This window comes from Nipponia nippon, unplaced genomic scaffold, assembly GCF_047370975.1.
Source record: "Nipponia nippon isolate SJK-2023a ecotype South Korea unplaced genomic scaffold, ASM4737097v1 scaffold_5, whole genome shotgun sequence".
Lineage (NCBI taxonomy): Eukaryota > Metazoa > Chordata > Aves > Pelecaniformes > Threskiornithidae > Nipponia > Nipponia nippon.
Window position 1 is genome coordinate 65,798,385 of NW_028262369.1, and position 120,042 is coordinate 65,918,426.

Here is a 120,042-nt window from a genome sequence, read left to right on the forward strand (position 1 = left end):
CTCTCTGTGGAAGAGTGGAAGGAATAAACTGTGAGGCTTGTGGAGAGGTGTTAGATCAGCCCAGGCTGATTCAACCTCACCAGCTCTAGCTGTGAAGCTCAAGTGCTCGGTCCTGGTCAGACGACTTGCAGGCGTACATCCAACTTTTTGCTGCTTTATCTCAACTATTGCTTTCACACCAAGTAGATTATGCTTAGCTGAGATATGTCTATCTAGTCTGTAACTGCATATTCTACTTACAAGAAGCTTTAACTTTTTATCGTGAAAATACAGTACTAGGTATGGTTAGAAGAGCTCAGTCTCAGCTCACACAGCATCCCACCCTTCCTGTCATTGTAACGGGCAGGATTTAATACAGATAAGGTACAAATTGTGGTATAAGCAAGCTGTGGGTGTACCGGAGCTGTTGGTGTTTGCTGTAAGCTGGTGGAGAACGTGTTGCTAAATCTCTGAGTGAGATCCATGGCAACGCTGCCAAGGAACAATTGGCTTCCGAACCAGAATTAGGGTCCGTGGGAGCGGATCTGGAAATGCCTCGTGAAGGCTGCATGGCCAAAACCGAGTAATCGCATTTTGTTCTAACTAAGCTCCTTCTTAATCACAGTCAAGAGAAATTTGTGGAACCAATTTTTGGTTCTTTTTCAGCTAAAGATCTGAAGTTTAGCCATATCTAACCCAAACAACAGATACCGAGGATTGCGTTGTGCCTTCTGTAGGCATAACTTTTTTTTGAGATCCGCTCAAAAACAGAAAAAAAGAAAGAGGACTGTCGTATATGATTATGTGGTAGTAACAATTAATGCAGATTTAGTCAAATGAGATCTTGTACAATTGAGGTGGGAGATTTAAAGAAGTGGGCAGTCATGGACAGCTACAGATTTCTGAAGCGTTTTGTAAAGGCCAGTGGTCTTAACACAGGTACACAGATAAAAGTAAGGTAACAAGGGTATCACTGTGGCCAGAAGAAAATGGTAGTAAAAGGCGTAGGTCTGTGTAGGATCTCTTACCAGACCGGTATCTTGCTGCCTAAAACTTGTGCTCTGAAATAAGAACCAGTAAAAAGTAATTCGCTATTGCTCATTACATATGATGACAGAATGTGTAAGAAAAAAGTCACCGATAAATATCTTGTTCACCAACGGTTAAGATGGAGAATGTCTTTTACTGAAAAATACCTTTCTTTTTTCTCCCCAGTGTTCCTAAGACTGCTATTTTTAAACATAAATAAGTAAATTAATCCCTTCAGAAGGTTTTAATATGGATAAAGCACTAAAAAGCTAGGGTTTTTTCTGAATAGTTTTTTCCCTGCAACTTGAAAAGTTCTGTGAACTTTTTTAACTTTACTATGAATGTTTCCATGAACAAAGATGGAGCTTTAAAAAAAAAGAAGGAAAAAGAGAGTTTTAATAGCAGATAAAATTTTGGCAAGCAAAGAAACCTAAGATGATGATAAGCCCAAAGGCAATTTTGTGGCAACTAGAGCTTGAGTCTAGATCTGAGTTGGTTGATATGGAAAGTTGAGATGGTTGTTTGGGAACAAGAAGGGTAAAATGCTCTTAGAAATTAGAAGAGAAATCTGTGAGGATGCCTTAATAATGTTTCCAGTCTCGATAAGATAATCAAAAACTGAAATAAAGACATTGGTACAAAAGAGTAGATTAATAGATGAGTAAGCCACAAGTTGTACATTAAAAACTAACAAATAAAAGGTGAGGCAAGTAGCCTGAGAATATTTCAGAGACAACACAGTGGCCTCAAAAGAGAATATTTTGGGCAGCTGCATTTTCTGTCTCCCTAGGAAAATAGCATCACTATAAGGGCGATGTTCTGTCTGAATGGGTGCCAGGTAGGAACTTCCTCTGGAGAAAAAACAAACAAAACCAGATTAAATAAGTTTGATTAGTTTGATTTATCGAGTTTTTTGGCAACAATTGATACGTAGTGTTGTGAGAACTCAGATCCATGAGATCTGACTGCAGGGAAAAGCCCAGTTTTACTGTGCTCTTAGAATAATTCCTGTCTAGAAGGAAAACAATTGTGATAAAGTTATGCTGCTGTTAGTTGGTGTAACCCATGCTCTTTGGCACCCCTGGACGTACAACGGTTGTTACTGGAATCCAATGGGATTTGTTGTTCCATGCAGCAATGGGTGAGCAATGCAACTGAACAGAAACCTCCGGCCAACTGGTGAGGTGAAGCTTCAGCATATTGTGGTAGGTGTCACCTATAGCAGCAAAGCAACAGGCTTTTTTTTCCCTGGACTAGCACCTAGGCTGTCCTATCCCACATGACAGCGGCATACAGTAGGCAGCTGAGCTCAGCCCGAAGGCATGTGTTTGACGTGCCTCCCGCTCCTCCGCTGCTGCGACCACCTGGCGCCGCGCACAAGGCGAAGCTGCAACCTGATGCTATAATGCGTGACGGCCAGGTGTTCAGTTTTGCTGTTTCATATGTCAGTGTTACCAAACTTGATGAATAACAACGTGAAAAATGATGACGAAAATGCTAGCAGGAGAGCGGATTGCTGTTTGACTAAAATCCAAATAAACTTCTTATTCGAAGATGCAGATGCTATAGCATAAATAAAGCCTTTGCTCTGCATGCTGTTGTGTATGATGCTTAAGAAAGAGCATTGTTTCAGAGTGCTTTATGGCATTGAAATTGAAGTGCTATCTGCCTAATACTATTGCTTGGTTGGGAAGGTAATTGCTCCTCTCCTAGGTGAAAAACTAATGAGGAAAAAAAAAATGTTGACTGTATTTCTGCAGGAAAAGTCCATGAATCGAATAATCTGAACTGCAAGCTATTAGCCCAGTCATCAGGAGTTATATTTTGGATTGCTACATATTCAGATTATGATGCAACAGATTATGATTAAGTTAGATTTACTTTAAACCATCTTTTAATCTTGGCAAAGAACAAACCTTTTCCAGACTTTTCATTTTAAGCATTCTTATGGCAGAGGAAGTCAAAGTTTAGGCAAATGCCTCCAGCACCATCCTGGATTTGGGAAGATAAAATCTTTCTTACTGTCTTGGTTACATCCCATCAAATTATTTAACTCCTTTAAAATTCAGTTTTTATATTATGCGCAGTTCCTTGAAATATGTAGAAGCAGACCATCCTTTGCACATGACTAGTTTACAATAAACGTTACACCTTACAAACTGCCTTTTCCAAGTTTTGTGGGAGCTGTCTATCAAGTAATGCCTCCATAATGCTTTCCAGGATACTCTTCCTACACTATCATAATCTTTAAGGGCTCTTGTTAATTTTACCAGTGAAACATGGAACATAAGGTGCATTTCCTGCCAAAACCGAGCATTATTATGCTTTACTGCCTAACCAGATCTCACCCAAAGGTCATACAGCACTCATCAGGAGTAACAAAGAAGACAGTGCTAAGCCAGGGCTTGTCCCTCTGCCTTTCCACAGGCAGGATTCACTCGAGCTGAATCCTTTCAGCTCTTTAAGAGGGATTGGCTTTACTTTTACAGACTCAAGGTAGTATGATAAATATAATGGAAAAGCAAGAGGTTTGAAATTAAACTTGGTTATTGACTTGTAAGTGAAAGACATTTCTATAGGGAGAAAAGGTAGTAGCTTTTAGGGTCACTGGTTACTTTGGATGCATAATTAGATTTAGAGCACAAATAGCCTTTAGGTTAAGAACTGATGCATCATAGGTCGACTAATGGACACTACGCTATTTTATTTTCTCTGGAAACTACTATTTTGAAAGCATGCTTAGTGCGAATTATGTCCACTTCTGAAGAAAAGGAATAGTCTTTCCTGTAGCCTCAGAAAGCCTTAGCGGTCAAGGCTGGTGACAGTCAGCCAGTTTTACAGGAAAAATGCTGCAAAGCTCATTGCTGATCTTGACACCTCATCTACAGAGGGGTTCAAGGCTTGTTGTCATCTATACCTCTGGAGTACTGAAAAACAGACAGTAGAATACCCACGGTAATAGTTCTTCGTACCTCAAGTTCACCCTGTCCAACTACAAAGGAGAATGATTCTACTTAATTTATCAATGCACCTAGTAATTAACTGCAGTAGTTTACTGTTGAATGAACTGTATATTTGCACTTCTCCATTGCTTTTTTTTCCAGAAGATTGCTTCAGCAGATGCTGACACTATCACTTATTTTGTGATTACTTAGAAATAGCCTAGAGTGAACAGAGCTATACTTCTTGCCTATTCAAATGCAGAAGTTGGCCTGTATTCCTAACTTCTTCCTTTGGATCTCATCAGGGCTTTTATAAACTAAGCAGGAGAGCGAATTGGCACTTTAGTATTTCCAGAGCTTCTTAACATTATATTTTTATGGATTCAAACATGCAACACATGCATTTCAGGGGAGAGTTACGTTCTTATTGCTTGCAGGGGAAGATTGCATAGAGAAGCAGATGCAGTTGCATTAATAATTTACTGAGTGGTTCTTTGCCATGTGTCTTGGTATTAGATCAATGTATAGATACCTGCTTGCTGTAGATAACACTGTTAGGATGAAGCTAAAGTGCAAGCACATGGCTAACTTGGGTCAGTTAGAACAGATAACTAAGGTTCTTTGTGACGTTTTTGCCGAATTACATGGGTACAGTGTTGTTTTGAAATAAACTTGTCATGTAAAGCTTCTAGTTAGTGCCTTCTGTAACCTACTATTTCCTAACTTTTTTGAACTATTATTCACTAAATTTATAAGTGGAGGTGGGATCATTTGGTTATTAAGTTTGTCCATCCAGTACTTCACATTATAACACCCTGTTTTGTCTTGCTGTAACTTTAACAAAATGTAACTGCCTGGACTGAACTGTCCAAGCCTAGTCTTGAGCTGATTTCTTTTTTAAGACATTTAGCCAAAAGAGCTCATTCGCATCCAAGAATGAGTCAATTCAATAATCTCTATGATTAAAAAAGAAACCACCCAAAAAAATCTACAAAAACACCCCAAAACACCAATGAACAACCACAAACCGCAAACCTAGACTCAACAGAATTGAGGAAAAGCTACCTAAAACTATGAATGGATTTGGCCTTTAGTTGTTCCTTTGAAATCTGCTCATATTTAGCAAAACAGTACATCCGTGAAAAATTTCAGTTCACATATGCTTAGAGGTGATGACTTCTGTGTCAGCTGCTAAACTCCCCAAAGGTCCCATTTGAGCATATTGGAAGGTTTTCCTCCCTCAAACCGCAGCGTTCAGCAGAAGCAGGATGCGTTGGATCTGGTTAACGGGCAGGAGGGCAATACTGCAGGGGGGCTGTTCCCCCTGCGAAAGGGGCCGTGGGGCAGAGCATGGAGTGTGCTGTGAGCCGGGGATGGACATGGGCTGGGCTGGGGTGGGGTGGGATGGGAGATGCAGTGAAAAATGGGAGGGGAAGCGCTACTTCAACCACAGCGTACTGGAACTGGGTAAGAGGTAGGGGTCGAACAGTGCTGGCAAAGAGACGGGCTCGTGTTGGCAGGGGAGGAGCTGGGCGGTAGCGCCAAGAGGAAGAGCTGAAGCAAAATCGAGATGAGGGACTGCCCCGTTGCAGGTGTGCACGTGCATCTTGGGGCACTTGAACGCTGCCTTGGAAAGCTGGATTCTACCTGTGTCATTCTTATGGGGTTCTTAAGATGCCAGGCAAGGAAATGAGGCTGTTTATTTCTGAGAAATTATCCCTTGTTGCATATTTCTGGCTTTCTGGTCACCCAGCTTAACATTGAGATTTGAGTTCTTGACACACAAAGCACTCACGGATGCTGCTGAAGCCTCTAGGACCTAAGCCTTGGAAATATAAGGATGTAATCATAAGAACTGAATGAATTATTGATGTCTCAAATTGATTGTCAATAAACACATTAATTATGAATCATTCAGCAGCTAAAATCAACAAGATCAAAGCACAGTGCAGGTCCTTGAGTAGCCTCTTGTATGTGAGGTCAATGTTAAAAACATGGGAGCCAGGGCTGCTCTATGACAATTTCAAGTTTGGCAAAATATGAAGGAGACATACTGCATAAAATTTCCATGGAATAAAATTTACCTGAACGTCAAGTTGGAGTGCTGGTTGGAGTAGATGCTTTGGGGAATTAATATTATTTCTTTTCTTGGTTTTGGTTTGTTTTTGTTTTCACTGATACCAGCAAAAAAAATGCCATCACTTGTGCGCTGCGTTTGTGCAGGGTACAGTTATTACTAGGCAGCCAATGATGTCACTTATATGGGGGTAACTGAATTTGCGTTAGCTTTAGTTTAGCTATCATGAGTAAAAATAATCGTGCAGGTGTTGTATCAGGACTTTGGTGCAGACTGGGAATATATTCTGTTTGCTCTCAGCTCCAAAATCCATGCTGCCACATCTCTGCAGCTCTTGCTTTCTGAACTGACTCAGTTAAAGCTAGTGAAGGTCTAACTACACGGTATACAATGGAAGTTTATTTGAAGTCTCCGAACAGTTTATGAGGCTTTTGGTATGCCTCATGCAGAGAGATACTATTGATAGTTCAAATGAGCAGGGACTATCTGGTGCCTGAATGTCATGAGTTAAAAGTCAAAGGGCAAAACGCTGGTCTCCCTTAAAGCCGGCAGAAGTTTTGCTGTTAACTTTAACAAAGCTAGGACTTCTCACTTAATTCTGTAACCTTGGTTTTTGGAGAAGAAGGAATTGTGTTGTGCTTTTACTTCTTGTGGCTTCACCAAGATTCCGTATTCTAAGCATTTTAAAATTATCTTTTATCTACTCTGTGTTTTGTGGGAAACTAAATTGAAAGTGTATTTAAGGGCCCCAGAGACCTGCTCTGATGAGCTACATCAGGAGAAGCTGAGCATCTGCTTGATGCTCGGACACAGCTTTAGCAGAACGCATAATATTTCAAACAAAATTGTAGAAAACCTGTTGGCTTTTAAGTTTCAAACCTTATCACTCAAACTTCAAATTTTAACGTCCTTATGTACAAATAAAAAAAAGTAGGAAACTCAATACAAAATATTTACCACCTAGGCAGAAAATTTATAAAAGGAGAAGGGAAAGAAAATCAAGCATTTTTGCAATTTTAGGGTAGTTTTACACAAAGGAAACTGAATTCTGGAATATAACAAAAATGTGTATCATACTAACATGAAGATGTTTTAACAGCGATTGTATTGACTTAACAAATGCCTGTTTTATCAGTTGTATTTCACATGTGAAATGAAATGGACTTTATAGTAAATAGAGTTTTTTAATTTCGATTAACAATTTTTTATCATAAGGAAAATGTACAGAATTTGTGTGGAAATCCATGTACTATGTTTACTCAAATAAGACGATACTTTGCTGCAAACTTTTAAATATAATAAAATGCATTTAATAGCAATCTTTTTGTGGTATCATCATTATTTATGGACATAACATTCAAAGTATGGAAATTCAGTTGTGGATCAAAATGACCGTAAAAACAGTAACTCAAAGAACCTTATAAACATGTCAACACCCATCATTTATCACAGATGGCTCATACCAATGTAAAAAACATATAAAATGTAGTATAATTCTCAACATATGGTTTACTTTGTTGCATTGTTCCTACATATTATTTATGTTAAAATCCAGGAAATTATATTATGAAGAGAATACTGTTTTTTGTTTATTAAACTAAAGTACAGGTTAAAGTCATTCTTTTCTTGCGATGAACATATACCAACAGTGATTAAAAAATAAACATCTATTTACAAAATATTGATGCATACATATTACACAAGTCAGTTATATCAAAGTGGTTTTTTAAACAATATCTGTAGCAACCAACTATTTGCATTGGTTTATCATAGTGCAAACGGTAATGTTGCAAAGGCAGGTTATAATGTGGGATTACGATTTGAATGTTAGACTTCTCTGCTGCCTTTTGTTTTACTACATCTAGAAAACTATTCCCTTTCATTTAAAAAATATCTATTTCTTGCGAATGTTGAATAGTGTACCTGAGGATAGGGCAAATTCGTTATTATTCTAAATTCTTTCACTTAGATAACTATCTCTCTATTTACTCAGCCTGCTTACGTAGCACCATTGCCATTGATTACTAACATACTAATGAGAAAAAGGAATGGAAACACGCTAAATACACTATGCCATCCCTAATTTCAGGATTTGTCCATTTATGTGGAATTTCATCTGATACGTTTCACAATTCTGCACTATATATTCAAGTGTTTAAGGATGATTCTGGTGGTATTGTGTAGTGGTGTATATGTTACCAGTATATATTTTCCTGTAAATACAATATTAAGTGAAGCTGTGAAGAAATGGACTTAAAAGCTGCTCCTTCCGTCCTCAGATGAGAAGGAGCTTGCTTTTGATTACCAACATGTATTGAAACCTGCATATAAATTTGCGTCTGAATGACTGAATATTGATTCCCTCGCAATGTAAGAACTTCATGTATTAAATCCGGTGATTTTGATTGTAGCTTTTCTTTTTCGCTGGCTCAAAGCCAGCCGTTAGGTAACTATATCGTCCTTTAGTTCACGTTCTGTAGGTGGTGCTGCGCTAAATCTGTACGATAGCCTATCATACAGCATATAGGATGTCGGCAATGCCTAGTGTACGTAACTTCACAGTTTCAAAGACTGGTGAGGGGGTATAACTTTTTTTTTTTTTTTGGTAGCTTCCACAATTCACGAAGCGGTGGATCTCACGACGATCTCATGAGCACCCGCAGCGATCTACAACCATGGCCGGTATCTTGCCGTATATTATTTGTTCTTTCCCGTTGAAGTACAGCATGTTTATGGGGGACATCTTGGTGGGCGTGCAGCAAGGGCCTGCCGAACCTCTGGGGTTTGCTTGGTGTACGAGGTGAGTGTGTGGATATTTTTGTAAAAATACAAATTCGCATTCTCCGGAGCAGTAATTGGCTTTGTATCTTTTAGGTGCGATAATCCAGTCCCATCCGAAAGCTTCAAAATCCACTGTCAGTGGGTAGCGACAACATCGGGATTCCGTCGAGTGCTCATCACAGTCGAGGCCGAAATCTCTGCGGGACCGTTTCGGTGTGTCTGTAACTCTGACCTCTAAAAATGGGTTCTGTGAGGAGAGGAGAAGGAATCGGAAGCATTACTGAGGTAAACCTAAGTTCAGTAAAAATATGCAAATAGATAATATCTCAGACAGATGTATCAAATTAATATCCTCAAATAACGTTTGCAAACAACACTGTCCTCTTGCAAATGTCTGTTACAGTTGATCTCTGCTGAAGGATTATTCCTCTTTTTCATACTGAGGATCAGCATTTCCCTGCTGTTTCTCTATAAAGAGCTTTATTTTCTGAATATCTCTTTCTGAAATCACCATCAACTCAGTGCTAGCATCATTTTTCTTAACTGCTAAAAGGTTTCAGAAATGTGGAGGATGCTGGATTTTTAATTTTGATGTGGGTTTTGTTTGTTTGTTTTAAACCCCATAATAAGAGCTACTTTTTTTTTCTATGAAAAAACTCCCAAAAGGAAACGAAGAACTCCAAAAACTTTTCAAGAGCAGGACCAACTGATGTTGATCTCCCTTTTGTGAGTCCTTTTGAAATTCCCTCCGTTAAAGCCATATTCAGTTCAGGATTTCTGGATATCAAGGAAGGCTTCTTGTCCAGACCAAGGAGGAGAAAAATCACTCCATAATTGCTATCATTCTTGAATGACTGCAATGGCAGTAGAAATGAGTGTTTCACCTGCTGGTACAGGTTACTTGTACTTCACAGCTTTCCCCTCTGCCAGAGGGCTGAATTTACCGTACTGAATTTGGAGGAGCAGCTAATATTTTGACTCCTGAAAGAGCCCTGTGGCCAGGAATGTACTTTTGGCAGATCTCTGAGCCACGTGCTTCCTACAGAAGGTGTGTTTCCACAGTCACCAACTGAGAATAGAAAGAAACTGCAACCTTCACAATCACGAGTTTGAAAAAGTTCCTGAGGTTTCCTCCCTTCCACACACTGATTTCAGCCCCATGTGTTGATTTGGCACTGTCCGGGCTGTCCCATGAAGGAAGACCATTCCTTAGGAGTAAATAACAGCCCAGCTAACTTTGTTAGGCAGATTTGTCCCTACCAAAAGTTCCTGAGGTTTCCTCCCTTCCACACACTGATTTCAGCCCCATGTGTTGGTTTGGCACTGTCCGGGCTGTCCCATGAAGGAAGACCATTCCTTAGGAGTAAGTAACAGCCCAGCTAACTTTGTTAGGCAGAGTTGTCCCTACCAAGATACCTGCCTTTACGGCTGCAAGTTGTCCGGCAGCTGGAGACGCCCCTCCCAAAGGTAAACGATATGGGAAGAGGCTTGGTGAGATGAGCATCCCCACACCGGGAGCTGCCAGACAGGAGCCGGAGGGAAGAGAAATTTCCTCTCCCGTTATCAGCTGTGCATCTAACCCTGCCCTGCTGCTGAATCAGTTTGTTTTTACAGATGATGATAACCATGGGTTATCCACATGCGTGAAAACACAGCATTGGGTATTTGAATGGATGGAGGTGGTGAGGACGTTCCTTATCATGATATCCAGCTGGCGTGTTTCAAGTATGGGAGATCCACATCTGTACTGGATCTACAATTAAGACATCACAATGTTTTTCCTTTAAGTTCTTTTAACTGCATTGTACTGCTATGAAGTTAAATGTTACATAGCTACATAAATATGGTTGGACTCAATGACCTTAAAGGTCTTTTCCAACCTAAATGATTCTATGATAAACAGATTGATCTACTGCATATTAGTAAAAGTAAAATAATATTATTTATACTTTATTCAAAAGGAGGGATTTCTTGGTTGTGATTGTTTCAGCTGCGATAGATTCACAAATTGTTATAAGTTGTATAGGATTAGTGATTTGCAGAAACAAATAACGAGGAAAATGCCGTAGTTTAACTAGTACACTTCAGATTTGATTTGTTCATCTATACTTACAGAAAGAAACCAGACAGTTATTTTATGCTCTTTCTCATCATTATGATCCATGTATGGTATCAAGCAGAATTTCTCTATTCAAACATTTCTAACAGGTGGAATGATGCACTCTATCACATACTGAAAGGTACATAACATTATCAAGAAGATCTGTTCTCACATTCACAAACATAGGTAATTCCTGCTGTTGTTAATAGAAAATATATGTATACAGAATAGGGAGAGACTCCCTCACAGTTTGAATGCAAAAAACTTTCTCACCACTATCAGAAGCAGCTTTCCTATCAATGAAATTATCCAACAGCTATTCTTTTTAGCTTCACTCCTTGTTAAACAGTATTTGCTCTCAAATTTGAAAACAATGTTACTTTTGATAGTACCATCCATCAGTAATTACCAAAACATTTTCCAGTTAATGCCTCTCAACATCTTATTGAAGTACTGCAATTTGTCTCAATTTTTCAAATAGGGAAATGGAGGCACAGGAATGCTGTTGATTTTGACGTGATCAGAGAGCAAAGAACGAAAGAATTGGCCGTACAGAACTTGTGTCTTCCATTCCCTAAACAATGCTTCCATTTTATCTTTAAAACACAACGTAAATGCTTTCCAATAAAATGCAAGATATTTAAATGGGATTTTTCTAAATAAACTTACCAGTCCATCTTCACCTGGTCCTGGGAAAGTTACAGCAAGATCTCGTCCATTCTCATCAAAAGCTTTTATTTCGATGCCTAAATTGGATTCAGGCTGTTTGAGCCAATTTTGCAACACTGTCTTCACATCAATACTCTGCCAAATACCAGTGCCTGGGTTCATGTCAAGTTTCAAAGATCGAATTCCAGTATATCTTGTACCGTCTTTCATGGGTTTAATAAGTCTCAGGATCTGCACAAACACCGTTGTAGGTTTTTGGACTTGCCTCAAGTATATCCACAATTGTGCCTTTACTACTTTGTTATATTGTATTTTAGAGCTAAACTTAAAGAAGCAACATTTTGGTTTTCCCTCCATTTGTACAAGAAAATCAGCTATAAATGAATGGAAAGAACAGATTACTGAACAGGGAACAAAAAGAAATATGCATATATAACCCCAATTTTTTTTTCCAGACCGTGTAGGAGTCTTACAACATGTTATAAACAGTATCAGTAACAAAGTGGGTTTAACTTAATTCATTTTCTGTGTTTTATGCTCTACAGCAAATTTAACGGATGTCAACAAAATCACTATGCTATCACCTAAAAGTAACATCAAGTGACGAGGAACTGATGATTGTTTTGTAAACAGGCTAACGTGAGGTTCGGCTAATCATTTTCTAAATAATTCTAGTTGGTGCCTTGTGGTCTGTAGGCTAAGCAGAGCAGAGGTGTGCTCAGGCTGAAACTTGGAAATGATGGGCAATCACGAGAAGATGCATGCCGTGGAGGACTTTTGCGGTCCTTTGCAGCGTGCTCAGGGCTCTGAGCAGTGGTACCAGTGCTGTGGGCTGACCTGTACAGCTGCAAAAAAGCCTCCTTCCCAAAAAAAAACTACCTGGGGAGAGGGCACAGCCCACTTCACAGTGACTACTACCAATTCAGTTCTGCCAGTCATCTCCTGAGGACCTTCATAAAGCATGCAGAGTAGCAACTTTGCATAAGCTGACTCAACATGTATGTGGTGATCCAGCTATTTCTAATTTACTAAATAGCCTTAGCGTGCTGCACACTCTGCAAACAGAGACAGCCGTGGGCAAACTACACGAACACTGTAATTTCTTTTCTCAATGGAAAAAACAAATAATTAAGGGTATTAATCTAAGGATCATTTTGTTTTCTTTTCGTTTGAACAATGTTCTAGGAAAGTCACGTGCAGGGCAGCGTTCCTCCTTCCTGTGGCCTACGATGCAGCTGTCATACCTAGTCATGGCAATAGCTTTTCATGCCAGGATAAAATGGGTAATACTAATCTTAAATGGTGTAGGGCTTTGACATTCATAAATCTCACCACTTAAGATACCTGTCTCTTCAGTGCCTTTAAAATAGTTCAAGGGCTTTTTATAAAAAGTAGGAAGTGAACTTAGATCAATGAAGTACAATGGCTTTTCTTCAGTCATTGTAATTATATAACAATTTAATTAAAAATAGTTATAAAGCCTTGGACATAATAGGCTGGAATGAAACTGCTGGCAGAGCTCAGCTTTGTGATAAGACTGCAGTAATATATTGCCATAAAGTACACATCAACTAGTAAGTTGAAAAATTTTACAGATAAAGTTACTTTTTCATCGATGCATACATTTTTAGCTTTCTAGAGCAGCTGATATTATTCTAGTATGTGTATTGTAACGATATCTGTAACTGCTAACATGCCTTATATGTCCTGTCATCTTTTTCCTTTTTGACATCATATTAGTAAGTGTTATTTAAAAAAACAGCTGCCATAGCCAAATACTTTAGCTGATGAAGAACATAAGATACTATAGTATTAGCCATGCAAAAGATACTTGATAGGAGCCATAGCAGATGTTTAGCACTCAGAAGATAACTCAGAATCTGCTCATTCAGTAAATGCCTTCATTCTTCCTTGACACGACTACTGGAGCTGATTGCTACAGCATGGACATTTTAACATTTAAATCTGTTACACACATATTTGCTTTAAATATATAGTTTTAACTCAGAGGTGGGTGGTGCTAGTTTATGGGATCAGCAAAGAAGCAAGAATTTAACTCTATACTTGCACTTGCTATAACATGTTGCAGTTAGGTAGGTCTAGGGCTCTAAGCTGTATTTCTGCTGATTTCTATTGCTCCTAAAAACACTGGCCAGTGAAACCTCCCTCAGAAAAATACAGTTATCTCATTATCTGCACTTGTACTTTACATTTGTGATAGGAAATGCCCTGAGTACTGCAGATAACGAAGTCAACTAAACTGCAGATCTCCCTTTGCTTTCTAAGGCAATGGGCACATCCTAAGTGCTACAGGGCATACACATTATAAGGAGCCGAAAACCAAACAGTAAAACAAAGGATCGCAACACGGTCATCTGAACCTGGCTCAAATTCTTTAGAAATAATGCTCTCCTCCCTCCCTCTAGCAGACTTCAGCCAGCAGCCTGTTGGGAGAGCCCGAGGAGGAGTTGCGTGGCTCTACAGCAGGGAGACAACTCTCTCGGAGGAGCGGTGGGAGGCGAAAGCAGCAGGGTTACTTACACTCTGTAGGCATTGTGATAATCGTTTCGGTGGTGGCATGATAGTCATCGTCTTCCAAAGAGCCATCGCTACTGTCGTCTCTCTGGACGTCATACTGATCAATCAATTCCTGCAGTGGAGGAGCTTTGGGTAAAAGTTGTTTAATAACATCCCTGCTAATGTTAGGAGCTTGTTCCAGACGCAGTTTGCTGAGGATTTGAATTTTTATGGCTTCTATTCTGGAAGATTTTGTATTCTGTCTCCATGTACAAGCATTGCACAGTCCATCTTTTTCGGCGTTCTCTGTAGGCTGACTACTGTCATCAAGAGCCACCGGATCAACTGAAATCAGCATGAACAGGTAAATATAAACATAGATAGCTAGCTTTTGCATGATCTCACATTCAGTGCAGCTTTTTTCCCCTTTTTTTTTTTTTTTCCTCTTCCCCTTTCTCTTCTCCTTGTAGTACTAAACAGATCCGTGAAAGCAAATGCAATCTGAGAGACAGCTTGCCACACTGGTGTACCTTATATATTCCAAGGGGGCTTTTTATACTCCAACTTTGATTAGGCTCATGTCGTCAAACCCGACGATTGGTTGCTGTCCCAACAATGAATCTGGCTGTCAGAGGGTAAAGCCCTGTCGATCACAAGTCACTAGACAGCATTTAGTTACAGCCAAGGGTGAACTGATTTATCTGGGTGCTTCGTAGAGGATATGTCTTCGCATACTGAAAGGATATATTTCCAAGTATTGTGGGCAGCAGTACTGAAAGACAGCACTGTCATTCTTAAATATATACCAACCGTGTACTTGTACTATGAATCAAGGCAGACCTCTCTCTAAACTTGCTTTAGGCTTCTACTAGTTTTTTTGACTTGAAAGCTTGTGCTATTTAAAAGAAAATCCCAGGGGATTACTGTTAGCAGGCAGGGAAAAAATACTTTAGAAATGCATTGCAAAGAGTGCTAACTTACGTTGTTCAACAACTAAAATATATTGAGCAGTTCATATTTCAGAAAACCTTAATGGTTTTTCCTGCTAGGTACTAGCTAAAGCAGTAATAAAGATTTTGTGCATATATGACTCTATGTAAATGTATATCTTATCTCTTTGTCCCTTTAGTATACATCAAAATCAACAGAACAAATCCTTTACTGAATTAACAGTCAGTTATGAAAAGTGAGTCTGTCCCCTCTTCATACTATCACTAGGTCAGCAGAATCCTGGGCAGTAAATTAAATATTGAGAGATCTTTAGTGGCAAAGGTATTTTTAAGGAATACCTTTAGCTACTCGCTCTAATATTATACAGAAATAATAAAGCTTGCTTTTTGCATTAGTAGTGAAAGTATTAAAAGACTTAAAAGATTTAAATCTCTGCTGTGAGTATATCTTCTTTTTCCATGTCATCTTTTATTTCTGTTCAAAATGTCCTGTATTTTGCCAATTTAAGTGATACCTTTCTGTGCTTTTTTTTTGCTTTCAACTCAAATATTTGTAAGTTCTCTATATACATTACAGTTTTAATATGCTTTTTGCATAAGAGAGATACATCTAGACGTAATTTTATACTTACAGGTTATGGCTTATAAAAATCTTTCAGCAATGTAGTTCACAATTGATGTGCTGTTAGCAAGAATTATGGAATTCATGTTTAGCTGGGGAGGTGGGGAGGCTGGGGGGTTACTGTTCAGCATAGGCTGTATATTACAGCAAGCAGAAATCCTGGCATTTGTATATGTTGTGTATATTTGGAATGTGTATATTACAGCAAACAGAAATCCTGGAATTTTATGCAGTATGCCAAAGTTTGCCTGTCTAAGTTAGGACTGAATTATCAGTTTCTCACTGAGTTTCTCCTCTTTTTCCACTCTGAGTACACCTAAAAATGTGGCAAATGGGGTTTTTTGCATATATTCATGTAGGAAAAATGTTGGTATATAGAAAGATGCGCAACAGAACTTTCAAAGAGCTTTTTTTCTGCCTGGTCATTCATATTATTTTGTATCACCTCACTAGAGCATGTAAATTCACTGCATAGCACAGAACTGAGCCTAATATTGAGCTCATGACCAGTGATGTAAATCATGAATATTCAATTGAAATTGATTGTCCTACCCTGGTGTAAAGTTGATGCAAGCAATAGATGTATCACGCTCATACATTCCAGGCCTATGGCTTTAGGGTCAGACCCTGATATTCTGACTTCAGCCAAAATCCATGTCTAAAGCAAGCAGTTTGACTTCTTAGCTCCTGAGCATTAGTTTTTTACACAAGATACCTGTGCCGCTACTCTCAACATGGTAACATAAACAGGCTTGTGGTTCACTGGGACTAGAAGTCAGGACAGATCTGAATTTGCAGTGGAGACTGCCTGCCATACCCATAACATATTTTAAACAGTCTCTTAGTGCATTTCAAGTGCTGGAAATGTATTTTTATGGAAGATGCATAGGATGATTCACAGTAAGAATCTTTTTGAAAAGCACTGACCCTGTTGGTGAATCGGGGGGGGGACGACTAGGTTTGGGGTTTTTTGTTTGTTTGTTTACTATTATGACAGTGAATGTCATAATAAAACTTTTTTTTATTATTTTTTATTTTAAACCAGAATGATGTAACCAGCTGGGTATAAAAAAGAATCTATCCCCAGGTGGAAACCTTGACAGGTACCAGGTTTCACAATAGAAACAGTTTTAAAGAGAACAATGATCCATCAATAAACAGGTGGAAATAATGATGCAGTCATTAATATCAGAGTAATTAAATGCTCTGGCAGACCGTGGCTGTAAGCCACTTGGAGAGAGGACAAGAGAAGTGCTCAGCCAAGCGATGCCTCTCCAGCACTGTGACTCCTCTGCAAGTGCTCTGCAGCAGCTTGCCCGGTGCTCAGCACCCACACTGGTATCTGGCCTGCTCCTTCTCCTTCAAGGTCTTCCCACTCTGACTGTGGCTTGTCATGAGCATGCAGAACTTCATTTTGGTTTTTTCCAATCTTCTGCAACGATTCCATTGATCTGCAAAAAAGGGCCCCTTTAGCATTTCTTTATGACTGCAGGACCAAAGTCCTCTCTTGTATGCCTGAAAGTGAGCTCTGAGCAAGAGCTGAGCCTTGCTCTCAGCCACCAAGGTGATACGAGGTGGCAAACGGAGCCTGCTGAGCACCATGCCTCTGCTCGCTATTTAGAAGTAGGAGGCAGCAATAGCAGCTCGAGTGGTGGCATAGGGACTACCGACCAAGGATGACAAAAGTGCCCCAGAATTCACCAGCAGCTGCGTAACCAAGAGCACTATTTTTCCAATGTTTCCCTCATAAAATGCATTTCGTATTCACGTACTCTGAATAACTCCAGGCTGTTAGTAGAATACCTTTCTCTTCATCTTTTGTTGTCACCATCTGTTTCTTTTCGATGAGACTGCAAGAATTTGGAGGAGAGCTTAAGCAGTTGCAGTTGATCAGGAGCTATTGAAGTATCTAATTTCTTTAATAATAATAATACAATATGCAAATTGTTTTTCTTTCTGACTTTCATTGTAGTGTTTTTGGACAGTGATGACTACAGAAGTAGGTGACAGAGGTGAGAAAAATAAGTGATAAAGTGACCAGGTAAAAGTTGTTCCAAAAGTTTATTTGGCAAAAAATAATGTAAAAAAAAAAACAAAAAAAACAAACCAAAACCCAACACATTATCACCAGCAAAACTAAAGAAGAGTTAAAAATGAAATGAATCTTACTGAACTTTATGGCATTTTAATATTATCTTTGGGATTTGTGTCATTCTACCCGCTGTGCCTGCCAATAGTGAACAGTATTCCCAGTCCTAACTATTCAAAGATCATGGCTCAGGCCCCCAGAATCAAGCAATGTAAGAATATGTTCCTTTCTAAAGGAAAATGGCACACATCTGTCTACCTGTCAACTTCTCCTCGCCTTCCCCCCTTCCAACAGGAGCCTTTGTACTCGTTGGAAAACCGAAAAAAAAAAGACACACACCCCCACCCCCACCTACCCCCAACAAATTTGACCGATGTAGAGGTTTCAGAGACACTGTGTTACTGTGAGTTTTATGGAAAAACAATGACTGTGTAGAGGGAAAGGAGATTACTAATGCCCTCCCTGAGGAGAAGGCAAACAGAGCCCAACCATTACCCATCCTTTTTGGCAGCCTTTAATTAGCCAATCAGCTTGTGCTCCTCCGTCATTAGTCAGCATGCTGATAGCTCTGGACCATTTACAGTGTGTCATCCCTCGCCGGGCCAGCAACCCAGAAAAAATAGATAGGGAGCAGGATGGGATTTGAGCTTGTTTTGGAGGTGGACCAAGTGGACATGGAAGGGAACCAGGACGTTTCTGAGAAAAGGGAGAGTTACAGGGGTATGAAGGAGCTGCTCTCATGGCAGGGAAGGAGAGGGACATGGGTTATAACCCTGCCAGAGACTGGACGACTTCATCCTGTAGGCTAGATTTCCAAACACTTCTTTACAGCCTACAGGACCAGAAATTTACTCTTCTTTTTTCTGTTGTTTAAGTTAAATGAAACAGTTCCCATAATTGATTCACCTCAGAAGGCAGAACTTGAAGAAAAAATGGGGTGGTGTGAAATGCACTGTAAACCTGTGATTGCTGTTTACATTGATGTCAAGTCCTACCTCTGAACCAGCTGGCTTCTCTCCCTGGTTTGTCTTATAAGGAAGATATAACATTCCTTTTGAGCCACTGAGGAAGATACTCTTTGAGTTACCTTTTCTCTCACTTTCGTCAGCACAAAGCCTAATTTGTAGAATAGCATATTGAAATGGATAGAAAATTCCATTTTAAATATTTTTGGACCGCATTTATCTCTCACTTAGCTGCAATAAACTGGGAATAATGCTTGTGAAGTAATTTTGAGGTTAAATTTGAACAGAAAAATTCAGACATATAATTAAGCGCAATGGAGTTAGGGTGTTTTAAGTGCTTAGCTATGAGCCCAGATGTCTTAACTCACCAGGTGCTTGCTCTTAGCCACCTGAATCGCAAGATAAATTCATTACTTTGAACCTCAAAGCAGATATAAGGTCATGTCTATAAAACACCTAGAAAGAACTCTTGCAACAACAAAAAGCCTCCGAAAACATCATCCCAATCACATTATGTAAACTAGAACTGCAGCTACTATAAGGCAAAAGTAACCACTTTTAAAATTAAATTTATTACCATGAACTCAAATATGAAAGCTGTAACTAGTATGAATTCTTGCTCTGTAACAAATGCCCTGAAACAGTTTGTCCTCTGCTATACGTTTTTTTTCCCTACAAAAGTAGTCATATATAGCTTTCTAAACATTGTGCTGTATCAGCTACTGGAAGTCAACTTTATTTCTTTATTTTGATGGTATGGACATTTAATTCCTTCAACTTACCAAAATAGAAAAAAGTTCATTTTGTTTTCACCAGTTTTGAGTTCCAGGTATCAGAGAGCGTATTTCACATAGGAGAGGAGCATGCATGGTGCAGGGTACAGACGCCCTGGTACACTGGCACCTGGGTGGGGTATGCCGCAACTACTTCTCAACCCCTGTTGTCAGGTTGTCTTCCCAGGAAAACCACAGTGTTCAGGGATTTGGGATTTTGAGTGGTCTTCCCCAAGGAGAGTCTGTGTCTGCAGATTGAGTACCAGGACAAAATGCCACTCTGTCTGGCGGCTGATGTCCTCAACTCAGGAGATATGGGAGCCAGTAGTGAGTCCTACCTGCTAAGGAGTTTCTCACAAGCCATGGTATGTAAGCACACAATGAATAAAATGGGGGAAACGGGTAAAACCGGTGGCAAACAGGTGCTGTGGCCATTTTGGCCTGTGATGCACCTCTCAGCTTGCCCAAGAGATGCTGCTGAATGTAGGCTTCAGGGAAGTCATACAGGGTCCCCTTCAGCTTCTGGCTTACTCTTGCCCTTCTGGCCATCTCCTTCCTGTTGCCATGCAAAGCTGTACGTGTGGAATGGGCCAGAAATGCCCTGTCGCTTTTTCCTCTCCTACATATTGCTCCAGAACCAACCAGATATGCTAATGCAAATGAACTTCAGAAACAGATAGGGAAATATATTCCCATTAGGCTCATCAAAAACATTTAAGGAAGGATGCAATTATAGTGAAAGCTGCCAGTTTTTCTGAGTTCTTTTGTATTCAGGATTTTATTCTGCAGCCTTCGCTATGGTGTCTATATATCTTATAATAAATCTTACAAAAGAGCCCTGTTAAATACCTGTTTAGTTCTAGGGGTTCTACCCTTGTTACAGGGTGCTATCTTTTCTTTAGAGTTGTAGCTTTTATGCTTTTACCCAGAATTCCTGACATTCATCCTGACATTCATCATCAATGTCTTTTAAAATAGCTGCATCAGCCACTACATCGCTGATGGGAAACCTTGAATTCCTCTAAGGAGCTGTTAGTCTACTTGGAGAGGTTTCACTTCTGCATTTGCACAATCAAAGTGCTTGAAATACCAAAATACTTCGTCTTGGTATTACTAGCTACAAGAATGCTTGTATTTTCTCTAAGGCACAACTCTTTGAAGAGGATTTTCGGCCCCGGAGGTCAGTGATTAGGTATGAGCGGCCTGTCCTCTGCTGGGTTGTTCAGGAACGGCATCCGCTGGGAAATTAGGGCCACAGCTCGGAAGAGCCTTTTTCTTTTTCTCCTCCTTCTTTTTTTTTTTCTTTTTTTTTTTTTTTTTAAGTACATGATGGGTTAAAAGCTAACAGATATTCTTGACAAAACCAGAAAAATGTAGTTTTGGAAAATGTAGTGAATTTGACTCTGCTTAATCTTGCCCGGTGCCATAATGGACTGAACTAATTAACTTTTTTGATCAGAACATAGCTATGTGTGGGATAGATTTGGCTCCTCATCTCAAACCATCCCTTTGCTGCCCTCCCTATGGCTTGTGTGACTCCTTTGCTTTGGTCCCACTCTGTGATTTTGCCTCTACTGAATATAGATACAGGCTGAATGGGAACAACCTGTAACACCTGGTACCTGCTTGTCTATAAGCAATAAGTAAAATCACAGCGATTTAATGATATACAGGGGTAAGAATAGCTTTGTTTTCCGATTTTTGTAAGCAGAGGAGCTGGCTCTGAAGTAAAGTCTTCTAAAACTCTTAGCATTTGGGACAGTGAATTTGTAAATACATTGAATTCTAATGGTTAAAATAAAACAAATTTTCCAGGATTGCAAGCCTGGCATTTCATTCCAGCAGTGTGCATCTGCAGCGGTAACACATTTGCTGAACTCCTTTTAAGGTGGGACGTAATCAGACACACTGTAATACTTCTGATAATAATATAGTGTAATTATTTCTCAATGAAATAGATATTCAAAATGTACAGCAGTGTTCTCTCCTGGTTGCTGCCATACCTACTGGGATCGGCCAACCGCACTCACACCGTGCATTGATTTCTGCACGCACTGCAAAGGTGTTAGGCTTAGGTTTTTATATGTAGTGTTTAGATTCGTGTTTAAGTGTTATAAACACAAATATTTCAAAAGTCAAAACAGCTCCAGAAGTTGTAAGACATTTCTTGTAAATATCCTAAATATTGTCTACTTCGTATAAGTGTAAGAATTTTTGGTTGCGCTAAATTATTTAGACATTTTTAGGAATCTACTTTAAACTTGAAGCAAAAAGGAAGATTATCTTTCAGACTGAGTGTGGCAGACTGTTTAAAATACATACCAGGAGAAAGGGAGGCGATGAGAAATGTAACAACATGATTTTGTCCATGAAACTTCTTTCAAAAATGTTCAGTAATGAAAACACAGTAAAGATCAGTAATATCAACTTTTTCTTTTACAAGGTGCTAGTTTATACCTGATAGTGACACAGGACTGATTGGGGGGTAATGATTTTTCATGCATACAAAGCTGATTGAGGAACACATGGATCACAATTCTTGCCCGAAGTTGTGCACTTTAGTTGATCCCCTATTGTTGCTCCAAGCAAGCAGAAAGAATAAGATGAAATGATGGTACATCTTCTCCTTTCCTTTCTGCCCTGTGCTGATCTACGGTCAGTTTTAGATAGGCTAATTTGAGGCAAGAGCCTCTACCATGGAATGGAAAAGTGGTGGTAACGTTCTCAAAGGAATCAAAGAACGACTTTCAGATCCGTAGTGATCCAAGAAGGCCTTTGAATCTGGCGTATTCATCAGCAAAGGAGCTGTTTAATCGACAGCTTAGAACTAGGTTACCTGATTTAACCCTGGGTTAAAAATGCTGGTCATGTAAATTCTCAAAAACCCTGTGGAAAAAAACAAAACAGGTAATTTTTTATGATGAAATACAACCTATTGAAGCTTTCAAAGTCATTTAATAACAAAAGTGTATAATGGCAAAAAGCAGGCACTAAAGGACATAGCTTCTGATGAAGCTGCTTCTATTAAAGGAAGAGCCCAAAGCATCAGGCGGTATGTGTGACAAACCCTGTACAAAATAATGCAGAGAGACAAAATCATGTAAGCTGCTTTAGGGTTTTAGAAGACAAAGAGCAGATCAGAGACTGAGTAAACTTCTTGATGTTTTCGATCCTCATTTGGAGGAGAAGAACATAAATGATAAGTTTTGTAATAAATGAGGTACCTTTGGAGGATTTTCACATAACTAGTGTGACTGTTCAAAGGTGTTGGGGCACCCAAGGGAAGAAGAAACACAGCTCTTACTCTCTCCTTCTTTATATCTTTCCTTATTTGTTGTTTGCTCCCTGTTGATGTAGTAAAGATGTTTCGTATTTATGAGCTCCATTATGAACCATCACAGAAAAGCACCAACTGAAGGAAAGCGGCCTATACTGGCTAAAGCATTAGCTTTACTGCCCTTTCCTCTTGGGGAATGGTCTCTGGCTCCTTTAGCAGACACTTCTGATTCCTCACAATTTCAAGGCTGATGCTTTAAAAATTTACAAGTTTGGTTTTGGTTTTTTTCTTGGGACTCGCAAGCTTTTCTCTCCCATCAGCCTGCTAATTGTCAGCATCAGCCAACTGGTTGATGAGAAACAAGGATAAACCACAAAGGAATTGACTGTTTGGGTTTTTTTACCTTCAGCAACAGACTTTCAAACCTCCTCTACCATTCTGCAGATACATAAAACCACTTAGGAGTTAACTCTTCATAGTCTTGTCGCAAAGAGCCTGACTATCACTGTATCAATGGATATATGCCCTACACTCACGGAAATGATGTAAAGATTTCATATTCTTTATTGACTATGCAAGTAATTGAAAGGATGCTTGCAAAACATAATTCGTATAATAGATCTGAAATATTACAGTGGATGTTGCTTCAGAGTTTAGTTTTAAGGCATACTGGCATAATGCTAGCTGGAATAGGCATACTCCTATTAATGAAGGCTAGAGAATGGCTTTTAGTGAGTAGATCTGGAAGAGTGAATAGAAAAAATATTCCTAGGATACCCAGATTAATAGATACAGTTACTCGTATGCTACTGACTTTGTGATAACTACACAAAGCTTTTTTTATGTCAAGTGAACTTTGTACCAGGGTATTTTGAGTACACAAATCTGAGGAACTTCAAGCAGTAGTTCATGACTGTTTCTGAAGTTTTAACAAGTAAGGAAAAAAGCGTCTTGCTGCATACAAAAGGCAAGCTTATGATCAATTAAAAATATGATAGCTTGACCAAACCTTTAAGGCTTTCTGGTGCATATTGATTAAAAGAGATGGATGGTACAATTAGGAATGCAATGCAAAGTGGAAATAAAATTGACTATATCAAATTACTTTGTTATACTTTCTACAAATTATCAAAGCAGCTCAACATTAAGAAATTGAAGCATTTTGTCATTTTGTCTGAAGCCTCTAGAGCAAAGGAAAATGAATTAATAACTATTGACTAGAATTGTGCAGTTGGCTGCTTTGCTAATTCTAAAGTTTGATTGATGTAATCTAATTATTTATATCAATAACTGAGAAAACAGGTGGTACTTTTTAATATCCCAGTAATAACTTGGCAGAGTGAAATTGCTTCACTAGATCCTAAATGGTGTTAAAAATATTATGTTTGTATTTATGTAGTTCTAGTGTGTGTGTGTGTATATATATATAGATTTTAATTAGACATACAACCAAAAGAGCAGTTTCTTTGCTCAAAAGTTTACTCATATTTTCTTACTATGCTGGCTGGCTTAATAAAAGAGATTGGCTTTCTGTATATCCCTTCCTCACATCAATCAATAAGGTATTAGCTAGGAAGACCATAATGTCACTAAATACTTTCCAGAATGGTGTTATACAATGAATGGTATACATTTCTTATAAGAAATAAGGTCTATCAAAATAATGAGGAATTACTTATTTCAACCTGTATTTGGAATTGTATGAAATGTATATTTGTTGTTCATATAGGAAGAACGGTATACTTGAAATGCTAATTATTTAGTGACTCATATCTTCTTGCACTTTGGGTTAAGATTTGGTGTTAGCTGATATTGAAATAAATTAATAATCTAATCTATTAATCATAAATCAACTTAACAGCTCATTGTCTGGGCATTACCATATAGGGTTAAATTTAGTTTTCTCTTTCAGCCATTCAGCACTACTAAAGTATAATAAAAAGAGGAAAACTGGTAGCCAATTTTGTAGCCTCTAGTGTGAGTGATATTGAACACACAAACAAGCATGTTTTGAAAGGACGTTATTGGTGTAACACCTTGGAAAGCTCTATCAAGCAAATAAGATGCTCTGTGTATCAGAAAACTCTCTGAACGGTCTCAAGCTGTTTTAGCCCAGAGTGAAACGGGACAACGCAGCGCAAGTACAAACCCATGAGCTCCTTTGTAGTATCAGCAACTGCCACTGCACAGCGCAGGGTGTTATTTTTATTTTCTAGAGAGAATCTAATCTTCTCTGTTAAGAAGGTAACTTCGAGGCATAGTTCATTGGGACCAAAGCGTGACTGGATGGATGCTTGTGCTGGAAGGGCGGGCAATAGCACAACTACTAGAAACGCGGGGAAGGATCTCCTGGCGCAAGGAGGAATACCTGCTTTAGGGTCATAGTGGCCTGGCCAAACTTTTCCTCTTTCCATACAGAAAAAGAAATATCAGCTGATGGTATGAGGGTGTTTTTTCACTTCAGCTTTCTCACAGTGTGGTCCCTGTGGGGTTTTTAATTCAATATAAAAGTAGACAACACAAGAACACGCAACGCAAGCACCCCTAATAGCAGGAATTTGTGGGGGGCGAGGAGAGACTGCCAGGCAGTCTGCAGCTCCCTGGCTTCTGAAGTAATAGCTACTGAGCCCAGGAACGGTGGTTCCTCTTCTCCCAGACACAGATTGTGGTGAGGGTAAACAAATATCTCTCAGTCTTCGAGCAATGGACTGAGCCTAAAGTGTGTTATTTAAGCTTTAATTTGGGGGAGATCAGATTTCCTCTGGGGACACGGTATATATCTGAGCTTTGCCTTGGGAGCAACTTTTCTCGCCTTTTTTCTTCCCCAGGATTACAAAGCGGGTGCCAAAGGCAGGGGAAAGGTGAGGAGCTGGAACCAGCTTGCCCAAACGCACTGAGGCTGCCTCATTTCAGCTGACATTGAAGGTTGGTTTTGAGACATGGCTAAAGAACTGAATGGGTTTTATCTTTTCTACACTGGTTCGTTTGCCTCCCACAGCACAGTTGAAATATCCGTCGCAGTTTGCATTCAGATACTCCGTTCACAAATTTCCGTAGCACCAGCAGCCATTATAAATAGCGTGGGTTTGGGGGTTGGTTCTGGTTTGGGGTTTTTTTGGAAAACCTCTTTTGGCATTCCACAAATGATCAGAGGAAGAGCAGGTACGTCAATAGAGAACCGCAATAAAACACAAATCTGGTTAACAAGTAGCAAGCCACAAGAAAGCTAAGGGGGCTCAGTACTATTCTCATGAGTGTCAGAGGAGTCGCACACCTCCAGACCAGGTTTTGCATCCATATAACAAAATCAGGACCCAAGAATTCAGGTTATTTTCATTCCAGTTCAAACAAGTCTGGTAAGCTTTTTCTGCTTTTGTAAAGGTATAATGCAAATATCTTTTAAATATCTCATTGTTGACTCTCAGGGTTATATTCTTGGATCTAATTCAGCCATTCAGCGTCCAAAGCATTAACATTCAGTTAATTTATATTTCTGTGCTTACTAATAGCTACTTCCCTAATATTTATGGGCATCTTTTTCATCACATTCATGTGCTATACCCAGAGGTGTAAAGGGAAACATGGCTACAGGGAATGCAAGCTGTGCTTCTTGAATCCCTGTTCCCCCTCTTGTCTTTCCATTTTCTCCTCTGGTTTTCACCGATTTCTTTTGTTTTCCAGTGAAACTGTTATTAAGCTGCGTGTTCCATGAAATATGTCTTTTTCTGCTATTTAATTAATAATCCACCAATTGTGGCTGAGGCCGTGAAATCAGAGATAACACGCATATATCTAACATATAACCAGGTCCTTCAAGTCTGCTGCAAAATTCCTTTTCTTTACCAAAATCGTGGGCACTAGGAAATTGTATAATCCTCGAGAAATCTCAGTAAGCCTGCAAAATACTCTGCCACCTCACAACTCTCCACCTTAAGCTCTGCTAAGGACTGGCTTCAGCGTCAAAGCATGAGATCAAAAATCCTTTCCAAACTTTAAGGTGCGCATTACAGTAAATCTAGGTGTTCTGAACGCATTATAATGGTAGCATCTCCTGGGGGCTGATTATGTATTAGGTAAAGAGATTTCTCTTTTTATCAGTATGGAATTTCTTTCCTTTCCTTTCCATTATATGGTCTATTGTGCTTTTTCTATGAGAAACCGAAAACAGCAATTTCTTATCTGCCTCCTCTGTTCCATGCATAACTTCAGAATGTTCTTTCTTTTCTGTAGTAAATAGCTCCTCTTTTTCAATATTAGTGTTTCAGCCCTGTATCGTTTTTGTGTCCCTTCTCTAGAGTTACTCTGTGAGGAGTTTGTTTTAAGATGGAATAATCAACAAAGTTCTACAAATGTCTACAATATTTCAGGCAAGGTAACATATTGATTATACAGGTGTAGATAAATTATAGTTGTCTTATATGTACCCATTCTGCACACCAGTATTTGTAAGTTACAAAAACCACCTGTACATTGAACAGAAGTTTTTAATTGAGCTATTCACAGTGGCACTCTCTTTAAATAATAATAATTTTAAAAAGGTAAAATAAACATAAAACCCTGTAAACTTTGCAAGTAATTCAGTTCTTCCTTCTGGCTGACTGCGTATTCAGTAATCCCAAGTGAACAGTTTTCTCTATACATCTGTTTGACTGGAAGGCAGAATGAAAGTATTCTTCCTGAAACACTTCTAGTTTAGCTATGGTCAAACCTCATGAGAACTACAGCTCTTAAAAGCAATGCTATATTGTTCCACTTTGGGTGGTTCTGGCTACTTCCATGACATGGAAGTTTCTTGCCTCTAAAAAGAAATTTGCACAGGTTAAATTTGCCTAAACAATGTATTATCGAGTTTTTTTAAATCATGTAATAATTTTAAATACTGCACTTACTTAAGTTTACTGGGGTGATAATTACAATACTAAATACTTTATCAGTGACATCCCTCAAATGTAATATAACAGTGAATAAGAACCCAACATTTCTCAAAGGTGAGGTTGTATCACATAGACTTTGATTTTCTATATGAGATCTTAAATCCACCTTTTCTGACAAGGTAAAAATCAGAATAAACTAACATTATTTTTACTACTATCCAGTGCTGTTTATACTTAATATTGCCTATCATATTGCCTGCTGTGTAGCTAAGACTTCAGGAACTAAGTTACAATAAATTTACTTTCCATCTGCTGTATGCATGAGTGTAGGAGCAGCAGAAATATATTTAAAGAGAAAAAAAGTTTCAGAGCTTAAATAAACAGACTTTGTTCACTTGACTAACACTCAGTGATGACTTTGAGAAGTGGCTGAGAATCTTCCAAAATGTCTTCTCATGACTGCTGTAGCACTGAGTCTTTGGGGTCTTGATTTTGGGGATGAGGGTGGGGTATGGATACTATTGTGGTGACTTGCGATGTACGTCAACATGCCCATGTAAACATTTCGAACACCATGAAATCCATAGGTGGAAAAAATTAATCAAAATCTTATTTCTAGTTTTCTGCTAGAGAGAACAAAGAAGCTGTATTGATATTCAGAGAGATGCAAACTTTTTTTGACAAAATTCTTTATTCACACCTACAATACTGACGGAGTCAAATGCAGAGAGTTTATAGCATGAAGTACCTTTCTTCTTTCAAAGGATGAAATAATGATACTACATTTGAAGCATAATGAAGACTCAAAAAAGTCACAGTGCTGGTGGAAGACCAAATCTTGTGTGCAATCCCATTCTTTAACAAGTACATAACCAGAGCCATAAGTACATACTAATAAAACCTGGCAAAATATCGCTAAAGACAAAATATTCCAGAGGCAGCGTTATCTAAATCCTTTGAAACTGATTTAAAAGATCACATGGACTTCCAAAGGCTGTGTGAATCAAGCCCTAAGAGAAGCCAATTCTTGACTTTAAATTCCAGCAGTCTTAGCCTTTTTGCATCAAGCAGGAGCTTCTTCCAAAAAGAATTTCCTCAATGCAACTGACCTGTTACAGCACTTATTACTTGGGGTATAATGTTCAAAGCAGAAGTGAACCTTAAATTAGTTGAAGAACACACATGAAACTTGCAAGTTCTAATAATAGTGAAGCAAGTCTTCCATATGTTGTTATAAATTTCAGTCTGAGATGATTAACGTGGCTCACAGGCTACTCTTGTAAGATGATAGAAGAGATATTTTTTGCTGCCTCTCCTGAGAGGGCTAGTGTTTCAAAATTACTTCCAAACAAGCATCTTCCAAGCAGGAGATGTTTCTCATTTTTTTCTTCACCTCAATAAAAAGGTGATGAACACTCTTAACTGTGTCGTTATATGAACATCAAGCAAATATCATGACAGTATGATGTGATAACAGTGTGTGTATTTGATATCCATGAAGTAATACATTACATTCACTAATACAAGTCATTAATTTATCATTGCTGTCAGTATGTTTGAAATAGAGTGCTTGAATAATAAGTGTGCAGGGAATCTTCGAAGTAAATTCAGCAGATCCATCTTCATTCAAAGTTGTTTGTATTTATAATAGGTTTTGATCTAGCATATTTTAAATCAATTCTGTCAAAAGACTTTAGAAAAAAACAATCTTACAAAACCCTTCATTAATTAAAATAATGCCCACAGTAAATTGAGTAGCAAGTTGTTTGCAGCCATAAACAAGTTGTAGCGGCCTGGGATGTTTCTTTCAGCGTAGAAAAACGTGACTGGTAAAGCTCCAAGAGTCAGCTTGGGCAATGAGGAAAGGTTATTCAGTTTCAAAATCTTAAAACTTGAGTCTTGGCTCTACTGAAATCAATGATAATTCTGTCACTCACTTATGCAAATATGAATTAATCTCTTAATTATATGAAATCTTGCTCTAAGGAATGACTATGACAAACTGAAGGGGCAATTTTCTGAGTCTGTTCTCCAGGTGGCCTTGAACAAATGAATTCAGCATTTCCCATCTGGAACAGCAGCAAGAGGACTAATTGTTAAATAAAGACCTTATTCTTTCTATCGATACAAGCAGCTATCTGCCTGCCCGGTTGCTGGGCATGCCTGCAGCCCATAAATGAATGCTGTGTTAGACACCGGTAACCAATTCCAAGTGAGTTGACACATTCCTAGCGCCAATGCAACACAGAGCCATCCAGCACAATATAATTACATGTGCCCAGCGTTACACTCCAGCTTGTTCAGAGCCAGTTCAGCTCTCTCTGCACAGCCTTTTGATGCGTGCAGATGTTAAGCGTACGCATTTTCCAAATTTCCCCGCCTGTTCCTCCTCGCTGTCTCTCATTTCCCCACTGTTAAAAAGTAAATATCATTTTCTATTTGGAGGATAGTTGTGAGAACAAAATTTATGATGTTCCAAGATACTGCGGTGATGAGACCTCTGTAAGTGTGTAGGTAGCAAGGTAAGGAGATGGCAAGTGGTACAGGTTGCAGAAAGTAAGTAGTTATTTAATTACTGATAGTATGTGATGCCGTTCATAGATGAGAGAGAGAAAAACACTAAATATTCTTGTTTGGCTGAAACTATTCATCCTGATTCATCCTCTCTGATTCAGAAGAACTGAGGCTTGAAATGCGTGTCTGTCTGTGTGTACTATTGACGCTCGCTGAAAAGAATTTGTCAGACCATGCATGTTTCTGAGCTCTTAGCCAAGCCACTGAACAACTCCTTTAGTTCACTAAATACAGGCTTGTTTTGGAGCGAAGTGACACAAGTTTTGCTGTGGAAACTGCATCCAGTTGTTGCATTCTCACCACAGAGTCAGTATTTGACTAAATTTTTCCAGCTAGTAAGATGTCATGGCGCATACATGTAGGATCCTGAACTTTGAACTCTGCGAGATGAACAATGTTTAATTCAGACACCAAAAAGCAGACTTGGGGGTGAGGGGAAGAAAGGAGAGCCAGAAGGAGAGTGAAAAGCTACTCAAGGTAGTGGGAGTGAATTTCCAGTATTAAGCCGTAGGGTTGTTGGCAGACCACCTGGGACAGGATGGCCTTGCTGGATTTTTGGTGATCCATTTGTCTCTCTCAGATTATATTGCCTTTCCTGTATTAACTACTTGATCAAATCAGAAAACTTAACCATATAACATTGTGCTGAAACTAAGAGCATGACAGCTCTTAGGTTTATGAGCTATTGGATCACCGTAGATTATTTGTGTACAAAACTATTTATATATATTTTTATACGTACCAAACTACATATCTGTGTATGTTACCTTGTTGAAACTTGGGACTACATCCCAGATTGATATGATACAGGATGTCTGATGCTTCTTGAAGAATGTGCTCTATAAAAGCCAAAGGCTGAGCCAGGTAGGTTTAATTCTCGTATACTACTTTATGACATTTTTCTCATGTACATTTCTGCTCAGAGATCAAAGGCAGCACCAGTTAATACCAACTGAGATGTGCGTTTTTGTAAGCCAAAGTTTACTGGAAAGTGGAGGGAGATTGGAACTACCGCCATCAAACTTCCAGTAGCAAAATCTGTAGCTTTGGGGTTTTTTTGGCAGGCCCCTATAAACTTGATTTTGCCTGTTAGGTTGTTTTTTTTTTTTCAGTCTAAACCCTATTTGTAGGCCAATGCTTAGGCATCACCTCTCAGTGCATTTTGGCAGTCTACTTCTGGACATTCATTTTTCCTCTAGTGTCTGGCTTTCCCCTAGCTCACGCCCTAGCTTAGCACAGCAGCCCCTGCCAGTCCCGAACCTACAAGTGTACCCACCACCTGTCCAAGGTGAAAACAAGATCTCAATTATCACTGACCATTAAAACCTAGATCTTAATCCTGGCTTTGTGCTGTCCCAAAGCTTATTCCACAAACCCTTTACTAGTTCAAATCATATGCTAGTGGCATACCAGCTCAATTTTTAATTTTTTTAGCAGCAGCTGATCATAAGCTTCAATGAGTTGTTTAGAATCATACATATTATCAGATCAAATATTTTGAGTCTTTGCAGTCATAAAAGTTTTTCTACATGCAATCAAAATTAGCTTTTCTTCAAAGCCCTGCTTTAATGAGGTAAACGTGTAGCAAGTTTATGCTGTCTAACTTGGTTTTCCGACTAAAATATTCTTTCCACTGCTATATTTAAGGTAGGAGTGAGTGTCATAAAATTCACTAGAAATTGGGAAAACTGAGACTTGAAAGCAGAACACTAGGCCATATCCTAAAAAAGGGCTCCTGAAACATGCACTCGCACTCTGTCGAATCTCTCAGTGTAGAGCAGCTGTTACACAGAACATCCAGAACTAGTACTTATTTCAGATCAATTGTTCTGCGATGCTCACAATGTCCTCAAGACAGGTTTTCCCCCAAGATAAATTACTTGTACCATGTTAAAGACTAATTTTTCCTCCTGAAATCAAACTGCAAAGTTAGAGGTAGGAGGGCCTCTGTATACCATGAATGAAATCCATTTTCTTATTTTCTTCTTTACCTTTATGCGGTTATAGATAATATTTCTATTTATGACCCAAAAAAATGTATTGTATCTTGCCGTTTGATCTATATACTGTCATAAATTTCACTATGTACAAGAGATCTGATTTTAAGATTATGCAGCTGAAAACTTCTTGATACAGTGGAAAGGATATCAAATATTGGATAGTAGCTCAGATAAGATGAGATAATTAGATCATCTGGGTATTGGATAATATCTGTAGGTATCAAAATATTTATTCTGTGAGGTAATCATGACGATAGTTCTTTGTCAGTAAATTAGACTTTTTTGAAAATTAATTTCAAATTTATCTTCTCATTTCAGTGACAGTTGAAGTCATTTCGTGACTTGATAGAGGAATTTATTTGACATTTGTGCTGCAAAAGGTGATATTGGTGTATGAGAGAAAGTACACGGGGTTTGATCTCAGCCAGCAAGGCAATTTAGGGAAATGAAAGAGTCTTGAGCAGCAATAGCTCTGATTCAGTCACCCATAAATCTCCCCCAGGGATGCGTATCCTCAGCATCCGTACCCTTCAGTCCTCCATCTTTGCCCTAATGTACACCTGAGGGAGTCTCTACCCCAGCTTCTTTTTAAGGCGTCTTCTGGCTCATTTCCTATTTGAAAATGCATTTGCTCTGTGCTCAAAAGGAGCCAGTTTTTCTGCCCACTTCATTAGTGCACTGACCAGTTCAGGCTGCACCGCAGGGTGAGTCTTTGGTGGTCCCCCCATGGGCTGCCTGTGCTGGGCAGGCAGCTGAACAACAAATTAAATAAAAGATGTCCCTTATAGTGAGGGGGGATGCATGCCTGCCCTCAAGGAAAAATGAGAGACATGGGACAGGCTCTTAAAATAGTAAAAGACATTACAGCTGCTCTCGTGGCAGCAAAAGTCCACCCTTTCACAAGTTTGTGCGTACGGCTTAATTTCTCAAGGTTGAGAAACTGATCTTCTAGGCAAAGGTGGTTTGGGGAGTTACTACAAGTACTAGGAAAAACTCTCTGTTTCATACCCATGAAGCATCTTTAGCCCTGTCTATCAAAACACACAAAGAGCATGTTTCAGGGAACATATTCGTTCTTAGGGGCAGGCTGATTTACGCTGAAGAAAGCTGGGATGAAATAATGTGGTGGGTTGGCCCTGACCAACAGCCAAACAAATCCAAACTGCAGCACCCTGCGGGCCATTATGGAGAATGCCCATCTCTGCCAGACCCAGGACAAACACAAAACCTGTTACTCTTATTTCATATCTGTTAACCTTCTTTAGTTGTTGCTCGTAATGATGTTGATGTCAGGGTGAAAATGTGAAGGTACAGATGTTGGTACAACGTTCCTCTGAAACACATTACTTCTCCACGTTAAGTACATTAGTGTCCACAGTTGCTACAAGATTGGGAGGAGCAGGGTCTTTACCGTGTCGCTGCTCTGCTGATCCATGGCTTCATCTGCAGCGACGTGTGTCTTTTTTTCTGTTTAGAAGCAATTTCCTATTTAATATTTTTATTTTAGTATCTTTTGGGATTGGGAACCCTCAGAGTGATTTTTATTTTGGAGAAGGGAATGTTATGGGAAGATTGGCTCCTTAAATTCCTCTTATTTCTCTGTATTATTTCCCTTTATGTGAAAATTTTTGTATAGCTACTGCTTTGTTGCTGTCCTCAGGGCTCTTAGTTTTTGGTGTGCCAGTGACCATATTCAATGTGATTTTGCTTTTTTGCCAGATAATATTTAACTATCACAAAGCTATAATTTTCAGTGTAGAAAGAAGATTGTATTGTTTGCAGCCTCGTGTCGCAGGGAAGCCTGATGTGACGTACTGCAGTGCACATCCCAAAGTTTGAGCTTATTCTAGGAGAGATCTAAATGTAAAAGATTTACCCACTTTCTGTCTGTCCGGCTTCTCAGCTGACTGTAACTCTGGCGGGTGGCTTTTCAGTTGCAAATCTCTTTTGATCCTCTTTGCAATATTCTAATGCTTCATGTTTGGTTAATCTCCTTGCTGTGCTGCTGCCTGGTGTTTTCAGGGCTGCTGCTGGCATGTCCTCCTGTGCTTCATGTTTTACTGCTGCTAGATATTGATAAAAAAATAAAGAAAAGAGGACTTGCATGTAAATTAGGAATATTTCTCTGGCTGGTATATTGCCTTATTAGCAAAAATGTAAATAATATTTGGTATTTACTGTTTTCCTGGTTTATGTTTTCTAGTGCTGCGCACGGGGTGAGGGTGGCGTCCGCTCACAAGGAGGTGAGTGCCTGACTGCACAGGCTGTATGCAAACCGCGCCGGAGCTGCTGCCGGGCAGTGGGATGGCTGAAGCCATGTGTCCATGCTGCCTCTCATGGACAGCTTCTGTTCAGACTCACTGCTAGCCTTCTGCTAAACACGATCTCTAGTTTCATATATAGGCAGGAGCAAAAGGTACAGCTGCCTCTTTCCCCAAAGCTCCTGGGGAGCGTTTATTGCTGCCGTTTTGGTTTTCCTTCGTGATGAATGTGCATTGCTGCTTTGGTGACTTGATGCTCAGCTGCTGCATACACCACAGAAGGAACCATCATTTAGAAAGGTTTCATTTAGAAAAAAAACCTCCTAGTCATTGCTATGGCACCAAGATAAGCCATAGACTTGAGGCCAATGTTTGCAGTTCCCTGGAGAACATGGTTTACTCCTGTTAGCGCAGAGCCCAGGTCAGGACTCACCACCAGTGAGTCTCCGTTAGCTGAAGTGGTCAACCTCCTCCCGCTAGAAGAAATTACACTATTCCGGAAAATCGTCTTCTCGAATGAGAATTAATACTCAGAACTGTTTTTAAAGATTTCTTGCCTGCTTCTGAATTCCTCAGGTGTCTTTGCTCTGCCTTTACTCGAAGGCACCGACTACACCGCCTTTGGGGAGCAGGGGTGATTTAGAAAGTCCCAGGGACTCAGCACGGCTCCCCGTTGGGGGACGCAAAACCTGAAAGGCCCCAAGAGCATTAGGAAAGCATTAGGCTTTTATAATATAATAATCTTTGAGCTTTAGAGCAACCTGGGAGAATCCAGTACAGTGAAACTACTTCATATCAGTCACCAGATACTTAGAAAAGTCTTGAATTTTCAGTTATTTGGGTTTTTAGCTTGAAAACAATTTTTCTTTGAATTACACTTCTAGAGCATATAGTGCGTATAAAATGAGGCTTTACATTACAAAATACGCTTGTATCTGGTGTGACTAATAATCCAATGTCAGTTGATCCCATTCTTTCTCTTACAGAATTAATGTTCTGTATGGTTTCCTCCTTCAGTCCCAAAGTCTTTTTCCTCTATATCCTTCGGCCAGACTCGGGTCCTGCTTTGACCTCGCTATATATAGGCTACGATGAAAGTGGTTTTGTATTGTAACAGTGCTACAAAAGACGGAATCTGCATCAGATAGCTATCTTTTTCAGTGTTTAGTGCTTAGTCTGTCATATTAATGTTTCTTGATAAATCTGCTAAACAAAGGTATAAGATGGGAGATGTACAAAACTGATGGAGAATGGACAAGAGGAGATTTATTACAAACAGGCTCAGGTTTCTGACTAAAAAGCAGAAATAAGGAAAGCATTTTCAGGTCTTACCTTGCAGAAAACAGAGGCCAAAAGCTTCCATGGGCTTTCTCTGACTTAGTAGTTTCTCGTAAACTTTGTCTTTGTTCTACAAAAAAACCCAACACATCTTTTTAATGGGGTCCTTTTAACAGTATTTCAATGAGATGCGGTATCATGTAATTTCCTGAAAATATTACAGGTTTTATCAAAGAACCAAGAACCATTACGTGAATTAACTTTGTTTTAAAGATTCATACGATTGCCCTAGACAGGCTTCCACTACAAACTCTCTATTAATTTCTGGATTAACAGCTACCACACATTGAAACAAAAGCATCTAACAGCTTACACATTCAATTGGCTAAAAATTTGGGCTGTATAGAAATATGTAGTTTATTTTATAACCCCTCTTCTGGTTTCTTCTTTTTTATTACTGAAAAGTACAGTTGTTCTATGGGAGAAAAGAATTAATACCCACACATTGCATCTCATTTTATTTGGGCAAAGTGCCTTTATAGTGTAACAAAAACATATTGTCGTAATTAACTTTTTAGCACATGTGTAAGTATGTAGACAAGTTCTAAGTAAATAATGCTGTTTCATCGCGGAAAATTTTGCAAATATGCAGCTTAAATAGTTCTAAATGTCTTCGCACAGGTGTTGGTGACTGGATGAAATGAATCACTGCAACTCGGCCCCTATCCACTGGAATACTGCAGCACACGCTGAAGCGTAAGTACATGAGTAAAACTGAGCACGTGCTTCAAGTGCTGCTGCTAAATGGAGTATTTCACCCATTTTTTTGAAACAAAACCCCAGCTCTTTGCCCAAATATCTCATTACGATCATGATGAAGACTGATGATAGTCAACTATTCTCACATAGTGCTGAGGATTCATTGATGTGTACGAAGTTCAGTGAATATAGTGATGGTTCATGTTGTTTTTCTCCTTTGAGCTATAGCAGTATATGCACATTCAAGTAACAAAAAAAAAAAAGAAGAATCACATTAATAGCAATAGGTTAAACATTATATTTTAAATATTTGGGATATCTTCGTGCAAGAAAGAGGAATTAAGGTTTACATTTATATTCTAAACTTAAAGTTAAAAGCTATCAAAGCCTTTTTGAGAGCAGGAGGATGGGATGCTCCAAAAATAATCCTGATCTAGAAATCAATGTTGTGCCCTAAGGTTTGGCGCAAACGTGCAATCACCACTGTTGTGTACTTTTGTAACAACAGAGTTGAAAACTAGGGCAGCCCTGAGTGCTTTTTGTGGCCTACGCTTGGGCATGCTCTAATCATACTTGTCCTTACTTTTAATCAACATGGTTGCAAACATCAAGGAAATATTTTCAGAAAATATAAGCTCTGAGAAAAGGCTTTGGTAAATCTCAGTTGTGCACAGAATACGAGAGCAATGCATAATACAAAAAGAATCAGGTAAAAAAGAGAGAAAAGTCCATAGCTGAGGAAAGGAACATCTTTCCCATCAACAAAGTTTTGGAAAATGAAGCATTTATTTAAAAGGCGGTTACTTAATCTATAAAGCTGGTTGTTGCAGTGAAGTAGACCTTTGCATCGTGGTTTTGAAACTCTACCAAAGTACCTTATTGCAAGGTCGGGTAAAACTTTAAGCCTTTTGGATTGTTAGGAGATTTTAGTCAATGAGAAAACTTCTGGGATTTTTTTTTTAGCTCTTCAGACTCTATATTGATTTTTTCAAACTGCGTAACATTTTCCAACCCATACAGCTAGTGGATTACTGCACATATAAATAGATTTTGTAAAGTTACCAGGGGACTGTGGGCATGCTGGGGAGGAGCTACTGGGGCAGAGAATACTTGTCCTAGCTTCCCTTCTTTAACTCTTCAACTGAATTAGAAATACATGCCTCAGGAAAGCCCTCCCTAATACAGGTGTATGCACGTATGTTAAAAAAAAAAAAACTTAATTGAGAAGTGGAGCAAGTATGAAGTGGTTCAGCCAGCAATCGATGACTAGGGACTGAGTTGGCAGTTGGATTTGGACAGATCCAGTACTCCTCCCTGCAGTTTTGTAGCCCTTTTTGAATGCCACATCCCATGTCAATGAGATCTTAAATTAATTTAAGCGCTTCTTGGGAAAAGGATTTCTTTTTTTTTTTCCTCTGCTTTCTGAAAGAAAGGCAGAAAGAATCTGACCCAGCGTTTGTCAGTGCAGGCCATCTGGGCAGCACCTAGTCAAAACCAGAGCACGGGCTGCTTTTTGCCCACCTGGGCAACCACACAGCACAGGCCAGAAGATGTGGAAGAAAGCTGGGGTTAGTGTAAATTGGGCACAGGTGAAATGGGAGGGAGCTGAGATATGGCCAAGCAGAAGAGCATGTGAGTAGTACAGAAGTGAGCGTAGTATGTTGTGGGTTTATGGGACATAGAGGAGGAATCGAAGGCTTGGAGGTGGAAGGGTTGCAGACGTGGAGAAGCCGTGATGGGTAGTGGGGTGGACAGGAACTGTGAAACACTATCAGAGGGAGGGAGAAACCAGATTTCATTTATTCTGTTGCTCTTGGGCAAAGCCATTCAAAATTTGTAGTGTCCCATTCCTCTGGTACAGAGGTTGGTAAGCAACAAATTTTACAGCAAAAGTAGTAGGTTAGCAATTCCTTGCCCAAGTTCCTCTGAAACTTCAGCATAGCTATCGTCTCGTCTGGCAGCTGGTTACCATTCCAGCAATGCCAATACTAGCACCATTTGGTAACTTCCACGGTTCAGTTTGCACCAGTTTCCTCCTGTTGCAAATGTATTTGTGCTGCATGCACCTGATTATTGGAAAGTGCTTGTATCACTCTGGGCACATCCAAGCAGTCATCCCCTGCCAGGGTGAGCACGTGCACACACAGCAGGGCACGCCGAGCTTTCGGAGGGTTGGGACTGTATCACAGGAAGATCTAGCAAACTCTCATAAGTAAATAACTAATAAAAATAACTAATAAATATCAGATCTTATGACAGCAAAAACTCTGTTCCAAATAATTTCTTCTGGAGGGAGAGTGCCTTCCTGACCCCTACAGGAAAGTGCTTTCAGCCACTCAAACTGGGGAGAGGGGTGCAAGAGGCAGCGTGATCTGGGAAACTGAGTCCCAGGAAAGGCTTCAGTGCCTAGGTCCTCCCAAACCGGTCAATGCGCAGCACGGGCTCCTGCGCCCTGACAGGGGGTAGGGTACCCCAGGGACCCCCACAGCCCCGCTCCCTGGGAGACTGCTGCACCTCTGAGGCCTCTGTGCTGCGGCTGGGGTGCCTCAGATTTGGGCATTTTGGTTTTCAATATCACAGGCCCCAGCCTTTCACACTGAAATGCTCTACGAGCTAAACGTTTCATCCACCGCCTGGTCTGTGCCTGGTGGCAGTCATTTCAAACGGATGCTCCGCATTTAAAAAGACTGAATGCTTTGCTTGAGCCAAACATAATAAGCTGTCTTGCATATTCCACAGCTAATAAAATATTAAATACAAGTTGGCACCCAGAAATAAATATCGGCTCAAAATTCTCATCACGTATCTCCCTCTGCTTAACTCCCTATCCTCCCCTGCTTTACACTGAAGTGCTGCTGCTCAGACTAAATGGGTTGTTGTCGGGTCACGTCACAGGGAGGCGAGTGGCGCACAAGTCCCGTACGGTTATTATCTGTTGGGATGTAACGAAGCAATCAAATCAGGTGCTAGTGGTGTACTTGCAGCCTGTGCCACGCCGAGGCAGACAGCCTGTGAAATGTCTGCCCCACGTCTCAAAGTTGCTCAGTGGGAACTGCACTCCCTTAAAAGCTGAAGTTAAAAGTGAAGCCTTGCGTTAGAAACCGGGCTAGAATAAAAAAGAGCACAGTAGCCATAAACCGCTACAAAGATATTAATAATTTAATTATAAAATTCTTATTTTAAAACTCTTCGTGTGTAGTTTACAAATCACTGCTGTAATAATACCACTGTGTTAATGCAAGGTAACCATGCCATTCCGGTACTCTGTCTTGTTTTAATTCTCAGGGTTATCATTTTATTTGATTTGCTCCTCCACCCAGCCAGAGGCGAACTAAAACAGTAATAAAAACATCTGACCAAAATCTACCCAGGTCAGCGGGTCCCAAGTCAAAGCTCCTTGAAATCAAAGGATATATGGTGCCGCCAGATTTAAGGCTTTGGGTCGAGCTCCTAAAACCTGCTCCTGCAAACACTTGCATACACGTGCTTAGCTCCCAAGGGGCTTACTCCTGGCTGGGGAACTCATCGCCTAAAAATCGCACGTGTGAGGAACTGGAGCCGATGTTGGTACCTGAGGTTGCCTGCCCTGGGAACCGCTGCTGCGGGGAGGCTGGCGGGGAGGGTCAAGCCTTGCCCTCCTGTTTGCACCCCAGCCCCAGAAACTCTCCCTTCGGTCTCTAAGGGCAGCGTGGTTCCCGTTAGAGCTGGGTGAAATGATGCAGCAAACGCAGCGCCTACACTGAATGCTTTCTCCGGGCCCCAAGGGCGGTAATTAGTAAAATACATTTTTTTTTTTTTTTTATTCACTGATGGACTGTTTGCAAGTAATGAGCGTAATATCGCATGCTGTTGTCAAGCGGTCACAACAGCTGTAAGCAGTGATCTTTCACATAAGGACCTGCTGGATTTTGTTTGCGGAGGTGTACGGGGGTGGCTGCCCGCTCCCGGCCCCCCAGCTCTCTGGGCTAGGGAGGAGGGCTTCGCTTGTGCCGGTGGCCGGTCACGGCGCAGGCCGTGGAGGCCGGAGAGATGCACTGTGCCTGTTTTTCTGTGCCTATCTAGCCCCTTGCTCTCCCAGCCCTGCGCAGCCCCTCCGGGACTTGATAACAGCAGTGCGATGGGCTAACTGTGACCTAGCAGCTACATTTATAATAGTGTTTTTCCTGACTAATATTACCAGTGTAGCATTTTCCTCGGCTTTGATAATGTTGCCATAAATTCCTTGGCTGGCCGATGCCTAAGTGAAATATGTTAGAAACCTACTTGATGATAAAACCACTGCCTAAATCCACGGGAAGGCTTTCCGCCGCAGCAGCCTCTCGGAGGTGATGCCCAAGGTGTGTGCTCGTGCGTCTTGCAGTAGCTTTGGTGTCAAGGCTCCCCAGAGGCAGGGATGCTTCACCCGAGATGTCTGTTCACAGCCTCTCTTGAGAAATACTTTTCTTTTTTAGCATCGCTTTTATTTTTAGAAAATTAAAAATGTTACTTTAGCTTGCTCAGGTCCTTCATTCAGGAAGTTTTCTTTTACAGTGGGGGCATTTCTTAAAAAGCTTTGGTACAATTCCTCTTTTTCTGTAGTTGTACATGATTTGATGCCGCCTGACAGGATAAAACAGGAGAAACATCACCCGGGCCTCACCCCCGGTCTTTCCCACAGTTTTCTTCACTGGCATATTCAACGGCACTTAACCCTTCACCACTCTGTGGCAGAGCAGGGTTTCATCAACGGGCTGAGTCGAACATGCAATATTGATGACCATAAGCTTTATGTGGCAACTCCGTCCTTTAAGGATGCTTCCCCTCATTTAAAAGAAGGAGAAGCCAATGCGAGGCGATTTCGCCGCCTGGGTGGTTTTTTTTTTCCTTTTCCCTTTTTTTTTTTTTTTTTTTTTTTTTTTTTTAATTTTAAAGCGCAGGCCCCATCCCGGCGCCGAGGCAGGTCGGCCCCCGCTGCCACCGGCCCCGCTGCGGGCGGGGAGGCCGGGAGGAGGCGGCGGGGCCCGGCCCGGGGCGGCGGCAGGTGGCGGGGCGGCGGCAGGTCGGGGCCGCCGCGCTGCTGAAGGGCACGGTGGGGCGGCGGCGCCTGCCCGCCCCTGCCCGCTCCGCCCCGCCCCGCCCCGCCCGGGAGCACCGGCGGTGCCGCGGGGAGGGCGGAGAGCGCCCGGCGGAGCGGCGCGGCGTGAGTGGCGGCGGCGGCGGCGGCGGCGGGTGGGGGCCCCTCCCCGGGCGGTACCTGTGCGAGCGCCGCCGGGCCGGCGTGGGGAGCGGGGCGCGGGGGCTCGGCTGCGGAGCCCCGGCGGCGAGGGGGGGGGGGGGGGGGGGGGCGCGGCGGTGCCGTCGGTGCTGCGGGGCGGAGGCAGGGCGTTGCCTGCCGGGAGCGGCCGGCCCTGCCCGCCGCCGGCCCCGCTTGCCGGTAGTTTCCCGAAAGTGGTGTCAAAATGGGCTTCGATGGCGTTGTCACGTCCTTGCCGTTTCCCAGCAGGGCTCTGCGCTGGTGGGACGAGGCCCTGATCGTGCAGGCACCTTTGGAGGAAGGAGCCGCCCTCCCCGGGAGTTTCTGCTGGACGGACGGAGCCGTGCTGGTGGGACCCCGTTTGCAACATGCTGTTCGCGCTTAAACCACCGCCGCCGCGCTGGTAGGTCGGGCGGGTTTCTTGCTCGCATCTCATCTTGCTTAGGACCTACGAGTAGGAGCAGGGCAGGCTGGCGCTGTGCTGCGGGAGGGACGGGCTGTGTCCCCTCGCAGCCGTCACAGTGCGTGGGGACCCATGGGGTGACCGGTGGCCATGGGCAAGGACTGGCCTTCAGCATCGTAAGCTTATGCTGCGGAGGAAAGGAAGAGCTGGGCTTTGAGGTGGGGTTTTCCAGCACAGGCGGCGGTGACGCCCTTACTCCTCCCGTCATCTCGCAGTGAGGTTGCTCACAACAAAGTCTTTAAAACTGAGCGAAACGGGGATGCTGCTCCAGCTGGGCACCCGTGGGGTCACCTGAGGAGAGGTAGTACTACATAAAGCAACGTGAGCGACGCGGAGCGGGAAGGTAAACGGCACGGCCGCTCCTCTGTGAGCGGCGTTCCTGCTGCAGGGAAGACATGGGACAATTGTGTTTGTTGGCGGAGGTGGCGTGAGGGTTTCTTGTCTGCCCCTGCTCTGCCGCGAGTGCCTTTCCCAAGCTTCAGCACAAACCTGGGCAGGGCAGGTAACCTTGACCTAGCACGTTGTAAAATACAGATTTAGTAGCGTAAGATCAGCCGCGGCAAAAATTGTAAACCATTTAGAAACGTCTCATGCTTTCTCATAGTTCAGGAACTAGGAGTCCAGATTAGGTTTCTAAATATAGTAACTTAAAAAAAAAAAAAAGAAAAATACAGGGATTTGTACTATAGTCTTAACAAAGTAGCATTTTTAACCTTCGAGTACAGACAAATTAGTTTTCTGCTGAACATTATGTTCTGCTGATAAAATTCTTTCTTTAAAATCGCTTTGGTTTGTACGCGTCGCAGAAGGAGTTGGGTAGAGCCTCGCGACGCTGGTGTCTCCGGGGGCGAGGTGGTGCCCTGGGCAGGGCCCTGCGGGGCAGAGCCGGCAGTGCCCCCGGGCTGCGCCGGGCACCGCTGCCTCGCCTGGCTGCCGGCCGCCCTGCTCCTCGGGCGCCGAGGCAGCAGCTCCCTTGGAAGTAGAAGCTGGCATGTTAGGAGCGGTGAAATTCAAGAAAACAAATACTGGGGGAGAGCCGTGAGACAGAGTGATTTTTCAGGCTGACGCATTTCTGTATTGCAATTCTGGGCAGCTTTCGTGCAGCTGGAGCATCTGGTTGCTAACTCCTCGCTTTGGTCTCTTACTCCTCGGCTGATTTCTGCCAATCGTTAGTAACGTAGTTGTGATTTTGAAACGTGGGGTTGTGTTTTCCTGTGCGTTCCTATGTGAGACGTGGAAAAATGGGTCTTCTGTTGCACGCCTCATTCCGATTCCCAGTTTTACAATTGGCTTCTGTACAGGGAGATTAAAGAACAGAATGGGGCTGTGTGCTGCTTTTCTTGTACTCTTCCCTGGTTGATCTTGGGCAGGTCCTGGCCATCTCCTTCCTTCTGAATTCTGTTTGCGTTAATCTAGTGGGGCCTTTGCCTTCGTGAGGGCATCACAAAGCAAACCAACGTACCTCACTCGCACCTTATGATCTGCAGCTCCGTATGTTCGCAGTTGAATCTTGTGACAGATACTACAATAAAACACGACCCTGTCAGACTGCAATACTGATCCACTGTTTTACCTGCTGCTGCTCATCAGTTCTCGCTGGCAGGATCCCCAGGCTGGGCAGCAGCCAGCGATAACGGCAGGAGGGGCTTTCTTGCTTGTAAAGATTTGTGCATCCCCGTTCGTCATCTGCAGCAGTCTGTCTTTGGCTGGCACTTGTGGAGGACAGTAATATACCTTTATAAACAAGGCTAGATCCTAAGTTTTTTAGCATGAGTATAAGTAGTTTGACGTTTAAACATGTTCCCGAAGGTGGGCTGTTAATAGGTAGGCTGTGACTCCACAATTGACTTGTTGGGAGGGAGGTTTTGTGGTGTATATATAGGAAAATACCAGCTTCCACTTTAGTTCATTCAAAACAGCGTCGTAGCATGGTTGTCATAAACCAACAGGCTGCTTCGTTTGGACCCAGTGCCATGCTTTCGGGCAGTCTGACCTCAGTGTGGGACTTGGCCAGTGTCTCTGACACCCTTTGGTGGTATGCCTTGCATTTTCCCCTGCTGTGTGGAAAATGTTGGTGGGGGTCATCTTCAGGCTATAGATTTGCAGCTAATACGTATGGAGGGGTGGGCTGGTAATTGGAAGAACCGTGGGCTTTGCTGAAAGATGTGTTGAACCCCTATCTTTCCATGTTACGCAGAGCAAGGAAACAGCTATATATCTACAATAAGAACTTTATGTTTTGTCTGTGTTCACTCACTAGTTCTGAGCATTATTTTATATTTGGGTTCTTAGAGAGTTTCAGATCTCCTCAATGACCACTAGCTTTTCCTCTGGACCAAGGCATTCCTCTCTCATTTCTGTAGTTAGGTTCCTTAAATCTTGGCTAAACATCCTGCAGATGGAGTTTCTGAGAAGCTCTGCATCTTCTTCATGCCCTTTCTTCTGCAGCCTCGCTCTGAGGCCTCACTTGATAAGGAAATCCATTGGTCCGCTCATACTCATCTAGAAAACAGGCTTTCATCAATAGTGGGCATCCCGCTCTCGTTTGTGTGAGGGTAGGTTAAGTTAATGTTCTCCCTTGTCCGTGGTCTGGCAGAGGGTCTGTGCTGATAAATGTCTGCTTGCTTGTATTCTGAGACATTGGGGGAAAAAACACCAGGCATTGAAAAGCAGAATTAGTCTGTTGTACATAATTCTGTCCAAATTTGGAGAAAATAGTAGTACGTACAGTTGCTTGGACAAGCAGCTAAGTTAAAATGAGAGCAGAACCTATAAGAAGTTTTCAGCATCCTGTTCCGCTCTTGCCTCCAGGCTGCTCTCCGAGCTGCATGCAATTTGGTAACTAAACCGCTGTACTGGAAGGAGGAGGGAGGATTTCAGGACAGGCTGACTGAGTATGGTTTTACTTTCATGAAATTAGACAGCTACCAAGCACACGGTGTTATTTACTTTTAACAAGACACTCTTTTCCTGGATGAAAACTAACCTTGTGGCTGCTGAGGACTGTACCTGCTAGCATTGCTGTTTTCTGAACTATTGGTATTTTCACCTAAAGGTTCCTTGCTGTACTTCACCTTGCTTGCTACGTCAACTGTCCTTTAATTGAAGAGTCTTTTAAAGTAAGCTAGAGGCCGTGCCTGATTCTGAAAAGCGAGTGTGTTGTTTCCTCATTTGCTTACAGACTGGCTTAGAAGCCTGAAAAAGTTTTATCAATTCTGGCCATGGGGCGGGGGAGGAAACAAGCCTTTGAAATTTCAGCACGTACCCTGAGACAGATAACCAGGAGACTTTCATTTACGCGCTAATCCTGCACAGCAGTTACTTGCAGTTCCTGCATCCAGCCCTTTCCAATCTGTAGCTCTTATCTCTTGTTGGCAGTAAGCAGCACGAGGGGGAGCAGACGGCCCTGCGAGGAATGAGGGGTCCATTTTTGATCTTCATTGCTCAAATCATTTTGGTGTATTTAGGGATTTCAGTGATTGCCTGAGGTAGCTGGATCTTGGGAATCATGCTTGTCTTAAAACAACTCTAGCTTCTTAAAACTTTCTTTTCCTGTGATTAGAAGGAGCCTTTATAATAAACGTTACTCCAGTGCGTCTGCTCTGTAGGATTTGCAGAAAACTGGATGTAAAGGAGAGGCAGAAATATAAAACTGGTGGATTGGACCGCTTTGGAGTCCCTGCCTGGGGCTGCTCAGTGCAGGGAGCCTCTTGAGTCCTGCAGCGATGGAGGAGATGCTGTGCACTAAGTGAATTATTCATCCCTCTACCATTTATATGCCACTGCTCTGTTCAAAACTGCACAATATCCAAAGGCATAATATCATGTATCCTTGTGAATAACATCCCACCTTGTTAGGGAGAGGAAAGGCAGACGTAGGATGTCCTGGGTTTCTCTTTCTCTCCAGAGAGCCACCCTGCAGGAAGGCGTGGATAGGCTGGAAGAGTGGGCTAACAAGAAACTTATGAAGTTCAACAAAGACAAATTTAAAGTCTTGCACCTGGGAAAACACAATCCAGGAGTGCAGTACAGGCTGGGATCTACCCAGCTGGGGAACAGCTTTGTGGAAAGGGACCTGGGGGTCCTGGTGGACAAGCAGCTCAACATGAGTGAACAGCCTGCTGCTGCGGCAAAGAAAGCCAACAGGGTGCTGGGTTGCATCAACAAGGGCATCACCAGCAGAGATAAAGAAGTCATTATCCCACTCTGGTCAGCATTTGTCAGGCCGTACCTGGAATACTGTGTTCAGTTTTGGTCCCCGCTATGCAAGAAAGATGTGGACAGGCTGGAGAGGGTCCAGAGAATGGCCACCAAGGATCAAAGGACTGGGAAGCCTGCCGTATGAGGATACGCTGAGAGAGCTGGGCTTGTTCAGCCTTGAGAAAAGAAGGCTTAGGGGAGACCTTATCACCATGTTCCAGTCTTTGAAGGGGAGCTACAAAGAAGATGGAGATTCCCTTTTTACAAGGAGTCACATGGGTACAAGGGGTAATGGGTACAAATTAATCCTGGGGAGATTGTAAGTGGACACAAGAGGAACGTTTTTCCCAATGAGAACAATCAGCCATTGGATTAATCTCCCCAGGGAAGCGGTGGATTCTCCAACATTGGACACTTTTAAGATTCGGCTGGACAGGGTGCTAGGCCATCTTGTCTAGACCGTGCTTTTGCCAAGAAGGGTTGGACCAGGTGATCCTTGAGGTCCCTTCCAACCTGGTGTTCTATGATTGTTACATGGAGGACATAAATATTTAACGCAATGAGGTGCAGTTCAGAGGCTTGGATGCCTAAGTGCTGTTTGCTTTACCTCTGCTGGTACGTCAGTTGGGTCACCTGCCTTGAGTTTGAATGTCTTTGTTACAAAGAATAATGTTTATTGTTTCCATGATGATGACATTACTGTGATTACCTGACTATTCTTCGTATGCACGTGGATGATAAAGGTCCAGGTTTCAGCAGAAGCTCTGAGAGGGAGAAGGCAAAACAGGGGAGAACTTTTAAGCTTAGGCAGAAGATGGGGCCCTGCAGAGGCTGGTGTATTACCCTTCCTATATCCTTGCTGAAACTGTCCTTGACTGGACTTGCTGTGGAAGGAGGTTGGCATCCTGCATATCGTACACTTGCCCAAGCAGTGGCCCCGCTGCGTGCCCGGGATGAGGTGCTGTATATAAATTGTTGCAGCCTGCCATTCAGTCTGATTTCCTAAGTGCTGTATCATCCTTTTACCTTTGGCAAAGTCAAGTACTGTGGGTGAACAGGCAAGCAGACTTCTGCAGGGTCAGCACTACAGATTCATCTAACTTTGTGATAACGTGTAACTTTGACATCTTCGTGAGCGCTAAGTTTTATTTATTGATGCCCTTTGCAGAGTCCCAGCCGTGAAGCTGTCTGTGCTGTACTGGGGACAAGTGGGACAACTTGTTAAAAGCAGGCACGTTCTTGGTAAGTAGCATACTGAGCTTCTCTTGTGGATACCGAGGAAAAAACTGAAAGCCTCCCTGCCTGGAGGAGGGTTACAAGAAGCCGTATTTGAACCTAAAAGTTTGGAAAGTGAGGAGCCTGGCTCTGTGACAGCAGAAATTACTCTCTGTGTTCAAGTGGGCAAAGCTGAACTAAGCTATTTTAAAAAGTATGACTTACCTTTAATATGGTGACTGCTATAACAGAAAGCGATTCCTTGCAATATAGTATTGAACTTCAAGGAGATTTTTTCAAAGGTCTTGCGGATGGAAACCATTTAAATGGTAGCAGGAACTTATTTGCTCGTGATAGCTAGAGATGTTGCTTAACAGCAAAACTCTCTCTCTTAGGCCTGTCTTCATCATATGAAGACGTATTCCAGGGAGGCAGGCAAAACTTATTTCTTGATCGCTCACGTTTATCCTTTTGTAATTATTTCTTATTGATGATTTTAATACCTTAAGAAGTCTTATTTATCTAAATAAAACTGCAGTTATGCTATTGATGCTTTTTTCCTGTGTTTTATGCTGTATAATAGTGAATTGCAGGCATCTTTTTACCATTGTTTTGTTTCCTTCAGTGGTTAGAAATGAACTTACCTTGGCAGGAAACACGTAGCAAGGCTGGCAAAGAGACTGCTTAGCCCTCTCATGCAAGGTGAGTTCAGCTATGTGGTACGACTCCCTCAATATGGTCTCTCTCCTTGCGTTACCACAGGGCACGCGTGTGGTAAATAACATAATAGGTGAAACAACACCTGAACTTGTTCTTGGGAGCATCCAGTTCCAGGGATATGGAAAGGAATTGATTGTTTTCAGAACTGTTCTTAAAACAATGCACAGCGTTTATAGTATTGAAGTTAAATGAGGTATTTAAAAGCATATTGACTATGTGTCTACTGAAATTGAGCACAACTAGGAACTTGTATTTTTAAGATGAATTAAGATTTCACTTACTGTAAAATTGGTCTTTAAAAAGAGACAATATGTTAAGGTTTGTGACGGTGCTGCTTTAAGTCCTGGCTGCCAGTGTAACAGAGCAGATGGCAGCTCCCTAACCTCTGCCGGCAGCTCAGCGCAGCAGCTTGTCACGTGGGGAACCGCATCGGCAGAGGTTTTGGCCTGAGCCTTGACCCATCTACGCAGTGGTTTCTGAAACACAACTGGCAACAGATTAGAGCTTGGAGACTGAAGCAAACAGATTCCTATCAGACAATTTTGCCTTGTGCAGTTACTGAATGAAACACCATGCTGGGAGTAAAATTAACTTCTTTTTTTTTTTTTTTCCCCTCTGAGGGTGTGAGCGTTGTGAGGAAAGCTAGAGATGTTAAAATCCCTGTCAGAACTTAACACTCTGGAGATGAGTTAGGTAGACAGGATTTAAACGGTGCTTTACCATGTATATGCAAGCACTGGCTGTCAGAAAAACAGTAAAGCAGTCAGAAGATTGAGGGCAACTTTGCTTGCTATCGTTTATGTGCCAACAATTATTAACTCAAGTAGGGCGGGAAAACTATAAAACTTACTGCAGTGGCTTGCAAAGTACTGCGCTCTATAAATAATGAAATGAGTAACAGTCAAGAATTTAAACTAGGGTCGATAAGTTTGCTTTTAAGCTCAACTAGTAATCAATTTGGAACAATTTAGTTGTCTTGCATGCCTTGCTATCTAGAAGTTTTATAGCATGTCCCTGCCTTTGTGTAGGACAGTCAGACAAACATTTGATTTAGCCCAAACGAAAAGGCAGAGGTAAGGTGGGAACAAAGGTAAATCCTGCAGAGGAAGATGCTGCCCTATGGAATTTTTCCCTGCCTGCTTTAGGATATGTTTGTCCTCCCTCTACTCACATTCCCTCCTTCTTTCTGCTAGACACTAGCTCATCTGCTGGTGTCCCCTAACAGGAGAGGAAAGGAAACCTCCAGTTGTAGGATGGAAACATCTTAAAACAATGATAAAATACTAACTAAAGCTCACTACCATTTAACAGACCTCCTTTAAAAAGGCAAAAAAAAAAGGGTAACATATAAAAGAATATGACTCCAAACTTAAGTAAAAAATCCAAATCTGAATAGTCATTAGACAAAGTGTCAGGGATGAAACTCTGATAAAATACATTGTTATATCAACTGTGGCGTAGAGCATTGTATGGTTGGGGAATCTGAGGTTTAAATCTACAATATTTACAGTTCTGGCTAAGCCTAAGGAGGAGGCAATATCTAATCTGAAACTTCGAATTGTCACCAGTAGTGTAGCGAGAAAGGATTAGACAGCATACCTGCGTACCTCCCAGTGAAGCTTGTGCATTACCTTGACTGGATAAAGACTGCAGCTTTCAGGTATCTGCAATGGTGGGTTATAGATGCTATGAGTGATTCTTTCCCGTATTAGATACTTCGAGCTATGTATTTGCCCAGAAGAGCAAATGGAAATTATTTTTATTAATGTTTTATTAATGGTAAATACTGAAATTAGATATGCACAATATATTACTATGAGAAAGTTTTGAATTATTCAGATGTCTGAATTGCTTTCAGACATCTCCTTGGCCTCTGGTCTCTAAGCATGTTCTGTAAGCGTTTTAAGTTTCAGCAATGCATGCAGTTGATAGACACAGGTATAAAGCTCATGGTTTTTTTATAAACCTCCATAGGGATAAATGGGGTTTCTTGGGCAGTGAAGGTTATCCTTCCTTCTACTCATTTAATAAGAAGTTATTACAATAAAAAATCTCGCTGATAGCTTAGCTCTTCTCTGTGTTGGGTAAAACAGCAGGGTTTATGTTACAGGCTTGTTAATTGTACTGCCTGCTCTTAAAATACACTGGCACATGCTGCAGCATGTCATTGTGCACAAAAGAAACTTACTGATTTCTATTAAAGTGATTTACAAACATTCCTCTAAAACACGGAAACGTTCTGATACAAAGCTAAAGGTATGAGAACATTTGTATGTACTTCGTGGTTTCAGAGGCCTTTTAGGTCTGACTTTCTGCCAGGAACACCAACCACCGCTTCTGAGTGCTGGCACTTCAGCCCTACAGTTTTCTAAACAGGTAGTGATGTTTTTATGAACTAGCAGAAAGAGGAGAGAAGCTTGTCACCATCAACCTGTTCTCGTGAGTCAGCTGCTGGACTTGGGAAGTCCCATGTCCCACCCTGCCTGCGAAGCACCATTTGCCTGCAAATGGGATTGATTTCCTCTGCAAATATTTGCCTGTGATCAGGTTACTGGATTGGAGCCCCTATTTCCGCCCAGTATATAAAGCAAATAAATAAGGCTTAACATCTTTGCCGTGAGTATGTTTTCGACAGCTATGTACAAAAAAATCTTTAACTTTGGCTGACCTTAGTACAACGTCATCGGGTGAAGCTGTAGGGAACAGTTGGTTTCTGTGCAGCACAGTCTTTATTTTGGCTGGCAGTCTATTAACTCTGATAAGTGGGTAAGCTCATGCCAAGCAAAGTCAGGCATGTCATGAGATTCTGCTTTGCCTGTATAGAGAAAGTGGCCTGAGAAACAGCTTTGTAGGCTAGTAAACAAAAAAACATATACCAGAATTTGGGGCTGACCAACTCTGATTCTTAAGGAGTTTGAGAAGAGGACCCTGTCAGGTGTTTCGTTCCTCGCTCTCCTTTCTCTACATCTCGAGTTGTCCTGTTTCAGTAAGAATGGTGCTCTAGCTCTGTCAGAACTGCCTTGAACACAGCAGTGCATTGCTGCTTTCCCTTACCTCTCAAGGGAAAAAAACGAATAGCAGCTCTTGTTTCTCTTGAATACCTTCTAGTGATGGCATGCTCAAGCCTCCTTGAGCAACAGCAGAATGACACTGAGAATTAGTGTCACTCCTGCCCAAAGGGTGTACAACAGCCGTGACACAAGGCTCTTGTTAGGTGGTGCTTGTGTGGTGCTTCCGTGGGGCGTTCAGGTTTTTTTTTTAATTTTCTTTAGCAGCAACAGTCACTGGAGTTAAACAGTATTTGTTTACAGATTCAGGAAATCGCACTGCATTGTCAGTGGGGAAGAAACAGACTTTTTTTTTTTTTCCCCAAGACCTTTACATTCCTAGATGGCTTACATCACGTACTGGGAATTGCATTCAAAGGCAGCTTGAATTCAGGTCAAGCTTTGCCTACTTGTAGTAGATGGATGTTACTGATAACATTTTACGCACAGTATGCAGAGATTTATTAAAGTTGCTTCTGCAAGCGTCTGTAGTGAATTTAGCTTTCCTTTGAGCTCACTGAGAATGGCAAACTACTTATTGCACTTACGTGAAACATTCTTTTGACAGATTTCTTCAGAAGTGAAGAAGCACAAAAGGAGACGTTCCGTTCTTTGAAAATAACGGGAACCACTGGCAAGAAGGAGCAACACTGTGCATCAACAAGGAAACCATTTCCAGGTTATCAAAACATGCTCTTGAACTGAATTTTGCAGCTGCATTTTCAAATGTACCATGGGATGCATCAAATCCAAGGATGCCTTTCCAGGTTCAAATGCTATCCAGGATGAAAGGATCGGGGAAAGTAATGAAGGATGCACTGGGGAGAAATCATCACTGATAGCAGTGAAGGTGGATGAGAAAGGCCCATCAAGCACTATAGTGCTAGACTATGCGCACCGTCTCTCCCATGAGATTCTTGATCAGGCGGTGAAACAGTGGGCAGTGACTGAAAGCAAATACAGCGACATCCCTTACATCGAAAGCGATGTGCCCTGAGCTCTGACCGGCAAGGACTGGCTTCACAGTGAGTGTCCTGTCTGCTAAGCAGCTTGTATTTGGTACTAGCGCAAATAAAGTAAAATCAGCTGTGATTTGAGCGTAATGCCACTATATGAATGTGTTTGCAAGGAGAGGCTGAAAAATATTGCCTTTTAATCTATATTGCTAAGAAACTAATTGGATTACAGTAGAATCTCTTAATCAAGTGTCATTTGTTATCAGACGTATGTTGAGTGTATTCTGTCTTTGTATGTGTTGAATGTGATCAGAAATCAGTGTAAAAAAGAGGATGAGAAGAATGTGGCTGCCCTGCAACTGTACAAGCACTGCCAGAGAGGCCTCAAAGATGCTTAAGAACAAAGCGTGGATTATTTTTATGTACTGCATAAAAAATCAGTGGCCTGTTTGTAGGTGAAAAGGGAAGAACTCTCTATGCTCAGTAAATTTGTCTGTGTTTTGCTGAAGTGAAATCAAGGTCTACGTGTAGCAAAGATAACTGCTGTCATCAATTTTACTTTGATTCTTTGACCTGACTAAATCTGTAAACCACAAAATAATGAAGGTGATGAGAAGCATTTTATAGAACCAAGCAGTATTCAGGGAACCATATGGATTATGATACTATTCAACTTCCATTCTTAAAGGAACCAGTGAGAAACGTTACAATATTGATAAACAGTGCGTTATAATTAAGATGCTCTGGCTTCTGTAAGTGCATGAAGGCTACTCTCTAAAATCCTGCAGTAAGATAGTTTAATTACATCTGATCACTGTGTTCAGACCAAAGTTTTTCCATTTTTTGGTTTGGTTTTTGGTTGTGGGCTTTTTCTGTGTGTGTTAGGGTGCTGGGTTTTGGGGGTTTTGTTTTGGTTTTTTACTGTAACCCAGAGAGGTGTGCAAAAACTACTGATGATAACTAGTGAAATGAACCTTCAAAGGTGTAACAGTGTTTTAGGACTGTTTGTTTCATGAGAACTATGGCTGCATTACACTAAAATTTTACTCTAACACCCTCGGGACAGTACGCCTGCCTTCAGCCTCCGTAGGCTCATCGCTTACCCGTTGGTAAAACCGTGGACAGCGATGCAAATACGAGCTACAGAAACCTGAAGCCTGAGCAGTGCACTGAATTAGTGAATAAGCCTTAGGCCCAAAGCTAAAGGGCTACATTCTTTACCGATTTTATCTAGCTTGCATCCACACGCTGCACCCTGCTTCTCCAGGACTTGCAGCCTGACCTACTGTACTCATAACTAGCATTTGAGATATCACGAAAGGGATGAATTAAGGATAGTCATCTTAAAGCTACAATTTTGCTGACATTTTATATGAAGTGAATGCCTTGTAGAAGCTTAGGTTTTTAACACCCGTTTGTTCCTTTTTCTGTTATGGTCAGTTTAAAAGATGTAGGGTTTTTTCCTAAATCAAAGTATTTTCCATTTTATGTTTTTGTTTTATAGAAAAATGCTTTCCATACTGGCAAAAACTGTTACTATTTTTAAAAGGTACGCATAGTTCTATTAACTGATAAAAAGCATGATTTTCAAGCCATGGTAAGCAGGCAGAAAGAGGACCGTGCAAATAGTTATTTTTAGCTTATTCTCAGACATAAGGCAGCCTATGAATTGAGATGTTTTGGAGAATTTGTGACACAAACTTAGTTATTTGAAATTTACCTGTATGGGGAAGTGGTTGTATCAAGAGTAAACAGTGAAAATACTTCCTTGTAACACAGCAGAAGACTGCCATTAATTCACACTGACCAGACCCTGCTACTAAGAGTATTCTCAGGCTTTTGCTGAAAAAGGGGAAAAAAATCTGCTTATGTTTTAATGTTGTCTTCTTTGAAGTAATGTAGTCTTCTTTGAAGCCATATGTAAAGTAGGACTAAGGTATTATGGCCCATTTAAATTCTACAGCTAACAGTGATGTTCCTTGAAGCTCTAAAGCATGTAAAACATTAAATCATACTCTACATTTGCTCCATCTAAAAAAAAATCCATGCCATATACTAGGGTGAATTAAAAAGCAAAACCAAAACACTGATCAGATCAGTACATATTAACTGGCTATTGCTTAACCACAGTACTAAAAAATATTCCTATTCTCATTATAGCTAAAATAAAGCTTTATTACAAAAAAGGCCAGCCTTTCTGTAACATTAGTCTTGGCTCAAGGGTGTTAACACTGCCAAAGACAGTAATTAAAAAAAAAAAAAAAAAAAAAAAGCCCCAACTCCATGACATTATTTGCCCGATAGGTGAATAGCAGATAGAAAACCACACTAGCTTGAAAAGTGCATTTAGGTTTATCTGTCTTGACCCTTGTACAAATACCATGGTGGCTGCCATAGGGCGTTAGGTGCTGCAGTGCTTACTGTTGCAATATCTCAAATCCTTTCTTTCGATGTAGCCTTAGCATCTGGCACTCTTCTGGAGTCAGAATATCAGATGCACTTTTGAAAGCAGCTTCTCCATGGGTAGTCTGCCACTGCACAGTCCAACAGCAGGCAGAATTATAAAAGAATATAAAATATCCTAAAGTTAAGTCATAGCATCTGTACTGATAAACACTCCGAATTTCCCCAAAGGAGAAAAGTTACCTAGGTATAAGTAGACATGCATCACAGCAAGCTTCCATTTGGAATACTTTCTGTGTGGGACGGCTGCACTGCTTGCTCAGAGAGCCACCCGTAACGCGATAGCGACTGAATCGCCTGCTGCTTGTTACGTCCAAACAGTCACTTACCTGCAACCGCAAAGCTTGTCTTCCCTCATTAATGCTTTTAGATTACAGCAGCTTCAATATGGCCTGAAGTGCAATTCCAGCTGGTTTATGATGCTTTCTATGACATTGGTACTTCAGGGAAAGCACGCAGCAAACAGAAAGCAAACAAGCTTACAAACAACAGGGAGACAGCTTCTCACCAGGAAAAAAAAAATCTTACAAGATGCTGTCCTTAATAAATAATGCGCTTATCCTTAATAAAAAATAATTAAAAACATTCTGTTCAATACTACAATCCAGTGAGAGATGGAAGGAGATCTCATTCCAGAGTTCTGCTGTATTTTTTATAGGCACAATAGTAATCCATACTAACAGTAAAGACTTCTTTACCTAAACAAAATTATATCTGTTTACTTATCATTAGATTACTCTAAACTCTGCTATAGTCTTACAAAGCCACTTACAGTGGCTTTCCAGCTAAGTTGCCACTGATTCTTTGACTTGATTTTGTGTAATAAAGGCACTCCAGTATGGGACTGGCATACTCTGCAAAACCATTTACTTCTGTTTAGGAGTTAAAAATACATTTGGTTTGTATTTTCTCCAGCAAACATAGCTATACTCTGAGTGGGTACTATGTGACTGACTTGGTATTCTAATAATGGTTCAAAACACATTAACTGCAGCACAACTTTGTAAAATTGACGTTTCTGTAGGAAACCACATCACTATTCCCAAATAAAACACACTACAATATATTTTTACAATATTTTTGTGGAAAATACTTTCTTGTGGACCAAATAAAATTAAACTTACCATCTGCTTGTAAGACTTTTATTTGATAAAAATGCATGGATTGGACAGGGTCTTGTTACCATGAGTTTGGGATAATTCCTGTTCACATAAATTTTGGAAGCAACTGAACACGCAAGTCAAAGTTTATTGATTCAGAAGAACAGTCTTGCTAAAACGTTTTAAGTTATTTTCAGTCAGAGAAGGCATGATCCCTACTCCCTGGGGATTACTGTGTTTTTCATTAAATACAGTTGCTGAAGATTGCTCCTTTTGTACAAAAATAATGTAATGAGCCAATTTTTGAAAAATAAATTAAAAATAGCCATTGTTTAAGAATCTAAAACATAAAATTTTTAAAAAATAAGGGGGGAGGTTTACATTTCTTACAGAACCAGCGTGAGGTAGAAATTCAACTCATATTTTCAGAAGTTACCCCAGAGTTATTAATGAAATCTCTCAATTACTTTTGAAAATAAACTCGGGGACTGTCTCATAACAACTATGTACATGGTAACATTAACTGGCTGCTGAAATCTTAATTTTATCTTAAAAGATTCTAGTGACAACGCAGGGTGCCATTTTTTCTTGATTTTGCTCTCCATTTTGCTCACCTCTCATTCTTCAAAAGTCGCTCTAGCAGTTCACCTTGATGCCTGAATTTCCTGGACTTTGTTTCCAGGCAACAGCTTCTAGGAGGGAAGGAGCCTTAAGCCAGTGTAGACCATTACTCTTGGTAATAAAAACAGCCCAATGTTGAAAACTGTAACAGTTCTGCTGTAGCTCTGACTTTTTGATTCCCCAGTGCTGATTACCGACTATGTTATTTGAACAAAAGTTTTCTTCCTTTAGTCTCAGTGGTTCATCTTCAGAGAAGCCAAAATTTGTATTTGTGGCCTGCCTATAACTGTAGAAACAAGTAGGAAGAGATACTGATACATGATTTGATTAACCATAAAAAAGCATGCAGTCTTAATGTTGAAGATTAGTAGCTATATGTTGCATACACAATAGAAAAATTAATTTTACCCCCCAAGAAGATTACACTTTTATCAAGGGGCTCTGGTTATGTCATATAATTTCAAGTACTATTAGTATCAGAACGCAGCAACCTTTGATGCACACACAACAAGGGTTTTTTGATTTATATGTAAATTTTGATCCCAACAAATCCATTTGTTAGGATATGTTGTGTTAAAAACCTGTATGATCCATCTAGCAGCAGATAGATAGTTATGTTTTCGCCTATTTGTTACCTTCAGTACACATTGCTGTGTTCCCCCTACTTTTCCACAAATTTTCCCCCCAGCAGACAGGATGTTCATGGGCACAAGCAAACGGGAATCCAGACGAGTTGGTATAGATAAACTCCAGCCACTTGTAGTATTAGGGCCAGGCTGGCCTCTAGCACTCAAATCACTAGACAGTCACTGACATCAACAGGAAACACGCTGCTTGGCATTCAGAGGAAGGTCTGAGACAGTTATTTCTTCACCACTGTAAGACCAGGAAAAAACTAGCGATTTTTGAAATGATGAAAAACTAATCATGCAGTTCAATCAAACTCAATGGCATTTTAAAAAAAGTGTTTTTACAAGCAGTGTGCTCTAGGCTCTGGCAATATTGTGACATTTGAAACAATGTCTACATCACATAGCAAGACTGATACTGACCAAATGTTAAATCAATAGAACAATTTCTTGCTCTCAGACTAATAATGTGTCAGTCTGACCTTTTATTTAAAAGACTACTTAACATCATGGATTTAGTATGATGGCTTGCATTTTTCTTTGCAGCTCTGTTTTAAAGCTTTAAGTATATTTTATTTTCATTGTATAGAGAAGAATCTGAGGCACAATCCCAATTTAACAGATCAGTGACGGAGCCAAGAGCACAAAGGTCTCCTGACTTCTTGCTTATTAGGTCATCCCTTAACTATTCTGTCTCCCCCAAAGGTTCTTCCTAAACTGAGTTGATGCAAAAAATTAAATGTTAATCATTGTGTAAAGCAGTAAAAATAATAATTTGCCTTGAAGTAATTTTTCCCCTTATTAACCAGAGATATGATTATTTTGTCATTATGGCAGCGTAACAAAAGAGAACATTCTTGAATGCAAAAAATTAGACTTACGACTCTCAGGCTAGCTAAAAGAGTCTTGTCAAACTTATCACACTACTATAAATTTTTACATCGTAGAATTAAGCAGATGTATAAGATGTCAATAGGCTTGATCTTTACAACTTGAGATCGTTGTTTCCCAATGGCTTAAAACAATTGTCCACAAATTCATCACTGACTTCTTCTAGAGCAGCTGGCTTCCATCTGGGGGACTGGTCTTTGTCAATCAGCACTGTCAGGTGGAGTATAAAAACACAAAAGTTAACCTGTAAACTTGCTCTAATTAAGATGACTTCAGATTGCATCAAGACAGGCAACTACAGTGAATACACGGGGGAGAAAAATCATTATGCTCTGGAGAAGTCAGAGTTTTTGTAACATATATGCTTCTACTCTAATAAAAATTCTTGAGTTATGACCTGCCTAGAGATGTATCTGGGAGCTGCCTGATGATACAAGGAACAGGGGATCACTTCAGAAGTAGCCCAAGCTTTGAAGGAACAGACCTGAAATTAGCGCTTTCTGTTAGACCTACTACTCTTGCCTGTCTTCTGCTTTTTCATAATGCTCCTTCTGGACAAGGACTTCCACATCTCTGTGCAAAATCTGACTCTTGTAGCATATAGGAGATGACTCAAAGTAGGTGTTAAATGTCTAAAGCTAATTTAAACACATCATATAAACTAATAATGAAATAACTAATGAGGAAAGAGTAAAGCAGAGTATCTTTGTGGGAAAATCAAGAATATTTATTTGTAAATACTGACAGATACTGCAGACCTATGTAGATTCAACTGTGAAGATTTGTATAATCTTAGTATGTGTACTTTACGCTGTATCCTGGGAAATACATCACTGAAGATAAAATCATCAGTGAAAGAATCACATGTAAGAGTGTGACAAGAAAAGATCAATTCTCAAAAAGCATTTCTTGTATCACAGGAATGTTGAAGGCATGTCAGCAAGAACAATGGCACTAGCAAACAATAATAAGACAAGAGAGAGTTTATTTGTGTGTAAAAATGACCAATACGAATGGAATTCCAGAGCATTCTTCTGAGCACCTTCCTGGCCCCAAGAAAACCTGTAAAGGTGCTATTCAAAATGTGAAATTTTCATGATTTAAAAAGAACAGCTATAGTAACTGGCTCTCTAGGATGCACTGACTACCCAACATCCCTCCTCAGCACGCATTCCCTTCAGAGGTGTGATATCAGCACCTGATTTGGAGATGCACCTGTGTCCTGGGAGACCTCCTGAGACCAACACAGCCCACAGCATATAAGGGAGGATGGGCAGAAAGCACCTCTCAAGTTCCTCTGCTGAGAACAGAATTTGTTTGTTTGTTTCTTTCTTTCTTTCTGACAAAGACTTCAGAGTAGGATGGTTCTAAAGGTGTGCGGACAGAAGACACTCACAGAGACTAGATATTTTGAAGAATAACAGCTGTTTTTTGGTAAGTTGTCATGTCTTTCTAAACAGACTTCATTCTTAGTGACTAAACTAGAACCATCCAGGATGAGAAATGTGCAAATGAGCTGGACTTTAAGTTCAGTGTAAAGAATGCCCACCTAAAGACTGTCTTATCAAAAGATGGGCATTATGGCAGTTTGTGGTAAAAAATGTGACTTGAAAACTTGTTAACTTTTCCCTCTATAACCAGTATTTGGAAAATGCCTAGAAAATAAATAGCACTCAGATGACAATCGCACTAATTAATATTTCTGTGGCTAAAGACGTACAGGCATCACAACTCTTTAGCTTGCATCTCCAAAGAGAAAGGAGAATCTGAGCCCTGCATCCATTTACCTGCAAATACAGGACTAAGGATGCCTTGGATACACATAAATGCTAATTTTAAAAAGGATCCCATTATATAGGTAGAAGCTGTAATTCCACAGAGAGTAGAATCCATGTGGACAATTCTTTAAAAGAAATGTGCTGCAAAAGAGTGATTTTACTAGGTCATTCAACTGGGTACGTTATTGAAAAGTTATGATCCTACAAGTTAATTTTAAACATTGTGATATGAAGCCACTGATTGGTTTGGGTCAAAATACATAATTGTCCCAAATCAACTATATTTCTTCCATCTGAGTAGTACTTATCTAATGATTTTCTTCAACTTTAGTTGAAGTTCACGATCTGGCCAAAAAAAAATCTTAAGTTACCCACAAAAGACAACACTGACAAGAGATGCTTTAAATTAGAGAGGGGAAAAAAACCAAAAGACCACGTGTATATCACTACAGCTTCAACTATGAAATACAGTAGTAATTGCTGATAATTCTCCACTCTATGGCACTGCTGTGTAATCAAGTTAGTCCTGTTTGGATCTGTGGCCAGTTTGGTGGATAAACTGGATGCTTATAACGGTCTCTTCAATGAAATCTTTCATCTTATATGAGTTATAACACTTGTCTTCTATTAGCATCGGGAAAATATTCCCTTTCTGCATTAACTTCTGCATAATTTGTCTTTCTCCAGCTTGAGATATCGATCACTACAAGAACAGAACAAAAATTCTGAAGACTTCTAAGGTAGGCTAAGGGAAGTTCATTGAGATAAAAGTAACTGAACATAGACATTGTATTAAGGGTTTGTTCTTCTGTTTTTTTTTTAAAAAAATCAATCTGAACCCTCTCTGTTCAGTAGCAGTGGCTTTACTGGACTTCAATTAGTGTTCTATTGCTTAGCTTCATTCAGCACAGTCAAAACTGATGTTTCTAAGCACCTGAAATTGTTAGTTGCAATGAAATCTCTCTACCTACTCACTGACTGCAGGGGGTTTGTGTGCCTGGGGTAAGGCTCACATCTGCCAGCTGCTAGCACTGCAGGAGAGGGCAGAAGCCGTACAGAAATAAGATCTTTGCAGGATCAGCAATATGTAGAAGGTCTTTACAATTCCACTTGAAGTGTACATTCCTGCACAAATAGTTAGGAGGCTAATTTAACAGATTTTTGTCCCCTCAGGCAGTTGAGATTGTAGTCTACCTGGATGTGTTTGAGCACTGACTCAAAAAATGGACACTTTTCTTATGCAGTAAGAATTAAAAAACAAAACTTTTGGAAATTACCCAGAGCTATGCATTTCTTAGTTTATGTATTATTCTATAAATCAAGGTGAAAAATGGATACCTAAAGTGTTCAAAGACCACATTTACCATTACGTGGGAAAATGCTGATGAAATATGATCTGTGTATTTTATGCTTTAAGGGTTTTGGCTTTTCTTTAGCAGCTCCAATCACAAGAATTGTAAATGGGGAAGACTGTTTGCCAGCAGATTTTCAGTCTGGTTGAAAGAAAACTGGCTAGAAGAAAACATGAAATTTTGATCTCAGGTCAAAGCAGGTTTAAAAAGCTTTTAAACAAACTACTTCCCTAGCATTCCTATTAAAATTACGGTTTGAAGCAGATAAAAGCTGTTATTAAAACCTGACCTATGGCAATTGTTGCTGAAAAACAATCTTCAAAAACTAGTAGTAGATCCTCTTGTGGTAGACAGGGTCAACAGCTGGTTCTTAAATGCTTGGAATGTAATGCTTTAATAAAGAAAAAGCTAAAACTTAAACTAACATTTTTTATAATTTTCATTTTTATTCACTATGGTTGATCCTGTGAAGTACTTAATAATCTTACTTCCTATTAAAAAGGATGCTCAGCACATTGTTGGATGGTGATTTTTATGAGATTAGACCCAACTACAAAAATGATCTTGAGTCAGATTCTGCACCACTCTTAAACAAGAGAAACAATTTTAAGAGACAAATCTGAGAGCAAGATATATGCAGTAAGCAGAGAGCAAAAGTGCTTCAAGAACAAATTATTATTCTTAGCAATCCCCTCGGTGCAGCTGGATCTCTGGTGGTGTTTGTTTGGGTTTTTTTCTTCCCGTGATGGAGTTAAGCCTTTGCTACATCATCCTATGTAAGAGAGAAGCTTCCCAACTGCTGTTCTTGCAGCTTCTTTCTTTACAAGCCATTTGTGTCATTTACTGGCCATACTGACAAGTGATTTGCTTTTGTCCTCTACCGCATCCCCAGATGGTTTCATGACCTTGTGCGTTACAAGTGAGAATTTGGTTTGGTGTTCATCTCTCAGACTTTGAGTTTGTCACTTCCTGAATAAATACATTTCAGCAGCTTATATGGTGATTTAGAATATATCCTAGGAATATTCTTTTTAAGATACCTTTGTCCCCATTACCAACACAATGAAAACCATGTACTTCTCAACATGTGTGGTAAATTCTTCAAAGGAGTCTCTGCTAATAAGTGCTAAAGATTAATTAATTAAAATCAGAAACTTTTTCAATGCTGTACAAACAAACTTTGCATCTCTCACCCCAGGCTATCTTTAATACAGTATTACTAATGCTGAGCACTAAAACTAATATTGACTACTCAAGTGGATTTTAAACTACTTTATAAAGACAGAGATAAAAAATGTGGAGGAGGTGACAATACATACTTAAGTATGTAACTGTGTGAATTAAAAGCCAGGTTCCCTCAACCCCAAAGTGTTATTCATCCGAATGTCTTGTACTGTAAGCTCCTTGGAAAAGGAAATGCCTGTGCTTTGTTTCATCTTGTGCTGAATAGTACATAAATAATTACTACAGTTCCCAACAGATGTGACATCGGGTTTGACACACTGCATAGTGAATCAGCAGTAGAATCAAGGACAGAATCTAAGTCTGTCCCCTAGATGAACTTGCTGAGCCGCTGCTCTACTTTTACCACTACCTATCTTGACAAATGCCTTAAAATGCTGAATTATTTAACATTAAGTTTGCATATATAGTTTTTTAATAGTAAGACACCTCTATACAGAGATACTTTGGACATGGCTGAAAGCAGTCTCTGTTCTAACAATCTTCTATGCAAATAGTTGCTCTTGACTTCAAGTCTTAAACCATCTTATAGCTGGCTGAACCAGCTATATGGCAACGCTAAATCTGGACGCACAAATGATACACATAGCTACTCACTACTGTCGGCATTAAATATATTTTGAACTTTCCCAATGAACTGGTAAAACCTTTTCATGGTGCTGTGTTACCAGGTGGATAAATAATATTAGGAAACAGATTACACAAAGGAAACAACATGGCTGTTACACTTTGGAACAAATAATAAATTTTGGCCATACAGGAGTTCAATTAGCAAAAACTGTAGGAAGCTGGGAAGTGTTCTCTGGGCTGTTGCTGCATGTACTTTTCTTAACCTCCAGAGAAGCAACACAGCAGTGAGTCTGCATATTATTAAGTTTGAGAAAAGTTTCTGGTGTCCATGCTTACCTGCCCGAACCCCTTCATAGAAGTCATGGCCTCTCTGAAAGATAAAAACCCATTATTATAGTTTTCTTAACAAAAGCCCTCGACCATTCCCATCTCACCATGATTAATGTAGTCTCCTTCGAGTTGCATATAAAGACACGGAACTGGAAAAAAGAGACACCCTAACAAACGCACAAAGAAGATATTGAAAATGAAAACCTATAAACTGTGAGCCCTTGATGTAATCTATATAAAACTTGGGCTCTGATAGACTTGCTACTCCTCCGTGGCTAGAAAGAGAGAAAGGGCTCAGCTGCTTGCTTACCATGCATGCTTGGCTCAGTCTGTATTCCATTGTGAACACATCTTGTAAGCTCATGGAAGCTCCTTCTCTGAGCTGTCTGAGAGTCATCTTTAAGGATGTAGGTGACATCTTATTAATAGTCTGGGGAAGACATTAACAATTATTTTTATTCTCTTCAATTTACACATTTGCACATCTCGCTTTCTTTGCATTTTAAATCTTGTGAAGTAAATGATGGCACTCTTCTCCATGAGCTCACTTAAGTGATACCTGTTCCTCCTGTTCCCTCCCACCATACTGTCATACTAAATGAATTCGCTTGCACTAACTTTTATCAGCAAGATCTCTGGGATGTATGCTATCACTTGTGGAAAGCCTAAAACTCCTAAGGTCACATCATTTATGATCAAATTACTACTAGCCAGAGAATCTAATGCAGCTTGAAAGCCATTTCCAAACAGATTCTTTTGAAAAGTGAAGGCGAGTGTTACAAGCAATTATACTCCATTTTTGCATATCATATGTATATATAGTCTGAATTGCTCTTAGATGTTACTGATAGCTGTTATTGTAGCTGATATCAGTATTGTGCAGCATTTATTTGGTACAATAGTCAGAGCAGTAAGGTAAATATCGTGAGATTAACAACAAACTTTAAGTAGTGGCTTTATGATCATCTGCAAAGACTAGACAATATACTAAGAAGAAAATTGTGGAAGAAAAAAAAATTAAAAGAAATCAAACATAAATGCATATTTGTCCATGCTTGTCTGGGATCAACAGATAACTGCAGTAATTTAGCCCTACATTGCTCTGCTGACAGGAAGCCTGGAGGTCTTGCCTTCCTTCTTTTGACAGAGCTACAGGCTATAAATATTATGCAGCAGACAGGATCTGTTTAAGGCACACAAACAAATGCTGTAAATCTGGCTCCCATGACTATCCTTCAATTAACAGCATGCCAGTAAACAGCAGGGGGAGGTGGGGAGAAAGACAAAAACCTAGTTAAGAAAACAGAACTGAGCGTTAAAGCTTTCAGGGTTGGGGGGGGAAAGAGCTAAATCTTTTTGTTGCTGATCTTTGTTTTCTTACTCTAAACAAGACTCTTCTTCCCATGTAAACCCAACCAAAAGCTCTATTATTCACAGTACAACAGACATTTCCTGTTAATTAGGACATTTTTTACCACTACTGAAAAGCAGCAGATGGTAAGATTTGCCTCTTTACATTATTTTCATTACAGAAATTAGACCCCTTGCCCACAGACTAAAATGGCAGGTCATCAACATTAACATTTTTTCTGGCTCCCAATTACTCTTCATCCCTCTCCAGACACCAGCTGATACAGCAGTGACCCATTTTGCCTAGTTAAGCTGGAAAACATGCAATTGCTATACAAGCAGGAGGCTGTGCAATTGTACCTTAAAAACACTGGTTCTGTCATTCTGTTACTTGCATGTTGACCACTTTGCTCGAGAGAGAAGCTGGTTTAGAAAGAACTAATGCTGGCTCAAACTGTCAACACTTCCTGAGTTCTGGTAGAGTTCCCTAACAATGAGCTGCCTTTCAGCAGATAAAAGAAACCAGCTATACCTCTAATTACATCACTGTGTAGGTCTCAGATGGATGGCAACTCTTAACTGGATCCCTTATTTCCCATAACGTGCTCTTGCTGGCATTACCTTTGAACTGGACCTTTTCTCCTTGGAGTTTCACATTCTGTCATCTAGATCAGAAAGTTTTTGCTCAGGCCAGGTTAAACAGTAAGCACAATGCAACCAGATGGTTCCCTAGGTGAAATGGTAACAGCAAGTCCTTTCTGGTCAAAGAAAGCACTGAAATGGGGAAGATCTGAAAACAGCACTTAACTAGTCTAGTGCATCCAGCAGCTGCCTCATCTTGGCATATCAATGAGGTTGAAGGTGGAGGAGGCACTGCCATAAATCAAGCTGAAGGAAGAGGAACAAGGAAAGAAAATGGGTAGGTGTAATTGCAGAAAAATGAGTCACCAGCGTATCTATAAATAAATTCTCTCTACAAAGAGGAGGAGGGGATCGGTGCTAGGGAACAAGCCTGAAAAGGAGATAGGATAGGCTGAAGTGGGGAGTACTAAAATGCAAAGAAGTCTTCATAGAACTACCTGACATCTATTCCAGTATCTTTGAGACAATCTTGATTTCAACATAATGATCCTTAAAGCTACAAGCTGAATTTGCAATAGACCTGAATTCCAGTAAGATACTATCAGAAGGTGCCCGAATTAAGCGGCACTGACTCAGTGGAGTCCCTTACAAGAGTAACAGCTGGAATAGTGGCTGCATCTTGTCTCCAAGGCCCACTAAAGTTTCTGACCTGAGCTGCTGAGGGCCCTTGAGGGAGGCTTTCTTTAAGTTAAAACAAACAGAAAAAACTCCCAGAGGTTCAGTGTATCACTTCCCTTGCAATAGATGAAGACAGCCATCACTTACCCTCTGAGATACCAAAGCATTTGTTCATCTGCACCAAACAATGGTTCTGGATGAGCTTTGATAAAATATCAGTATCTAGCCAAAGCATCACAGGAAAGCTGCTTAAGGACAGATGTATCACTCTCTTACTGATCTGTTTAACAGAGTTTCAGAATGCTGCTTTACTTGAATTCAACACTACCAAGACACCATCCAGCTTCATTCCTGTAATCTATCTCACCCACTTGCTGCATACCCATTTAAAGTTTCAGGAGCTAGTGTCTGCACCCCAGCCTGACCCGTAGGTCTGGACAAGGTGTCTTGTAATTCTTAGTCTGTGCAGTGTCCTGCACACTACACTGGAATTCATTCAGTAACAATGAAGGTTATTAAATCATGAAGTATCATTGCTCAGAAGGTGCACTGTCCTGCCAAAAAAAAGCTATAAGAAAGCATCATGTGAAAACCAAGGCCTGTCAATACTTAAAGAGGGGCTTATAAGAAAGATGGGAGCAAACTTTTTAATGGGGCCTGTTGTAATAGGACAAGGGGTAATGGTTTTAAACTAAAAGAGGATAGATTCAGACTAGATACAAGGAAGAAATTTTGTTATGATGAGGATGGTGAACCACTGGAACAGGTTGCCCAGAGAGGTGATAGATGCCCCATCCCTGGAAACATTCAAGGCCAGGCTGGATGGGGCTCTGAGCAACCTGATCTAGTTGAAGATGTCCTGCTCATTGCAGGGGGATTGAACTAGATGAACTTTAAAGGTCCCTTCCAACCCAAACACTTCCATGATTCTACAATCTGACACTTTTCAGGTTTTGACCCACATGCTTACTTCATCCAATTAGAAGTGGTACTTCTGTCACTTAGATTACATGAGCCAAAAAGCTTTAAATCCTGAAAATAAAGTAATGCTATAAAGCAAAAGGTTTTAAAAAATATTTTACTGTAAGTTCAAAAAGTATGTTAGTACTCTAGCTTTCTACCTATTTGTAACTGGGTTCAAAATGTGATTTAAATCATGAGGTCATTCTCAAGTAGAATTTTAACAACTTTACATTCTTCTTATTCATGCAAACCACTTTAGTATCAGACACGTGAAAGCCTGACAAGCAGGCATGTTTTGAAAGTAAAAAGCAGAAGTACTGTTAATTGAGCAGAACAGGATACCTAGGATAGCATGGCTGACAGCATACTTGGATTATAGCAGAACTAGTAGTTCCATTTTATTAACACTAAAAGGTATCTGTACATCCAAGGTGTGGATGTACCAAGGTGTACTTCCAAATTAGGGTATTTGTATTAGACTTTAAGTTAGGGCTTATTCTGTAAGCTTACTAATACATATCATGATAAATATACAGGCAAACAAAGAAAATAAGCATACACGTTGCTGTTACTAAATCCTTTACAGTCTCTATATTTGTCATTTGAATGTGCTGTTGTTCCTGTACCTGGACACTGAAGTGAAACCTTGCTTTCACAAAGTGACAGGGAACTATCATCAATGGACATACTCTTGGTACTGCTACTGAGGAAAATGACTTGCTTCAGACAAGTCCGCGAACTGCTATCAAGGATAATGTGTGGTAACCTCAGACTGTCATGGTTTTGCTATGTGCTCCCTGCTCTAACCAGTTTTTTGAACTCTGCTCCTCCGAGTGATGTGACAGCAGGCCAGTGCTCTGTCTGTAGGTGGTGTAAAATGCTCAACTGCCAGGGTGCAAGCTACCATTCTTCCTCCAACTGCAATTAAGTTTAATTACAGTTCTGCTTCCCTAGTAAAACAAAACCTCCCGTTTAACTGGCAAGCATTTCCTGGAAAAAGCCAGATTTATACCTCAATTCCTTTTTAACTTTTTTCCCCCCACATATGCATTTTCCTTCTTTAGTTTTTGTGGATCTTTCACAGAAGAAATGAAGTATCTGATCCTACAAGCTTACTTCATCCTACTGCTTAGCACAGAATATGTACTGTTAAAACTTGTTTGAAACTTATGTGCTTGTTCACACTAATAAGCCTTGCATCTGCTAGAAAATGTGCGGTGTCCCCCCCCCCCCCCCCATTTCTGTATGGACAGAAGCAACTCATATTAACACAGTCTCATCTCTTGAACAGAACAGGCAACAGACAATTATTCAGAAACTTCTGTCAACTCCAAGGACAGTCATTCATTTGTGAATCATATGAAAGAAAATGCTGCTATAAAGTCCTATTAAAGACATAAAATAAGAAAACTGAAGAAGCAATGAAAGAGCCTTTTTTTTTTGTTCAGGAATTAAAAAAAAATCATTACACAAAATCATAACTTTGAAGTAGATGACATAGTTTTAAGTTCTAAATTAAAAATATGAAACAAATGTATCCCCCTAAACAACAGGGAACATGTGGGTTTTTGGGGTTTTTTTTGGGGGGGGGGCAGTGGTTGTTTGTTTTTTTTTAAATAGGGGAGATCTGAGTTATGAGGCTGCTGCTGAAGCAATAAAGTCAAGCAGGTTTGGGTAACCAGAGCAAATGTGGTAAAACAAACTGTTAAGATATTTCAGTAACAAAGTGTTTCCAGACTCCTTGCATTAGAAACTGTATTTTGAACAAAGCACCCTTTAAAAGCTACATGCTATTTTAAAAAGTTCCACTAGGTCTGATTATGTTTTAAAGTGCCATAAAATTGTATGAAAATTATCTTGGGAAAAGCTATATGCAAATAATTCTTGATTGTTTTCAACCTCCACTGAAACTAATCAATATAATATCCCTGCCGAATTATATTAAACTTTATAAAATCTACAGATAAAATACTACCTTGTAACTCAATACTATAAAGAAATAAGAGCCACCAAAAGTGACTGCTATAAACATGCTATCAAACTGTCTCAACAAACCTTAATACAAGTACGTTCCCTGCCATCTATAACATAGGAAAAAAGTGAAGAACTGAATCATACAGCCTATATAGTTTGGGGGAAAACCATGCTGGTAGCCTATGGTAGAATTCAGGTCTACAAACACATAAAATTACTCTTCTGGCACTAGCTCACGTCATGACTTTATTCAATGAAACTTGAATACAAGTGGGGAAAAAAATTAGCTTTCCCTTTCACTCAATTTTGCTTTTGCAATACATATGCTAAACTTCTTGTAATGTCCTAGGTGTACTGATTGGCACAAAGATAATTTTAAAACTTCCTTCCTCAAAAACCGTTTGAGAGTTCCAGTGACAAAATGTTAAGTCTTTAATTACAAACTAAAACCAAAAATGTATCTGTGTATCTGAGACAGGATGCCTAATGTTCATGGTACTATATTATAAAATTATATTCCTTCTGCTCAAATGGAAGTCTGAAGATGATGGATGTTTTACTTTATTACAAGAGCAGGATTTCTTCTGTGAGCTGTAACTAAAGTTAAAACAAAGCTTTTGTTGGAGAAATGCTTGTGTTCTATCCAATTGTAAGTAATATTTGAATAGCTCCAAGACAAACTTTTACAAGGCACCTGAATACAGATACTTCAAAGGAAAAAGAGAAAATACACACATTACTTATAAATGAATATAAGTTGCTTCTTGCTTTTGAGGCTGAAGTGTGTATTAATTGGGTAGTATTACTGTACATTTTTTGAGTTGTGACTACATCCAACACTCATAAACGCACTAAAAAGATCAAAAAATAATTTGTGATGATAAAATCGTTTGCTGTTTACCCAAATGAGATATCTGGAATGGAAGAAAGCGAACAACATTGTTCTGACACTGTTTTGTTCCAACCCTTAGCAATAAAATGAGAAGCTATAAAAGGAATCTTTGTCACCAACAACCCCCTGATCGTGGGGAGGGGAAAAGGGAAAGGGAGTTTGTTTGTTTGGTTTTTTTTACTAGATTACAATTTTATGCAACATATGATGGTATTCACTTTGTGTGGTTTTACAGAGGAATATTCTTGTCAGAGTAGAACTACTGACAATCCCACAGGACTATATGTGAGAACCTGAGGTTCTCAGTCCAATGTCCTACTGGCGTTACATAGTATTAGTTATGTTAATATGGTGACTAAACTCTGCCCCATGATAAGAAAGTCCAGAACCAGACTTAAAATCTCTAACAAAAATAACACAGAAGACATTACCTCTAGCTGCTTCATGGCAAAAGGTGAACCATCTTGCTTTAATTTTTGAACAATTTCTTCCATACTATTTGCTGAAAAAAGACTAAAAGAAAAAAAAAAGTTAATAAATGAATGAACTGCTTCAGCCTTCCTATTCCCTATGAAGTGGTAGTAACACAGAAATTAGAAACAGAGCGTAACCAGCTGATTTGGCTTTTCTTAGCAATGTGTTCCCTGTTGTTCAGTTTTAAGTAACTCAGTTGACAGGCATCTCCTCTTCCTTCACAAATCTCTAGCATTTCAATAAACCTCACTTACAAGCTCTGATATTTATCCAGAAACTTTAATTACAACAATCAGCCTTATCTGTATTTTTATACCATCAAATCTTTAGTTATCAGCTGCATTCTACTGGTTTGGTGTGAACATCTTTTGTCTCTAAACTTAGTTACTGCCATCCTTCTTCAAGAGTTTTTGCTGCTTCTTATCACTCTCACTTATTTCTCCTTCCCTTTGTGGTACACAGAAGTTCCAAACAATCATGGAAATGGCCTTGTACCAATGAGTATAAACACACTACTTAACATTTCCTGTCCAACTGAACAATTACTCTCACAAATCCCCATCCAATTTCTATAGAAAACATTCACTTTAATGTGCCATAGGGTAGTTGCTTAATATAGTGGTGTGTGAATCAGGCAAATATGCTGAAATATTTAATATACGGAGGAGTGAAATATTGAATGAGCTTCAGATAAAGCTCCCTAAAGACAAAAAAGTTTAAGTAACTTGAATGTCATTTTATCACATTATATGTGGAACACCAATACTGTTACTGGACTTAACTTCATGTTCTCTATCCGAAAGCATAAAAAAGAAGAAAGATTGCTGAATACCTGTTAATCTTCTCCATATGTTCATCAAGTACAAACTCCTTTTCCTGATCAACTTTGCTCTATTTAAAAAGCAAATACATATTTTACTTGGTTATGTTAGACTGAAAAGCTTATCAGTACTGAAAAATTTCAATGACTTGTGTTACAGAAATATAGTATCATGAATGAACATTTAATATTCAGAAGACTGACATTTTTAATTAATTACAATTTTGCAGTGTGTATAAATGAACATGTCACTTTATCTTGTGAATGTTGAAGATGTCACCTCATAACGCAGTGCTTGCTTTGAGCTACTATGTATGCATATTTGACTGGGTGATTATCTTGTACACAAGTAATCATGATTATTCTATCAATACATTTCTATCAAATACACTAAGAAAGCCAGTGTAGATAAATCTACTCAAAAAACTGAGAATGTTTTTTAAAAAGAAAAAAGCTTGATCTTCTTAAAAAATATACAGGCATGTATATATGTATTTTTAAAAAAAAAAAGACAAAAAAAAAAGGCATTTCTCTTCCTTGTCTTTTCTCTCTCATTTTACAAAATTTTATTTAGACAACTAAAGAGTGTGAAAGATCTGTTGGCCTTATGTGGAAAGGCTGTCAAATGTTTCAGATCTTCTGGCATTAAGGGGTTTAGGACATAAGCAGATGTTTCAGTAAGAGCAGCTGAAGCTGTCACTTCAGCTCAGATAACTAAAAATACACAGCTTCCTTTTCCATTCAGTGGCATCTTGTAAAGCAGTATACTGCAACATATAATCACTCCTATTTCATAGCTTTCTATTTTGTCAAAATATTCAGTACTACTATATAAATTAGCTTATCCCATTTATTTTCTAATTAATCTTTATATATGAACTTAGTAATTCCAAAAAAGAAATAACAGGAGTAGAAACTGCTCATTTTAAAGCTGAGCAACTGGGGAGTAATACTCAGATTGACTGAATACATTGAATCCTGATTTGACTCCAGAAGTTTCCTTTCTTTTGAAATAAAATTATAATGCACATCAAAACAGCTAAAATAGCCACTGAATAAACTGATTGTAAAGCCAAAACCTTTTATTTTCATGCCCATTGCTACATGGGGCTAATACAAATACTAATTATGTATTATCAATACAGTTACATTCACCTCCAAAATCACAACAGAGAACTATGTGTTTGCCCACTGGGAAAGCAGCACCTTTCTCCCCCTAAAAATAGTGCCTTAAGACCTCAGATGCTTTCCCTACAACGTACCTGCACTCTGCTAATACTTATCCTATTGATAACTGCTGTGCTTATTTACAGTCTTTCAATTATCTCAAGGTTACAAACCTACAAAATATTTGAGAAATTAAAGGAACAACTTGAGCCTTTAAATTCAGGCTTCACATCTGAACTGCAGATGGTCTGCATCAAAATAATGCTAAAATTTACAGCAAATGCATCAAGCTAGCGAAATATTTCTTCAGGTTGACAAAGTTTCTGGGATGTAAATATAACATCCACTTCCAAGTGAGCAGCGCAGCGTTTAATAACTGGCACTATAACTTCTGCAGCCTCTGGACTAGGCCAGTAGTTCTACCGCTGTCGTTTGTGTGTGTCAGAATGCCTGAATTTCAGGCTAACTCCCTAGATTGCACTTGCCATCATGTACAACTCCCAGTCTGCTAGTGGCTATCTATTTTGCCTTCTGCAAAGCATGCTAGAAATCCAAGAATAATGGGGGGAAAATTAAGCAGCAATATATTTTCTGCATCATCATGCTACTGGCTGGAAACTTACATACACACATAGAGAGCGAGCTGATCACAATAGGAATTTGAGGGGTATCCAAAATGAATAAAAAGTGAAGAAAGACTTCTAAATTTTAATTTCGAGCACCGTGGGCATTAGTGCTAGAAATTGGTATTTTATAGAGTGCAAAGAGAATCCATTATTTTTTAACAATAAAACAAGTGATCAGTAGCATGGATGAAAAAGAATTTGTATTTACACATATTTAACAATTCTGCATGATTTCAGTAACTGATCATATTACCTTCACCTGGTAAGAGTTCAGTAAGTCTGCAATATTTTCCATTGAAGGAGATTTCAGTGCTATCAGGTCGTTCTCTAAGGCAGGTAGCTATTAAAAATAAGATTTAATTAAAAGCAAGTAAACCAAAATGTACTTCTTGGAATACTACTGCCATGATAATAGTACTATATAGTATATATGTATATAAACACCCCTCACATCCCCCCAATTTTCAGACAGATCTTAAAGAAGTACCAAGTAAACAATACAAGGACCCAGAGTTCACTTTTCAGTGTTGAACCACCTGGATTTAATTATGTCTGCAGTGATCAGCAAAGAACTCTGCTTCCCAAGCAGACCCCCAATGCAGTACTACAGCTGCAGCAGGTAAAGCCAGCCTACAACAGTCTGAGAGGAAAGAGCAGGAGCCTGGCAACCATGTTATGCTCAAAATAGTATCTAACCAGCTCCACAATGACAGTCGTGGGTCCTTACACAGAGAAGGAAAGCAAGTCATTGTTTCTCCTTCACTTATGTCCACACAAGTTACTGGAACATTATGACTCTGACTTTATCAAATATACTAATTTTTACACTTTCTTACAGCCACTGTAAGAAACAAACAGGATATCTATTAAGGAGACTGATAAAGAACATATTAATGGGGCGTTACCTAGGTTAAAAACTTTTCAGTTGTATAAATAATCTCTAATTTCAGACACTGTTGTCTAAATTGTACGGTTTTTCAAACAACTTCAATTACGCTCAGTAAATCATGCCCTTCAACAGCAGAATCATGAAGACGGCAACATTTGCTCCTTCTTCCAAGCAAAGCTGTCACTAGCTGGCAAGTGTCATAATGACAGCTTGAGAGTATCTTATGATCCCCATTCACAGTGCATGGCCAGCTAATATAATTGCGCCTCTGCATACACTCAAGTTGGTAAACTATATTGTTGTGCTACACAACTCAAACATGTCATTATGGTTGTAGGCTGTGCCCTCGCTAGCACTAGTTAGCAGCTTACCTTTTCGGATTCTACAAAATGTGTAGCGATGCCAGCTTTTAGTACATCTCTTCCTCTCAGCCTAAATCCTGTTAGTCCAAGGTAATAGCCAAGCTTTCCTGATAGTCTTGGCAAGAAATATCCTCCACCTACATCAGGAAAGAGGCCTGTAATAAACAAAACAAAACAAAAAAAAACATGAAGGGAAAAGAACTTGTCCTAATCATGCATTTAACTTAGCAGCTATTTCTTCTTGTCTCACTTTCATCTCCCTGACTTAGGCACTGCTCTCTTGCCCAAGTTTCTCCTTGACTTGGTTTGACATTTCTCTGTCACCAAAACCCTTCCTAAGATCGAGCTCTTGATCACCTTCCAAATTGTATCCTTTCCACTGGCACATAATTTACAAACATATATCAGACAATAGTGTTCATTCTATTTGCCAAGAACCTGAGACATTTTTAGATGCCTGAAGAATCAAGCATCCTCTCAGCAAAAAGCAGAAATGACACAAAGAACTGTGAAATAATTCATGTAAGCTCAAACTGGATGCTGCTTTTTCTCTGAAATCTTTTATTACAATAAAAATATCAAACAATGACGAGGTGCCTCTTGCACAGCTAAGTTTGAACAAATTCTGAGGCTGAGAATTCATTAATAGATCAACAATATTGCCAGGGTCTTCCTGAAGGTAGATGCATGAAATGCTGACCTAATATCTGGCTCTTTTACAGGACTATGACTAACCTGCAACTTAAAAAAATTATAAAACTTTCCAGTTTAGTGACTGTCTTACATTTATATTTTTTTAAATCTACAGAGTAGGGTAATTTTTAAAAATTCAAAGCTGTGAAAAAAATTTCAAAGACTTTTAAAAGTTGTAATTGAAAAATATGTAACTACTTTTATCAAAGTTTAAATATTTAAAATCACTTTGTCAATATCTACCTTATTCTGTTATATACGTTAATCACCTACAAAATAAATTCAAACACTTTTTGTAACTTTTAACACACTTTTAAACTTAAGAAAACTTAAGCTTAGCTATATCAATCTCAGAAATCGAAATGCAAAGAAGCAGTGTCCAGTTACTACTTTGAAATAATCACCAATGGTGCATTCATGAAACTGAAAGTCTTTTGAAGAAATTAAAGATGTGTGGGTGTTTTTTTCACTTTGAGAGAATAAATAAATAATGAAAATAAACTTAAGAGAATACACAAATGAGCAACAGGAAACTCTGAAGCAGAGATACTAACTGGGAAGATTAAGAGGTACATAAGGAGTTTAAATGGGGTTCTGACAGAAGGTGGTAATTTTCACTCACAAGTAATTGCTTTCAATCACAAAAGAGTCAATGTATGTATTATAGAAAGACCCTAATACAAGTATTTTAAGATGTGGGAAATTAGTGGTCCCTGAATATTCCTCCCCCTTGGATGGAATCAAGGGGAGGTTTCTTTCAGACAGCTTCTCTTCAGTGTGTTCCTCTTCTCAATAATCTTTAAAGTTCATCACTGCCTTAAGTTCTCACCCATCTCTCAGCTTCTCCTCTGGTTCCTCCTTGGTCCTCCCTTAGTTCTGCTGCCTCTAACACAAAGTTGTTTTTAGGAGCCACTTCCTATCAGTTATAGTTGTAGTATTCTATTCCCATTCCCACTGATGTGCATGTTGCGATTAACTGATTTATTCCTCATCCCACAGGCTACTGAGACATACAGCTCTTCTCCTAAAATACTGAATGTCTTGTTGGCACCCTTTCAAAGCCCTAAGCTGTATTTACCCCAATTCATCACTTGCCTTCTTTTTCATTTGTACTCACATTCTGAATAGTCTACTCTGCATTTTACCTTCTCAGTTTGAGCCATCATATCTATAATGCTGATGCCAAGACTGTCATTTAGTTTTATGTTTCTATTCATCTGTCTCCCCTTGGATATCCTACTACTGCAAAAAAATCCATCATTTCAAAATGAAATTTGTTTTATAAATGCCCTCCAAAGCAAAAAGGCAATTACATTGTTCTCCTCATCCACCAGGACTGCAACAGCAACAACCTTTTCCTCTTTGCTGTAATTAAAGTACCGATGCTGAAGTACTATTCTCCCCATGCTCCAGTAAGTTTCCAGAGGAAAAGCCATCTTCCTATTAGGATCTATAGGGCCCTTCCACATGGCCATACACTGGAAAACTAGTTCTAAATAAAGTGTGAAGTTGATTAGCTTAAGTTGGTTTAGAAGCAAGTAAGACTGAATTGAATGAAGGTTTCTTTAATTATTAAGGAATTTACAAACAGGATTAGTGAGCGTGTAACTAATCCACTTTAAACTTACTTGGTTGCATAAATGTAGTCCGCTATAGCTTTTACTGTATCCTTTTCAAGGTCCCTGTCTTCCTTCTTATAATTTTACTCCTCTTGTCCCTGTTCTACATACTCCTCTTAATTCTCTCAATAATGCTTCCCATATGTTTCTACTGGGTTTCTCTTAATGTATTCCATATACTTGATTTTATTTTGCTTTTGATAGCATTTACCAATTATTTCTCAAATCCCTTCTTAAATCAGAGAAGAACTGAACGTCTGCTGGGCTGACCAGGCTAAAAGCCTATGCCTGTAATGCTCACTTGCAGTCTGTGCTCTGAGACAGATGCAACACGCTTCACTGTAATCCTAATTGTGAAAACCTGCAGTTGCCAAGCGTAAGACAAAGGTAGCGCTACCACATTCCTACCTTATCTTGCAGAGGTGATTGGATATTTATTAGTAAATAACTTATAGAAAGCTAAAAACTTAGAGGGATATACAAGAAAGTGTCCGCTATTATTATAACATCACCTTAAAGCCCACTTCTTACAAATACTTTCATCTTTTGTTCTTCCCACCAGTGTTTTTTCCACACCCTCCTACACCTAAGCTGCTTTCCAGTGCTTTATCTTATCTGTGTCAGTTTCAAACTCCTACAATCTAGAGCTGCCTTTTATTTCTATTTGCAAAGTGGCATATCTATCTATATCCTTTTATTTATGCTGGTGTATAAATGCAGAATAATTATGTGAAAATGTAGCAGCTGAATGAACACTTTGTTTTCATTTCACAGAAAAGGTGTAACGCCTACTGAAATAAGTGAACATATGAAAAAATCAATTAATACAATATCTAGACAGCTAGACATTTTAAAGATACACCAGAGAGATCAAACAGCTAAGCCCTTAAATTCAAACAGATTTCAGTGGGTTCACTTCTAACTGATCCTAAAAGGGTTTAATTACTTTCTTTCTTAAGCAAGTTCTAAGCTTTTCCTTTACATGTCTTCACAGTCTATTTTTGTTTAAATAAGTCCTTGTCAACACCAGAAATGTATGTAAAGTACATAGTTTTTGTTAACATAAGACTACTCATATCTTTACCTTCGAAGAAGAAAGTGAAGAAGGTATCTTTATTATTAGAAAAATTTTATGTGCCATAGAACCTCTGTTTAGTTTTCAAAAAAAAAAGTTTCCTTCAAATGGTTTTCTTGTACAACAACTGATTATGAACTTCAGGAGCTTAGCAAATTCATGTTGTATTAATGCTTGAGCTATTTAGTTTACTAAGTTTTCCTTCAGCAGAGAAAAATATTTGGAGGGCTGCAACAGTTTTTGTTTTTCTCATCCCAAACTTACTTGTTCAGCGAAATTACATGACATTTATCAGCTAGCAGGAATTGCTCTAATATTTTGGGGGGAGTTAAAATGATAATGAGCTTGCTTATATTTGGGGGGTTTACTATGTCAGAATAAGCCTGGTGAAATGTTTCATACAGGCTGGATAGCAATAAACAATAGATAACGTGTAAGACACCATTTAAAAATATGAAAAATGCTAGACCTTTTAAGCATTACTAACGGGGGGCACTACAAAAATCCAGTCATTAGCTAAGCATGCATTTTAACTTTAGTTTTAATGACATTATTATACTTATAATATTCTCCTTTTGTTGAGAATATTTTAACTTTTATTCTCTTTTCAGAACTGAGGCCTAATTTTTTATTTTTTACATTATTTCTTAGTTTTAACATTAGGTAACTGTTTGGAAATTCTTTTAAGAAAATAATGGTCACTACTCCTTACAACTAATTACTTGAGGTAAAACTAAGATTGAACCTAATAGCACCATGTCTGGTGCCATTTAAGCTGTTTGACCACCAGATAAGGTTCTCTACTCTGACTAACATGTTCAACAGGGCCACGCATTACAGACTTGCCTCATCCTCCTGCTTGAGGACATAAAGATAAGAACAATTGCAATCATCCTTCAGCTGCCTTGCTTTGGAAAGATGTAGAAACTAGAAATTTTGCAGGAGAGAAATGCAGGATAGGTTATAGGTTTTGAACACTCATCATAAACATTGTAGATAAGCAGGGAGAAGGGACTTGGACATTGATGAAAGCATTAATGGAGTATATATGCCAGACAATAATAGGTTGAATGTGGATACCCTGTTGGTGCCAGGATTGTCTTGAAGGTGAATGATTTCACAGGAGGGTTCACTTTAATCTGACTGACTTTTCCTGAGCCATACCACCATCTTCATATAGCTCTGAGACACAACATTTTCTTTATACATCTCAGAGTTGACAAAGAAGCTGTAGAATCAAACATTAGAAAACACAAGGTACATGTTGCTATTTAAAAAAAACAAAGACGACGACACTGTGGTCTCGCCTGCAGACAATCTGTACACACGTGTAATAGGTCTATATTAACAATCTACAAGAAAAGCTGGAGTTTCAAAACCTGTCTCATTAACATTGCAGATCAGCTTGTACTACAGCCAGTCTGAATCATACTGAGTTCCGAATGTAAAGTTGACATACTAGCACTGGGATCTTCAGACTTTATCTGCCTACATCTGTAGCAAAGCCTTAGTTCCTCATATCTACTTCCATTTTTTAAAAATGGTAGCCTGACAGTCTTTGTGTCAGTCTAAACAGTAAACCCCAGGTTAAGAACTTCAATGATCAACCTCCCAGAATACAGATAAGTTTCTATTAATTTAATAGAAAATACTTTCCATATATGGTCATCTCAGATTCCTTTTTAAAATTCTTTCATTATTACCACTGCTTTCAGTCAAAGATATTTCATCCTGGTTACACAAACAGTGTAACTTTAAGCATGTTAAAATGTGATAAGCTGTTAAAATACTTACCTATTGATGTTTCCGGCATTGCGAAAAGTGTCTTTTCTGTAGCAACTCGGAAATGCCCATGGACTGAGAGGCCAACTCCCTATGCATGGAGCACAAGCAAAGGACAGAGTTATAAAATTACTGGTAAAAATAATCATAACCATAATCCTAGGTAACACGCTTCTTGCTTTGCTCTACAGTTAAATAATATTAGATTTGCCACGCACATCTCAACAAAATATTAAAAGGCCTTTTATGGTTTAAACACTAACAAAGCATCGTATTACCTTTATGATTTGGCTGAAATAGCATTCTATGCTTTAGAAGATTGATGAGTCACACAGAGATTGAGTCATACAGTTCAAAAACCCATGAGTGACAGCAACAACAGAAACGAGTGACCCCATTTTCTCCATTAGACTACTAAGGGAGTTGACATCCTTTTGCTAATGTTACCCCATGTATTATTTTTGCACGTACTTCAACCAACCAACAAAAAAACACCAATACTTTTGGAATATAAGTGAATTGCACAAAGTCGTAAATATAATACTTCTTTTAAAAGAAATAATCATCAACTATTCTTATAATGTGATATTTACCTACTTTATCAACACAAGTATTTTCAGCAGGAAAAGCCTTCAGCATTATTGATTAAAATTCAAAGTATGTGGTTAGAAACTCACGTATTTAACCTGGGAACTTTTGTTCTCCAAGTCAGAAATAGAATTCACATTTCTAAGTATCTAGCCCTCTTCTCTAGCAGTCCTTCCTTGATGAAACACTTCCCTCGAGCAGACCTCCTGGTGTTGTCTATCACATATTTTCTGATTTAGGCAGTAAGCAGCAGCAAGCCCCCCCCAAAATATATCTTTTCAGTTCACACAAAATTAATTTTATTTAGAGAAATGTTCAATAGGCAACTGACAAATTTAAAGAGAAATGGTTATCTGATAAAATTACTATTATTTAGTAATAATATTTGAAGTAATCCAAGAATATTTGGATTACTGGGCACAACCACAACACATGGGTAAAGGAGTTGCACTTCTTAAAGCTCATCTACATGATACATGTCAATAGAAATGTGTTAGATCCTACCTGAAGACAAAACCCTCTACCAAATATTTCACAAGAAGTTTCTTCCTACAAGTATTCTCTCTTCCTTTCCACTGTTTCAGCTTACTTCCTTTCCTCACTGTTAAATTTCCCTTTGCTTAGTCCTCCTAGTCATCCAATTTTTCTATCAAAACTAAGATACTTTAAATATCATTGGCCAAAAGAAGGCAGTATCTAATGAAGATGCAACAGATTTTTAAGTAACATTTCTAATTGTTCAGATACTAGAAAAATGGCACTTTACCCAGCTAAGGCTACTAGTCTTCACAAATGTCTTCACAATATTTCATACTTTCCATCAAAAACAGTGGTATTAATTGGGTGATACTTGCTTGGACCAGCATTATATATTTGACAGGCTTTTAAGGAGAGAGTAGAATATAGTAGAACATCTTTTTGTTTCACTTATCTAGAGAGATCTTTGGGTGGGTTTTACATTAAAATTTTTAAAAGTTATCTCAATTTAATAAAAATTACATCCATTTCCTCACACCATTCTCATGCATGCATTCTTCCCTGGCCTCTCTTACAGTTCTGCCCAGCAAGAAATTAATTGTCACTGCTTATTCCATTAGGGTGATACATGACTAAATTTAAAAATATCTTCAAGTTTTTTCTGTAAAATTAATACCTGCCAGTCTCGGATTTTAATACAGATGTATGAAGTTTTTAAGATTCCAGCCTATTTTCTGAGAAATGGACACTTCAGGTAACCGGTTATCATACTTGATTGTATATCCAGAGACTAAGCCAAATCTATACACATGAAATACTGCTGTTTCAAGGAGGCAAATGGGATTTGAGCAAATATCTGAATCTTATTTGCATAGGGTACAATCTTATGTCTCATCCATTATCTATCCTTCAGCCCTTTCACTCGAGGACTGGTCAGAGGCTGTAGATCTCATCTGAGCAGCAGCAAGGGCAATGGCCCTGTGTTTAGTTCTCTTGCAAACGCAAAGCTACATGTAAAGCTATATTCACTCCTAAAACAACTCTAGAACTCTTAAATGAAATGGAAATGTGCCTTCATCACTTCCAACTTTTTTTTATATCATAACAGCATATTTTCACTGCATTGGGTAAAGCCTTTCCTACAGCAAGAGAAAGCACAATATTTCTGCTGTTATTTTTATGCATATTCAGCAATAATTACAACCTTTTTATAAAGATAACAAAATTTAAAAAAATCATGCCCATTTTGCTCTAATACTCAATTTTTTCTAATCCCATATCTAAGAATACAAATACTGTCTATCATAAAGCATTTTCCTGGCTTATTTTCTAGACAATTACAAGTTTCTATAAGGACTCAAATTTTTAGCTGGAGTATTAAGTAACAAAGACTAGAGTGTGAACTCCATGGAGAGAGCTTCTCTTCCAAGCTTGTTCTTTGTTATAGTGACAAAAATAACTACAGAGTTTTAATAATAAAAAGTTGAAAGAGGTAATTTTCTGTTGAAAGAAGTAATTAAATCAGATTTCACTTTCTCAAGTGCTTAAGCCATAATTGGATTTGTTTTCTAGATAGCCCTCAAATTTTATAGTATAGATGAGAGTTTAATTTCAGATGTATATTTAAAAGACTAAAACGATATTTTCTTCTTATCCATTATAAAGAAAATGGTGAAAATATGTCCTTACTTCTTTGAAGAGCATTTCCAAATAATCCAACATTAAGATAAAAATAGGAGAGAAAAATGAGTTAATGCTTTGAGGGTAATTTATTAAACTGGTGATCATATGCTTTCGTATGTTTATTTGCAACTTCCCAAATGGTTATTTTAACACATTCACTGCATGTGTTTAACCTTCTCCATCTAATACGGAGGACAGATACTTATTAGTTTAATGGTATACTGTGTAAAGAACAAACTCTTCCAGTCAGAAGTCTAAATGCATTCCTCCTCCATTTCTGGATTTTGTAATTTTTTATTTTTTTTCTAACTGAAATCTTACACAGCTAGAGTCCCACCTAGAAGGCCCTTCACACTACTGAAATATCTTCAGCTGGGCTGTGATCACTTCACCACAAAGTCCCAGCATTTACACCTACAAGTCTTGATGCTATAATGTCTTTACTAAAATACACTATATCCTGCACTGTCAGACTCCTACCTTTCATGATCTTCAAATATATACTAAAGCTAATGTCTTCCTTCAGACTTTTCCAAGATAATACATTCCTATGGTGAATCTTGCTTGGTTTTTAATCCAAATAGTTTACCTTACTACTGGCACGAAAAGATTTTTTTTCCACTGACAGCTGAATGTTTGAATTTTGTAAAGGACAGTTAAAAAATGAGACTAGAAATTAAGGAGTTAAGAAATTAACAAGCACTCAGTTTAAACAATCTTTCTGTAGGGTTTATATATGAATTAATTAAAAACATATATAAGAGCAGAAATGGTGGTCTGACAATGTATTACTGAAGATAGATTGGCTATGAAGGTGTTTGGTTACAAATTACAAATTTATTACTACATGGATATTAAGATATTGATCTTACAAACAGTGTGTTACAACTTGACTATTAGGCTCAGCGCACCTCAAGGAGGCACATAATATTATAGGCAGTTTCGTCTGAATTCATCAACAAGCTTCTGAAAAAGCCAGTAGAGTATCTGAATTTTACTTCCCGTACACGATTTCCTACTCAATGCCATATTTCAAAAGTCATTATGCAACTGTGTATAGAAAATTTATCATTGATTTCCATTTTTTTTTCCTCGTGATGAATACAGAACCTTATTTAAAGTATTTTTCTAATGAAAAACAAGGTGCAAATTACTGATAGATGGAGAAATGGAATACAGCTACCATAAATCTTAAAAGTTAAGTTGTAGCCAAGAGGCTATATTATCTTAAATTGAGAATGACCCATATTAGTAAATCAGAGAACTCATCACATCTAGGAAAGTTATTAAGAAATTGAGGGCCACCCCAACAGAGAACCATACAGAGCAAAATAAATATGCCCTTCCTGAATGACATACATAAACATCTGTTCACATACAGAAAAGCAGATCTGTGTCACAGCAAAACCGTAAATCACACTTGCCTATTTACTAAATAACCTAACTCTGTAAAGGAACCACTGCCTAGGAAAGCATAAGCGACAGAATAAAAGAAATACAAACAGAAAAGGCCTTCAGGAATGTTGCTTGTATCATTTTCACTAGGCTAATGAAGAATTTTTAGCTGTTCAAGCAACCAATTTTATGATAATACCAATATTAATATTGTCTGCAGTGAAAGTCCTGTTGTAACAGTTCACATCCAGTGGTTACACTCATTTTTAACTGCATGAGAATACAGTTCCTGGTAGGGCTAGAACCACAAAAGAAATGTGGCAATCGACAAACAAACTGAGCATAACACAACAAAGGGCAAATACATCTGAATACAGATGTGTAAAAATAGCAAAGGTGCAGCAAAAATGTTTTCAAAAGCATTAGTTGGCAAAGTAAGCAAGTGGAATTGATTCAGGAAGCAGCTATGTTAGATCAAAAATCACTGATGTAAGAGCATTACCCCCTGCATCCAGACACAGCAAATCTTAAACTCAATCAAAATTAATCTTCGTTCATCATTCATGTTGTGGACCACTACAGAGTACAATCCATTTTTATCTGTAGATACTAACAGACAAGATGACTTAGTGAACCAGAGCAATGCAGTATAACAGGTCAATCTGGACTAAGAATATCACTTTCTTTGGCTGATGACATATAAAGCAACTTTAATGATGTTTTTTTAAATACTTGTACAAAAACAGCGTTTTTGTGAACTTTTCAATCATTTAGTGTGGTATTTTAAAACATAAAATATTAATGGAATATAATTTAAATATAAAATATTAATTTCCACATACTGATTATGCATGAGAGATTCTCAGTCCAAATGTCTATAGACATACAGAAGGACAACGACCTGACTGGAGATACATTATCTGTAATAATATCTGATGTTTGGCTCTTAAGTATTTTCCTCAGAGCCTAGTGCCAAAAATGCAAGAAAGCTTGTGCTATAATTAATGACCAATATTTGATGAATACTCTGATGCTTTGTGGCACAAACCAGTGACACAGCCCATTCCAGTCATGTGTTTTCAAAAGTATACTTGTATCTTCACCATAGATTCAAACATAACTTTAAAAAAAAACAATTTCTGAGTATCTGATATGATGAACTACCAGTGTTACTTGTGCTCCTGACCCCTAATTATTTAAACAAATTTGATCCAACTACATTAATAGTAATCATTTAGGTCAGGTTCTTCTTACAGTGGAACTTGGAAAAAAAAAACCATAGGCCATTCTGTGCACCAATACTGCTACAATGAGTGTCCTTTATCAACAGAATTTAGATTGAATTTTTAAACACCCTCTTTTGATTTTTCCACTACCAGCCAAAACTTATCAATGATTTCAAACCATTTTTATTAGGGTACTTGTCTGCAATAGCCCCCTGCGTAATCTACAGGGACTGATCTGGTCTTCTGATGGTGAGCACCCACACCAGTGTTGCGATCCCACCTGCTGGACCATACAGTAGCCGTGGTGGCAGTCAAACCCATGCCTCCGCAGCAGGGATTGAGCCTGCAGTTTCATGTCCTCCCTTTCCATGTATGTTGGCTTCTCCAAGGCAAAAAGCAGCAGGGTGAACAGTTTGGTCTCATGGTCCAGTCTGGCCTACAGACACTGCGGCTCAACAACCATGACGCAAACATAAAAACTTCTACCAAGAATTGCTTCTGATTACTCAGAATTTTCTGAAATAACTTATTTCCAGAATTAAGAATGTTTTCCTTGTTTCTTTTTCACTACTGTATATTACTTTCTAAGACTCACATTTAGTGAGCCTAAAAAACTTCCTGGGAACAAAAGTCAGTTACATCTGTTAAAAAATACTCTTTCATATCAGAGGAAGCAGAACTTTTTATGGACACAAAGACTTCTGCTGCAACAGAAAGAAAAGAGAAGATGTAAGAGGACTTAGATCTGAAAAGCCTATAGCAAAAGTAATTAATTACGAGCCAGTGAAACTTTTTCTAGTGTTAAATTTGAAAGCATTCTTTTTTCCCCAATGTTGTTTCCCAGTGTTTCCCTATACATAACTGGCCATTTATGTATCAGGAATAGTGTGGCCAGTAGGACCAGGGAGGTGATAGTGCCCCTGTACTCGGCACTGGTGAGGCCGCACCTCGAATCCCGTGTTCGGTTTAGGGCCCCTCACTACAAGAAGGACATGGAGGTGCTGGAGCGTGTCCAAAGGAGGGCAAAGAAGTTGGTGAAGAGTCTAGAGCACAAGTCTTATGAGAAGAGGCTGAGGGAGCTGGGGTTGTTTAGCCTGGAGAAGAGGAGGCTGAGGGGAGACCTTATTGCTCTCTACAACTACCTGAAAGGAGGTTGTAGCGAGGTGGGGATCGGTCTCTTCTCCCAGGTAACAAGCGATAGGACAAGAGGAAACGGCCTCAAGCTGCGCCCGGGGAGGTTTAGACTGGATATTAGGAAAGACTTCTTCGCCAAAAGGGTAGTCAGGCACTGGAACAGGCTGCCCAGGGAAGTGGCTGAGTCCCCGTCCCTGGAGGTATTTAAAAGACATGTAGATGTGGAGCTTAGGGACATGGTTTAGTGGTGGACTCGGCAGTGCTAGGTTAACGGCTGGACTCGATGACCTTAAAGGTCTTTTCCAACCTGAATGATTTTATGATTCTATGTTCAGAAAAAGATAGTAAGTGTGGGGTTTTAATTATTCCTAAAATTCTGGAAGACAAGCTCTGTCCCTTTGTCCCTCTCTGTCACCTAAAAATGTAGCTACTGCAAGAAACCTCTATGTCCAACTCACCGCATCTTAATGTCTGAAGGGTAAGCAAGTGGGAGGGAACCCTTTTCGGCAATTTGCACCAACGCATAACTAAGCTTTTAGTTGTTTTCTTAAAACTGAAGAAACATTTCTTGTTCTTAAAGACCAGCACATGCAACAGAACTTTAAACAGGGACGCAGTTATTTGTGATGACAGGAGTGAATTGAGGGGATTTTGTAATGATGTTCTATTTCTCAGGGAAAAAAATGCATTAAAAGTATAAGACAGATTAAAACTTATGCAAGGAGACATTCAAATTATTCTGGAAATGAGAAAAAATAGTAGAAATATGAAAGGATGGAGAAGCAGGCAAAGATAATTCTCTTCAGACCTTTTTTACTTGATCTATTACAAAGGGAAGGAGAGGGAAATAATGAGATAACTCTCAATATGAGACTAGGCATCTACATAAAGGCCTAGAATTAGAGAAAAATAGTGGAACTTTTAGCAAGAAAGAGCCTGGTATTAAATGGGAAGAACAAATCTGTGCAGAAGCCTGCAAAAATCTCTGCAACGACAGTCAACAGTGCAGGGGTAGGAAAGCTTTCCATGAAGCCGCAAATAAAACCTCCTTTAAACATACACAGGTTTCAGAAAAAAATAATGTAGAAAGTACAGCTTAAAACTTCGACTTTAGTCTCAGAGTAGACAAGTGACGTTTGCTTTATGATGTGATCTATATGTCATTACATTGCACAGAAACGCAAACACTTACTCTGTCATTCTAAAATACTAAGTGCAGTGCGATTGTATAATACCAACATCTGTACAATGTATGTTCAGGAAGTCTGCCTTTCTTTTCTGGGTGTAAAATAGTGGCACCCATTCCTTTTCATAGTGTACATTTACTTACCATACCAGTACTGACCCATAATTTAAAATACTTGTTTTCAAGACAGTGCTTTACGACAAGCCCTTTGGGGAATAACATCACATGCAAATCGCTGAACATTCAGTGGTTATTTTTTGTTGATGTCAAGAGCTGCTGACACTATAGTCCGATTAGCTACAAAATGAAGTGCACCATTTGTCCCTAGGATCACACGCGGGAGCTTAGCAGGCAGACCAACGTGCCAGATGGTAAATATACTGTAATATCAGCAAAGAGCGAATCCTTTCTTAGGATTGCCTCAGCATTGTTTTCAACACCCTATATTACAAAAGCTAAGTGGTACACAAGTCAATCTCACAAAGATTTGTTTCAAAGTACAACAAATAACTACTTGCAAAATCTGTATTCTATTTTACAGTAAAAGCTGCCTTCAGCTTTGAAGCACTGGCAACAAAATGGGCCACAGGCTTCCGTGTGGTACGCATACATGAGGGAGGGAGAGAGGGGGAGAGGAAGGGAGAGAACTGGAAAGCAGCTTATCTAGGTTTAGTATGACAATTACTTTTACTTCAGGGCAGATTTTAGAGCATAAATTAAAACAAAACCAAAGATGTTCAAGTTTCAGAGCATGATGACTGACAAGAGGCATGACATGTTTATAAAAAGGAAGAAAAACAAGAATCAGGAGAAGTCCCAAGAAGCACTGACATTTCTAAGATCCAGTTTCCTAGCTGTAAAAAAGGGTTAAAGGGGTAATAACATCCATTACAATATGGAAGAGCTGTGCTATGTAAAATAATAACTTCTCATGAACTTTTATATGCTGCAGTTAGTCACCCAAAGCTCATTATATATATATACGTATATTAATAACTACTAAGCAGAATTTCTATAGTTTGCAATAAAATTTGTACCACACATTAAACAACAAATGAATAGCTGTTTGTTTTGTGAGCAATATAGACCTGTGCACTTCACGAACGCACATTCAACTAATTAAAAAAATCCATCACAAGTGGGCAAAAAATGTGAGATATCACAGATATGGTTAATTCTAATGCCTCCTAGTTTTTGAATGTTAGCCTCAAATGCTGCTATCTATACCTCTGTATAAAAGCTATATGCACACAACTTACATAAATACATCCTAAAAGCAAACAGATAAAAAAAACAGATGGAAAGACATATTACAACGTGGAGGAAAACGGGGAGCTTCCCCCCCCCCCATCATATTTCATATGCCTGGGGAATATCAGAAGACACCCAACGTAAATGTTTACGTAGCATCTGCAATTGTTGCAGCCTATAATATTTGTCTGGCTGCTTCTTCTGCAGATTTTCTGTTAACAGTTCATAGTTTAAGTGAGATCATGATGAAGTAAAGCAATTGGTTGTCTTTACACTTCCCACCTTCCTCTTTCAGGCTTCAGTCACTTCAGCTAAACATATTGAAATGCCAATATTCAATGGTTTACAAGATTTTAACTTTGGGTTTTGATACAATCTCACAACTTTTATTTAAATACGTTTTATGGAAAAGAACATCCAAACATCAGGTGTTATGTTCACAATGATTTTGTCTCACTAGTCTGCAATGCAAGGCAAGTTGATCAGAAGGAAAGAGGCTGTCTGCGTAGATGTCCATACCCACAAATGGCACAGAGAGCAAGGGCAGACCCTTCTCTTCTACTTTTACATGACTGGGAACTGGTTTTGGTAGTGGGCAGGTTCAGACTGTGGACCACTGAATCTTTGAGATGTTCCCTCCCTTTCCTCCTCCCACCTACTGCAGCAGTCCAGCTAGTTGTAACTCAGAGGCTAACTCGTGAAGCCTGGGAATGAAGAATTTTATTTGTGTGTTTTATCTGCAGCAGTAAGAAAGGTGTGTTTTTCCTTATGCTGTTTTGGTCCTGACTACAGAGCATCAGGCAATCAAAAAACCAAATAATTCCATTTTACAAATATGTAATTTAAATTCAACATTGATGTTCACTCTTTAAACATATTTTGGAAGAAACAAGGGAAAAAAAATGTTATTTGCAGATGTATGCTAGAAATTTTACATATATGTTGGGAGCGAAAGGAACGTTCCCAAAGAGTTACAGTCACACAATCTGAATAAAAATGGGACAGGATAAGGACAGCTATTGCTCAACTCCAGCTCCTTTGTGTACTGGAATTCTATTGACTAAAATGTGTAACATACAAGCTGCTTATGACATCACTACCAATTTACTTGATAAGAAATATTAATGTAATAAGAACTGTTGACCAAATCCTGCTAAAGTGTAAGTTTAGACGTTTGTAACTATACTGGTAGAATCCCCATGGTACCTGTAGAAAGCCTCTAACAACATTTTTCAAGAAAACATCACATTAATTTTGCTATTGCAAAGTGTCCGCTGTAAATTACATTTCTAGTCTCAGTAAACTCTCTTATACTGTATATCTATGCCCTCATTTTCTTTGATGAATCTGGTCCAGATCTATCAGAGCACTCATATATAGGCAATATGTTACATAACGTAATATGCAGACATGCTAACAAATAACCAATATATTAAGTAAACAAAATACTGACTGAACAACTTCCCCTTGACAACATTTCAATTTAAGTAGTTTAGAAAAATGCAAGATGCAGCTGATATTTTGAATATTGAATTGGAAAACTTTTTAGATGTTTTTTTCTATTAAAATAAGCATTAGGAAAGAAATGTTACAGCTTAAATTACATGCAAGCAGTGCAAAGTGTAAAAATACTCCTGAAAATTGACTTCACCTCTCCTTGTATGAAATTCCTTTATTTTAGGAACTGGCCTTCTTTTCACATAATTCTTCTTATTTTTATGATTGAGAATGATTACTATTAGAAATACTGATTCCTGAAAAAAGACTTCATATGATACCTTTGGACCAAACTCCTCCACAACTTTCAGCTATTTATTCCATGCAAGAACCTCAAACAGCTAAGAAATAAGCAAATATCTTCTTTTCCATACAGGGCAACCATGGGAAGTAGGTCAATTCCTATTGTGACGTGCCAACATGCATTTTTTGGCAGCAAGCATCCCTGAACACAAAGAAGAGCAGAAGGGACTATTTTTTTAAAACTATTTTCAAAAACTGCTGATTGATTTCACTAGCACTTGCAGTTAATCTACCATTTTGCATGTCAGGCATTTACTTTCACCTTCTGAAGAACTTTGCTACCAAGAAAAATTACATACCTGATGTAAATCTCTATCAATTCTTTCCCCGTAGATCTCAGAACATGATTATAAAGAGTTAACATTGGAAACCTATAAAGCATTACTGAACAAACTTGTATAATTACAAAACCTTTTCAGAATGTTGTGAGGTAAAATTTTACAAATTAGCTAAAATTGAAATAAAACACTGCAAACTCCCTTCAGAAAATTGTTTATTAAAATTTTGACATCTTTATTGATTAAAGGAGAGTAAAAGCTTAAAACAGAGAAGTGTTCTGCTTTTTCCTGAAGAAGGTTAAAATGTCATCCTTCCGCAAAAGTCAAATTCTTCTTAAACCCTAAGACAAATGGACTTCACATAATGCAACAGAGAATAACTATAGAGGAAAGATGCAAACTTCAACTAAGCAAATTTCTGCCTTAAAGACCTACACATCAGGTCCTGAGATCTGATTTACAAGGAAGGTCAGATTCCTCTAACGTCAGCCTCTGGAATCTTTTGCTGAAAATGAAGTGGCACTAACACAAAAAAGAAGTAAAGCTAAATATTTGGTACTCAGTTCACTCTTCTACTGTATCATAAAAAGACACAGTAAGTCTGAATCTGTAGTCCAGAAGGGAAGCACAGTCAGATGCACAATAGAAGGAATATTTCCAAATCATAGATTAGGTTCAGGAATTTGGCTGCATCTGTTTCTCTGGAACCCCTACATAACCCCATGATTAAAGTGACGTTGTCACTCAGTAAGCAGCATTCTGAAAAAACTTCATGCTTTGAACTGCGATGTTTCTGATGCTTCCCCATACACAGCATACTTTCCTCTCATAAACAAACTATGGAAACATAGCCTATATGATATCACCATGAAATGGAGAGCACAAACATCTGAAACTGTATTAAGAGTTACCAGCAATTTGCAATCAAACTGAGAGGGCACCCTAGCTGAGGTCCTACAGAAACCAATCATTGATGAAGTTTTATTTGATATTTTCATTATCTGCTTGGATGATGAAATAACAAGGATTTCTATAATTTACAGATTACTTTTTGGGAAGGCAAACACTTTCAAGGGCAACATCAGAATTCAAAACCATCTCACTTTGCAGATTAGATAGAAACTAACAAAATGAAAAGAACTACGCTCAAGAAAGCAAAATCAAATGCAGAAATTACGAGTATGTTTTCTATGGAGCAAAGGCCTACACGTTTTTCAGGGGTTTATAGCAACCGTGAACTTAATACAAATAATAACGCAATGCTGTTGCAAAAAGAACTACTGAAGGTACCAGGCTACAGCAGAGTCTCTACCAGCAGGCACCAAAGGGCTGAAGCGTACCCACTCAGCCTAGGTTCAATACACCTGGGAAGCCTCATCAGATTGATCTGGTGGAGCTATAAAAGGCAATGCCAGCTGACAGGGCACTCAGGTTTCTTGAAGGAGGAAATGGGTACTATTCTTTTTTTCTTTGTAGTCTTTGAGGAAAGGGGTAGCTCCACAAGATTGACTCTTTGACAAACAAGTTCTGTTCAAGAAAGAAGATTTAAAAATTGGTAAAAGGTAAGCAATAAAGAAATGTACTGTGATGGATGTTTATGTTATGCAAGGAGAAAGGAGATAAGAGTAATAGCTTTAAGAATAACTAGAAGTGGTGGCCTCCTAGCACCTGATGCTTTGAGAAGCTGCTATTTACATGAGCTATTTGTGACAGGGTATCTGTGTAATATATGGGGGGATAATTATTCTGCTCTACTTGGTGCTGATGAGTCCTCCAGCTGAAATATTGTCTGGTCTCTGGTAATGAACTGTAAAGTACACAAATCGGAGAGATTCCAGAGGACTGCAAGAAGACCAAGAGACTTATCTATAGTAAAGGCTGAATAACTATCTTTATCCCTATTAAAGAGAGACAGATCACAGCAAGGAATGCAAGTATCTCAAAATGGTCTTAGAGAGCTGAGACAGGAATGTATTGATTACACATACTAAAGACTTGAATTAGACACTAGGGAATCTTAACTTGAAAGAATAACTAAGCACTCAGGTGGGATATCTAGAAAGAACAGAATTCCTGCTGTTGGAGAGCTCTGAGCGCATTAGGTGAAAATCTGCTAAGCAATCATCTAGCTATATTTAACCCTACTTCAAGTGCAGAAGAATAATCCTGAGGTTCCTCTCGGCTCTATACTTCTGTATAGTCTAAAGCTTAGCATATTTGACATTACTACCTGAGAGACTAACACAGACTCAAACAGTACTCTAAAAAAATTCTACTAACGGTTACCTTAAAGATACTCTATGTAAGTTAACTTAGATGTAGACTCTCAGTTTAAGTAAAAGCCCTTGCTTAAAAAACCTGTACTGCTAAGTGTGCTGACAAAACTAATGCAAAGCCCCTCATGAACCCAAAGACCCAATTAACAGGTTGTTTTCTCATATTTGCAGTCTGTATACCTGAGGCCCTTCTCTACAGGGGAGAGAATAAAGCAGTCAGTACTGAGTACTGTTATCACTCTCACAAACTGGGCCCTAGAATCTGAGTGAATCAGGGATGGAAATAAGGATGGGTGACCCTTTATCTCTTTAAATTGTGAGCTATATTACAGTTCCAACTTCCTATTACTCTCCCTAAGCATGAAGATTAGAAAATAAGATTCTCGGAATAACTCAAAGCACAGGGCTTGTGAAGGGTTTAAGAGAGCTGGCAACTCTACCAAACCCCATTTCTGTACTGAAAAAGTTGCACGTTACCATATAAGTTTAAATCTGCTTGCCTCACAGGAAGATGTTTTCTCATCCTAAAACTCAAAGCATTAATTGTTTAAGCAAGACGTGTAACATAATGGTATAACCTTTATAAATCTCTAACTTGCTAAAATAAACTTAGCAAATACACTGTGTAAGAGGTCAGACTAAAGCATTAAATCTTGTATTTAATTGTGCAAAGACAAGAATTGCTGTTTGAGCAACAGTCTTTACTCATCAGTAAAAAAAAAAAAAATTTTAGGGCCTATTTTGGCCTCATTAACAATTAAACATATAAGCATTCAATAATATTAGATGACAGGCCTGAAACAGCAGCAAATTGCTTTTCACAAAGCACAAAATTCAACTGTGAAACTGATGGCCACAGGCCTTTCTGAAGCCTACTTATGTCAAAAATACTAGATAAATAGAGAGGTGAGTATGATTAGTGATGGTTTTTTAGCACTGTGGTTCTGAAATAAAGCCTCGCTCAGGAATTTTCTAAATCACGCATGCTCTAGAACATGATACTAAGGAAAAGGGTAGTTTGTACATGCTGTTGTAGATTCCTCCCTAAACTAAAAGTAATGGCCTTTGGCTCCTGAAAATTATGTACCACTGCTTTGGCAATATGGCACTAGAGTTTTAAGTATGCTTTATACAAAGTTAGCCCAGTGACCCGGACCACATTCATTAACTTCCAAAGTCTATGCCCTGTATTTCTTTTTTTTTTTTTTTTGCTGTCAAATATTCACCTTGAATTCTAAGCCAAATCATCCGAAAGCCACCACTCAAATCTGTCTAGTGTACTTTACTTGGCTCTGAAACATGTTTAAAACACATTTTTATTAATTCTTTTATTCTGTTAGAGAGAGTATCTGACACTGTAATGTATTTTGTGCCAAAGCCCTATTTAAAACCATAGATTTAGACTGAGCTTATAAAGCACACTTCTATTCCTCTGCAAAGAAATCAGGAAAAGATTGGGACTTTTCTAGAACCAAGAAGCCCAAGTTTAGGACCTCATTTACAGATAATATTAAAGAAAAAAAAAACCACGCGTTTAAAAACTCTGCATTTCTTGTCTACTGTTAAGGTATTTTATTTCAAGGAAATAAAAATGTATGGATAGAAGTAAACTAAAATGATTTTAATAGTAGTTTTTAGAAACATGACAGTATGCGCCCAGCGTGCCCTTCAACAGTATATGCCCTTTACCAGTAAATGTGGTATTTATAACTTGTTTCACTGTTTTTTAGTAAAATGCAGTCATCTTTGCTTCATCAAACATACTTGTCACTTGAACCTACTGCTCTGAATAAGTACAAAAAGATGAAAAGATACATTTATATCAAATATAAATTTTTGATGAACTACAGGAGTAGACAAGAAGGTGCAGAAAACAAGCTCCACAGCCCCATCTGTTGGCTAATTAAGCTCCCAAGAAAGCCACCTACCAGCCTCCAGCCAAGAATGCTGAAGTGGAACCATTTCATTTTCTTGATACAATTTCAAGTCTTACCATCACAAATCTGGTATCTGTGCATCAGTAGCAACTTTTACTACCTAAGCACATAATAACTGAGTTTCTGATACACTGTGTGATTTTTTTTAATTTATTTTAAATAAGAACAACAGAACACTCCACGTGCGTAGTGCTGCTTTTTTGAGCAAGGTTGAGATTGACTTGCTTGCATTTTCATTCATAGATAAACGGTCTATAGTGAAATTGCAGTGTTTAAGAGGTGTCCCTCGATTTTTAAGCCCAAGCTAAAACCACTTGCTTCTAAAACCAAGGGCTCGAATGTAAATTTTTTTTTAAAGGCATTTTCTGTGGTTCGTAAGTGACAAATGTTTCTAGCTCTAACTGACTTGTAGGGCCTAAGATAGCCAGATCTTGTGCATATGAGATAGACAAAATATGACCTGATTGTGTCAAAAACATAGATCCTAGCATCTGAGTGATTTAAAACAAAGCATCTAATTATACCATGAATAGAATAACTCCTTTGTATGAATGCAGGTCTAGTGAATAATTACAGTAGGACAGAGTACTTCCTTCCATACAGCAAGCAGAAGAAGGTAACAGTATGACCATGACAAGTTCAAGGGCCCTTCTAGTGGCTTTGGTCTATAAAATCCCACTGCAGTGAACCAATTTGTACCACAATAGAAAACAGCTGCTGCAAGCCTTAAGTTTGGTTATGGTCAGTTGTGATGGGGCTCCCAGTACTGTAAATGGTGAGAGAAGAGGGTGGGGGAAAGATGGGAGCTAATGCACTTTTCCTATGTAAGCACTGGTCTATTTAGAGGAATCAAAACAAATCTTACAGACAAGGGAGGTGGTTAAAAGGAAAAGCATAGAAGACAACTAAAAACTAACACAAAACACATACACAAAAATTAATCAGTGTTGAGAAATACTACTGCTGACCTCCTTTGTTAAATTATCAGTAGATACTTCCATGTACTGCCAATGAGAGAGGGGAAGGAAAAAATAAGTGTGTTGATGAAAACATGTGCTCCTGTAGGAAGGACATTATCTCAGAGTAAACTGCAGCTGTATTAACAAGTGCAAATTAAATAGCACTCAAGGTTAAGAAAAAAGTTTAAAAGTAGTCTGGAACTTGAGACCTACCTGCTTGTTCCCCTAAGTTAGTTTGCATACTTGCTCAATCAAAATCTAGCCCCCTACCCCCAAATGAAGATAACTGCTACTAGTATCATCAAACTGAGGATAAGCAAGTAAGCTGTCATTCAAACTCTAATGGTAGGTAAACTCTGTCAAGGTCCCACTGAAATTTGGGTATCCTATACTAAAATTTGGGTATCCAACTAAAGTTTCAGACTAACTGCTGTCTTTTAAAAGCTCTTTAAAAGAAAGGGAACTAATAAAGAATCTTAGTAACGCAGGATCATCTGACTCCATTATGCTCTTTCCTCTCAAAGGACAAAATTCTGTTCCTGCTTAGGCCACAATCATAATGAGCAATCTACAGGACCTCTAAAAAGACACTGGCTGCTGGGAAGTTTTGCTTTTTCATAGCTATCCATGCTATTATTAAAAACTCCATAAAATAAATGGACCTCCCTATCTCTTATCCACAAATCTTCAGGTCTCTTATGTTCAATAAAAACCTTTTCCTGCAGGAAGAGCTAAAACACTAGTCCCCTTTGTGCTGGAGACAATTTATGTGTACTAGATTGGGCATGGGTAGGGGGTGGTTATCAAGCTGAGATCTTTGGGGCTTGGTAGCAGAGGAGCAAAGGGGAAGAGAGCTATCGTGTTTTGATCACAACCTGAAAAAAAAAAACACAACACAGACGAAATTAAGTGTGCAAGGAAAGATGGAAAGGGAAGGGTCACGACAGGTGATGGATCATGTAGTGTTCCACTTCTTGCATCCTGTCTTTGACAAACTTAATTTAAATAGACTGTACACTTATATCATACTGACATGCAAGAAGACAATATAAATCTAAGTGACAATATAGCAGACTTCACCGTCAAACTCATTGTTCAAAATAACTTAAGATTATTGTATTCTACTCCCTGCTATGATGCAAATATATCCAATAGATGTCAAACTGAAAAGAATATGATTTTAGCATGTAGAAAAGCATGGTGTTGCGCTTTTAATTACCTACTCATGGTGTTTAGAACCAACAATTGCTGAAACAATTATTAACACCAAGTATAACTAGCAATGTGATGGAGTCTTCTCAATGTTGCTTTAGTAATAAGGTGCAGCCTTAGGGGCGTAGGGGGGGAATCAGGATCTTATAACTCATGTTTTAGGAGTACTGCAGAGGTGAGAAAGTAGATGCATTTCCAGATTATTTGTTGGAAAAATACAGAACTCGTGAATGTCTGTTAAAGTATAGCTTAGAATGATATTTTTCCCATTTTTCAAAGAGGTGTCCTTTAATTGTATTTTTATGTAGTTCTATTTTTTTAATACACTTCGAGTAGAAAATTCTTCTCAGCTCTTGTATGATCTACAAATGCACACTTCAGTATTCTGAAAATCTTTCTGAGGGCTGTTTCTGACAGTGTCGGCATTCTGCTCTTTTTCTCAACACAATAGCCAGATCCTCAGAGAAAGCAGTTGCACTAGCAAAGAACAGCAGCAGCACTAGAAGAGTAGCAATCCACCCCGACAAGCAAGAGACAAAGCTTCAGATTACAATGTTTGTTCTTGAATTGAAATGTTTGAAATGCCATGTGTGCACTTCATTTAACTCAAGCACAGAATATTATATTACTTTAAAACAAATTGTATCAGATCTCACACCAAGGTACTTAACTTACCCCTCCCATTGTAATGCCATCAATAAGTGCCACATATGGCTTCTTGCAAGTGCCTGTAAGAAATGTAAAAAAAAAAATATTGTACGTTTTTTTCAAAAGAGTGGACCTGTGACTGTATACATGACGCATTTCCCCATGTCTTACTTCAGCAAGAGCAACAGAAAATAAATGGTAAATTAAACAGTAAAATATCAACTTACAATGAAGGTACTTCATGTAATTCTTAAGCAATGGAAAGAAACACCAGTCACTGACTTACTGCATTCTGAGTGTTGTAAGAGAACATTATACAACCATCAAATGTCAGGTTGTCTGCTATCTGAGTACCTGAGAACTTAGCCACATCTGGCTATTATAAATAGCTTTGTAGGATGTTGGAACACAACAGTTTCCCTTTCACCTCATCTCACAGCCTGGATTAACAGCACAGAGTGCCTACCAGCACTCCAGTACTCTACTACAAAGCCAGATGCATTGGTAGGTTTCAGCCAAAATGTGACTATAAACTACTGCAATGCAAACATGTTCTGTCTTGCCAGCTCTGTTGGATGTTACAATGCTGAATGTGGTGCAGGCAGGTTGAGATTGTAATGTCCTAAAGTACCACAGTTTTATCTATCACCTTCATCTGTTGAGGCCTTTAGGAGGCATGAAACCAAAGACCTGATGCTCTCAATTACCATTCATGGAAAGATTCAGGAGTTCACTGTGAATGAAACCGCTGCCTCATATTCAGTGTTTTCAGGTCAGACTTAAAGTTCAGTCAGGTTGTTGATACAGGTATCCGCTGCAACCATGTTGCTAACTTTTCTGCAGCAACTTTAGATCCTTGTTTAAAAAAAGAACTATTTTAAAAGGCAATTCAGTCCTTTAAATTAGTAGTTAGAAAATATAACAGAATTGAATTTTTAACTTTGTTCTTACATGAACATATAAGCTAATGCACAGACTCTAGATGCTAGTCTTTGAACTAAATTTCTATAGAAGCATGCCTTCCCAATAGCAAATGCTGTGAAAGCAGCTCCCCTCTGTATTTTTAAGTTGTAAAATATAAGATATAAATAACCTTTTTGGCAGAAGTCTCAGTTTTAAATGAATACAATCATACCAAAGTTACCAAAAATCTACAGTTTTTAATTACATGCATTATAGACATAGAACACCCTAATCATTTAAAAAAAACTAACACCTTTAAAGTACGTACCCTTCCAACATTTGAATAGACTAGAATAGATAGTTGGAAGCGCCTACAATGATCATCTAGTCCAACTGCCATGGTAATACTAGTTTTTCCCAAGTACATGAAACCTTGAACTATTTTTCTTGATGAAGGCAGGAAGGGTACATGACAAACATGCTAAAACTGGAAACTCTGTCAAATGAAGTAAAAATAACTTTTCAGAAATTACTCTTACTTTAATCACTATGCTCTCCTGTCAACCTGAGTCGATATGCAACATGTTCACCTCTCCTCCCATAGTGACTAATACTGGATACAATGTTTAAAAACTCCAACTGTAGTCAATTAAAGTATGTTTGGAGAGGTTTTTTTGCACCAAAACATTCAACTCTTGACTTTCACCCAAAAGAATTAATATCCTTTCTTAATATCCTTTACCCTGGTAAACATCACCCACTGCCTTTGCTGTTAAGTTATTTTAAGACCACATACTCCTAGGTTCTTTGCAATAAACTAAGGCAGTTAACTCCTAGCTTGAGTATTCATTTATGCAGTTTATTTAAACAGAAATCTTTAATATAATTTGATCTTCTGCTTTCTGAATACTAATGATTTTCTGTGCACCGATTTTCATCTCAGGTCTTCTTTGAAGTACATCAATGATACCTAGTGCAAAAATGCACTGTCTGCATCTAAGACTTAATTCATCCATACCGCAAATGTAACTACCCAGAACAATGGGATGAGATATAAGGTAGCTATCCTAATAGCTTAAACAAAAGAAACAAATTCTGCATCCAAGGTATAAAAATGAGATATGTTACACTATTGGTATTGAACTTGGTAAAAAAAAAAAAACATTACTACTTCTATTATGTTATTGCAGTCTCTTATAGATTAGCAAAGAGAGAAAGTGAATTTACATTCGAAGCCACTATTATGAAAGCTGTACTGCTTCAGAATTTGCTATTAAACATACCAGTGGCATTGTTCAAGATATATTCTTCTCTGAAGAAATCTTCTGCCAGTCTATCTCCAACTTTTCCTGCATCTGCGATGGCTTAAGGGAAATAAAAATTCTAAAGATAACTATAAGTTTAATAGAAAATACAATAACAAGTAAAAAAAATTAATAGCACATGATAACAGGTGTTTTTTTCCTTCAGCAATCAAACAGCAACTTAATTCTGCTTCATTTTATTTGAGAAAATTTGCTCAAACAAATAGGAACGCGAAGTTTCAAATTTGAGTCAATTCTATTATGCTGGAGACTCTGTCACATACTTCTTTTGAGAGTAAAGTCCATTTTCTATGCTATGGAACCCCTCCTAATGTCTTGTAGTCCTGTTCGTGATATTTCGTATCAATATATAGAACACCCACTTAAAACTGATTATACTGCAGTCTCTGAATACTAAAAATGAGAAGCCAATTAGAGCATGGCATAATTTAACAATAACCTGTGCTGCTTTGTTGATCTAAAATTTAAAACAACTGCTAATTTTCACAGTTTGGAGACTTCCTACAGTTGATAGTTATGAAATAATCACAGATACATTGTTCACCATTGTCAGCTCTGTATCTAGCCATCTCAAACATCAGACACAAATTAGCCAGTAGTAACAGAGCTACCTATTAGGACCGTTCAAATTTCTTGTAAAGAAGCTGTCAGTAATGAAAATCTGGGAAGAAGGAGGTAGAGACAAGAACCCTCTCTTCCTAGGAATGACTGGCTGCTATTACTAGTTATTCATTAAAAACCCAATTTTTACTCTTTTATACAATGTTCCAACAGCTGTCTCCTGACAAATAACTTAAATAGCACCTGCACATCAAGGTGTTATAAGAAGTCAGCTCAACTAATCTCTCTTACTGTTGTGTAGCAAGTCTCTGTTTACCTGAGTCACAGTAAATAAAGGAAATCAACGCAAAGTAGTAATTGGCAAAGATAATGTCAAATGTTTAAGTGACTACAGTCCTTACCTCTGATGTCACCCCCAGCACAAAAAGCTTTTCCTCCAGTTCCCTTTATAATTATTAGAAAAGTTTCAGGATCTTGCTCCCAAGTCTAAAAAGAAGTAAATGTTTCCATGTAAGATTAAAATCTGTGCAAAAAATGCTTTTTCTGTATGCTGTCTATAATTCTTATTTTACTTTTGCAAAAAGCAAACCAAACCATACTTAAAATAGTTTTGTCTTAAATAGAAGTTTGGGAGCTACGTGTCTTTCTGCCATTCCTGTGTCCTATTCAGTCTTGACATCAGTGATCAGCAGAGTTGCCTTGTGTATTTCATAAAAATGCCTACGCAGAGCTCCCAATCTCTGAAGAGCACTCCCCAAATGGGGCCCGACGTTAACCTCAATGGGAACACAATGCTGGGAATACGGAAGATATAACAACAGTGTTTCAGGACAAATCATGAAAGTTGTGTAAATCTAAGATGCATGGCAAGGAAAACAGCATTTAAATTGTTGATGGATTTTGTCAAAATGACTGCAATCAATGCTAATCAAGGACTGGATCAAATCAATTTGTGCACAGATGTTTTGCTAGGTACAAAGACTATGGGGGGGGTGTTTCTGAATTAAATACACTGGTACATGACTTCAGCAGTGGTGCAACCATATTGACAAAAAGATGCTGCTTACAGGCTTTTTCTGCATCTTAAACTATGCTTATGTATCCCTTATTCTAGTAAGCGTACCCAGATAAAAAAGAGACAGGATATTTCTCTATACCAGCAACTGTACTTAAAATTATGCCACCTTTTAAGGTTGTGCTTCAAATAAAGCCCGGTACTCAGCACTACAGATTAAGTATTTTTTTTTTCTTTAAACATCCTTCAAAGAATGGATAAATTTGCAACACAACAGTCTACCAAAACACCAGAAGGTGGGTAACTATCCACCAAATACTGTTATCTAATAAGTTTGACTTTGTGCATATGACAAATAATATCATTAAATTAAAAAGGACTATATGCATGCTTAAGATTTCACATTACTTCACTAGCTTGTAGAAACAGTGCCTGTAAATCCATAAAGTTCTTCTTTAAGGAATGACACACTGACAGCACCTTGCTTCCTAATGACTTGTATCTTTTATTTCAGCCATGCAGCCTCCCCACAAAACATGCACCCAATCAAGAGGCAACACCACTGTACAGCTTGGAATTCGTGCATGCTGACTGACTAGCTGAGTGTTGCCAAAAGGAACATATAAACTCTGGGCACTGCTCACTTTTAATTCAGTCCTGGTTTTAATATGGGTGTCTCTTATCTATCCAGATGCTAAATTTAACTTTGTCTGACAGCTTGTTTCTTAGAAAGATGAGAAGACACGTCAAACTTGCTTGAAACTGTCTGTTCTTTCCCATCCTATAAATCTGAGCTTATTGGCCAGTGTACTCACATAGACTTTAATGCTTTAAATCAGTACACTAAGAAGTGTCAGACTGAATTTTAAAATTGGTTTCGGATATTGTATGTATAGTGGATGGGTAGAAGTGGAGCTACTAACCTTTATTTGTGGATAAATTTGTTGGATCATAGAAAAACTTAGTGCATTGAGAACCTTGGGTCTATTCAAAGTTATTATTCCCGCACCTCCTTTCTTTTCCAACAACACTTCAGCTGTCGAATCTGTATGCTTAGACATTTTCTGTACATGCAAAAACAAATAAATAAAGCAAATGTCATCAGTTAGGTATCTTGACTAACATACTTACAAGCGTGCTTGCGGAAATATATTCTCAAAACTCACTATTTAAGATCAGAAAACATGCATTTTGGAATTGTATGCTAGGGCTTTCCCACTGTACTTCAAGATTTATTTGCAGTTCCTAAACAGTTCTTTCGAAACCAGTTTATGTTTGAGTCCTTCAGAGTAATAACCCTCGGACAAGTTTTTGACATTTGAGTTCATTTTTTAAAAATTGCTTTGTCTGTAAGTAACTTTTAACAGTAGAGAACAGATCACTAAACTATTTTCACAATTGATTTCAAACTCACAGTTAAATGACATTTAAGGAATATACGGAAGCTAACACAGAAACTAATTGTAAAAGTAGGTAAGGCAAAAGAATTCAACTTTAACTTACAGTATAATAGAAACTTGTAACAAAGTGCTCAAAGACGTGGGCAACGTTATGCCTGAGCAATAAATGATGGCAGTCAGAACCACTGTGAGCAGACACATTAGAAGTTGCATGTACTGTCTGCCTCAGGGGAGTTAAGAGTCCTAAAAGCTTCCAACTCAGTCAAACAAGATGTTCTTACCAAATGTTGTAATATTACTTGCAGTCTGTTGAACGGCTTCAGCCTGAAAAAGAAATATTAAAAAAGATAGCTAAAATCATAAACTAGCTACTTAATCCCCAAATATATGACTGCTGAGTTAAGCAAAGCTTTGTCAAAAAAATTCTGAACACAATTGTTCTACATTCTCCTTTTTAAAATCAAGTAAAACTAGAGTATAATTTTGATATCAAAACAGTTGGAAACTTCTTTGCTTACTAGTAAATAGATAGCAGATGCCAACTACTAATGTTTTCTGTGTTCAAGTTAGAAGGAGAACCTGGAAATAATATGACAAAGAGTTTGGGGGACATGTTTGATACTTAGCAGCGTGTCTCTTTTGAAGATTTACAGCCTTCTTCTGGACATTTAAATACTAGAATTTTTAAAAAAGGTCTTGTCAAAAACTTGTGCATTTCCAAAGCTTCCATTACACCAAACCTGCCCTCATGTCCTTGCATGTATGTGCATTTATGTAAGGTTTGTGTAACAGCTTGAGCAAGGCTCAAAGGAGATACCCATCCTGTGACTTTCTGTTACTTGATTTAAGCAATGAGGCTGTTATTTATTAATTGTTACTGTACTCTATTGAGGAGGACAGTTACCAAGGGCATTTGCTGGTCTTCAAACACCTGGCTTGCATCAACATTAACGAGCAGCTTTTATCTTTCAGCTACTTAAGAGCACAAAACACAGCCAATTAACATGTTACACGCTAATATCCCGGCGCCCTAAGATAGTTCTGAAGTACATGCTCGTTTTAGAGTGGTAAAGCTAATCTAGGCCTGGCTAATCTAGGCCTAAATTATATTTATACCAGTTCAGGGGTTTACAGTCCCCGGCATCAGCGGCCTTCCCAGACCCATCGCTCCCTGCCGCAAGGCAAAGGCAAAGCTGCGAGCGCGGCCGGCCCGCCGCCATTTCAAGACCCTCAGCGGGGAGGGGGAGGGTGCGCTGGAGACGCCTCGCCGCGCCTCAGGGCGGCCACCGCCGCTTCCCCGTTACCTGGAGAGCGGCCTCAGCACCCGGGCCGCCATGGCGGCAGCCGGCGCGGTCGATCGCCGTCATGGGGTAATCGGTACGGCGGGGTGTAAACCGGAGCGGGGGGGGGGGGGGAGGGCGCATGCGCGGGGGAGCGGACGGCGGGGCCAGCTCCGTTCTCTTCAACCACCCTCACCCTGCCCCGGGAAACGGGTAGGTGTGAGGGGCTACCGCCTCCTCCAGGCCCCTCGCTACCGGGCGCCGCTGAGGGGCGGCCGCCCGCCTCCGGGCCTCCCCCCGCCGGTCGCCCTCCCGCCCTCAGGGGCGGGAGGGCGACCGGCGGGGGGAGGCCCGGAGGCGGGCAGTTGGCCCCGAACAGCCCCTTTCCAGTCAGCCGGGCGACGGCATGGGGTTTGTAAGCAAGGCTGCAGGCCCCTTGCCCGGTAGTTGCATGAAGGGTTTTCCTTACCTTGACAGGATCTGGGCCATAGGGGTGGTGCTCCCCATCCTGGAGTAGGCCAGGAGTTGTGAGGATGTGAAGTGAGGCTGTTCCTTCACCGGTGAAGCAAATGATGCCATATGTAGCAATAACGTAAAGCATGGTGGTTGCTGCCCGAGGTGGAAAGCACCGTGTTGCCAAATTACCTTCAGAGCTGAACTTTGTGGACTGACACTGCATTTTGATGATTTATTGTTTTCAGCAGTGAAACCGGTTTCTTAATTTCTGACCTCCCTGTTTCTCCTCATCCTTTACACCTGCTGCCACACCTGTGCTGCCCTTTGAGCTACTGACACACAGATTAGTGAGCTGGGATTAAGGAGCTGCTGAAATGTAACATCCCACCAAAACCTGGTTGTCCGAGGAGGCAAATACAGGGATTAAACAGCTAATGTGGTTACTGCCCCGACAGTAGCCAGGGACAGAACTGTGAGCTCAAATGCAGCACGTGTTCAGCATAAATAGACTCAGAAATTGCAACCAGAAAAATTGCCATTTTTTAAAAAATAGAAGATTAAGGCATTTGAAAATGTATGAACTTCGTAGTAGGAGTCCATAATACTAAATTCACTTTTATTTCAGTAACTATGTGAGACCAGATTTTTTTAGGCTGACACATACCAGCATGAGACTGATACTGAAAAAATGTGTGATGAACCATGGAGTAAATGACAATACAGTGCATTAGGTAGAAATGTAGCTTCACCATCTCTCACTGTAGCAAGTTCTTAGCACTGGCTGTCTTGATTCACATTCATATTTAAAAAAAAAATATCATAAACCTGGTAGCAAAATTATTTTGCTGGAACAAAAAAATCCCAGCTCTCAGAAGCACTTCTAGAGAAGTCCCCAGAGGGCAACCTTGCTCTTCATTTCGAGAAATGATTCAGCCCCTGCTTATAGCAGCGTCATCTGTATTGGCGTTTCCGTTGCAGTAACTCTCAGGGTATATTAAATTTGGTTGTAAAAATCTTAATCAACCTAAATAGGCACAAAAAAAGACACAGAACATTTCTGTATCGTGCAGTCTCAGTTTTCAGTCTCGAACACTGAACGAAAAATAACTAAGAACAGGACATGAGGTGCTTTTGCAGGCATTGGGAGACTGCCTACTGCAAACTAATTAATTGCAGAATTCATCAGGCAATCCAGACTATTCGAACTTTTACCTACAGATTATATGATCATCAAAGATGCAGCCTATTAGTGTCATCTTGAGTATATACAGGCTGTTTTACAGCAAGTACCATGCAGTTAAATCTAAACCAGTCTAAATGACACCACATTATCACAGTTGCCAAATCTGAACCCTTACTTAGATTTTTTTTTTATTATTATTTTTGAGGATGAGATAACTCTGCATCCCTCATCCAGGCATAAGCAAATTATAGGGAGTTTGATAAGCAGATGACATTTTTTTACTTCGTATTCTATGAAAGCCTATACATTTCACAGACAAATATGAACAGAACCTTTCTGTAGGGTAATCTTTTTGTTAGTGTTGTTGTGGAAATTAAGAAACCAGTGTGTGGAGGCTAACCTTGGGTAAAAGCAGGTGGAGGCTGTTCGGAAACCCCTGGAAATCTCTTAATAAATTCCACCTGCACATGGTGCACATGGGCAAGGCTGTGATCAGGACATGATTACATAGGATGTCTGTTTCTAGAGTCCAAAATAGAAGTCAGTGGTCTGATTGATCTTTTAATTATCCTGATTTTAATCTGTTGCCCCCATCTATTCCCCCCCTGGCTTCAGTATAACTAATGGTGTAGACCCTTTCTTTGTTGTCTTCCAGCTGTATGTCTGATTTAGAACAAGAGTCGGGCCTGCTCATTTGTAAACAGTGAAGTAGCAGCAAGCATTGTCTTGCAACAGCTACTGATGTCTTTCAACAGAGCTGACACTGAATTTATGCTTAATTTTTAAATTGGTTTCAAGAAGAAGGAGTGGTGACAGAAGAGCCATCTTCCTTAACCCTAGAATTCTACTTCATTTTAAAACATGCTGGTGATGGCTTAAATTTATCTATAGTTTTGGCGGGGGGTAGGGGGGATGGTGGGTGTTAGAAAATTGCAATTTTCTCACAGACAGCCATTTAGTGACTGAAAGCCAGTCCAAAAAGTAACTCAGATATCCTGGTTTTTAATAGTCCTCCTGCACACCCTATTTTCTGCAGAGTGGAATATCAAAGTGAAAATGTTTTCTAAAATGTAAATAAAAGACTTCTATAAGTAGAAATAGAGAAAAGAGGGAAAATACTGGAGTTGCACGAGAATAAGCAGAATGAGATGACCTTTAACCTGGGAGTTTACGGATGGTATTACTGTTAGCAAAGAGGGCTGCAGGAGACTGGATATACCAGGGGTGAACAGCACCCCTACTAACCAAGCCAGAAACTCCGGGAGTATAAGTGCAATAGCCAGAAGGATAGGCAGGTTGTAATTCCTCCCCTTGGAGAAATTTCCTGGCAGTGTGTTCAGCAGGTTTGGAAAGAGAAAACAAATTGCAGACTGTAGGAGGGCTTTAGAGTTGAGCAGATGTTTTTGGGTTTTGTTTCTGGGGTTTTTTTGGTTTCTTTTCCAGAAAAACATATAACTTCAGGACGTGGGAGCTCTTGTTCCCGAGAAGGATTCCAAGAGCAGCTCAGCTGTGTTCTGTATGCCACCTATATAACCCTAATTAATCATTAATTCATACCTTTCACTTACTTGCCTCTGAGAACTCCCAGCGTAGTTCACCAAGACCAGATAATAAATGGTACATGTACTTCATCATGTCCCGTGCTCCTGTGTCCAGGCTTGCTGTAAATTTAATCTGTTCCTCTGCTGGTCTACCAGCTAGCATCTAATTTCTCTATGTGTGGGTAGTAAGTGCATCCTTACAGTGTATCAAGGTAAGGAAAAATAAGTCTGTGAAGGCTTAAGGAATAGAACGGGAAAATTTCCAGTTCATCCCTGCTAACTGGTTACTACTGTGCTGACAAGCAATCTTCAAATTGTTTTTTCTTAGTCCAGTCTCAGTTGACAATATTCTAAAACACCTCCATAGATGACACAGGTTCAGATTTCCTTGCGCCAGCATGGACGCCTAGTACTGCAGTGGAGAGTCTTCCATTGACGTCAGTGAGAGTAGAAGTAGGCTTAAAGTAAGTGGAAAACTAATCTGTTTCTCCACTCGCTAACAATAGACCAGCCCCGGGAAGGACTGAAACACAGGAAACACATATGTAATATGGAGAAGCAAATTTCTACTTTTGCCTGTAACGTGAGTAATCCCATGGGAACAGAGTGCCTTCCCCAGAGATTTTAGTCAGACACTTTTCAGATAACGAAGTCATAGATTTGGGATGAGGGCACAGCTAATGGCATGCAGTAGTGAATTTCTCCTGTAACAAGAAAGGGTGTGTGAGGGGAAAAAATAAAATTTTCTTTTTTCCTTTTTTTTTTACCAGTTAATTTGCATCTTATCAGTGGGGAACTAGAAGTGTTTGGAAAAGGATGAAAGCAAATCCATAACGAAACTGTGTGAGCGAAGTAGTTTTCATTTTCTTTTGGCCTCAGAGGGCACCGGGGAAAGCATGGGGGTGGGTGGGTGCTGCTGCAGACGCTGCCGTGTTGGTGAGGCCGGGGGAGAGGCCCCAGGCAAGGTCCGTCCACCAGTGGGTTCCTCCCCTCCCACCACCTCGCCTGAGACATACCACTCGCGCTGCATCCACCCTGCCAGTACCCCCTGGGTTAGACGGGACCCTGGGCAAACACCCTCCTACATCTTTCTTCCCTGCTGCCACAAGCAATCTGTCACTCCTCCCCTCCAACCACCCTCCACCTACGCAGAAAACCATAACTGTAAGGAACGCCCTCTTCCCTTCCCCCTTCCCTCCCCACGGATCTGTTCTTCTTCGTGTGTGAAAAATGCTGTCTTCCTAGAGATCTGGTCACCCCTGAATTTGGCTTTGAGACCCAAGCTGTTTGATACCTTTTAGGGCCACAGCTTGGAAAGCTCTGCTTGCAGATCTATTGTGTGAGCTTTTCATTTGCATATAATTGCACATGTGCAGGTGGGAAGGGGCTATTTGCTTCCCACTTGCTTTGATATGTCTCCCTTCCTAAGAGGGCCGCTTCCTTCCCTTCCTGCTCTCGGCCTCCCACGCATCCAGCAATGAGAAATGCTGCAGAAAACTGACCAGCTACCAACCCGCCCACCTGAGGAGGAGGAGGAGCACCAGCAGCAGCAGCAGCACATTTCTCTCTCTCTCAGCTTTTTAAACACAGTTAAAAAGAGCTGTAGTGTGGGTGGAAATAGCTGTAGGGAGTGTGTGTGGGAATGGGGCCAGAGGAAAGTGAATTTTCTATTGGTAGGACAGTTACTTCTAGTGGACAAAAAAAAATCTCCCAAGGATATCTTACTGCTGAGGGTGTCTTTGGCTGTATAATTAGTTCATAAGGTTGAGTTTCCCAGGTCTGGAAAGAATGAAACTGAGTTTCTTTTTCCCTGGTAGTGCAAGTGATGGTACAGTGGCAGCCAGCACTCCTCACTCGGGGAAGCTTGCCTACAAGGCTTCAGGAGGCTGCTTAGCAAGTAATATTTGTATTGCATCCTGTTGTGTCCTCACGTCTCTTGTTCTGCTCACGATGTGTGTGCTTGATTCTGTGAGAATTAGAGCTGCCTGTATGTAGGAAGAGAAAAAGGCATGCGGTTTTCACACAATGTGGGTCTGTATTTCAAAATACCATCCCTGTTGGACCTCTTGAAATAGCACTATCCCAGAATATCAGTTAATTCAGGATTTACTCTAAATTTGTGCTTCTACAAGGAATTAAATTCAAGCTTATTTATGTTAACAGGACGTTATTTGAGGTGCTTTGCTTGTATTACATGAAAATAGCAGTGAAACTAGTATAGGAAAACAGAACTTGTAAGACTAGTGGTATAGAGTGCAAAGCGGTACTGCTGTTTTTTAGGAAATATCTCTGATAGACTCCAAGAACCAAGGGAACAGAGCAGCTTTCAGGTTCTGACTTGGTTTGACTTCACTGTCTGGAATACAGGTTTTACAATATGTAATCCTAATCAAATTTGTCCTAACTTGAGTTAGTTACATGCAATCTTCTCAATCCAAAAGTCTACCCATAAATTTGTTTTGACTAGATTTCTCACCAGCACCAGACTTTCCATATGTATTACCAATGCAGAATCTTATATCAGGATGTAATGATCTGTAATGATTCAAAGAGATGCAATAAGAGCCACTTAATGAAATTTGACTCTCAAAGTATAGGAGATTTTTTTTAAATATTGTATAGGACATGTAACTTTCTCCTAGTGAGGAGAAACCTCAAACTTGTTATTTGAATAGTTTTAGCCCTGTGAAGTAACTTTCTTCATGGAAAAGGAGTGCACACTGGAGTGCAAAATCCTGTCACAAGGCAACCTACCCTCTAGTCAAGACACAGCAGTTTGCCAGACCCGTTTCACAGACCAGGGCTGCACAGATACAATGCAGTAGGGAACTGGGCTCACTGGCTTCAGTGCCTCCCCCGCTGCCAGCCTATCTGCTGTAGCTCTGAAGATTTTACCCTAGAGTAGGAATGAAAAATGCAGGCATAATTCCTTACACTGATCAGCTCAGAAACAAAGGAAGTTATGAATAAGCCTAATTAACATATTTGCATGTGACACAACATAAAGATCAGCTGATGGACTTACATTAGCAAGAGTTAGAGCAGTATCAATGGAGATGTAACCTTAATGGAACTAATTATCCTGATGTTTTAAAAGTCTTATTTCTGAATGGTGATTAATATTTTAAATACATCCCTATAACCTTCCACTGAATCTTATGTAACTCATAATTATAATCTACTGGAATTACATACCCACCCTGAGGAGGAACAATATTCCAAATAGTAAGTTCATGTCACTTGACTGATTTACTTTAAAACACTGCAGTAATTCTTTTGTCAGTAGCATTTTGAAGCACTATTGGTCTGCTTGTAATTCTATCTTGCATTTAGCATTGGTTCAGGTAACTTTAAAGGTAGTGCTTTTCTTACCTTTTGTATCAATGTACATCAGATTTTAATTGCAGATTATATGCTTATCTTGCCAACTACTGTTAGTCTGAAATTTTCCTTCTATGATCTATTGTGGTGGAATGATATTATTCAAGACGCAGTAGGAAAAAAAAAACCCCAAACATTGAGAATCACTACAAATCTATTTTAGGAGCTCGGTCCTGTATGTAACATTCCTGTTGGTCTCCCCGTTTTATCTGTTGTTCAGCTGGAATGTCACATGCTTTGGTCTTGAACCATCTGGTACCAAACCTTTCCTTCTCAGGGGTCGTAGTGAACACCTAGTTACCTCATTTTGTTTCAGTCAAAATCATAGTGAATTAAGCACAGAAGCATTTGATGCTAATTAGTAGCTTTCTGACAGTCCAGGGATTTGATGAGTACAGAGAGCACCTCAGATATTTATTTTAAGAATGCATTGCTCTAAATTAAAGTGAGGCTCTTCAGCAGGGCAGTTTGGCTGACAGTGTGATAGTCAGTATCTTATTAAATGGATGTGTATGTATTCAAACCTTTCCACATTACTCATCTGACACCTCACACAGGTATTAATTTTCCCTTGAAAAGATCTACATTCGATTTTAAAAGGCAATATTGAGAATATTTTTCAAAATTTCTTTCTATTTTATTTAATTCTGGAGTACAACTAAAACTGTTCGTCAAATAATGCCTTTGAAGAACATTGCCTAGGGAAAGATATCTCATTTAATGCCACAAATGATGCAAAGGACAGCAGAGCAGATTGGAGAACTTAAAAATGAGGAAAAAAAAGTAGGTCAGTGGAATAAATAGAAGCCTTTAAGCTATTAAAAAAATAAGCATATATCATTCATTGCTGCAGATACATTCAGTTTGTAAGTATAAATTACCAGCCTCCGATATGGGGTAATTGTGAGCAAATGCTAGCTTCAATGCAACTCATTTACCAGCTCTGTATATAATTATTAACCTGGTGGAAAGGATGTATAGCAAGTCAGAAGGGAAAGTGTGTGTTTGTTTGTTTGTTTGTTTAAAAGAAATATGGTCATCCTGGATCATAAACAAGCTTAAAATGGAAGTGAGAGGGATGGAGTACTTGGTTCCTAGAGCCTTCATTCAGTGGATATACTTCCCCAGTGATATACTGCTTAGTGAAGAAAGGCAGTGCCAGCCGTGGCAGGGCACAATATAGGTCTAAGCTGTTCACAAGGAAATACGTGGTCTCTAGTATCGTTAGTTCCTCTCCATAATGTCAGTCTTCTGTCTGCCCTGTGGATTTCACGATGCCACCGGTTCTCCTGTCCAGACCTGGACAGTCCCTCTTTCTCTCTTGCTCTCTCTTGGTCTTTGTGATAGCAGGCTGGAATGGAGGTTCATGCTGTTAAGAGCAGTATATGGGAATATATAATTATTTCAGAAATAACATGCAACACAGTGTGATTTAGTCATACTTTGACACACCTCTGTCTGCCAAGAAAAATGCAGGCACTACCTTATAGAACTGTTGCTAAGAGCACTTCAGGCTCTAGGAGTGAGAAGATGCTTTATTGTATGGTTAACTGCAGGAGTTAACAGCAGGGTTTCAATCTGGGACCTGCCAAGATATTAAACCACAGAAATCTGTTGCTTGAATTAAGGCTGCGCTTCTGCCTCGGAGACGTAGCACCATCTAGAATTAGCCTGGGACATCATTTCATAAATTTAAGACACTTTGAAAAGTGATTTTGTTGACATTTGTAGCCTAAAAAAAAAAAATAAAGAGGAGAAATTTCTGGCCAGCACCAAGAAGAAACATCTTTTGTTTGTTTTATGCTAAAGTTAAACAATTTTCTAAGAAAGCAGAGACTTTATGTTAAAAAAAATTAAAGAAAAATCCATTTTCAATCTGAAATGTTAATGGAAATCTTGTTTTTCCCCATGACTGAGCAGGAGAATCATGAAACTCATTTGGACTGTGCATTCCTTTTCCTGTGCCACCACCAGCATCCCTGTAGCTTTTGTGAGCCTTTTGGAACATTCATCATCGACTTGTTTCTTCCTAGTAAGAGACAGCTGAATTTTGCAGGTACAGCTGTCTGTCATCTTAATTACAATAGCAACATGCAATTTTCAACATTCTTTAAATAGTCAGAAGAAGCAGACATTGAGAAATAAGTTTGCAGCTTTTTCACTATTCTGCTTTAGTTTTCACTTCTGTAATGTGAAGAAAGTAACCTTTACCATCTCATTGTAATATCAACATTAATTTTATAGTTGAAACAGTAAGATGCTATACACTGGTGATAACGAATGGCATCTTGTCATTGCACAAAAGATAGCTCCTATTATTGAGCTAAAAGCGTAAGTATAGTTTATCTATACGTTTGCAGTGCAGATACCAGAAAATGCCACATTGCACAATGACCCAGGAGTATGGGATCGAAAGGAAGAGGATTCAGATAGCATGTGCTTTGAATTTCTGTGTTGCTTTACAAATCAACACATGGAATATATTTTCCGCTTCTTTAAAAAAGAAAAGAAAAGCTGTTCTGCAAACTGTTATAAACAGATCTCCAACCAGGGTCTTGTATGTACGTCAGAAAGGATGCATGCTTTTTCTTTCTGAACAAATAATCTGACCACTGCTTCACATGCAAGCCTGTAATGCTGCCATCTATCAGCTGTTACCCAGCTCTACAGAAGGAAACGAGGATTTTTTTTAGCACAGGACAAACAAATCCATGCCGTATTAAAATGCACTCACTCAGCCTCACTCCTTTCCTCAGGATTATTTCAATTATCTTTTCTTCTCAGGAAATTTCCCACCTATCTGAGAATTTCCCACCTTCTTCACTTTTTCAAGAAAAAAAGCCTAGTATTTACAGAAGTAAAAAGCCCAAAATTCTGTCAGGTTCTCCAGTATGCAATCTCAGGAGGTTTGTAGGGTATTTGCACAAGCATTCAGCTTTCTGTTTCACAGTAATTTGTTTGGTTTTGTTAGTTATTCACAATAAGCAGTCATAATGCTTGTAGGTAACAGAATTACTCACTACAAAATGACTGCAACAACAGATTGTGACTTTGTCACCTCATAATAACAACCAGAAGCAGATCTCTCAGGAATATGTGGAGTTATTTCTAGAAGGTGAAGGAAAACATCCTCCCTAGAAGATGGCACTTCATCTTAAATACCTGGAAACTTTTTGCCAAAGATTTCAGTGACCCATGCTGTGTAACCTTCACCATTCTTGTCCAGGAAAGGGAACTCTTTGAAGATCCGTGTTAATCTTTCACACCTATCTAACATGTAGAATGTGGGCAGTATTTACGTATCTCATAAAAAACTATAGCTCAGCCATGTTTTTAAAGTGCTTCAGCGCAACTCTATAGCGTTGAAACTGTAGTTTAGTTCACTTTCTGTCCCCATTTCCCAGATAGGCCCGAGTTAATTAGTAGCCAACCTTCCAATATCCGTTTCCTCCTTTTGACCCTTTCGTGTATAAACCATGTGTATTTGTTCAGCCACTGTTGTTGCAAGGAAATCATCCCCACCTTGCTCAGTCCAAAGGTTCACCAGTTTCGTTTAGCTAATAAATCTAAAGGTGGGTAAGGTAAGATAGGTTTTGTAAACCAATTACTGCATCCTATTTTAGCGATACTGCATTTACTTAAAATTTGGTGCTGTTGGGTCAAAATTTAAAATATATTGCAATTTGAGGTCTTTAAAATTGTTCTCCAGTATTACTATTTGGAATGGTAGTTGATGCTTAAATTATTAATTTAGAAAGTGAGAGAGACATACAAGGTAGACAGGCAACCTATGTGTCATGTACTTTTATGTCCATACACATTTTCATTCTTGCTAGAGGAAATTATAAATAACCCAGCTTACCGGAGAATTTTCAAGATTAGAAGTCTTACTTCTGCGAGTGCTGTCTGAAGGGTTTTTAGGCATCAGGAGGGCCAATTAACAATTGTCCTCCATAGTGTTTAGGGTAATTGTTTAACTTTTTTATTCCACTACAACCTGCATAATAAAAAACCCTACAGTTCAGAGCTGATGGCATTTGCACTCTTTGTAGTGATACTATTCGGTATGCATGCTACAAAGAAAGAAGGAACCGAGACTTTAGGCTTTCCTTAACATTCCCTGCTGTTGCTGCTATCAGTGGCCAAGGCTATGGAAGACACAAGGAACATTTGACTACCGCTTTTCTGACTTAGATATGACTGATGTCAAGAAGGAGTCAGCTGCTGATAGTTTCCTCTGGCTTCTCCTTCTATCACTTGTATCCTGATGGACCTGCACTAGTAGGAAATGCTACTGTTTTAAGTACATTAGAGTGGCTCTGCAGAATAGGAAGAATGCCTTCCTAACTCAGTACATCTATAAGCTGTTGTTTAAGGCAAAGCATGAGGGTTAGTAGCACTTATTACATGGTGGCCTAGGGAACTCGAGGGTCCATGAAACCATCAGTGGCCCAAAGGTGATCTGCAAAAACAGATCTGGTGTTTAGTTGAAACATTTAATTATAAGAATGCAAGATATTTTGAAAAACTGAAGGGAAAATAAACTGTGGTACAAAATGTTTGAGAACTATTGATTTATTGTTATTCCCCAGAAGATTGCAGCTCTTGGAAACAAAAAGACATAAAAACAACCATGCTGAGTCAGACTGAATGACTGTCTAGCCCAGGACACCATCTCCCAAAAACGGCCCTGAGGGGCTGCATGGGGAAAAGTAAGAACAGGGCAAACACGGCTCACACTCTGTTTTCAGCTGAGGGAACTCCTGAGTTGGATGTGGTAGCACTTTTTTTTCTGTTTAGTGACCTGGGGATTTCTCTTCCATGCATTTGTCCAGCCTCACCTGGAACGTGACAAACTTTTAGCATCCACAGTATCTTCGCAAGCTTTGGACATGAGTCCTACTAGCTTCATCTGATGTGCCCTAATCCATGTATGAGAACAAAGAGTAAATTACCCTGCTTTTTCCAGTTCATGACTTTGTAAATCTGCTATATCCCTGCTAAGTTGCCTCTTTTCCTGACTGATGAATACTAGGCTACTCAGCTGTTCCAGGCAGAGAAGTCATTCCAAACTTTTGAGCATCTTTCTCTGAACCTTTTCCAACTCTAATATATTCTTTTTGAAATGAGGAGACCATACTGCTTTTTTCCTATAATTCATATGGGATCCATGTCTGAATTTCTCTCCGTGTGAAAAAAAAATCCATATATTATGCTAAAATAGAATTCTGTCTTACTTTGCAATTGGTTTTGCACTTACAATCTTTTTTTCCCCCCCTTGTAAGTACTTTGACAGTTTTGAACCTTCTGGTAATAAACAGTTAACAGCACACTGTAGCAATATAAGAAACCCTCAGGGAGCTAGGTTGTACATCCTAAAAGCAGATAAAATTGTCAACTCTGCAGACAACAGACCTTTTATCAACTGTAAATAGAACAGAGGGAAGAGGGAGGAAAGAAGAAAAGGAATTAGTAAATTACTTTTAAAAGCATAGGTACTTAGAATTCATAGTTGATCCGCTGATTTAGGAAGTCATGAGATATGGCATAGAAAAAAAGGTAAGAAATGTTAATACAGTTACACAGACAAAGATTATTTTTTCTGCTTTTGTCACTCTCCTGTGTTTTTTTTTCTTTTCCCACCCAACCATTTCAAAGGCATATCCTTACAATGACGCATCAATTTTCTGTCTGCTTGAGGTTTAGAAATAGCTGAGCTGTTATAAATAGATCACAATCTGCAAGAGACAAAGAGAATGGAAATATTGTAAAAGGTTAGCTAAAAAATGTAGATGTGGATTGAGATTTTGGATGTGTCTGAGAGTGGAAGTACTCAGTTTGAAATGCTTTATTAACCACAGCAGAGGAACCCGTGCTCCTTGTGCAGCAGTGGGGAACTGCCAGGTGGAATCAGGTGGCACTTTTGGTCACGGTGCCAAGCAGAGAGTGACGTCCAGCTCCGTCTCCAGGAACTCACAGTTCAATGACATGAGAAGAAGGCACCTTGCCGTTCCTTACTGTGAGGCGATTACTCTTTTATACACTGTAGAGCCACTAAATCAGAATGTATAACTTCTACGCCATAATTTTTCTGGCAGTACTTGTGTACTCTGAATTGGTAGCATTCATCAAGTTCGCTCCCTTTTTCTATTTTGCCTCCAAAACACCTTAACTTTAGTGAAGTGTCTTAGCATATGGTTGAAACCTTGTCCTTGTTCTACAAAGCACTGAAAAAATCAAAACTGGGAAACAGCCTATTATCTTTTTGTTTCTGTTTGAGTACTCCCTTTGTAAGGTCATTTAGATCCTGTTGACACTTCCAAACAGATTTTGGGAGAACAAGTAGTTGTCCTGCACTGAAGCCTAATACCTGGGAGTGGTATTATCCCTCCAGCCACATACATACAGTGGAGGTCCATTTTCTTATCTTCTGACTATCTAATTCTGTTGGACTGACTGTGAGAAAAATGATTTGGTGCCTGTGGGTAAAGTAACACATTAAATGGAACGGACAAACTTTCTCTATGATCTGTTTCTGTTTTGAAGAGAAGCTGCTTTCTGAAACCAGGCTTGGTTTCACAGTAGCTATATCATGGCAACTAGCTTGACGTAAGCTATACATTCTCAATCTTTGCCAAATACAATGTCATACCATTAATACAGGACCTGGTCTTTGCTTGAACTGTGTCTCCAACTGTCACTGGTTTTAGTAGAAGTTTAGGCCAATACACACTGCAGAATCAGGTTCTTCAAACCTAAATTAACATTCTGTTGAAAACTAAACATATGTTGTTTTTTTTTCACTGTCAACAATTTAGTTTCCAGGTTTGGAAAAGAAACATTGCTGGGGAGGAATCCAATGAATTTATTAATGAGCTCAGTAAGTATGGAACTATTAATATCTTCTGAGATTTTGTTTGTCTTATTTTTATCTTCAACTTAAGACTCTGAAATATTCAAACAGATGTTCTGAAGCCTTCCACTGAGAATAATACTGTATGTTAAGTCCTATCTTAAATACATTGTGATTATCAGGATATTGTAGGAAACAGGTGAATAGCTGTGTACAATATTTCTGAAACTATTTGTTCCATTACGTGAAGTCTTTATCTCACATTGTACTGATAGCCCTAACAAGAAAACATCTAAAACATTTCTTGTATGTTACTAATGATTTTTACTTCTAGACAGAAATCTGAATACAAAAATGGAAACATTACTTTATTCTTTAATATTATCAGAGAACATTAAAGCTGCTATTACTATTCATGGCATGACTGACAACATAGTTTACCTGTCCTAAACACATTTTAAATAGATGAGTGCTTCTCTTTGTCTAAAAAGGTTCCATTTATTTCACGATCATTTTTTATCAGAGATACTGCTTTGAATCTCAGTGTAGCTGAAGTCCGTGGTGATCCTCCTACTGACACTTAAGTACTAAGGTCCTTTGTTCTTCATAGTGAGGAATATCATCTCGAGAATTTGAGAAGGGCATCAGTAAATTGCTCATTGTTTTCACACTTTGGGGAGGGGGGACTGTTTGAAATTCACCTTGAAACTGAATTCAACTGCCAGTATCACTTGGATGTTGTCATATTAAGCAAGAAGTTAAAACAGATTAACTGATCAGTTATGCTGCAGGTCCTGAGATGAAATACAAAATAAAAAAAGATCAGTCTGTTTTCTGGAGAAAGCGGTTAGATAGCTTGGCTAACACTGTGACTCCCTTCTGCATGGAAAGTGACATTTAGTGGTCCTATTTATAATGAGGCAAATTCAGCCCTAGAGAGAGTTAGATGTGAGGCCTCTGAAGTCAGCAGATAGCCTTAGCCTGAATTTGGTGCAATGTGTCCCTCAGTACAAAAGATTATTTCACTGCTTGTGTCACTCAAGTAGTTTTCATCAAAAATCACATTTGCATGTACTAAGTAAAAATGCCTGCCTTGGTCTTGGTTTAGGTTTACAAAGCTGCATTGTAGAAGACCTGAATTTAATCAGGGAGATAAGATGATACGACTGTGCTTGTATCTGATTCAAAAAAAAACCCAGTTCAGTTAAAAACTGCTTTGAGCTATCACCATTTTTCTTAGCCATATAAAGGGTGAGAGCTAGTCCTGGGATTAAAGGAGAAGAATATATAATGCTGTGTAAAAGCAGAAGTCATTCTCTGGAATAATCTTTCAATATGCAGAATACTGAACCTCAATTAAAATTTGTTTTGGTCAGGGAATATTTTGCTGTGCAGGGGTATTGTATTTCCTTTAAGAGCTATTCTCAGAAACTTAGTTTAGTCACAAGCTGAGAACTCAAATTCCCATTGACCTCAAGTCATTGGCTAGTAATTAGGAAAACGGGGATATCTGACCCTATATGCGTTTTTTTGCGGATGTGAAGGACAATGATAGAAAATAATTTCTTGCTTGAATGCCAGTATTTGCTCAACCCCTTGCTCTCAGAAGGGATAGAAGGAACTTCCTAGGGATCAGGGAGAACTGGTCAGTTTGCCATCCCTCGGTCATATACCTGCAGTTATTAAAAACATGTTAGGCTCAATAGTTATTTAATACACTCAGAATACACCGTAAAAAGCATACATTTGTGGTATTGAAGCCAAGTGTGGAAGCAAGGACCCATCCTGCCAGGACATAGTGGGCAGAGGAGGTGGGTGTATATGTCATATTTTTAACTATTCTGTCTGCCCTAGTCATTTTGCATTTTTATTTTAACATTTCTAGGTTTTATTTAGAATAAAATGCGTGTGCATGCGGGGGCTGTTCGTTTAAGTTTCAGAAGTTTGGTCGTTTCTGGAGACCCTGCTATAAGAGAAGGTCTAAGCAGATCCATCTCAAAGCTCTGGCCAGTTCAGCTTCCCTCCCTCCATGAAGACAGGCCAATGCAGAATTCATTGCAGGTTCAGTGGCTAAATTGCATGAATTGTCTGTAGTTCCTGCCTGGACTACAGAATCAGTGAGGCTTTGCACACTCTCCAATCTGTAGCAGTGGAGCTTATGACAAGATGAAGGTCATCATGTTTTTGCATATATTTGATGGCATCACTGTTAGCAGCAGCCCAACATAAACAACTCGCTCTGTGCACAGCAAAACTAATGAAGTTTTATTTCCTATGGGTTTGTGTATTACACTTTTACAATCCGCTCCCTTTCCTCCATCACTTTAAAAACCTCAGCTGTCCCTTCTCCCTTTCCTCCTGTTCCCTCTTCTATTCCCTTACCTGACCCCCAGTTCTTCACAGGGTAACTTAACTGCTGCTCAGGCACGAACGATGATTCGCTGGACAAACGGGAGCCCGCTGCCGAGTTCATGCTGTGGGCTTTCCTCCTGCGGAGGGCACTGCCTTGCCTTTCTTTTCCTTCACCAGCCACTGATGTTCACACAACCTTATAGGAATTTAATATTTGTAAGACTGTCTCTGCACATCAAATTTGATGCCTGCCAGTGGGTTCAAAGGTTCTTGGTGTGACGAAAGGTTGACTATTGTATAAGCAGATACCATGCAAACACAAATCTAATTTTGAGGGGGGGAAAAAAAGGCCTATCTGGTAGGAAAAAGTACATATAAACACACACGGTAAACACAGTTTCTGTAACTAGTATTTGCTCTTGCACATTGCTTTGCCTTCTCTTTGCTAATGAGTGTAATACTTCTAAAA

General features: G+C 39.2%; 3 protein-coding genes and 1 long non-coding RNA gene across 9 annotated transcripts; 2 read left to right on the forward strand and 2 right to left on the reverse strand.

The window, feature by feature from the left end:
• Nucleotides 1-7,269: 7,269 nt before the first annotated feature.
• MSTN (myostatin) lies at nucleotides 7,270-14,595 on the reverse strand. Of its 2 annotated transcripts, none has more exons than XM_009466969.2 (3): nucleotides 14,120-14,595; nucleotides 11,579-11,655; nucleotides 7,270-9,055 (listed from the first exon to the last, which is right to left on the reverse strand). In XM_009466969.2, exons 1-3 carry the CDS (start codon nucleotides 14,490-14,492, stop codon nucleotides 8,675-8,677), a joined length of 831 nt encoding a protein of 276 aa, XP_009465244.1. In that variant the 5' UTR covers nucleotides 14,493-14,595; the 3' UTR covers nucleotides 7,270-8,674. The 2 variants fall into 2 exon arrangements, with proteins under 2 accessions (XP_009465244.1, XP_009465237.1); XM_009466962.2 differs by having other exon boundaries at nucleotides 11,579-11,952.
• Nucleotides 14,596-25,596: 11,001 nt separating this feature from the next.
• On the forward strand, nucleotides 25,597-36,513 carry LOC148052298 (uncharacterized). The gene is made up of 3 exons (XR_015698725.1): nucleotides 25,597-25,696; nucleotides 34,423-34,462; nucleotides 36,440-36,513. It is a non-coding gene; the product is annotated as an uncharacterized LOC148052298 (long non-coding RNA).
• Nucleotides 36,514-41,592: 5,079 nt separating this feature from the next.
• Nucleotides 41,593-55,942, forward strand: AKAP19 (A-kinase anchoring protein 19). Of its 5 annotated transcripts, none has more exons than XM_087732443.1 (5): nucleotides 41,593-41,696; nucleotides 42,000-42,153; nucleotides 47,582-47,655; nucleotides 48,254-48,330; nucleotides 51,964-55,942. In XM_087732443.1, exon 5 carries the CDS (start codon nucleotides 52,129-52,131, stop codon nucleotides 52,390-52,392), a length of 264 nt encoding a protein of 87 aa, XP_087588569.1. In that variant the 5' UTR covers nucleotides 41,593-41,696; nucleotides 42,000-42,153; nucleotides 47,582-47,655; nucleotides 48,254-48,330; nucleotides 51,964-52,128; the 3' UTR covers nucleotides 52,393-55,942. The 5 variants fall into 5 exon arrangements, with proteins under 5 accessions (XP_087588569.1, XP_087588573.1, XP_087588571.1 ...); XM_087732445.1 differs by having other exon boundaries at nucleotides 41,639-41,725; XM_087732444.1 differs by having other exon boundaries at nucleotides 41,642-41,696; nucleotides 41,997-42,153.
• A 100-nt stretch (nucleotides 55,943-56,042) lies between these two features.
• On the reverse strand, nucleotides 56,043-104,097 carry HIBCH (3-hydroxyisobutyryl-CoA hydrolase). The gene is made up of 14 exons (XM_087732442.1): nucleotides 103,832-104,097; nucleotides 102,809-102,851; nucleotides 102,051-102,191; nucleotides 100,514-100,598; nucleotides 99,510-99,590; nucleotides 97,351-97,403; nucleotides 79,286-79,364; nucleotides 74,114-74,259; nucleotides 73,107-73,193; nucleotides 71,073-71,131; nucleotides 70,198-70,279; nucleotides 63,638-63,757; nucleotides 63,334-63,367; nucleotides 56,043-58,265 (listed from the first exon to the last, which is right to left on the reverse strand). The coding sequence occupies exons 1-14, from the start codon at nucleotides 103,861-103,863 to the stop codon at nucleotides 58,150-58,152; spliced, it is 1,158 nt and encodes a 385-aa protein (XP_087588568.1). The 5' UTR covers nucleotides 103,864-104,097; the 3' UTR covers nucleotides 56,043-58,149.
• Nucleotides 104,098-120,042: the final 15,945 nt, after the last annotated feature.

Excerpts from the sequence above, each read along its gene's own strand:
- HIBCH (XM_087732442.1), bottom strand. The coding sequence starts at position 103,863 with ATGGCGGCCCGGGTGCTGAGGCCGCTCTCCAG. Across the intron at positions 100,599-102,050 it reads AAATTTATCCACAAATAAAG|ACTTGGGAGCAAGATCCTGA; the intron begins GTTAGTAGCTCC and ends ACTTCTTTTTAG. Across the intron at positions 99,591-100,513 it reads TGCTGGGGGTGACATCAGAG|CCATCGCAGATGCAGGAAAA; the intron begins GTAAGGACTGTA and ends ATTTCCCTTAAG.
- MSTN (XM_009466962.2), bottom strand. The coding sequence starts at position 14,492 with ATGCAAAAGCTAGCTATCTATGTTTATATTTACCTGTTCATGCTGATT. Across the intron at positions 11,953-14,119 it reads TATCACAATGCCTACAGAGT|CTGATTTTCTTGTACAAATG; the intron begins GTAAGTAACCCT and ends ATTCATTTATAG. Across the intron at positions 9,056-11,578 it reads GACCAGGTGAAGATGGACTG|AACCCATTTTTAGAGGTCAG; the intron begins GTAAGTTTATTT and ends CTCTCCTCACAG.
- AKAP19 (XM_087732443.1), top strand. The coding sequence starts at position 52,129 with ATGGGATGCATCAAATCCAAGGATGCCTTTCCAGGTTCAAATGCTATC.